Source organism: Tamandua tetradactyla, chromosome 7 (assembly GCF_023851605.1).
Source record: "Tamandua tetradactyla isolate mTamTet1 chromosome 7, mTamTet1.pri, whole genome shotgun sequence".
In the NCBI taxonomy this organism is placed as follows: Eukaryota; Metazoa; Chordata; class Mammalia; order Pilosa; family Myrmecophagidae; genus Tamandua; species Tamandua tetradactyla.
In genome coordinates, this window is record NC_135333.1 from 168,168,364 (window position 1) to 168,312,542 (window position 144,179).

At 40.5% G+C, this 144,179-nt stretch overlaps 1 long non-coding RNA gene across 1 annotated transcript; it reads right to left on the reverse strand.

Annotated features, from left to right (window-relative positions):
• Positions 1-16,474: 16,474 nt before the first annotated feature.
• Positions 16,475-91,960, reverse strand: LOC143642839 (uncharacterized). The gene is made up of 2 exons (XR_013155939.1): positions 91,666-91,960; positions 16,475-16,986 (listed from the first exon to the last, which is right to left on the reverse strand). It is a non-coding gene; the product is annotated as an uncharacterized LOC143642839 (long non-coding RNA).
• Between the last annotated feature and the right edge of the window lie 52,219 nt (positions 91,961-144,179).

A 144,179-nucleotide genomic window follows, 5' to 3' on the forward strand; every position in this document is an offset into this window, starting at 1 on the left:
TGAAGGGAATGCACCTTTTAGCACCCAGAAGGGCTTGAAGCCCTCCTTTATGCAACAATTGTTGCATCAACATTTTCTTGCAAAGATGTTTCCGACCCACTCAGAAACTAATTTTATAATAATCAAATTGATACTATTGATTATTAAGAAAACTGAACCATATGAAATGAAAATGTAATAGAGTATCATTCTAACAGTTATACTGTTTGTAGTTTAGGGTCTCAAGGGCACATACCAAAAAGCTGCTTGAAATTTTTCTAGTCTTTGAAGTAATCATAACAGGATGATGTCAAAAGAATGATATTTACACTGACATAATTTCCATTTGATTAAAATGTTTATTTTTGGTTTAAGGTATTTAAGTGGTGATAAATGCCATGCCCTCTTGGTAAAGCTTTACTTTCTCACTTCACCCTCTTGTCCTCATGTTACCCTCCCTCCCTGTCTCCTTTGGAACTTCAGAAATGGAGAATCTACATCAGCGATTTCTACTCAGTAAGCCACAGCTTTTGGGGAAGCCTCAGACTTATTAATATGGGATGAAAATTCACATGCCCCCTGTGCTGGCTTGAAACTATTATGTACCTCAGAAAAGCCATGCCCTTTTAATCCACTCTTGTGGGTGCAAACTTATTGTGGATGGGATCTTTTAATTAGGTTGTTTCCATGGAGATGTGACCTGCTCATTCAAGATGGGTCTTAATTAGTTTACTGGAGTCCTTAAAAGAGCTCAGGGAGAGAGAAAGGGTTCAGAGCCAATACAGAGAGCAGAGAGACACAGACATGTGTAGATGCAGGAGCTGAGGGAGCCATTTGAAACCAGAAGCCAGGAAAGAAGTGCAGCAGATGTCGCCATGTGCCTTCCCATGTGACAGCGAAACCATGGACATGGTTGGTCTTTCTTGAGAGAAGACATACTTTTGTTGGTACCTTAATCTGGACATTGTCATGGCCTTAGCATTGTAACTCGTAACTTAACTCCCTTTATAAAAGCAAATCCATTTCTGGTATATTACATTCTGCAGCTTTAGCAAACTGAAACACTTTTCAAGCATTGAATCAATTTTGACCCCTGAAACAACCTAATGTAAGTGAGCGTATACTGATACAGTGATCTGAGAGAATATACCCACACCTGAATAAAGTCCAAAATCGTGGAAAGCCTGTCCCGCTCTGTTAGCAGCAGCAAAGTAGGGAGACACCAGACCAGAACAGTAAGACCTCTGAACTTGACACATCCATTTAGTCCAGATGATGTCTTGGGACCCAACCCAAGATCCAGAGCTCTTCATCTCAACACTTAAGGGGAAACTCGACCGTTCTGCCTCTGTCAGCCACATCTCCCCCAAGATGGAAAGTGACCTGACTGGAAAGACAAGTGCAACAATGATAAAGGACAGCTGGTTACATTTGCTTCATTCTTCCACTATCCTCAATAAATAGGCCTCTCTCTACCCCAAATTTTTTTAAGTTTAGATCTTAATTATTCACTATGTAGCTGGGGTTAGGGCTCTAGCACTGTATTTCCTGGACTCTCAAACTTACTTTTGTTTTTACATTTTAACATTTCAGAATTCTTAAACTGCCTAACAGCCAATGTGTAGCTAGATTATAGTGTTGTCTCCTTTTCTAAAAAGTTGCTATTAAATCAGGGAATATCTTGTAATTTATGGCATCAAAGGATCAATGAAATCAGGACCTTCCTCTAGCTAATTTCAGAGCTATCTGGATCAACATCCAATGGTCTACTTGTGTCCCAGGATTTTAAAACCCTCTAAGCTCCTATGATGAAGCCACCCAATCTCACTTTTGGATTCTGTGAACAATCCAGTCCCAGTTCCCAAAAATCTCTATAAATACAGGTCACCCTTAAATCCCAGTTATGGTTCCTGTCTTGTCTTGTTTCCACTGGCAAATTTCTCCGACCACCGTCTCTTCATTATGTGACTCCTATAAGTCAAGAAATGGACTTCATTTTTATTGATATCACAAAGTGTCGGATGTTCTGCTAGTTGTTTTCAGGCATAAAAAAAGCAAACCTTTGTTGAACTTCTTTATGTTTATTTTTGGTGTTTCCTTTTGTTTTCACTTTTAGTTGATATGGGAGGGAGAACACAAAATCCTTTTCCACAGTTATGTCCTCATAAGAACATAATTCTTAGCCCCTGTTTTTTACTGGCTGCCACATCTTCATGATATACCAAGCTACTGGTTTCTCTGGGCACACACCTTTACTATATCTTGACCACAACAGCCCTCACTGATCTCCTGCTTAGGCTGTCTCCTACTTCCTCCTGCTCTAGCCTTTGCTTTGCCTTTAGAAAGTCTGTTTGGTGTCCAGGATGCAGACTGACCACCCTATGTTCAACAGCCTTGACTATAAGCACTATTCATTGTTCGATGATTAGGAGAAGGGAAGGAGCTCAATGTATGAGGTTAAAAACACAGACATGGTAGCACAGGGATGCTTAACTTCTCTGAGTTTCAGTTTTCTCACCTGTAAAATGAAGACAGTAGTACCTACCATTGGCATTATATAGGATTAAATTTTTTAAGTGTATGTAAATTGCTGGGCACAGTTATTTTCACACTAATTATTCTATAATAGTAGCTATTATTAACTGTTATTATTAGGTGATTTACCCAAAGATAGAAAGTGGATGAAAAAATTCTAAGCCACTAATCTGCCTTGTTTCATTCTCAGAGCTAATCTAGCAGTGTTGAGCAACTGCCCAAAGTAGGAAGCCCACAGTCCCAAAACCATCTGATCATGATGGCACTATAAGAACTTAGAGGGATCAACTCTGAATTCCCACATATTTTCTCAGGAGAAAAGTTCTCACATGAGCGAGTGATTAAACTTACATTGTGTTGGTTGGACCACATAAAACTTAAATCAGTGGAATAAAACAGAAAATGATTCAAGAGTAGTAGAAAGTTCTAATCATCTGTGCTGTGTGAAGATGGAATAGACCATTGTGGAAACTGGAGGATGCCCTATCATTGAAGATGTTCAAGCTAGACTAAATGTTCTATAAGGATTAAAAATGATACTGCTTGATCTTTTAGCTTCTTTCCAACTCTGAGGTTCTAACACCTAGAAAACAATGCAGCCTATCAGAGCTCAACTATTCATTCAACATTAATCTGTCAAAGAATATCACATATCTCCTCCAGATGATGCTTTGGTTTGGAGACAAGTGGATGCACTTTTTTTAAAAGCCAATGCAAAGTGAAAGCCACGTAGAGGGTTTCTGTCTCAAATACCAAAAATTAAACTAAGGTATATATAGTGTTAGAGAACAAAAGAGCCTTTCTCTGGATGGTGAAGGAATAAAATCCTAGGAAGAGAAAATAACTGGGGAAGATGGCAGAGGGAGCTCCAGAGCTCAGTCTTTCTACCAAAACAACCAGCAGACAGGCAGGAACTGTCTGAAACAATTTTGAAACTCTAGCGGCCAGAAGAACACTACAGCATCCAGGAAAGAGCAGGAGGAAGAGGCTGAGAAATTACTGTAAATTGCTCTTGCCACCCAGTGGCTACTGAGGCCCATCCCCTGGCCACTGGTGACAAAAAAAATCCTCTCGCCCCAAAACAGGGGTGGGCATGGCCAATGACTGATCACGGCTTTTTATTGGTGAATTCAGATCACTGGGTCCTAGCTCTGAGGGCACCTATTGTTTCAACCCACCCAAGACAGGGCAAAGGTGGAGGAGATTTAAAGACACTGTGCTTTCTCAGAGCAGCAGGGACTGCTAGCTGAAGGGCTGCATTTGCTGGCAGGCCAGGAAAGCTCAGCTTTTATCATCCTTTCTGATCCCCTCACCAGGGCACTGTGGAGCCAGTCTACCTCTTTTTTTGGGTTCTTGGCCCTGTTTTGTCTGGGAAAGACGGACTTGAAAAAGTCCTCTCTGGGTGATGCTCCTCCCAGAATTTGCCCACCAGGCAAAATCAACTTGAGGTAGTGAAAGTACTGTAAAATCTATAAGGCAGACAGTGTGGGATAAAGACCTGCTGGCATCGAATAGCTGGGAGAGACCAGTCTGTCTGCTAGGAAGCAGATTGGACAAACTCCTATAAAGGGGCACTCCAAAGCAACTAACAAGCAAAACTCAGAACAAGACACGGGCCCAGAAAGACTGAAAATCCTGCACACTGCATTCACCTTGGGCTGGCCTTCTGATAGGAGGGCTGAAGCTCAAGAGCTCTGCCTTCTCACCAGCTAGTAACAAAACCAAGAAACAGACATCTTAGAGAATAAATCCCCTAGACTTAACATTTTAATATTTTAAAATGTACAGTGTACAATAAAACAATGCAAGAGAAAGAAACAAGAAATGACAGCCCCTCCAAAGGAAGAGGATAAAATACAGGAAATACCAATGAAGAAGACAAAAATGTGGACATGCCAGACAAAGCCTTTAAAAAATGATCTTAAAAATGCTCAAGGAGTTGAATGAAACTGCAGAGAAAGAATTAAAGTATATCAGGAAAACAACAAATAACCAACATAAAATCTAAGTAAAGACATAGAAATTTTAAAAAGGAACCAAACATAACTACTGGAGTTGAAAGCCACAATAACTGAAATGAAAAATGCCCAGGAGGGTTTCAAGATTAGAACTGAGTTGGCAAAACAAAGAATCTTGACAGCAAGACACTTGAAATGTCTCAAGCTGAGGAGCAAAAAGAAAAAAGTAATATTAAAAGAGAAAAATAGCTTAAAAGAACTTTGGGACACCATCAAGCACACCAATATATGCATTATAGGGTTCCCAGAAGGAGAAAAGAGAAAGGAGCAGGAGGAATAGACAAAGAAATAATGACAGAGAACTTCCCAAAGTTAGTCAGAGACATGAATATAAAATCCAAGAAGCTCAAAGAACACCAAACAGGATAACATGAAGAAAAACACACCCTGTTATATATTGATCATACTGTGTATTAGTCAGGGATCTCTACAGAAACAGAATCAACAGGAGATATCTATCAATATGAGATTAATAAGGTGTCTCACACAACTGTGGGAATGGAAAAGTTCAAAGTCTGTAGGGCAGGCTGTGAAACTGGCAGCTCCAGTGAAGGGTCTAGATGAACTCCACAGGAGAGCCAGCTTACTGGCTGAAGAAGCAGTGAAAGAGTTTTCCTTTTTCCTTAAAGCGTTCAACTGTTGGACTATCTTATTGGTGAGAGACATGCCTTAGTTGATTACAGATGTAATCAGCCACAGAAGCAATCACATGACTGATGATTTAATACAATAGCCTTCCTGTTTCTCAACCAGCCACGAAGTATGGTGTGGCCAGTGCTTGCCAGACCAGGACAACTGGGCATAATCACTTGCCCAAATTGACACCAGAACCTAACCATCACAGTCCACCCCTTGTCAAGCTGGTAGCTATACACATCACCTTCAAACATGCTTAATTACCAAATAGAACATAATAACAGACATACGTTTCACCTAACAATACTCCTGCATACAACAGAACTGCACTACTATTCTCTCCAGAATAGGTTGCAAGTCCTTAGGTAACATTCACTCTTAAAATTTATACACTATGACTTAAATACTATAACATGAACAAAAAAAATAAGATATTTGCTTATGCACAACTGCATACACATACATAACAAACAGGGAGGAAATATTCATACACTCACAGTCCTCATTTCTGTAACTGGTCAGATGGCCATAGTTCATATTTATCACTACTGTGGTAATAAGATTCAGTTGTCAACTTGGCCAGGTGAAGTTCTGTTGCTGTGGACATGAGCCAATGGTACATGAACCTCATCTGTCGCTCATTACACGTGCAGTCAGCTAAGAGGCATGCCTGCTGCAATGAATGATGTTTGATTTAATTGTCTGGTGCTTAAATGAGAGCACTCAACGTAGCACAGCCCAAGCAGCTCAGCATACCTCGTCTTGGCACTCACAGCTCAGTCCAGGCCTTTGGAGATGCAGAAAGGAATCACCCTGGGGAAAGTTGTTGGAACCCAGAGGCCTGGAGAGAAGGCCAGCATAGATCGCCCTGTGCCTTCCCACATAAGAAAGAATCTCAGTCAGAAGTTAGCTGCCTTTCCTCTGAAGAACTACGTTAACTAAATAAATCTCTGTTTATTGAAAGTCAGTCCATCTCTGGTGTGTTGCATTCTGGCAGCCAGCAAACTAGAATAACTACCTTCTTCTATCACCCATTCCATATTCCCTTTGCCTTCAGCAACCACTTCAGCTGGTTTGGATTCTTGCCAGATGGGGTTACCCAGAACTGTATTCTTGAAGTTTCTGGGTCATTGCTAGTCCTGCCTGGATTGGGTTGTGGCAGTTTTTCATTGATATTAATCATAGGGCATAGTAGTACTGAGACACCCTAAGAGATCTTCTCTATTCCAGGAAAACTCTTCTTTCACTCCATTGTGTAGTTGCAATCCTATTCCCCTTGACAGTCAGGATCAAACACCCCAAAGAGAACAGTAATCCTCTTTTGTGCCTGTTCATTCAGTGGCATGAGAAGCCTCTTGGAAGACACAGCCCCAGCCCTACAAGGTATTGTTGTCTGGTTGGCACCATAGTTGGGTCTTCAAAAGGCCATTCCACTGTTCTGTCAACCGAGCTGCCTCTGGATAGTGGGGAACATGGTAAGACCAGAGAATTCCATGAGCATGTGTCTGCTCCCACCTTTCATTTGATGGTAAGTGGGTTCCTTGATCAGAAGCAATGCTGTGTAGAATGCCATGACGGTGGATAAGGCATTCCATAAGTTCACAGATGGTAGTTTTTGTGAAAGCATTGCATGCAGGGAAGGTAAGCCCAAATCTGGGGTATGTGTCTATTACAGTTAGAACAAATCACTGTTCCTTCCATGATGGAAGTGCAATCCACCTGCCACCAGGTAGCTGGCTGATCATCTCGGGGAATGGTGCCATATCGGGGACTGAGCGTGGGTCTCTGCTGCTGGCAGATTAGGCACTCAGCAGTAGCCACAGCCAGGTCAGCCTTGGTGAGTGGAAGTCCATGTTGCTGAGCCCATCCATACCACCATGCCCACTTTGTTCATGAGCCCATTGGGCAATGCTAGGAATGACTGAGGAAAGAGATGACTTGTATCCACGGACAGGTCATCTTTTCTACTTGACTGTTAAAATCTTCCTCTGATGAAGTCACCCTCTGGTAAGCATTCACATAGGACACAAATATCTTCATGTTCTTTGGCCACTTAGAAAGTTCTACCCACATACCTCTTCCCAAGACTTCTTTGTCACCCATTTTCCCTTCATGCTCCTTTTAAGTCCCTGACCATCCAGCCTAACCATTATCAACAGCCCATGAATCAGTATACAAATGCAGTTCTGGCCATTTCTCCTTCCAAGAAAAATGAACAACCAGGTACACTACTCAAAGTTCCACCCACTTGGAGGATTTCCCCTCACCACTGTCCTTTAAAGACATCCCAGAATGGGGTTGTAGTGCTGCAGCTGTCCACTTCCAAGTGGTCCCTGCATGTCATGCAAAACCATCTGCAAACCAGGCTTGAGTTTTCCCTTCCTCAGTCAACTGACTATAAGGAACTCCCCAAGAATTCCTTATGGTCTCTTTCTCAGACCATAGCTCTGGTCTGAGAAAGAGAAGGTAATGTGGCAGGAGTGGGGGGCATGGGCATTTGGGCCACTTCCTCATGTAATTTACTTGTGCCTTCAGGACAGGCTCAAGGCCTATCTGTAGTATACCATTTCCATTTTATGATAGAGTACTATTGTGCATGCCCAACTTTATGGCTTGGTGGGTCAGACAACACCCAGCTCATAACAGGCAATTCAGGTCTCATAGTAACTTGGTGGCTCATGGTTAAGCATTCAGTATCTACAAAGACCCAGTAGTAGGTCAAAAGCTGTTTCTCAAAAGGAGAGTAGTTACCTGCAGCAGATGGTAAAGCTTTGCTCCAAAATTCTAAGGTTCTGTGTTTGATTCTCCTATAGGGGCCTGCCAAAGACTCCAGACAGTATCCCTATTTGCCACTGACACTACCAGCACCATCAGATCTGCTGTAGCGTATGGCCCAAGTGGCAGGGCAACTTGTACAGCAGCCTGGATATGTCGCAGAGCCTCCTCTTATTCAGGTCCCCACTAGCAGCTTTTCTGCTTACCTGGTAAATGGGCTGGAGTAACATGCCCAAATGAGGAATATGTTGTCTCTAAAATCCAGAGAGGTCAACTAGGTGTGGTGCCTTTTTTTTTGCTCACAGGAGGGGCCAGATACAACAGCTTACCCTTCATTTTAGAAGGGATACTTCAGCATGCTACATACCTAGAAATTTCACTGGGGTGGAAGGCCCCTGGATTTTTGTTGGATTTCTCTCCCATCCCCTGACATGCAAATGCTTTACCAATAAGTCCAGAGTAGTTGCTACTTCTTGCTCACTAAGTCCAATCAGCACGATATCATCAATATAACAGAACAGTGTGATGTCAAGTGGGAAGGGGAAACAATCAAGGTCCCTGCAGACAAGTTTGTGACATAGGGCTGGAGAGTCGATAAACCCCTGCAGCAGAACAGTGATGGTGTACTGCTGGCCTTGCTAGCAGAATGCAAACTGTTCCTGGTGGTCCTTACTGAAAGCTATTGAGAAAAAAGCATTTTCCAGATCAATAGCTGCATACTAGGTACAGGTGATGTGTTGATTTGCTCAAGCAATGGCACCACATCTGGACAGCAACTGAAGCTGAAGTCATCACCTGGTTAAGTTTATGATAATCCATTGTTATCCTCTAAGTCCCATCTGTTTTCTGCATAAGTCAAATAGGAGAATTAAATGGAGATGTGGTAAAAATCACCACCCCTGCATCCTTAAAGTCCTTAAGAGTGGCATTAATCTCTGCAATCTGTACAGGAATATGGTGTTGCTTCTGATTCACTATTTTGTTAGTTAGGGGAAGTTCCAGTGGCCTCCACTTGGCCTTTCCTACCAAAATAGACCTTACTCCATGAGTCAGAGAACCAATGTAGGGATTCTGCCAGTTGTTGATTATGTCAATTCCAATTATGTGTTCTGGAACTGGGGAAATGACAGAAGGGTCTAGGGACACACTCAACCCACTGTGAGATGGACCTGAGCTAAAACGCCATCAATCACCTGACCTCCATAAGCCCCTACTCTGACTGGTGTACCAGAGTGATGTTTTGGGTCCCCTGGAATTAGTGTCACTTCTGGAGCTAGTGTCCAATGGCCCCTGAAATATGTGACCATGTCCTTTCCCCAATGCACAGTCATTCTGGTAAAAGGTCATAGGTCTCCTTGGGGAAAAGTAAGAAGAAGGTTAACAGCGTAAATTCTAGACAGTGTAAAAGGGTCCTTCCTTAAGGGTACCCAGCCCTCCCTTCCTTCAAGGGGCTCTGGGTCTGTAAACTCTCAAGTCTGGTAATTAATTAATTCTGGTTTTGTAATTCAAGTTAGACTTTTGTTCACTTGACCTAGAACTCTACTGCTTATACAGCTCAAGCAAGAACTTCATAGACTGCCCATCTATGTTACTTCTAGGTACCCCATGATCTACTAGCCAACATCATAGGTCTCTGCAAGTCAGATTATTCTGACTCAAACTCTGATTATTTGAGTTTGCTGTCCATTAGATGGCCACACCCACCTTGTCTATAAACTGTCGCCACCTGTCTTCTGCCCACTCAGGATCTGATCATACCCATTCTATTCAAAGATTCCAGCTCAGTGACAACAGTTCCCACAGTAATATCTGACCTGCAGAGAAGGGCAACTTCAGGGAGGAAGAACTAGTCTCATGAATTTATTTCTCAAGGTTCTAGTGAAAGATGTGTCCTCTGGACATTCCTGGGGCATGTGAAATGGTCTCCCATGATAAATCCACTCTAACATTCCCATCTCTCAAAGCCGTTGGATCCCCTCATTAACATTATACCAAGGCAGTTCTGGCATTTCAACCTCAGGTAATGTCAGCCACCTTTTGATCCATGTTTCAGCCATCCATCCAAACACACTGATAATGCCTTTTCTAACCCCTCAAGATACAACATTGAATGCAGAATCTCTACTTAGTGGGTCCATATCAATAAATTCAACCTAATCCAACTTTATATTCTTTCCACTATTATCCTACATGCTTAATATTGATTCCCAAACATAATCTGATTTCTGTCTATATAGATTGGAAAACTCATGCCGTTCTTTTGGAGTATAGCATATTTCCTCATGGGTCTACGACCTCACCTTTTGGGGCCTGCTGGGACTTTAGTCTAGTTATATAGGTCTTGAAGAAAAGAGAGGTGGTAGGGGTGGGTCATAAAAAGAAACGGAAGTGTCTTTCAAGCAAATTATGTCAGGCCATTCCATTGCAGTTTCATCTAGTGAAATGGGATTAGTCGCTGCACACAGAGGAGTGACGCTGTTTCCCCAGGGGCAGTGTTTACAAGGTTAGCAGGCACTGAAAGGTTAATGTCATTAGGTGGAGGTTGGATGGCAGACTCCTCTGGGCAGACTGGAGGCTGGGAAGTTATTTCCTCAAGACAGACTGGAGGTCGGGAAGCTCTTTCCTCAGAGCAACCCATTACAGGTCAACCTAGCAAAGGCTCAGCAGATTCCAGGGATTCCATCACCATCATTATCAAGCCATATATCTCCATTCTGTATATTTGGATCCCCTTCTTTTCCAATCAAAATCTTTTCTTTAACAGCAGACACCCTGAAAGTTTGAGATTTTAGTTTATGTTGTATATCTGTTACTTGAACAATGAGGTTCTGTGTCTGGTTTTCAAAGACCTCAAGTCTGTGACCATAGGAATAAGATTTTCTTTCAATAGAAATTCATATTTTAAAACTCTAATCTATGTGTGAGACTAAAGCAAAAAATGTTTATTTGGTACAAAATTTTTATTTTGACTAGTGCATTTCTAATATAACTTATGTTGTCAGTTTAATTGAACACCATAAGTACATGGAACCTTGAGTAGGGCATGAGATTTTGTAGGTTTGTCCAGAGTGATGGCCTGATAAATCCCAGAGTGATTTGAACAGTGAATAAAAAAGTATTTGCAAAAGTCGAGAAAGGGGAAAAATTAAACTTCCCCATCTGGAGAATTCCTGATATTCTCACAAATAGTGGGGACAACCAAAGCAAAAGACCGAGCCCTCAATCTTGGGGTTTGTTCATATGAAACTTATCCCCACAAAGAATAGGCTAAGCCTACTTAAAATTAAGTGTAAGTCACCCCAGAGAACCTCTTTTGTTGCTCAGATGTGGCCTCTTTCTCTCAGCCAACATGACAAACAAACTCACTGCCCTCCCCCTGTCTACGTGGAACATGACTCCCAGAGGTGTAAACCTTCTTGGCAACGTGGGACAGAAATCCTAGAATGAGCTTGGACTCAGTATCAAGGAATTGAGAAACCCTTCTTGACCAAAAGGAGGAAGAGAGAAATGAGACAAAATAGAGTGTCAATAGCTGAGAGATTTCAAACAGAGTCAAGAGGTTATCCTGGAGGTTATTCTTACACATTATATAGATATCACCTTTTTAGTTAAGGTATATTGGAGAGGTTGGAGGGAAGTGCCTGAAAATGCAGAGCTGTGTTCCAGTAGCCACGTTTCTTGAAGATAATTGTATAATGATATAGGCTTCACAATGTGACTGTGTGATTGTAAAAATCTTGTCTCTGATGCTCCTTTTATCTATGGTATGGGCAGATGAGCAAATCATATAAATTAAAAATAAATAAATAATGGGGGAACAAATGTTAAAATAAATTTAGTAGATTGAAATGCTAGTGATCAATGAAAGGGAGTGGTAAGGGTTATAGAAAAAATAGAGGAAACAAAGGCTAAAATACATTGGGTAGATGGAAATACTAGCAGTCAATGAGAGGAAGGGATAAAGGGTATGGTATGTATGAGTTTTTTTCTTTTTTCATTTTATTCTTTTTCTGAATTGATGCAAATGTTCTAAGAAATTATCATGGTGATGATATTGTGAGTTTTTGATTATATACCAAGAATGGAATGATCATATGGTAAGAATGTTCATATTTGTATGTTGCTATGTTTAAAAATTTTTTTAATAAATTAATATAAATAATAAATAAATACAGGCTCAAAAAAATTTTCTTTCAAGGCACACATGGAAACTTTTACATTGTTCATATGGTGAGGTTGCAAATTTGAAGCCCTCAGCTCATCCTTTTCCCTCATCACCGTATCTACCTCATCTAACAACAAGCACCTAACATCATTATACCTCTTAATTCCACAAAACTCTGTAAAGGTGTCAAAAACACTCTTACCCAAAATGAAAGCAAGGGGTAAGGGGTATGGTACTATAGTTTTTTTTTCTCTATTATCATTTTATTTCTTTTTCTGTTGTCTTTTTATTTCTTTTTCTAAATCGATGCAAATGTACTAAGAAATGATGAATATGCAACTATGTGATGATATTAAGAATTACTGATTGTATATGTAGAATGGAATGATATTTAAGTGCTTTGTTTGTTAATTTATTTTTAATTAATGAAAAAAAGTTAAAAAAAAAAAAACACTCTTACCCAGAGCCTTGCCTTCATATAAGCGTACAATTAGCAGAATGACAGAAGATGACAAGTGTTATCAGTAATGACTTTAAATGAAAATAGTTTAAACTCTCCAGTCAAAAGGCAGAGATTGTCAGAATGGATTAAAAAGCATAAGCAAACTGAGTGCTGTCTGCAAGAGACTTACCTTAAAGTGAGGCTAAAAGGAAAAAAATATATACATCATACAAGTAGAAAACAAAAGAGAGCTGTGATAGTGTGGTAGTTTGAAGCTTTATGTACCTCAGAAAAGCATGTTCTTAAAGTTAATCCATTCCTGTAGGTGCAGACCCATTGTAAACAGGATCTTTTGGTGAGTAGGATCTTAAGTTAGGATGTAACTCACCCCATTCAGGATGGGTCTTAACCCTCTTATGGAGTCCTTTATAAGATGATAAATCACAGAGAGAAGACACAGAAAAGAGCCCTGGAGAAGTTTGAGAAGCTGAGAAAGAAAAACAGACAGAGCTTCAAAAGAAAAGCACAGGCAGAGCAGTCAGAAGCTGAAAGCAACAAAACCCAGGAGAGAAGGAACCGCAGACATCACCATGTGCCTGGTCATGTGACAGAGGAGCTGAGGATTGCCGGTAGCCAGTTTTCAAGGAGAAAGCACCACCAGCTGATGCCTTGATCTGGACATTTTTATGACTTAAGAACTGCAAACTTGTAAGGTAATAAATTCCCATTGTAAAAGCCAGCCCATTTCTGGCATATTGCATTTTCTCAGCTTCAGCAAACCAAAATAGGCAGCTAAACTAATAGATGAAATACACATTATGTCAAAAACAGGTATGAAGAACAAAGGTGGTCACTATATGCTGATAAAGGGGACAATTCAACAGGAAGATGTAACAATTTTATATACAATTCCACACACCTAACAGGAGAGCCCAGCATATGTGAAGCAAATACTGGCAGATTTGAAGGGAGAAACTGATGATTCTACATTAATAGTAGGAGACTTTTACAACTCTCAATAGTGAACAGGAGATCTAGTCAGATCGATACACTAACGATACACTAACCCAACGAGACCTAACAAACATGTATAGAACAATGCATCTGATGAAAACAGGATACACGTTCTTCTCAAGGGCACTAGACCATTCTCCAGGATAGATCACATATTAGGTTACTAATAAAGTTTCAATAGAGTCAAAAATACTGAAACCATACAAAGTATACTCTCCAAACACAACCAAATGAAGCTAGAAATCAATAACAGAAAAAAAATGGAAAATTTGCAAATATGTGGAAATTAAACAACATATGTTTAAGCAACCGATGGGTTAAAGAGAAAATGAGAAGCAAAATTAGGAGTATCTTGAAGTGAATGAAAATGAAAATACACCATACCAAAACTTATGGGATGCAATTGAGAGGGAAATTTATAGCTCTGAATACTTATATTTAAAAGAAGAAAGAATTCAAATCAGAGACCTAGCCTCCAAACTGGAATAATTAGAAAAAGAAAAGCAAACTCAACACAAAGTGAGCAGAAAGAAGGAAACAACAAAGATGAGAGATAAATGAATTAGAAAACAAAAAACCAATAGACAGAATCATCAAAATCAAAAGTTAGTTCTCAGAAAACATCAATAAAATTGACAAACATTTCATTAGAGTGACAAAGAAACTCACCTTAGACCCAAAATACAAATAGGCTTAAAGTGGAAGTTTGGAAATAGATATTCCACGCTAATGGTAACCAAAAAAGAGGCAGGGTAGGGCGGGCCATGGTGGTTCATCAGGCAGAGTTCTCACCTGCCATGCCAGAGACCTGGGTTCGATTCCTAGTGCCTGCCCATGCAAAAAAAAAAAAAAGAAGAAGAAGAAGTAGGGTAGCTATACTAATATTGGACAAAATAGTCTTTACATGCACAACTACTATAAAAGACAAAGAAAGACACCAAATATTAACTAAAGGGGCAATCCATCAAGAAGAAATAACTATTATAAATATTTATGAACCTAACTACAGCACACCAAAGTACCTAAGGCAAACACTGAAAAATTGAAAGGATAAGTAGACATCTTTACAGTAATAGTGGAGATTTCCACTTTCACCAAAAAAACAGAACATCTAGACAGAAGATCAATAAGGAAACAGAGAGCTTGAATAATATGATAAATGAATTAGACCTAACAGGCATATACAGAACATTGCACCACAGAACAGCAGCCTACAGATCCTTTTCAAATGTGCATGGATCATTTTCCAGGAGAGATCAGATATTGGGTCACAAAACAAGGCTTAATGTTTTTTTTTTTTTTGCATGGGCAGGCACCAGGAAACAAAGCCAAATCTCCTGCATGGCAGGCGAGAACTCCACCTGCTGAGCCACTGTGACCCGCCCTCAATAAATTTTTAAAGATTGAAACTGCATAAAGCACTTTCTATGACCATAATGGATTGAAGCTGGAAATCAAAAACAGATAGAGAACTGGAAAATTCACAAATATATAGAAATTAAACAACAAACTCTTAAACAATCAGTGGGTCAAAGAAGAAATTGCAAGGGATCTTGAGATGAATGAAACTGAGAACACAAGGTATCAAAGCTTGTGGAATGCAGTGAAGGCAGTGCTGTGAGGGAAATTTATAGCCCTAAATGCTTACATTAAAAAAAAAAAAGAAAGAGTTAAAATAAGAACTAACTGCACACCTGGAAGAACTAGAAAAAGAGCAGTAAACGGATCCCAAAGGAAAGAAATAACAAAGATTAGAGTGGAAATCAATGAAATTGAGCATAGAAAAAAAAAGAAAACAGAAGGAGTGCAAGGGTAGTTCAGTGGTAGAATTCTCACCTGCCATGTGGGAGACACAGGTTTAATTCCCAGCCCATGCACTTCCCCACCAAAATAAAAAATTCAACAAAAGGTGCCATAATAATGGGATAGTCACATGGAAAAAGAATGAAATGTGACCCCCACCAAACAGCATATGAGAGAGAGAGAGAATTAAAACCAAAAGCTGGTTCATTGAGAAGATCAATAAGATGGACAAATCCTTAGCTAGACTGACAAAGACAAAAGCGAAGAAGGTTTGTGGCAGACACTGTGACCACTCTCCAAAACTGCTCCTGCCTTTCTTCCATCAGCCCCAGAATCCTGCGTGTTCTCTGGACACTTCGCCACCAAGAACGAGACACACTCCCCAGCTTTCCTCGCAGGTGGGTTTGGCCATGTGACCAATTCTGGCTGATGGGATATGAGAGGAAATGTGTCCAACTTCCAGGGTGTCCCATGGAGGAGAGTGTCATGCCCATCCCCTCTCCTCTGCCCCATCGGCTAGAATGCCAGGACCCAGTGCAGCCATCTCAGACCACGAGAGGCAAGTCAGGAGCAAGGAGACAGAGCAGCAAACCAAGGTCCCCACAACACCTACAAGGCCCAAGTGATCTGGTCTTGCATTGCTTCCCAGGCCTCATCTCCTGCTGCTCACCCACAGGCCACCAGGTCTGGCTGCGCTAGCTCTTATACCGTTTCTACACAAGCAGACACACCTTTGCCGCAGGGCCTTTGTACCAGCCAAACACTTTTGTCCCAGATATTCGCAGGACCCACTCCCTCAGTCTCTCCAGGTTTTATCTCAAATACCACCTCACCGATAGACACCTAGGATTGAAGGAGGTATGGCAGACAGACTGAGGGATGGCTGATTTGACTGAAGCAGAGGATGGGAGCATGCCAACTGAAGGAGCCAGGGAGGTAAAGCAGTAGAAGCTCAAGAAGTGTTTTCAGCAGGAGGACGACTTAAGTGATATCTGCCTCCAAGCACCCAGAGACATTTCTGAACCTTAGTGCCTCTTTCCAGCAGAGCTGCTCCTCTATCTCCATTGAGATGAGAAAAGACTGGAAACCTGTGGAATGGAGGCTTGCTACCATTACAATTCTTTTATTCATTGCCTCACAAATTAGTTGCAGGAACTTGCCCCGGAGACAAGGAGATGCAAATGCAAACTACATGGAATTGTAATAACATAAACATTATGAAACAATGCAATCCACTTGGGCCCCCTGTGGAGATATATCCCCATACTCCTTTCTGAATTGTCTTTATGGAACTTTCATAAAATTTGCCATTATTAAAACTGAGTAGCAATTATTTCTTTCTTTGGTTCACCAGTTGTGGGAACAAAAATTAATTGTGCTCTCCTTTTCTGGAGTTCATCAGATAGCAATGCGGCAAGAAGGCCTGGCGGGCCTGGGCCTGTGCTGCTAGAAGGAAGGTGGGAGAACTTGGGGTGTCACCACAGATGTGTTAGCAGAGGCAGAAGCGGTGGAGACAGTGGTGGCAGTGGAGCAGATGTGGCCACAGACTCACAAGTGTCAGGAAGTCAAGTCATTACGGTCTGTTGACATAACGTCTGCCAGCCGTGTGAGGGCCATCCCTGTAAATTAGATTTAATATTGATCAGTCCTTTCACAATTAGCACCAGGAGAACATTGAAGAAAGGGTTCTTCATCAAAACTGGCTTTTAAGATTCTGCTTTCTAATTAACATATAAGAACAGAAACCCAGGGCCTGCCTGGCCTACCCAGCGGAGCATAACTGTTTTTCTGCTCCCTGAGGGCAGAGGGGAGGTGACAGCCTTCCTAGTTTCTCTCGCAGGACGGTGCCTCCGCAGGGCAGCATGGAGGAGAGGGGAAGGGGGAAGGCACGCTGCGGCAGAACAGCACGCCTCTGTGCTCCTCTCCACCAACTCCAACCTCAGTCTGGAGCCTTGAAGAATCCCGTGTCCCTTCAGGCAAGTCTCGTGCCCCTTCAGGCAGACCTAATACTACTCAAGGATTACTGTGGCCTTTTGTGGGCTTTCCAGGCAGGGAACTCGCTGGGATCAGAGACCGTGGCCCAGTGTTCTTTGTACCCCCAGCACTACCCACATCACTTGTCCCTTAGTAGGAGGGTTGGGACTAGAGTGAGGCAGGCAAGGCTCCTTGGGCCCAGAATTGAAGGGAGCAGTCACCTCAGGGCCAACCTGTCTTGTACAGATCCTAGAATAAGTGCCTCCTTCAATTCTGCACCGAGGTGCCCTGTTTGTCTCACCCTCATCCTGCTTAGAAGGAATGTTTCATAGAGATGACATAAACAGATGAATGAAGGAAAGAGCACATGTTCCCACATACCAACCCCCAGCCGACACCTGTCAGGTGCTACTGCTGCCTTTGTCAACCTGGCCACACATGGGAAGGTCGAGGTAAGAAAGGTTTTAGAAATCTGCTTTACTAACAATAAACACAAAAAATAGCGCGCAAAAAATAGCCATCTCAAATATCCACGTTATCTCCCCTGCAAAGAGTCCTTCCTCTAAGCTTCATGGAGTCACAGGTCTTCAAAAGTAATTGCAAAACTCAAGTCCGACCAGAAACATCTGCTGCCCTAAAGTAAAAGACTAACCAGGGAGCTGAAAGGAAACAGGTCCAAGAGCTCAGCCTCCATTTATTAATTTACAAAGTCTGCTTCCTCCCGCTCCTTCTCATGTCTCCTAGGAAGAGACCGGTAGGTCTATGTTCCTGTGGGATTTTATTCTCTGTCCCCCCGAGGCATTATTTCATATACAATAGATGCCTTTCCAAAGGGGGAGAACATTTTTCCCCTTGACTATAACCCTCCCATTTAATTCCAGCCTCCTCCTTCAACTTCAATAGGTTTCTTCCTTTGGAACTATAAGGCCTGCAACCCATCCCTCCTGTGTCCCATTTTACTGGACTTATCCATCCTTGGACACCTCACTGCAGCTATGGAATGTGTTTATGGAAGAAGACCACACAATTTAAACATTCAGTGTTTTATCACAAGCATAATGCATGCGATAGAGTATGCATACATGAAAAAGAGTCCAGATAATAAAGAACAAAAATTACTACCACTTATTGCTCGTTTACTGTGTGCCAAACCTTATTTCATTGTACCCTGCACTACTTAACTCGGTTTCCTCTCCTATGAAATGTGCTGCGGGATCTGAATAAACTTGTGCCTTATCTCCTCCAACTCTGTGGCACTGCAGTGGTTGCTATGGCTCTGAGGAGCGCAGGGCCCAGCTTCGTCACCCTCAGCATGGACGCTGTGTTCCTCCCTGCCCAGCGCCCATGCCCCTCTCCTAGAAAAGGCCCCTCGGTCCGTGTGCACTGGTGGGCCTGACCCACGGTGGCTTCAGAATGGCAGGAAATCCCCCAGGCTGTGACTGCTCAAGCACAGGCACAGGTTGACGCCAGCATGGCGAGAGGCTCGTCCGGGCCAGGAGTGAGGATGGTGAGAGAGGGGACTCCTTTTCCCAGCAGGCTGGGCCTAACCCGGGTGTGGCTGAGGGGCCATTGGGCAGCATGCAGGAAGGGCCTGCCTGCAGAAAGGAGACCTGGAGTGCGGTGGAGAAAGATCCTAAACGCCTTGCATGCCCTTCTGGAGCCTTCTAAGACAGAAGTCAGACTTTTTAGTTATATGAACCTTTTTTGTTTCTTACTTAAGCCAATGTGTAATATAGGATAAACCCATTCCCATTAGTTCCTGAAGCACTGACTTAAATCAATCGGAGGGTAGCAACTTCCATTAACCCAACTTGTTTTTACGATCAGATCTATCGGGGAAGCATCCAAGTGATCGGTCCAAGTTGACCCCAACACAGGCAACTGCCTATTTCCTCCCACATTAGCCCCAAGGGCAAGGGGCTAGGACGGAGGAGACCCCGTGGCCTTGCGACTGACAGCAACCTCAGGACAGAGAACATCGGAGTTTTGATGATTCCCTCCTGATGGGATTCACCTGCAAATAGAAACCAAGTTGTTCGGCCTCAGGTGGCAAGGCCAGGGCAAGGCCAGGGCAAGGCCAGGGGCCCAAGCGCTGGGGTGTTTTATTTTGCACTCCAGAATGGCTGAGACTAGGTAGGCGGCACCTCCACGCCCAGGAGCTGCCGAGGCTAATGAACGCTGAAACGAGCCAGGAGCTGGCGTGCTGGGCGAGAGGAAGCGGATGGGCTGCAAGTGTGGCTGCTGCAGGGGGCCCTCTCTAATTGTACGAGCAGTCACGCTGGCACGGGGCAGGGGGCTGGACGCTTGGCAGAAGTAGAATGTTGCCTAAATGAGACCGAGCAGAGCTTTTTTAAACTCCTCGCTGGGTCAGTAAGACCTGACCGGTCCAAGGACAGGGGCGATGCTAAAATGGCTTTTTACATAACTCCTCAGCCCCGTAGAGCAGATTCCATGACAAAGTCGCAGATGCATCACGACAGCGGAGGGTACAAGGGTACCCCTCAAGGACCTGCAGGCAGACGGAGCACAACCGTCTATGATGTCTTTAAGTACTTCTGGTTCTAGTTAAGTCTTCCTCTCAATGTCTGCCATTTCTCTCCCTTTGCTTCTTACAGCCGAGGCATCTCCTGCTGAACAGCATTAGTGAGAGGCAATGCTGGCTCGGGTAACACATTTTTAATGATGTGAAACAAAGCTTTAATCGCCATAGTTATTTACAAAATAATGTCTTCCTTGCATTTGGTTTAATAGCACTTTGTCCACAGTTTTCATCAAAACAACCACCCATTTGACTTACTGGAAGATTATATTAAATGTCAGGAAGTCTCAGCAGACTCATAAAGTACTTCCTTGCCAATTAGGGTTTTAATTTTGGATGGGGAAATAATAAATACAATAATTATTGAACACTGTGACATTAACTGATAAAGATACCTGCTTTCCTTAAATTATCAATTTCACGCTGTCATAAAAAATAGATTAGCGACAATTTAATCCCACATCTGGTAACCTTTAAGTAACATCGTAACACTGCACAGCTTTGTCATTAGAATGTCATCAGTCTTTTCACTAAAAGAAATGATACCTAACTACTCCATGTTAAAATGGTCTCCAAAGTTTTCTAATGTTTAGTATCTGGTAACAAATCTAGAGGAGTATAAAGAGCCAGATGTGCTGGGCAATTTTGCCAGCAGCAATTTTTAATGTAATCCTATTATAATTTACCATGTGAAAGAAGATTAGGTAGAGTCAAAATCATAATACCATAATGTACTTTGTGCCCATTGGGGAAACTGTTCACTACCATACCCTCTTGGTGGGGAGATAAATTACTACAAGCATTAGCAGGATCAATTGTCACCTATCCTACCGATATATTTATGCATGGGCACAAAGGGCTGTTCGTTTCAGCATCGTTTGCAATGGTAAACATTAAAATTGTAAACAACCTAAATCTCTATTAAAACAGGAATGGTTAAATAAATTGATATATCTGCATAACGGCGTATTATGCAGCCATTCAAATAGAACGAGCTGCCAAATGTTCTGACATGGTCGGTTCTTCATGCTACACTGTTAACCCAAAAAGCAGGCTGCAGAGCAGCACTTAGATTGTGGCGTTGCTTCCAAAGACAATCGCGGCATCGTTTATAAGGACGTGCATTGCATGCAGAGACACGGTTAGCAGCCATCCTTATGAAGTGGAATTGGGATGGAGTTGTAGAAAGTGGAGAAGACACTTTTTTTCACTTTTTATTTTAAATATGTCTGCATTGTATAAAGAACACATGAATGTAGTAATTTTTAAACTTAGGAAATACTTTAAAGAAAGATAAGCCCAGTATCAGAGAGGCTGAGGAGACTTCATGGCCAATTAATCCATCCCCCTGCTTTCACAGAAACGCTGAGCCAGATTGCTGTGTGCTCCTGGTAGGTGTCCCCCCACCCCACTCCCACAGGTCCCCAAGGAAGACGATGTCCCAGTCTCCTTCCCCAGCACTGCTTCTGTCTCGAGACCCTGACCGCCAGGAGGTGCCTTCCACAAAATGAGTGCCGGCCTCCCAGGGCTGCCCTGGGGAAGGAAAGCCAGCAGAGTGTTCTGTTCCCTAGCATAAATTACACCATTTGATTTGGTCTTATCTCATTTTTAAAATTCACGCATTTTGCATCTTTGCTTTTCCTTTGCAAAATTGTCTCCTTGTTAAGGGCCCTAAAATGTCTACTAGTTAAGGCTACCAAGGAATGTGACTCAGCTTTCTGGTCATCAGCTTCATGCTCAACCTTGGCTCTACTTTGACCTTTAAGTACAGATTTGATTGGGCCAACATTTGAGAAAGAGGAAAGGGAAGCAGTGGCAGGGGGTAACAGACAGGGCCACTGGAGACTTGCAACCCTGCTCCAAGTCCAGCTCCATCACCTGGGAACTGCAGGAGCTAAGCAGGTGGCTGAACCTTCTTGTGTCTGTGTTTCATTTGTAAATGGAAAGGTTAATACTACACCCCAGCTCATGGTGGGTTGGGAGGAGGAAATGAGTTCATGCTTGAAAAGTGTCTAGAACCCAGGCCTGTTCCAACCATCCCCTCCTCTCTCCCACATTATCAAAGTTTCTTTCTTTAATGGCTTATTCCCATCATATAAAAATGCTTTTTTCTCCCATCTAAGTAAACAAACAAACAATCCCACCTACCACTCCCTTACCACTTTTTTTTCTCCTTAGAAGCAAATTCCTTGAAACATCTATGCTCACCGGCTCCAATTTCTGTCCTCCCTTTTTTTCCCCAAATCCCACTCCAGTCCAGATTTCAACTTGAATGCAGGTCTGTCCACCTACCATGCGGAATATCTTAACCACTGCTCCCTACTCCTTCTCCTAATGCAATTCAACTACTTAGAGAGTGACATATTGACTTGGCCCCTTTCTCCATCCTTGTTTTAGAATTCCACAGTACCAACGATTTAGCCAAATGTCACAAACTGAGCAGCGCTCCAACTTTATATCCTCAAAATTTAAGTGTAGTCCTGTGTGAAATGATGGATGGGGTCATAAGTCCTTACGTTTCCTTCAAGCTTTGTGACTTTATTATTGAGCTCCAAATAACCTTCTACTTCTGAGAGCGGTGTTTCAGTTTGTTTATTCTTGCTGTGAGGGACTCTATCGCTCCCTCTTGCCCAACTTATTAGCTTTGGTCATAAACAGCAATCAGTGAAACATGAGGGTTTTTATGAGATAGTTAATTCCAGTTTGGAACTCTTTGGTATTTTGGAAAAATTTTAATGTCAGCATACTTGCTTTTGCATCCGTGAACACAATTTTGTTTGGTTGCTCCTATTTTATGGGCAAGATGAATTTTAGTCAGGACATTGCTAAAAGAATAGACTCTTAAATTTAGGATAATAGGTCAAGAAATAATTTCTCGGGGACTTCCTGGAAGATGGCGGCTTAGTAAGACGCGCGGATCTTAGTTTCTTCTCCAGGACACCTACTAGGGGAGTAGAAACGATACAGAAAGCGCCCAAAGCCACAACAGAGATAAAAAAGACAGCGTACCCCATCCTGGAACGGCTGGCTGGCTGAGAGAAGCAGCTCGGGTGAGATCGCCGAGGCGCGCGGGCCTTACCGGGCGGGGTGGCAAGCGGCCGGAGTTACTCCCTTCCCCCTTGCCGGGCCGGCTGGGAGAATTGGAGAGGCGGTCCCCTGAAACAAAGACGGCTGGCGCCCACACCACGCGCAGCCCCCGGACCAACTGAGAGAATTGGATCGGAAACCCCCAGGCCGCGGAGAACGGTGACCCCGTGACTCCCGGGGAACGTGCACTCTCTCGGGCGGGCCGCTGCCGCTGGCGCCCTCCCGCCACGCTTGTTGCCCAGGGCCGACTAGGAAATTCGGACGGGCTCTTTCCCTGGCTGCGGCGACCAGCAACCCTCCCTGCATTCGGACCCCGGGCCGGCTCAAGCCGCTTCGGCTAGCGAACCCCCAGGACGGCGAGAGTTTTCCAAAGTTTAAGGTCCCACAGCACCTTTTACTGGTGGGACCCGCAGACAAACGTGTGCCACGAGCGCCACCTACTGGGCAGGATAAGAAAAACAGAACCCAGAGATTTCACAGAAAAATATTACAACCTTGCTGGGTCCAACACCAAGAGAAATCTGAATAAATGCCCAGACGCCAGCAGCAGAAGATAACTGTCCACGCTCAAAAGATTGAGAATATGGCTCAGTCAAAGGAACAAACCAATAGCTCAAATGAGACACAAGAGCTGAGACAACTAATGCTGAATATACGAACAGAAATGGAAAATCTCTTCAAAAATGAAATCGATAAATTGAGGGAGGAGATGAAGAGGACATGGGCTGAACATAAAGAAGAAATAGAAAAACTGAAAAAACAAATCGCAGAACTTATGGAAGTGAAGGATAAAGTAGCAAACATAGAAAAAATAATGGATAGCTACAATGATAGATTTAAAGAGACAGAAGATAGAATTAGTGATTTGGAGGATGGAACATCTGAATTCCAAAAAGAAACAGAAACTATAGGGAAAAGAATGGAAAAATTTGAACAGGGTATCAGGGAACTCAAGGACAATATGAACCGCACAAATATACGTGTTGTGGGTGTCCCAGAAGGAGAAGAGAAGGGAAAAGGAGGAGAAAAACTAATGGAAGAAATTATCACTGATATTTCCCAACTCTTATGAAAGACCTAAAATTACAGATCCAAGAAGTGCAGCGCACCCCAAAGAGATTAGACCCAAATAGGCGTTCTCCAAGACACTTACTAGTTAGAATGTCAGAGGTCAAAGAGAAAGAGAAGATCTTGAAAGCAGCAAGAGAAAAACAATCCATTACATACAAGGGAAACCCAATAAGACTTTGTGTAGATTTCTCAGCAGAAACCATGGAAGCTAGAAGACAGTGGGATGATATATTTAAAATACTAAAAGAGAAAAACTGCCAACCAAGACTCCTATATCCAGCAAAATTATCCTTCAAAAATGAGGGAGAAATTAAAACATTCTCAGACAAAAAGTCACTGAAAGAATTTGTGACCAAGAGACCAACTCTGCAAGAAATACTAAAGGGAGCACTAGAGTCAGATACAAAAAGACAGAAGAGAGAGATATGGAAAAGAGTGTAGAAAGAAGGAAAATCAGATATGATATATATAATACAAAAGGCAAAATGTTAGAGGAAAATATTATCCAAACAGTAATAACACTAAATGTCAATGGACTGAATTCCCCAATCAAAAGACATAGATTGGCAGAATGGATTAAAAAACAAGATCCTTCTATATGCTGTCTACAGGAAACACATCTTAGACCCAAAGATAAACATAGGTTGAAAGTGAAAGGTTGGGAAAAGATATTTCATGCAAATAACAACCAGAAAAGAGCAGGAGTGGCTATACTAATATCCAACAAATTAGACTTCAAATGTAAAATAGTTAAAAGAGACAAAGAAGGACACTATATACTAATAAAAGGAACAATTAAACAAGAAGACATAACAATCATAAATATTTACACACCGAATCAGAATGCCCCAAAATACGTGAGGAATATACTGCAAACACTGAAAAGGGAAATAGACTCATATACCATAATAGTTGGAGACTTCAACTCACTACTCTCAACAAGGGACAGAACATCTAGACAGAGGATCAACAAAGAAATAGAGAATCTGAATATTACTATAAATGAACTAGACTTAATAGACATTTATAGGACATTACATCCCACAACAGCAGGATACACCTTTTTCTCAAGTGCTCATGGATCATTCTCAAAGATAGACCATATGCTGGGTCACAAAGCAAGTCTTAACAAATTTAAAAAGATTGAAATCTTACACAACACTTTCTCGGACCATAAAGGAATGATGTTGGAAATCAATAATAGGCAGAGTGCCAGAAAATTCACAAATACATGGAGGCTCAACAACACACTCCTAAACAACGACTGGGTCAAAGAAGAAATTGCAAGAGAAATTAGCAAATACCTCGAGGCGAATGAAAATGAAAACACAACATATCAAAACTTATGGGACGCAGCAAAGGCAGTGCTAAGAGGGAAATTTATTGCTCTAAATGCCTATATCAGAAAAGAAGAAAAGGCAAAAATTCAGGAATTAACTATCCATTTGGAAGAACTGGAGAAAGAACAGCAAGCTAACCCCAAAGCAAGCAAAAGGAAAGAAATAACAAAGATTAGAGCACAAATAAATGAAATTGAAAACATGAAAACAATAGAGAAAATCAATAAGTCCAGAAGTTGGTTCTATGAGAAAATCAATAAGATTGATGGGCCCTTAGCAAGATTGACAAAAAGAAGAAGAGAGAGGATGCAAATAAATAAGATCAGAAATGGAAGAGGAGACATAACTACTGACCTCACAGAAATAAAGGAGGTAATAACAGGATACTATGAACAACTTTACGCTAATAAATACAACAATTTAGAGGAAATGGACGGGTTCCTGGAAAGACATGAACAACCAACTTTGACTCAAGAAGACATAGATGACCTCAACAAACCAATCACAAGTAAAGAAATTGAATTAGTCATTCAAAAGCTTCCTAAAAAGAAAAGTCCAGGACCAGATGGCTTCACATGTGAATTCTACCAAACGTTCCAGAAAGAATTAGTACCAATTCTCTTCAAACTCTTCAAAAAAATCGAAGTGGAGGGAAAACTACCTAATTCATTCTATGAAGCCAACATCACCCTCATACCAAAACCAGGCAAGGATATTACAAAAAAAGAAAACTACAGACCAATCTCTCTAATGAATACAGATGCAAAAATCCTCAATAAAATTCTAGCAAATCGTATCCAACAACACATTAAAAGAATTATACATCATGACCAAGTAGGATTCATCCCAGGTATGCAAGGATGGTTCAACATAAGAAAATCAATTAATGTAATACACCATATCAACAAATCAAAGCAGAAAAATCACATGATCATCTCAATTGATGCAGAGAAGGCATTCGACAAGATTCAACATCCTTTCCTGTTGAAAACACTTCAAAAGATAGGAATACAAGGGAACTTCCTTAAAATGATAGAGGGAATATATGAAAAACCCACAGCTAATATCATCCTCAATGGGGAAAAATTGAAAACTTTCCCCCTAAGATCAGGAACAAGACAAGGATGTCCACTATCACCACTATTATTCAACATTGTGTTGGAGGTTCTAGCCAGAGCAATTAGACAAGAAAAAGAAATACAAGGCATCAAAATTGGAAAGGAAGAAGTAAAACTATCACTGTTTGCAGACGATATGATACTATATGTCGAAAACCCGGAAAAATCCACAACAAAACTACTAGAGCTAATAAATGAGTACAGCAAAGTAGCAGGTTACAAGATCAACATTCAAAAATCTGTAGCATTTCTATACACTAGCAATGAACAAGCGGAGGGGGAAATCAAGAAACGAATCCCATTTACAATTGCAACTAAAAGAATAAAATACCTAGGAATAAATTTAACTAAAGAGACAAAAAACCTATATAAAGAAAACTACAAAAAACTGCTAAAAGAAATCACAGAAGACCTAAATAGATGGAAGGGCATACCGTGTTCATGGATTGGAAGACTAAATATAGTTAAGATGTCAATCCTACCTAAATTGATTTACAGATTCAATGCAATACCAATCAAAATCCCAACAACTTATTTTTCAGAAATAGAAAAACCAATAAGCAAATTTATCTGGAAGGGCAGGGTGCCCCGAATTGCTAAAAACATCTTGAGGAAAAAAAACGAAGCTGGAGGTCTCGCGCTGCCTGACTTTAAGGCATATTATGAAGTCACAGTGGTCAAAACAGCATGGTATTGGCATAAAGATAGATATATCGACCAATGGAATCGAATAGAGTGCTCAGATATAGACCCTCTCATCTATGGACATTTGATCTTTGATAAGGCAGTCAAGCCAACTCACCTGGGACAGAGCAGTCTCTTCAATAAATGGTGCCTAGAGAACTGGATATCCATATGCAAAAGAATGAAAGAAGACCCATCTCTCACACCCTATACAAAAGTTAACTCAAAATGGATCAAAGATCTAAACATTAGGTCTAAGACCATAAAACAGTTAGAGGAAAATGTTGGGAGATATCTTATGGATCTTACAACTGGAGGCGGTTTTATGGACCTTAAACCTAAAGCAAGAGCACTGAAGAAGGAAATAAATAAATGGGAACTCCTCAAAATTAAACACTTTTGTGCATCAAAGAACTTCATCAAGAAAGTAGAAAGACAGCCTACACAATGGGAGACAATATTTGGAAATGATATATCAGATAAAGGTCTAGTATCCAGAATTTATAAAGAGATTGTTCATCTCAACAACAAAAAGACAGCCAACCCAATTACAAAATGGGAAAAAGACTTGAACAGACACCTCTCAGAAGAGGAAATACGGATGGCCAAGAGGCACATGAAGAGATGCTCAATGTCCCTGGCCATTAGAGAAATGCAAATCAAAACCACAATGAGATATCATCTCACACCCACCAGAATGGCCATTATCAACAAAACAGAAAATGACAAGTGCTGGAGAGGATGCGGAGAAAGAGGCACACTTATCCACTGTTGGTGGGAATGTCAAAGGGTGCAACCACTGTGGAAGGCAGTTTGGCGGTTCCTCAAAAAGCTGAATATAGAATTGCCATACGACCCAGCAATACCATTGCTAGGTATCTACTCAAAGGAATTAAGGGCAAAGACACAAACGGACATTTGCACACCAATGTTTATAGCAGCATTATTTACAATTGCAAAGAGATGGAAACAGCCAAAATCTCCATCAACAGAAGAGTGGCTAAACAAACTGTGGTATATACATACGATGGAATATTATGCAGCTTTAAGACAAGATAAACTTATGAACCATGTAATAACATGGATGGACCTAGAGAATATTATGCTGAGTGAATCCAGCCAAAAACTAAAGGACAAATACTGTATGGTCCCACTGATGTGAATGGACATTCGAGAATAAACTTGAAATATGTCATTGGTAACAGAGTTCAGCAGGAGTTAGAAACAGGGTAAGACAATGGGTAATTGAAGCTGAAGGGATACAGACTGTGCAACAGGACTAGATACAAAAACTCAAAAATGGACAGCACAATAATACCTAATTGTAAAGTAATCATGTTAAAACACTGAATGAAGCTGCATCTGAGCTATAGGTTTTTGTTTTGTTTTGTTTTGTTTTGTTTTGATTTTACTATTATTACTTTTATTTTTTTCTCTATATTAACATTCTATATCTTTTTCGGTTATGTTGCTAGTTCTTCTAAACCAATGCAAATGTACTAAGAAATGATGATCATGCATCTATGTGATGATGTTAAGAACTAATGATTGCATGTGTAGAATGGTATGATCTCTAAATGTTGGGTTAATTTCTTTTTTTCTGTTAATTAAAAAAAAAAAAAAAGAGAAGGGATAATTGGAGATGAAGGGATACAGACTGTACAACGGGACTGGATATAAAAACTCAGAAATGGACAGCACAATACTACCCAATTGTAATGCAATTATGTTAAAACACTGAATGAAGCTGCATGTGAGGTATAGGTTTTTTGTTTTTGTTTTTTTTGTTTTTTTTTCTTTCTATTATTGTTTTAATTCTTATTCTGTTGTCTTTTTATTTCTTTTTCTAAATCGATGCAAATGTACTAAGAAATTATGAATATGCAACTATGTGATGTTATTAAGAATTACTGATTGTACATGTAGATTGGAATGATTTCTAATTGTTTTGTTAATTCTTTTTTCAATTAATAAAAAAAAAAAAAAGAAATAATTTCTCTTTCATAAACTGAACAGGGTCTGATTTTTTAAAACTGGTAGACTATTTAGGATCTAGGTGATAAAATTAAATTGGAATGTTTCAAGAAGGAAAGATATTTCAGAACTTCCCTAGGATTAGTGATGCTAAATCCATGACTCACAGTATTGATTTGGAGCCCCCCGTGTATTAAAATGCAGGAGTGAAAAGCAGATTCTGTAGGTGCCCTGAACATATCCTTTGCAGCATACCACTTCTTACATGTCAAGCATTACTGATTTGCAACTACCAGCTTCTACATCCTTTGTGCAAGGACTTTCTTTGGCCCCCAGGGTCTCTTCTGCCCTAGCACACAGGTCAGAAGTGTCAGGAAAGTGGAGTCCCCCTGGGACCAGCCCCCAACGAAGGACCCCCTGTTCCTTCACTCCACGGGACAACTCTCAGATGCCTGTTCTCTACTGGCCCCAGCAGGTCCCCGTAAAGTTCCAGTTCCCCATAGTGGTAACTTCCCGGATAAAAATATTTTCTATTAGTTGCTTTTGTTTTCCTATCTCAAGTCACCATTCTCTAACCAGTGTTTCCCAGGATCACCTACTAAATCATCCGCTTGCATCTGAATCCTTATGTCTGAGACAGCAGCCTGCATTTGGGACTTAGCTGTAAGACAGTCACGATGATGATACTAAGGATGAGTCATGCCTTCGTCAGCAGATGTCTGCAGAGTACCTAGTATGTTCCAAGCACTGTTCTTGTCTTGGGGAGATCCAGCAGTGACCAAATGAACAAAAATCTCTGCCTTCATGCAGCTTGCCTTCTCGTGGGGGAAGACAACAGATAAAATGAAAATATATATCATACAGCAGATTACGACAAATGCTATGGAGAAAAATGAAACCAAAAGCAGGATAGACACCGTCAGATTGGTGTGCAAAGGTCTCACCAAAGGAGTAAGGGCACAAAGCCCTGAAGGGGGTGGTGGGGTGGGGCTGAGAAAGCAAGGAAGAGTGCTAGTCTAGGCTGGAGAGAACAGGTGCAAAAGTCCTGCTAGAGCCCACCCTGGAATATTCCAGAACCAGCAGGCCCACTGAGACCGGAGTGGAGCAAGGAAGTGAGAAGGCAACAGAAATGAGATTTACTATTTGCTCATGCTTTACCGTTTACTATTGTTACTGTTATCAGTGCTACTGCTTAACAGATTTCTGTTGTTTCAACATTTTATTATGTAAATTAGAGAAAAGTTTAATTTTACAGTGAACACCCATATACGCCCCACCCGGATTCTACTATTTCCCTATACTTGCTTTTCATGAATCTGTCCTTCCGTTCACCCCACTGTCCCTCTATTGCTATCCACCTATAAAGCCATCGTATTTCCTTTTATGCATTATACACATATTGTTTCTAAACCTAACAATGTTGCAAGGTGGATGCGATAGCCCCATTTTACAGATGAGGAAACTGAGAGTCAGAGAGGTTGAATAACTCAACTAAGATGATAACAGAAACGCAGGGCTGAGAGAAGATTCCAGCCTGGGTCCATTCAAAGGCAGCGCTTACATCCTTTCCACTATTGGCACCTGCCAGTATTGTCAACAGAAAATGCTGAAGAACAGTTAAGGCATTGGCAAAAAGCTAGCCTGCTCTGGGGTGGGTGGTTTCCCCTCACTCTGCTCTGGGGTGGGTGGTTTCCCTTCACTCCTATCTGCATCTGAGATGGGGCTCCAGCAATATGTTGGTAAACGGTTGCCAACCATCTCTTTAGGTGGGGATGGAGCAAGAGGTAGGAGAAGCTCTGGTTCGAAACATTTGCCAATTAACATGATGTAAATAGTGCTATTGTGGCCGATTTCAAGCTGACAAACTGGCATCAAGCTGCACGATCTTGTGGGCTGGTACCTGTCGTCTCCAGCTCATCACTGTGAATATTTTAGACAAATACTGTGGATAACAAATATGACTAGTCCTTACAACCAGCACCAGATCCAGAACCAGTGCCCAGTACCCTGTACCCAGTGAGTACCAGGGAAATATAAGTGGGGTGGCGGTGGTGAGAATGAAAATCTGCTCCTTCCCATATACACCTAGATTCACACCCAGCATCAAATATCTGCCCATGCAGATTGGGTACAGCAAACTTCTCCATACATAATAAATAAACTCCTTTCTCTATGTAATTTATAGCTCTTGTATCATTTTGCATCTTTTTTCTATTTTCCTCCCCATCCCTGCAGCTCCCTGTATTGTTGACCACATTTTGCTTTCACAAGAACATTCCTAGTGTGTCCTGATATCCGAGAATACCATATTCTACCTAGGTAGATGCTATAAACCACTAAAGGTGCCCTGCTTTGAGAAGCTTGCCATTGCTCCTCCTTCTGAGCACCCCTCCTTAATTTCAACATCTCAGCTCTCCACACAGTTGTCTAGTGGTGCCCTAACCAGGTTCTGCCTGTTCCTTACCAGCAGACTGTCTAAGGGCCATCTGAAAGCTCGATTCTCCTTATTTTTCCCTCCTTCACATAAATTTTCCTCTGCAACCTCTGTTCCAGGAGCCTCACATGCCTGAGATAATGAACCCATCACCTAGAGCCCCCTTGTCTTCCAGAATCGACTGAGGTTTCCCCCACTGATTTGGGGTAGATGGCTCTAGATTCAGCTCTGCAAAGCATCCTTTGGTCATTTCCTCATTCCCAACACCCGCTTCTCACCCCATCATCTCCTGTATTTTTGGTCGATGCAAGGCATATCCCAGCAGTCTGTAGTGCAAATAATAATCATCTTTAACAGAACTGGGAGAAACAAAATCTGACACTTAAATACTTTAAAGTATCTTAGATGGTATAGCAAATCCCATTACCGTGCAACAAAGAACAGCTAATTGTTAAGAATTAATAATGAGATGTAAGTATAGATAATGGTTTAGCTGACACTGTCATGTTTTAGTACAATATGTTCTGAAATATTTGCTCCCTTGGGTTGTGAATTGTGCTATTTTTGTCACTAATAGGCCTATAGAAACCTAGTGGAAATGAGACGTTTTCTTAAGGAAAGTTATGCATTCTGAGATTTCTCTGATAAGGGGAAAGGGTCAATGTGCCTGTAGTTTCTGTGCTTCATTAAAATTCTGCTTCCGCACTGCATAATGTGAGTAATATTAATTTTCTAAACACTGGTGTACAGCAGCTGCTAACTAATTTCCATAACAGCATTCCTATTCTACAGGCATTTTAAAAAGGAGAAACATGAAGATGACTGCTAAATCTTTACAAAGAAGCCTCATCCTAACCCAGTTCTGAATCATTCCAGACCAAAAAAAGGAAAATATTAAGGATGCCGACTCCTAACCCATGGGAATATCTGCAACTGAGCCTTAGACCCAGGGGCTGGCATACCTGGAATGAGCTGTGGCTGCCGCATGCTCACTGGCTTGCTTCCTTCCTCTCAGTGCCTCCGTAGTGGCAAGGTTCATGTGGCCTGGACTAGCAAATAATCTCAGCATTTCCCCAGCCTCAGTCATATGAGTGCCCTCCTCGGCCATGCCACTGTGTTTCCAGAAAGCGTGGTAGTTGACCTTGTCCGTGGTGCTTCAGGGAGGGTGGCACAGCTGGTCCACTCTGGACATCTTGCCTTTCAGAGATGTGCTCTCTGGACATTCTCCATCTACCCTCCTCCAGGAAACACTGGGATGCCTACCCCGTCAGCATATAATTCCTAGTGTTTTATTTTATACGTTCACAGGCTGGACTTCTCTTCTCCTTCTGTCCTCTGCCAAGATGAGGAACTAGTGTCATGAACTTGACCATCACTAAAATGTCCCTTTAACTTTCTGGCAGATAGGCTATATTTTCCAATTTTCTCCTTGACTATATTTTCCAACTTTTCATTCATTGAGTTTGCAAGCCATCATCTTTATCTTTATATCCTGGCTCCAACAGGTCTCTAATTTTATCTTCCATGCCTCCTTCCCAAATACTCAGCAACCCCACTACACATGTCTATTTGCCACTCCCCCAAATAAACCATGTCTGCTCACTCCTCCAAGTCTTTACTAAAGTTGTCATTTCTGGCTAGATAACCCAAACCCCTGCAATCTGGTAAAATTTTACTCTTCATCCCTCTGCATATCCCATAGACAAAATGAATCACCATTTCCAAACTGTCTTAGCCTTTTGTCCACATCCACCAAGTCTGCAATTATCTTACTGTTGACTGGTTGGTTGTTGGCCGCTAATATGCAAATATTTTTCCTTTGATTTTGTGTGACTCTCCAAATGCATGAGCCAATGTTACACCCACTTTGCATGCACGGTGCTTGTAACATAGTAGGCGCTCCATAAATACTGTTGAATGGAATTTGCCCTCAAAATGGCCAAACTCAAGGATACATAAAAATAGGGGACCAAACATTTTGCCAACTCATATTTCCATAATTAAAGCTGGCAGCTGGTGTGGGAAAAAAAAAGAATGGTCTTTGCTCTTCTGGAGGCACCTCATCTGAACAACAGCTACTGCTTACTGATCATTTACCATCTACTTAGATTAGAAAGTAGCTCTACAAAAGGTTAGAGCTAGTCCTCACCAATAATCCTACCAGATGCATGATATTATTATTGTCTCTATTTTACAAAACAAGAACAGAAGCATTAGAGAGGTGAAGCCACATAGCCTAAACTGCATAGTTCATAAGCAGCAGAGCTGGGGACTCAAATCTGTGACTTGATGGTTCTGAAGTCCCATCCCACCTCAAAACTCTCAGCACTAAGACAAACGAGTAGGGATAAGTGGAAGCTAAAGCATGGGGCTCCTGAATAGCTACACCTAAAGAATCAGGCATCTGGTAGGCCAAAAGGACGTCTGAGGGAAAAGTAGATAGATTTCAAATAGTCTTTTAAGGAATCTAACTCACCGAGGAATTCTGGAAAGAATTCCTCAACTCAAAAAGTTTTCCCCCACAAGTGGCACAGAGTAGAGGCCCAGTTTATGCTTGCTGAATAAACAAATGGATTTTGAGAGTGAAAAATTAAAATTATTGCATATATAAAATGTAATCAGCTACTTCAATAATATTTTTCACTTCTCAGAATCTTGCAGGAAAGTTCATTAAGCATGCATAAACACCTGAGAGTCATACTGGTACACAACTAGACAGAAGGTATCATTAGGAAGACAACTAAATGCATTATTTAAATTCCATTCACAAAATGCTTTTGAGAATTTACCATGCTTCTGGAGACACACACAGCACTCTGGGGTTATCAAGGTAAACAGAAGTGGCCCCTGTCACCCAATTGATGATCTAGTAATAGTCCCTCAAGCAGGCAGCAGAGAAATCCATCCCTGGTGACCAGAGAAATAGCCCCGCCCAACACTACATCCCCATTAGCCCTCCCAGGGCCTAACACCATTAATTCCTTCGAGTCTTGAAGGTTGACTAGGTCTCCTAGCAAAGGTCAAATACTAGTGGGAGAGGTACCTTCTTAAGCCATTATCACCTGAAATTGGACCCAAGATCACCACCTGCAGTGAGAATGTTAGAAAAAAGGGTGGCGGAGCAATGGAGGGCAAGATGTTCAGGGCCCAGGGAGTGGGGAAAGGAGGCACCTAAGCATCATTCATTCACTTTATTCACAATTTTCTTCATTTTTCCCATGTCCTACCCTATGGAAATGGCACAGAAAATTCATACAAGATGGCATCAGCATCCCGCAAACATCCTCTGAAATGTCATTCCCAGTTCCTCACAGCCAGAGTTTCTGGGACTCAACACCTAGACTTTCAATCTTGCCTCTTGTTTCTGAACCAGTTCTAATAATACCAGGCAATGTTCTTTGGGTACTTAGTCAAGGCTAGACAGTATCCTAAGAGTTTGTGATGGTTAGGTTCTGGTGTCAATTTGTCCAAGTGTTAATGCCCAGTTGTCTGGTCAGGCAAGCACTAGCCTGACCATTGTTGCAAGGATATTTTATGGCTGGCTGCTAAACCGAAAGCCAGTACATTAATTATCAGCAGTTGATTGCATCTGTGGCTGATTACATCTCCAATCAACTAAAGCACATCTCCCACCAATGACATAATCCAATCAGTTGAAGGCTTTTAAGGAAGAAGAGAGACTTTTTCACTGTTTCTTCAGCCAGGGAGCCTCTCCTGTGGAGTTCATCCAGACCCTTCATTGGAGCTGCGAATTTCACAGCCTGTCCTACAGATTTATGGACTCTTTCATTTTCACAGATGCATGAAACACTTCTATAAATCTCATTTTTACAGATATGTCCTGTTGGATCTATTTGCCTAGAGAACCCTGAAGATACAGCTTGGTACTGAAAGCATGGTAGTTCCTGGGAAACAATCTTAAAAATGGGCTCATGAACAAAGGGGCATGGTGGTAGCGATGGAGGTTATGCATGGGGCTCAGCGATGTAGACCCCACTCACCAAGGCCAACCTGGCTATAGCCACTGCTGAGTGCCCAATCTGCCAGCAGCAGAGAATCATGCTCAGTCCCCAATATGGCACCATTCCTCAAGGTGATCAGCCTGCTACCTGGTGGCAGGTTGATTACATTGGACCACTTCCATCATGGAAGGGGCAGCAATTTGTTCTAACTGGATGAGTTTGCATCCCTGCACGCAATGCTTTTGCAAAAACTACTATCTGCGGATTTATGGAATGCCTTATCCACCAACATGGTATTTCACATAGCATTGCTTCTGATCAGGGAACCCACTTCACAGCAAATGAAGGGCGGGAACAGGCACATGCTCATGGAATTCTCTTATCTTACCATGTTCCCCATCATCCAGAAGCAACTTGTTAACAAAGCAGTAGAATGGCCTTTTGAAGACCCAATAATGGTGTCAACTAGGTGACAATACCTTTCAGGCTTGGGCAATGTTCTCCAGGAGGCTATGTATGCTCTGAGTAGGTGTTCACTGTATGGTACTATTTCTACCATAGCCAGGATTCACAGGTCCAGGTACCAAGGGGTGGAAATGGGAGTGGCCCCACTCACTATCACCCCTAGTGATCTACTAGGAAATTTTTTGCTTCCTGTCCCTGAAACCTTAAGCTCTGCTGTCTACAGGTCTTTGTTCCACAAGGAGGAATGCTCCTACCAGGAGGCACAACAATGATTCTACTGAACTGGAAGTTAAGACTGCCACCTGGCCACTTTGGGCTTCTCATGCCACTGAATCAACAGGCACAAAAGGGGATTACTCTTCCGTCTGGGGTGACTGATCCTGAGTTTCAAGGGAAATAGGACCGCAACTACACAATGGAAGTAAGGAAGAGTTTTTCTGGAATATAGGAGATCCCCTAGGGTGTTTCTTAGTACCACCATGCCCTGTGATTAAAGTCAGTGAAAAAGTACAACAACCCAATCCAGGCAGGATTACCAATAGCCCAGAAACTTCAGGAATGAAGGTTTGGGTCACCCCACCCAGTGAAGAACCATGGCCAGCTGAAGTGCTTGCTGAGGGTAAAGGGACTATGGAATGGGTAGTAGAAGAAGGTAGTGATAAATATTAACTGTGACCAGTTGCAGTAATGAGGACTATGATTGTACGAACATTTCCTCCCTGTTTTGTTGTATGTTTGCATTTGTACATAAGCAAATATCTTGTTTTCCTCTTATCATGACATAGTTGTATTGTTCATGTTGTAGTATTTAAGTCATAGGACATGAAGCTTAAAAGTGAATGTTACCTAAGGACTCACACCCTCTTCTGGAGAGAGAATGCATTTTTGATTATACATAGGGCAGTTGAGTATTTTTAGGCAAAATATGTCTGTTATTGTGTTCTATTTGGAAATTTAGCATGTTTGAAGGTAATGTGCATAGCTGCCATTGACAAAGGTGGACTGTGATTTAGGTTCTGGTGTCAACTTGGCCAAGTGAGGATGCCAAGTTGTCTGGCCAGGCAAGCACTGACCTGACCATTGCTGCGAGGATATTTCATGACTGGTTGATAATCTGGAAGGCTGTTGTACTACATCATCAGTCACTTGATTGCATCTGTGGCTGATTACATCTGCAATCAGTGAAGGCATGCTGCCCATCATCAAGATAATCCAATCAGCTGGAGGCTTTTCAGAGGTGAGAGAGACTTTTTCATGCTTCTTCAGCCAATGAGCCTCTCCTGTGGAGTTCGACCAGACCCTTCATTAGAGCTGCCAACTTCACAGCCTGCCCTGAAGAATTGGGCTCTTCTATTGCCACAGTCATGAGACACCTTTATAAATCTCATATTTACAGATCTCTCCTGTTGGCCCTGTTTTTCTAGAGAACGCTAACTAATACAGCATTACAACTGATATCTCATTTAAGCCTCACTGCCATTCTATTCTTGTTTTACAAATGAATGAGAAAACTGAGGATCAGAGAAGTTAAGAAACATGTCCCAAGTTTCCCAGCTTTAAATTGCAGAGCCTGGATTTGAATTTATTTAGTCTGGTTTCAGACCTCAGAGTCATAATAGCAATACTAGAATGCCCCATGACTCAGGTGGAAATTATGACAACAGTCCCATTAGGCTGACCTACGATGCAATAGTCCCATCCTCACCTGGGTTCAAGATCCAGCTCAACTATACGTCCTTGGGCCTGAGTGTTCTCATGCGCAAAACAGAATTAATAGCATCTACTTCATATGGTTATGTGAGTATCATATGAGTAAATGAAGTGTTTGGCATAAAATATTCGATCAATTGTATCCATAAACTATATGCTCCCTGCCATGCATGGTTTCTGTTCTGGAAATAATTCCGTTGGCCTCTAGGGGTCCCTCAAGCTCCCACCGACCCACCAGCCCAACCCACCCCCACTCCTGACAGTTACATCATCAGTTATCAATGGTTCATAATCGAACCATGAATTAAAATAACCTGGGTACTATATATCTATCTCAATCTAACTGAATCAAAATTTCTTGGGGATGGGCCTGGACATTTGTTTCTGAAAGCTATCCAAGTGACTGGTGTGCAGCAAAATTGAAAACCCCTGCAAACAAAGAACTGCTGGAAAGGAGCAAGACCAAAGAGTTTTGCGGCAATGCTGCTGAAGTGATGATATTTGTGAGTGACAAGTAAAAAAGTGAAAAGTTCTAGTACCCAAGTGACATGGCCTCTTGTGCATGCAAGTTTGGAATGCGTCTTTGGGATCCTGCATTTTAAATCTGCCCTCTCTACAGGACCCTTCTCTTGGCTTACGAGTAAGAATCATGACCAGCTTCGGGCCCCTGGATTCTGACTGTGGTTTGCCCCCTGTGGCCCCCTCCTGAGCCGAGACTCCCCGCGTACCTGCAGGGACATTGGCCCATCCCTGGGCTGTCCTCAGAGGCCCTGGGGTGTGGGGGGGGAGCCATGGTAGCTCTCAGAAGCCAGGTCTCTCCACCTGGCTGACCCTCCAGCATCGGGTCCGATACACAGGGCAGAGCTCGCCCCTCTCTCCGCCTCACAAACCATGAAAAGGACCAGCAACCTTTAACCCTAGGCTGAGAAAAGACACCCAGAGCCAGAGTCTCTTTCCCCCAAAATAACAGACATATTTTAGACTGAGTTGGTGGCTATTGCAGGCTAATTACAATCACAATTCAAAATCCAGCTGTTGTCCATACCCCGTGGATAAAGCCATTGGCCCCACCAGGATGGGTCTGCTGTCTCCATACTGGGAAGAATCTATTATTCCCTCCCCTCCTGCCCCCTAATTTCAATTGCTCATTCATTATTTTCCCAAACTATGAAGGATACCCAGAGAAAAGTAGGCTTACTAACCCCTCTGCCCTGAATTTGGAATCTAAAGAGTTAATAAATTATCTGGATGCAAAGAAGAGCCTTACATTTTTTCATGAGAGGGGAAATGTCCCTCATTTACTCACTCACCTGTCACTCAAAAGGAGCTGAGCATATATGCACCAAACTTGGCAGCATTTCACTGCGTGACTGGAAACAAACATGATAAATCTCTCCTCCAGAGATAATTTTGGTGATGTGTATAGGCCACTGAAAATGAGGATGTTATGACTTTAGTGCTGTGATAATATACGGTAGTAATTATATTAACAAGGGAAATTATATCCCTCTCCAGCAATTTCAGCTCATACCACCCACATGAAGAGTGGGCCACAGCAGAAATGCTGAACTGGTGCTAGTAGAATAGGGGGACAATATTTGCTGAATTTCAAGTTTATTACAACCTACATGAATCACTTTTTAAAAGAAATGTGTAGAGCTCCTACAATGTGCCAGGCACTGTGTGATCACAATGGGAAATATTAAGATGAACCAGGCATGGCCCCTGACCTTCAGATACTAACAGTGTAATAAGGGAAATAAGATATGCACATAAATCATTGTAACACGAAGTAGGAAGTAAGGTATAGATACAAGTCTATGAAGGACGAAAAGAAGAACTATCTCTTCTAGATGGAACTATGACATAGCTCTGGCTTGTTCGGAAAGTAATTAGGCACCCAGGAGGTGATGAGTAAGCAGCTCTCCCCAGTTTTCCAGCATCAAGATAAGCTGTAGCCAATTAACACTGGAAATGCTGCCCACTGACCTGGCCCCAGAAAATGTCCACCAGAGAGCTCCATAGCTGGACGGCCATGAAAGCAAACCCCATGTTCCATGGCTTCAGACATCCCTTTGTAAAGCTTTTTGCCAGGAAATTATAACTCTGCCAATTAATGAAGTAAAAACAGGGATTAAAGTCATGAGTAAAACTCCATAATTCATTTTGATATTTTGTTGGAACCAAATCTGAGATACAAGCTCTGTTCTCTTCTACCAATTCAATCAGTTTTGTTTAGCTCCTCCCAGGGGCAAGAACATATAGAGAGAGAATTCCAAGAGAAATAAGACAAAGACCAGATACTGAAGTGGCTTGGCATTTCTTAGAGCAAATGGAGGCATGTTCAAAATCACTGTAAAGCTGTCCTATTTTGTCAACATGATCCAATGGAAAGAGTATCTGATTTGGAATCAGGCAGACTTGGGATGAATTCCTACTTTGCAGCCTGTCAGCTCTATGACCTTAAAAGGGTTACTGACTCTCTCCAGGCTTCCGTTCCCTCACTTGTGAGGTGCACACAAGCATAGGGCTGTGGTGAGGATTGACTGAGATCATAATGGAAGCATTTCATCTATTTTCTACAAAGGTCTAATGAGTCTGTTGTGTCATATGAAGTTTACAAGGAAAAACATTGTTCTCTTCAAAGAAAAATCATCCTGAGAAAGGAGAACTTGGGCAAGTCTCAGAAGAAGGCGTCATTTCTGTCAGTGTGTAGCCCCTTGGCTGGAGGGGAAGGAGTGAGCAGGAATGCCTTCAGACATGACAAGGGCTAAAAATTTTGCATGCCAAAATATGTGGCTGACGGCTGGACTCTAGGCAAATCAGTAATTCAACACATCTTGTCCCCAAAATACCAAACCATGTCATCAAAAACCCAATGGTGCCCAGGACAAAGAACATTAGACAGGACAAAGACAGGCAATTCCTCCAGAATAGAAAAAGGAGAGCTTCAGAAAAGCTACCGTAACACTAACACCATAATTTTTAAAATAAAAAAAAAACATTTCAAACAAAATACCAATCCTTCCTATAAATATTAATGTAAAAATGCTGTAACTGAAGGCTGAAACAGAATTCAGAAGCATAATAAAGAAATAAAATATCATAACCAAATGACATTTACTCTGGAATCACAAGAAATGCTAGGATTAAATATATGAACTCTATTAATAAAACTCACTTTATTTAACCAGATAAAAAGTTACCATTTCCATAGATGCAGAAAAGTCATTTGATATCATCTGATATCTATTCTTAATTTTAAAAGAAAAAACCTCGATAAAACAGGAATACTTTATTAATATGATATACAATTAATATGAATCATATAAACATATACCTCAACCCAGAAGCTAATATCACAGTTATGGGGAAAAACTGAAAGATTTCCATTAAAATCAGGAACAAGATACAGATGTTCACTTCTGCCACTAATATTTCTTGTAGTTAGTCAATGCAATTAGGTAAATGAAATAAATTAGAGGTATAAAAATTATAAAGAAAAAAGTAAAATTATCATGATTTTCAGATAAGATGATTACTCATAAACCCATGAAAATCAGCCTAGAAGGTATCACAGACAATAAAGAATTCAGTAAGATAGTACGCAGCATACATAGCTTCAATAAGGTAGGCTTCATGCACACATATCCATTAGAAGAAATAATGGAAAGATGTTTATTAACAAAATCAGCAAAAAATATAAAAGACCTAGAGATAAACTCAACAAGAAGTGTGTAAAAGCTACACAAAACAGTGCTAAAATGCTTTTTTAAAAATCCACAAAAATGATACAAGCTAATAGAAAGGCATACTACGTTCTTGAAAGAAAATATTAATTCTCATCATGTTAATTAAAAATGTCATGCAACCCCAGAAATCTACCAAGGGGATTTTTGGAGAACTGAACTGAAATAGTTGATTCTAAAGTTCATCAGAAAAAAAAGTAAGAATAATAGAAAATTCTGGGGGGAAAAAACAAATATGAGATTAGCCTATCAAGTATTACAAGGTTTAATAGAGCTACAATAATTAGATAATATAGAACTAACTCATAATGTGAGCATTCAGATAGATAAAATGAAAGATTAAGAGGCCCTAGAAAATATCCAAATGCATACTGCATATTATATACATTAAATATGTCATTTCAAATCAGTGAAAAAGTAAAATATTCAGTAATATTGGAACAGCAGAAGATCCATCAGAGAAAAACATTCCATTGGATACCTACCTCAGAATTTCCACAAAAATAGATCCAAGAGTTAAATGTGAAAAAGAAAACCTTAAAAGAATTAGAAGAAAATATGGGGAGGATGGTATTTTACTTTTAATTTTTTTTCTATAATCTTTAAGTAGGGACAGCCCTTCTAAGTATTAAAATACCAGAAGTCATAAATAAGTGATCAATAAATTTGACTAAGTATTTTTAAAATCTCTGTATGGACCAGAACAAAAACCAAAGTCAAATACAACCTGGGAAAAACATTTGCAATTCATAACAAAGCAAAAGGCTAATTTCCTAATATATAAAAAGCATTTACAATTGATAAGAAAAAGGTGAATAACCCAAAAGAAAAATGGGCCAAGATATAAGCCCATTTTTACTAAGCAGAAAATACACATGACAATCTAAACACATGGAAATCTGTTCACCTTGCACACAAAAAAGAAATACAAATTTAAACTACAACTAGATACCGTTTTCATCAGGCAAACTGGCAAAGATCCACGTTTGATAAAACACTGTGTTAATGAAGATGTGGGGAAACTACTATTCTCTTACATTTCTGATGAGCCTGTAAATTGCCACAACCACTACGGAGAGCAATTTGGCAGTGTCGATCAAAAAATTAAAATGGCCATACCCTTTGATACAATTGAATTTCTGAGGAATTGATCCCGAGACACCATAAATATAATGCTATATATTCAGAAATACTCACTCCAGTGCCATCCCTGTGAGCTGGGCAAAAAGAGTCCCTTTGACTATTTTAGAAGACCCTGCTTCTCACACACAAAATGGATTTATTGAAGATCACAGAGCACCTTTGTCACACAGGTTCTGACACCCAGTGGAGCATGATGCAATTTGTAGCCCGAAACATTTGTTCACATGCCTAAGGTTATTCTGTACCCAGGGAAAAGCGTTGCCACAGTTTTCACCCAAATCTTCAAAATGAAATGAAACTCTGTCCAAACACTATGGCAATTTGTGGGTCATGTCACTGCCGGTGTAAAGAAAATGACCACTGATTCTGAGAGAAGGCAGGTATTGAACAATAGAAGCTCTTATGTAAGAGAAAGAAATTAAGTTGTCTTTCCCTGTTTAAATATTTTTATGATGTCCTGTGTTAAATAATAAATTTTGCTACATTATTGTAGTGAGTTACAATAAATTTGCCTGAAAATTCTCCTCTTAGGGATGAAACTTTCATTAAAATATCCTCCTTTCCATGTTCATCTTTTTTCCATTTTGAACCATTTCCCTGTGACTTTTTATTTGAAATGTTTCTTTTTTTAAGAAAAATGTGTTAATGTAATCTTAATTCCATCATGTTTTCAACTCCCTCATCTTTTAGGCATTGTGCTTTTTGTATCCTTTTATTTTCAGGTCCTTTTCATGTTTTCTCTCTTTTGTTTCATTTCCATGAGATCTTTTATTGTCATCTTAGTTTTTATTTTCAGACTTCTATGCTGTGGTCTGACCTAACAGCAAGGAAATGAAAAAGGAAAGTGCTGCAGTCCCACTGCATTGCAAGTGGCAGCCAGGTGTAAAGAGGAAAATCATTTGCAAAGAAAAAGACTCAGACTGACCTAAGGCCTGATTATATTTTGGTCTCCAAGGTGTGATATTTTTGTAGATGAAAAACAATGACATTTGCACAGGAAACTACATAAAAATATGACTTGCAGAATGTAGAAATGCCGAGAAAAAAGGTTCTTTTCATTAGAATCTTGGTTCACTGACCAATAGACTCAAGGCATGAGTAAGAAAGAGTACTGCCCTGTAGTTTATTTACTACTAATAAATTAGTAATAAATTTTGCTACATTTTTTTGTAATAAAATACAATAAATTTGAATTTGAAAGTTCTTCTCTTAGGGATGAAACTTAAAAATGCCCTCTTTTCCACATTTATTTTTTTTCCCATTTTAAACCTTTTTATTTTAAAAATTGCTTTTTATTAATAAACTTGACAAATTAACTGTCTTTATCTTGAAACCAACAAACCAGTGAGTGAAATTCACAATTCTGCTTTCAGTTCATGTAGCTTTAGATGTAGTAAGCCTACACTTCTTAAAGCTCTCTAAAGAAAGATATCTATTCTATAAATTGGTAAGAAGGCCCACGGTATGATTCTCAGGCAGAAAAATCAACAATCAGTATTAAAACTTCTGACAAATAGTTGTCCCTAACTCTATTCAATAGGCATTTTTGTTTCAGATCTAGCTGTTTACTCACCTCCTTACCTTGGATCGTCTCGGTTTATCCTTCATTTGTCTGTCTTCCCAAAGGCATTGCCTGACTCTTTAAACCATCTATAACTCTACCCTCGACTACTCCATTACCCCCAGAGAAGCTACATATCAAAACTGAACAATGAAAATAAGAAATTGGTACATGTCTCTTATGCCCCATTCTCCTGAATGGGGATATGTATATTTCATAAAATTTTAGTTACCTTTTCAGTGAAGCATACTCAATCTGAAAATCCATCTCACAAAAAAGTTGAGAAAAACTGATGTGCTTACGTGTGTGTGTGTGTGTGTGTGTGTGTATGAGATTACATCTGTGAGTGGGCACAAGTTTGTGTGTGTGAGGGTGTGTGTTTGAACATGTGTGTGCCATGAGCAGTGAAGGGGAGAGAGGTCAGCAAATCAATTTTTTTCTACCTAGCCCTGCATGTCTAGTTACCGGCAATTTTGTATGACTGAATTTATTAAAAGAATGAAAATCTGGACATTGAGCACATACAGTAAATGTGAATGATTTTTAGCCCTTTGCCCTAAACTCTTTTCTTTTTTTTTTTATCTATTCTTTTCCCTTTCCTTGTCTACCAACTTTCACCCTCATTTTCTTTTTCCAATCTGGTGTATTTCCTAGATGCTCTGTTCTGTTTCGTTTAATTTCTCCAAATGTCACACCCAATAAGTTGCTGAATTTCCACTCCATTCCTGCTGAATTATTGTGTTGCTTTTAAATAACTTGCCTCTGCTTCTGACTCTCCCATCTGCTTCTCTTCCTCTTTATTCTCTTATCATGAGGTCTGGTTTTAGGAAAGGGACTGTGGCCGGGCACTCCTGATTTCCCAACTGACACAAAATTACTCAATCTTTCCAAAGGTGATCTTTCCAAATCCCTCTGCACGAGGTGGCCCCAGGCAAATTTGTGCAGTAAGTCGGATATACAAGTGCCACCACTCACACTTTTAGAGCTTTCCTACTCACCTTTGCCACCCCTGCCAATAGGGACCCCATACTCTGTACTCTTTCTCCCTTTTCCTATGATTCTTTGAAAATAGCAGTCCAGTGTCTCCTTTTCCATTGCATCATTTCTAGAAGAAACTTGGTAGGAAAATTCCACCAAATTGTTACTTATAGACAATAAAAGTTTAATATGTCACCCTCTGTGAAATGAGTTTCAGGATTTATGCTTTCTGGTTTTGTTGCTAACACGGGCATGTGGGGCAGCACTGGGAAAGTCACCAGCTATAAATATGACTTGGGACACTTCTAAGAGATCTGGCTGCTCTCTTACACTCCAGAATTTGATGGCATTTTAAAAAGAAAGGAAACTAACATTTCCATGTGCCAGACACAAACTCAGTTTTACAGTCATTTTAACCAATGAAGAACTAGGACACTTGCCCAAGGTGCAAAGGTCATATGCACTACACTGGCCTACTGCACGGGCCTCGGGTCATGGCACATCAACTCTCCTCCCTTCGGGGATGCCAGACTTTCAGCACAGATTAAGTGATCAGCTTTTATGTGTCAAGACAAAGGAATGCTAATGAGGAACAGTTTGGAGTAGAGGGTGAGTTGTTGTGAGAGCATCAAATCCAAAGCAGGAATGTGAGCCAAGAAGGTCCAGCTGGGTCACGTTCTCGAAGGCTCTGTGGTACATGCTACAGCCCTCAGACTTGACACCGAAGGTATTAGGAAGCCCTCAAAAGTTCTAAACAAGGGAATGAGAAGGTCAAATGTGGTTCTAGATTCAGCATTCCAGAGATGGGCTTTGAGAAAGACAAACCTAGTATAGGGTGACTAGTGGGAAGTTAACTTGCTGTTACCCAGCAAGAGATGAGAGTGGGCTCAAATGAAGCCGTGGAGATGGGGGAAAATTTTGTCTTTAGGCGGCAAAATCAATAGGACTTGGTGATCATTTGGACAGAAGAGGGTAGGGATGAGAAAAGAACCAGAGATGTACATTTTTCCATCATATTTGTTCCCAAGTTTTATCCTCTTTTCAAACCTAAAGGAAAACTAATGTAATAAACTGAGATGTCTTTGAGCAGATATTTAAGCTGAAATTATACATGTTTGGGGTTTGCTAAATTATGCCTAACTTGACCAATCATGCATTTGGCAATCATAGTGTTTGGCCACAAAAATATTGCAAGCACACAATTAAGGTATAATTTAGTCCTAAGAAAGGACTAAACTTCGAACTCATTTAGAAAATTGTCTTTTCCTACCTCAAGAGGTATTGCTGACAGAGACAGTCTTTATAATTCTTGGTTATGTTTACAGCAATTTGATTTTAAGAATCATTCTAAAGACAGACATTTCCAGAGTAAATATTCCCAGCTACCACCTTCAGAAGGGGTGATTTGATTAGCTGCACTGTGTTGAACTGCATTGTAACTATTGTTTTTTTTTCAAATAATGTCTCCTACCTACTTAAAAAGAAATCATGGACTAATATCTAGGTACTCTGCCTTGCTGAAAAGTGATGGCAGGCTAGGGTTAAGTGCTTATGGAGAAATAACAGGGAGTGATGAGCTCTTAAGTTTTGATATTAAAGAGTTTATTGGCATCTCATAGAGCAGTAACAAATGATCTAATAAAACAAATGAGATTAAGCAGTTCCAATAAACAAAATTATAATAAAACTCCAGAAGTGTAGAAGCAAACCATTTTTATTTTTTTAATTCCCACAAAAATCATATTAATATTCCCAAATCTTATGGAGTTTTGGAATTAGGAATCTGTTTAGGCATGAGCGTAACTGTTCTAATCATCTTTCATGTTAATCATGAATTCATTTACTGGACTATTTAGCCACATTTGCAAACTTTTTAAAGGAAAATAATGTTTTCTTCCATGGAATAAAAAAGAAGATAATTTAAAATTGATCAGCAAATAAATGATGCCTGTTGAGATATTTTTGTTAGAAAATGAGAACATAGTAAACAAGTAAGAGTTGAAGAGAGGAGGTGGGGGTTGAGTTAGGAAAAAGAACAACTTCCTTTCTTACTGAAGAAAGTTACCAGACCTTAGGAGATGTTACCCAGCAGCCTCCTTCTTTCAAAATCTTTCTAAAGGGAGTGAATGGGAATGCAGCAAGTACAGAAGCAGGATGGGCCAGGAACAGCCTCCAGAGATTCCCATACGGATTAGTTTCCTAGGGCTAACGTAACCAAGTGCCACAACTGGGTGACTTAAAACTAACGTATTCCCTCACAGTTCTGAAAGCCAGAAATCCAGAACCAAGGTGTCCACAGCATTGTTTCCTGCTGGAGTCTCTGGGGCAGAGTCTGTTCCATGCGTCTCTCCTAGCTGCTGATGGCAAGGATTATAGACACATCACTCTAATTTCTGCCACCATCTTCACATGGCCTTCTTCTCTCTGTGACTGTGTCTCTTGATATCCTCTCCTCTTCATAGAACGGTGCCAGTCATTGCTTTTAAGACCCAGTTTAATCCAGTATGACCTTATCTTAACTAATTATATGTGTCAAGATCCTGCTTCCAAATAAGGTCACATTCTGAGGCTATGAGAGGAAAGCACTTGGGCTGGACACTCTTATCTACTATCCCATATCTAAGCCCAGGCCAGAGTCAGTAAAATGACCCTTGCATCCAAAGCAAGGTACAAGTTAACAGAGCAGCCAGATCGAAAGAACTGATGGACAAGAAGAAAGGACATCTCAGCAGCAAATGCTAGGTCTAGGAGAATCTTCCTACTTCTTTAAAATTGTGGCTCTTTGGTTCATTACAAGATAAGATTTGTTGAATCAGGAAAAAAGTTCCAAGTATCTTAGAAACAAAGCTAAATCACTTGTCCAGTGTTTGTATGTGTGAACCATTCCACAACCCGTTTTCAGACTTTTGCCACTTGGACAGCACGGACACCAACTAATCAGAGTGGGTGCCAGCTGTAAACAAGTGCTGCGCTCACCCAGTGTGTACCAGGGGAATATCAGTAAGTTGTTGGTAAGTTTAAAACCCAAAGTGCTCAGTCAATATTTATCAGATGACTCTGAACTTGAACACTCCCCTGCCATGCCATCTCACATCTTACAAGAGCTGGGTATTACTCATTTAATTTCACTCCTACTGCTTCATACAGTGTTGGGAAGTAGTGGATGGTGAATAAACAGCTTATTAATTGACTGTGATTTTATTTACACAGAGCTTTCTAGAAGTTGTAGCTGTAAAGACATTCCTGTCACAGTCTGAAGTCTTTACTCAGGTAGAGACTGATTTCTTTATTTACCATTGTCACCACCCTGACAATGAATTTATATGTGTAATTTGAACTCCAAAGGGCATTTCAGATTTTCCCAATACAATTAAATGTTGGGACTAATGAGGCAATGGCAGTATTTCCTCTATACAAACAATTTTTCAATTATACAGGACAGTGACATCTAATGACTGCTACCAACGCAAAATCACTGGGCCACCAGCTTCTATTTTATGCAGTGAGGTTAGCAATTATTCTGTAACACTTAATTTCCTGTTACTAATGCTTTCCCAGAAGCACTTAAGCATGATGGTCTTATGAATATAGTTATTAGTGGAACACCATTCCGTGTTTGGATTCTTTTGGAAATCTTATAAAGATAATATTCCTCAAAGGTTATTGTCTGGATAACAAGTCATTTTGTCAGCAGGCCTGAGTTTCAGCCAGCTGCCATTAAGAGAGTCTCGTTAGCCAGTGAAGGGCTTTGTAGCCGGGTAGGACTGTCGAAGTCTGGGGAAAGGTTGCTAAGGTAACAAATCTGTCCAAAGACTTCCCTCCACATCAACCTCAGATCTAGTTAAATTTATATAAGTAAAGCACCGTGAGGAGAATGTTAATACACTAAATGACAGAAACGATTGCACAAAGATACGGTTAAGCTTGATAGGTGTGTGTTAAAGCTCCTTTATAAAGATAAAACAGTATGTGTGGCTTTAGAGATGTTGGTGGAATGAGCTAAGTTACCAGAGGACCATTTATTGTTTATAATAGCATTTGCAGTATTTGACGTTACAAAGTAGAATTTAATTCAACAATGCATATGGCTTGAGTGCCTGCTTGTTACCTGCATTCATTTTTCAGTGTAAAATTTGAGCCTGGGAAGAACTAAATTCTCAGGAAAGTTGAGTTAACATGCTTTCCAAAGAATCCGATTCAGCAACGTTATTTCAATTCTTGCATTAAGGAAAAATGGCTAAGTGGAATGAGGCAGCTATATTACAGAAATACACATCTATCTATATGGATGAGCTATCAAAACTCAATGTGGTCATGTCCAAATGGTAAGAGACAGAGGAGCTCTGCATGACCTAAGACGGACAATAGTGGCACAAATATGGCATGGCCTAAGAACGGACACTATGATCAAGAACAATGACAGTAATGGATTGCAAGGCAACAAATATCTAAAACCCCATTATTTCATAATGATATCTTTTTAAATATCATTGCTTACTATTAGAAGAATGAAGTACATAGCTTTCCTTTCCTGTATGAAGAATATTTCTATATAACCACATACTAAAGAAGCTGAAATTCTGAAAAAGTAATTCCAACTAATAATTGAAGAAGAAATAGCAGGGTTCAAAAATTACCATTTTGCAGCACAGTGAAATAATGGAACTAGACAATATACATCAATGGATCTAAAACTTGGGAAATATTGGGAATATAATGATGAAAGGATCATAATGACAACTCCTGAACTCACTAATCAATTGTAACATCATTAAAGATGGGATGATCAGACACAATACACCCCATAGAGGAATGAGATGGAAAACACACACAGTGCCTATGGAATAGGGTTGCCTAAAAAAAAAAAAAAAAACATTAAACCTGAATCTAATCAAACCTTTAATTCTAACCACTAGGAATGGAGGAAAAAATTAAAACAACAGCACAATCCAAAAAAATTGGGACATTTTAGAGACAAATGACCCAGTTTCTTTGACAACAATAGAATGACAAAAGCAGGGAAAGGAAGGCTGTTGTAGAACAAGAGTCTTAAGAGACATAACAATCAAATACAGCTTATGGACCTTTTTTGAATTCTGAGTTGAACACATCAAATGTAAACAACATCTCTGAGAAAATTAGGAAGGATTTAATATGACTAATTTAGATGATACAAAAATTATCATTAATTGTGAGGTATAATAATATTGGTGGTTATGTTTTTAAAGGTTCTTATCAACCAGAGATGCATACTAAAGTATTTACAGGTTAGAAAAAATGGTGTCAGAGATTTGTTTTAAAATACCAGGGAAAAAAATGGGTAGTTGAGTAAAACAAGGTTTCCAAAATATTGATAATTGTCTAAGCTAGTCAACGGCTATGTTAAGATTAAATTATACTATTCTTTCTACTCTTGTTTATATTTCAAATTTCCAACAAAATGTATATACATATACATCTATATACATATGCATACACATATTCATACACATTTCTGAAAACCAAACACCTGTGGAAAATTGGCTGACTAAATTATGATGCGGGAACTGCCTAACATTTTTTCATATTTAGTATTCAAACCATTCAGTATTGAAACTTCTCTAAAAAAAAAAAGAGAAAGAGAGAGAGAGAACTGGTTACAGTGCTTGGCACATAGTTAGCTTCCCATAAATGGCAGTCCTTATTCAAAAGACACCAAACACTTTTAAAATTTGAATCTTCTACATTGAATAGTAAAAACTCTCTGCCCAAAACATTTTATGGCAGATCGCATTTTTCTTCTCATAGAATTGAAAATATAAACATTCATTCTACTCAACACAGTTTGCATTAATTGACTACAATTTTCAGAGCAGGAAGAAAAATAAAAGATCATTGTGAACAATTTTGGAAACATGCAAAAAGTTAAATAAAATCTTTCTATTGAGAGAAGAGGCAGTACCTGTGCATAGTTTATATAAAATAGTCTTAACTTCTAGCAAGAGTTTATATTGAATGGGATCAGCCAAAATGGCAAGTTGAAGAATTTTGTTTACACTGGCTTTTATTTTGAAACAAGATACTGTCAGTTCCTAAGGATAGGCTAACCTCTGAAATCTGACGTTATCTGAAAATATGAACCAAGGAAGAACTTGATAGGTCAAAACACAATGTCCTCAGATGAGGGTAAATGATTTGATAACTTCAAGGGCACACCATCTAACCACTGACAGTCACCTCTGAAGACCTCAAGTTTTCTGCTGGCCTGGGCTGTTATCAGGCAACAGAAGCTGCTTCCTCACCCGGCCAGCCATTCAGGTTTCTGCCAATAACACGGGGAATTAAAGGGTGAAAGATTAGAATCAATTAGCCCTTCTTCATATTAATATAAACTGAAATTACAAATTGAGTATTCATGGGATATTAAGAACAAAAGAGTTATTAAAGTAAGAATTAAAGGGGTTATTTAAAACATGACAGTAATAATATATAAAGAGTTCTCAAAAATCAAAGAAAAGATAAATACCTCAACAGAAAATTGGGCAAAGGACTCAAAATCAATTCATAAGGGAACTATAAATAGCCAATAAACATTTTATAAATCATTAAAAACTTTTAAAAATCAACCTAACGATAATCAATGAGTGTAAAAACAGATATCCAACAATAGGAAATAGTTTAATAAATTGTGATCTATACATGATATAGAATACCATGTTGCCTTTCAACACTATATAAATAAATATGAAATGATTCCAAAATACATTTCTATTATGCGGAGTATAAAAATAAGTTTAAGGCAGTGCAACAGTGGCTCAGTGGCAGGGTTCTCGCCTGCTCTGCCAGAGGCTGGGGTTCAATTCCTGGTGCCTTCCCATGCAAAATAAAAAAAGAAAAGGTTTATAAAATAGTATTACATGTGTATATGTAAATATCTGCCAAAAAAAATTTACAAAAATAATTTACTCCAAAATGGCCATTGATACTCTCTTTAATTTATGGTACTGTAACTATTCTTACCTTCCTTTTTTGTGACTACATTCTCTAAAAGTTTTACAGTGAACATGTAAGTATAAAAGCTATTTTTTCTAAGAGTGAAAATAAAGAACTTTCCAAGCACTGACTTCCCCTGCTCCAACTGTGCGCAATTGTTCTTTTGCTCAATCTGGGTTTATTGTACCCTATTTCCTCCCTGATGGAGCATAAGAGAGAAGTCGCAGCCCTGCCATTTCTACCTGCTGGCCTCACTAAGAGGTCAGGAGGAGACTTGCTGGTAGCCAGCCACAGAGTGCAAAAAGCTTTATCACTCGAGTTGCTATACTTAGATTTCATTTTACCTCGCGACTGTTCCAGCAGTATCTACTCCTCTATCTTATTCCCTGACTAAAGCTAAAATTCAAGCAGCACAGAGCCCCCTGCTCTCCTCTTCCTTACAAACGGTCCCCTATCAGAAATATCCTGCCACCAGAAGACTCATCCATCTACCGACTTCCACTCCAACAAATACTTAATCTACTAGTTACAATTCTGCAATAACCTTAGGCTTCTATTTCCAGGAGAAATCTATTTTATCTGCTTCCATTCGGGACTCTCAGAAGTATAATGTGTTTATCTCCCCTTTGGTAAATTTGATTTAAATACTGAAGCTTTTAAATATAGAAAATAATTGTTTTCTCACCTTAGGTGACCCTATTTCCAAATTAGGACATAATTTTAAACCTCCATTCTTATCATTAAAAAGTTACAAAGGTCATAGAGGTGAATTAAGTCAGACATTCTACAAACAAATTAAAGAGGGATAACCACTGTCTTCTGCAGCCTTAGAATCTTTAGGCAAAACACTCACATTTGTATAATATTTTACAATTTCAAATGTAATTTCGATTACTCCTAATAGCCAGGGACATCCCTTCCACCCAGCTCCCAGGGGGCAAACATGAGCAGGCAGGGACACTACCTGTTGGTCAGGGCAACAGGCAATGGCGATCCAGGGGATGTGTGTGATAATGGGGACATGTACAGGTATTAGGGGTCGACTAGATACAAAGTCATTCAACAGCCCTTGAGAAGGAGAGCTTCTCACAGAAGGTGTTAGTGACTCTGGGTGGTAGGTGATCCACTATAAAAAGCTCCTTATAAGTCTGGAACCGATTAGGCTAGCCTGAGGCAAACGTGCCTTTGCTGTATAACTTATCACAGCTTTGATATGCTAATGTTCGCTGCAAATGTCCAATGATACGGTACAGGGCGCTTCCCAAGCTCATGGACTGTAGAACTCTTTCTTCACAGACCAACTTGACCAATTGCTTTAGAGATGCCTTCACAGGATGTGCGATTTCATGTGCCAGAGACTATGAGCTTCTTGTGGGGAGGGAGCGGGACACCTGGGAGGTCAGGGACGCCTTCACACCTCCAGGCGCATTGCTCAACACAGAGAAGAGGCTCCATCATGTCTGATAAAGTCACGACTGAGTGCACGTTCTCATTTGAGCCACCACAGCAAAATGGTCCAAGCCTGGGTTTTCCTCATTTTACAGATGAAGAAATGCAGTGAAGGGACATGAAGTGACTCAACCAAGATCATAGAGTGAGCTGGATAAACAACTAGAATTGGAAACCAGATACACGGCCAAATCCAGTGCTCCATTTTTTATACTTACAGTGACTGTACAACCCAGATTTCTGGATAGTCTTAATTTCAGATATTCTGTTATACTTTTAAACCAGGCCAGGCAGCATTCTGGTTTTTAGCTTAGAAAATAGTCTCTATAACTACAACTTTTTATATCCTATAACCATAAAAAAAGTTGAACATCTACCTAATAAATATAGAAATATAAAGCACAGTCATGACAGAAGTGAACTCTGCGTGACACTGGGTGCGAGTGATTGCACAGAAATGACCCTGAGCTACTTCTTGGTTATGCTGGAGCAGAAGGATGTTCACAGCTGCAGGCAGGTCCATTTTCAGTTCTGCCTCTTTATAGGAAGAGCCACAGCCTGGGAAAGCTATCGAGAGGTGCCTCCTGCAAAGACAACATCCACAGAGAGAAGCTGCCTGCTAGAGTTGGATGTGAGCCCCTCAGAGACGCCACAAAGTGCTGAAGCATTGTCCAGCCATTCTCAACTGTCAAGCCTGGTGGCACCCTAAGACAGCATGTCCTGAAAGCATAGAGACAAAAAAAAGAGTAGCAAATGCCCTGAAGCAAGAAATCCCCACAGCAGCACAGGCTTCATGGGATAGAGCATGAGTCTTCTAGAAGATGTTTGTTCGACATGAGACCAGCATGGGACTACTTGCTTAGCCAGACTCTTGCTTAGCCAGACTCATTAAGGACGATCCCTGCCCCTTAGCAAGGAGGGCAGAGGCAGCCAGCAGCACATCCTCAGTTCCTGAAGCAGGGACTCACTAAATTAGAACGCTGCCTCTGCTGTGATCCCTTGGCCAAGTGAATTTCTCTCTAGAAACCTTCATCTGTAAAATGAGGAAAATAAATTTCGCTTCCGCAGGATTATTGTGGCTTAAATAGTAGTTAAAGGTGCCAAGCATTTACCACAGACCTAGAACATAGTGATTGCTCAATATTTTATTACAAAAAGTATTATTTTAATAAATTAATGAGTCTATTATCATAACATAACACATAGCAGGCTGTACAATCTTTCTCACGACTGAGTTGAGCTTACTCTTTCTCAGTAAGTCTTTCTGTTTTCTCTATGAAGTCCCCAGTTTAAGAACCTTTAGAGGAATCAGTGGACTCACTTAACTAAAGTAGATGAACCCTATTTAAACAGTAACCGTCACTCAGGGATCCAGAATGGGCAAAAAACACGGAAGCAGCCCCTTACAGGATGCCATCTCCACAAAGCTTAGCTTTGTGTGGGAGTTCCAGCCATCACATTACCACCAGCTCAAATGATCAGGTCCTCTAAGAGGCCAGAGACAGAACAGCAGGGAAAGTCCTAGCTCTGGGAATTCCCCTCAGTCAAGGTCATCTTGGAACGATGAGAAAAATCACTATGTATGTTGATTCTGAACCTCAGCTGCCATCCCCAAGGACAGAACTACCGTAACCAATAAGGCCGTGGGCCTTTTCTAAAGTTAGAACCAGTCCAACTTTCTTGGACCACAAGGCTTTTTCTTAACTTGCACACAGTATTTCTTAATTTCAGTTTCCTTATCTGAATAGAAATTCCTGACAAAAAAAAAAGGTAACGGGTTGACAGGCGGAGCCTTGATCAATCAGCATATAATTCCAGCTGGGTCTCTTAAATCTAAACCGTGCATTGACTAACAAGCACTCCCTCCTATCACATGCAATGACTTGCATGCATCACAGAGTTATTTGCAAGTTAATATATATTAAAATCACATATGCCCACACACATTACTTCTGTGTGTCAGGGGACCTCAAGAGATAATACATCCATCTTCATTTGTGCCAGTGTATGCACCCATAGTTCATAAATGGTGATAAATGAATTGTCATACTGTCCCAATGGTATAATGTACTTATCCTCTATTCTTGCCATATTAATACATGTTCATTTCAGCACCAGTCATATCTTTAAAATGAGTGATTCAACATTTGCCTCCAATTGGTAACCACAAAAAAATGCTAATTTCACCTCTCAGCACCCAGTAAAATATGTTTAGTATGTAAATAGCAGAATAGAAAAACCAAAAAACTAATAATAATTTCAACTCGTTATGCCTCTTTGAAATGTTAAGACAAATTGAGATGGAAACAGGCTTTCTATTTCAGTAAATTCTGAAGGAGATAGTCCTTAGCATTCACCCTGACACAAGGGCCAACACAGTGGAGAAGCCAGGAAAACAGGGAGAATTTTTCAAGCTGATGAATGTGCCTTGAACTTTTTTAAAACCAGTCTAATTGATGTGTTTATTACTTTAACATTTGCCTTGTATTAAGTGCTTATTCATTAATAATTGTCATTATTGCCTTGCTTTTTACAGCCAATTTTCAATTTTTCAGAAGTTAATAGTTTGTAATGTAACCCTGCCTTCAGCTCCTTCTAGAGTATTTAAGAACTTATACCCAACTCACACCTCACAGCACCTGAAGCCCTCTGAGGGCTGGCAGAAGGAAACGGGGGAAAACCTGGGGTTACGGAATCTCAAGGCCAGAGGGAAACGTAGAGGCCAGGGTCCCTATTCCAGCCCTCCATCATCTCTTTCACTCCCCCCGACCCATGACCTATTCCTACTCTCAGCCCCCACCTCTGCAGCACCCTTCCTTCTACCCCTCAAAGCCTTTCAGTCTGTCTGGTAAGAAGTATTTAAGATTAAAGAGCTAGAAACAAATAGTTAAGATGAGGAGTTGTGTTCTGAGTGAATCTCACTTCCCTTTCAGGGGCATTGCCCTGAGTCGGAGTTGTCCAGCTGGCCACAGTGGGGCATTCTCTGTGGAAGTGGCCTGTGAAGAGGACATGCCTCAGATGCATGCCTCCTGGGCAAAAGCCCTGCAGCCCCTGCACAGGAGTGGCTCAGTCCTGTTTGCCTAGGATTTGCATTCCAAGGCAATGCTCTGTTTATAGGTAAGTACGAGAGCAAAACTCAGTTGGAAAACAAGAGTCAAACCTTCTGGAACTATGTAAGCATTAGAAATGAACATTCTCTCAATCACCTCTCTATTTAGGAAAAATAGGAGGCCCTGGGACATACTCAGGGCTGATTGGAGGCTACTGTCAAAACCAAACAAAGAACTGGGAGGCCACACAAAAGGGCAGTCTCCAGGGTCATCGTATGCACAACTCGCAGGGAAAAGAACGCTGGAGGAAAACACTGAGCTAACTAAATCAGTGATTTATAATCTCTCGTTCCCATAAAATGACTCTTGTTATTCTTGAGAGCTTAGACTCAAAGCAAGCTGTACTGGGCCACAGGGCTAAAAATGAAGTGCAGATTTATTTCTATAATCACAACCAACCAAACCCTTCCCTGGGAAATAACTAACTTGCCTTTTAAAGTGCTGGGATACCTTTAGAATACTTGAAATTTATCTTTGGGATTGAGTGCTTATGTTGCTCTGGGAAATACTAACTATTCAAGTTGCAGATGCCCCAATCAGTAGACTGGGGTGTACTGGAGAGGCACAAGCTCTGCTACCCGTTCAGGCTCAGCTCAGAGAAAATTCTTGTGGCTAAGAGATGGTAAGTAAACACCAGTTACAAACACATCAGATACTGGTCTAAGACACTGGCTGATACAGCTGTTGTCTGGGAGACTAAATTCAGCCTCAATGTAAATTTAGATTCTGACTTGGACTCGGTAGCCCCTGGACTCACTCACAGTTCTTGGCCACTTACAGGTTAGAAGCAGGGCAATACCTTTGTTCAAGGAATTATAGGCTATACAAACTATTCAGGTTAATAATCATGAATCTCAAGAGTTAAGGTAATAGGTACATACAAAAAGTAAAATAAATAACTAAATAAATAAGAACCCCAGGATCTAAACTGAATCGTAGCTCAAAGTACATGATATGACACAGCCCTTGCTTCTCCACCCAGGTGATCAAGCAGGCATCGCCATTCTCACTAATGCTTCTTGGCAGATGTCTTAGCTTATAACAAGTTAACTTATTGCCCACATGCATGCAAGTGTCCTTTTCTTGACTTCCTTCTGCCTCATCTTTAATGAATCTTCCCAACTCTTGCCTTCGTACAGTAGCAAGCCTCTGGAATTGAAAACTGCAAATCTCCATCTGCAGAAATACCATTACATTCAGAGCATAACGTAAAAATCAGAAAATCATGGAACCAGAAAGATTTTGGGAGAGCATTTACACCCATATTTCAGAGACAAAAACACTGAAGCCCAGTGGGCTTGCTCTGCTCAAGGCCACCCAAACAGCAGGGGCAGAGTTGGGAGTAAAATCTAGCTCTCTTCTAGCTCTTTCATGATGCATCCTTAAAATACCTTAAAGGATTAAAGTCCCCAAGGAATGACAGAAGAAAAGCAGAAGAAAAGGTCAGAGGTCTCAGCACGTCAGAAATTGTGCCTGACACCAGAGCTTCAGCCCATAACCAGATAGACTGCCTGTATTTGCTCTAAAATGGCCTCTCCTCTCACTGTCCAATTAATTTTTTCTAATGATTTATGATTATTCTCAAGGAAAGTGCTTTTCCTGCAAGAGGAATTAATATGCTGAACTTAAAATATTTGCATTAATTACTAAAGGTCAAAATGGCATTGTGCAGAGACATTAATCAGAGAGCCCGAGGGATAGGAATACATTGGACAAATAATGTGGAATGTAAGACTCTAATCAAAATATTGAGGAAAAGTGCACTTTGCTGCTTATGTGATTGCAAACCAGAACAAGGACATTCTCCCGTAAATCTAGAAGGTGAGGTCAATATTGAAGAGTAAACACCAACCATAATATCAAAACCCTTCGATGGTTCTGAAGGCCCTTAAGAAAAACTCCAAAGTCAATTATTAACAAGGTAGACACAGCTCTTCCTGTACTGAACCTGCCCTCCTCATCTCTTTCCTACATTGTTTTCTTCTGCACTGACCTTCTTTCAGTTCCTCAAACTTGCCATGCCTTTAGAACTTCCCAGCTGCTACCACCTGCGCCTAGAACATTTCTTCCACTGCCTATCCCACAAACATCCCCATCCCCCTCTATAGGGTTAAATCCTACTCATTCTTCAACTCTTATTGGGTACTTATGAGACCCAATTCTCACTCACCCCAATTCTTCACCCTTTAGAAACTACCCACAGACTTTGTCCAATGACTTTGGAGTTTCTCCCAAGAACGCACAGGAGAACATTTCCACACATCTGAGTGTTGGCGTGGTTTAGCGTGCAGCAATAGCACTTTCCCTATCATGGCAGTTACTGAACCTTATTATAACTCATTAATTAATTCCCTCATCTTGAAGATGGTATGTATTTAGTTAGGGTTCCCTAGAGAAACAGAACCAACAGGAGAGATCTGCAAATATGAGATTTATAAAGGTGCCTCACACAAAAAGAGTCCAAAGTCAGTAAGGCAGGCTGTGAAGCTGGCAGCTCCGATGAAGGGTCTGAACGAATTCCACAGGAGAGGCTCACTGGCTGAAGAAGCAGTGAAAGAATCTCTCTTCTTCCTTAAAAGACCCTAGCTGATTGGATTATCTCACTTGTGGGAGACCTGCCTTCAGTTGATTGCAGATGTACTCAGCCACATCTGCAATCCACTGACTGAGGATTTAATACATCAGCCTTCCAGTCTATCAACCAGCCATGAAACATCCTTGCAGCAACAGTCAGGACAGTGCTTGCCTGACCAGACAACTGGGCATCCTCACTAAGCCAAGCTGACACCAGAACCCACCATCACGCCATATAATTGAAACTACGCCCAGCTTGCTCACCATATCATTTCACAGTTAGCACAGTCCATGTGCACAGTAGCTGCCCATTAAATAAGTGGGTTTTGTAATGAATATCTTATCATCATACAACATCTTTTCCTTATTCTTCAGTCTCTAGCCTTGACATCAAACTCCTCATCAACACTCAGTACAGTAGAGAAGTTGTTGTTGCATAAGTAGGTTATGCTTATTATCATATGCTAGATAGAATGACTGTGAATACAAGGCCCTATTTTGTTCATCTATTATTGTTTATCTCATTGTGATTTTATAGTCAGTTCTAAATGGATGGGTGAGACCTTTACGAATAAAGTATATTCTTACATTTGGCATCTCATTCTGTTTCTCCAAATCTTTCCAATCGTATAAATTACGTTCAAAGTTAGTCTTTGAATACATGCACCTCTGCTAGGAATCAAGATCTTTTTTTGCTCTAAATCGTTATTGGAACTTGAATACAGGGGTGAAAATTGCACTTAAATAGTCGTCAGAGAGCTCATATCATGCACCTGTACTTGCATGGTGCTTTGAAAAAGGCAGAGATTCCAAGAACATAACAATCCCTGCCTTTATATAGCATCCCAAGTCTTCATTAGCATTGAAGGTTCATATGTAAGGATTTGGCATTGTCGGGGGCACTAGGAGAAAATGGAGATTGGATTCATTTAGCCCTATTTTGCTACTATATTAGCCCAAAGTACTTAACATCTATGTCCTTTAAGATAAGATAAAGCTTATGCTTGAGAAGGAAATTGTTAGCCTCTAGCACTAAAGAGGGACACTTCCTACTCTTCTATAGTTTCCAAACACAGTCTGACTCCCATAGGGGAGGGAAGCGAAAGAAAAGTACGTCTTGTACGTGAACATTCCAAGCAACCATTAAGGTTAAACTCTCTGGATGCAACCACCAGCACCCCATGTGAGCTGAAGAGAAAAATCATTAGCATGTCACTCCATGAGCCAGCTTTCTTATTAAAAGATCAGGACATCCTTAGATTGTTGAAATGTTTTAACAGAGGAGTCCCATGTATGAAAATTATGGTCGAAAGGCCTAGAATCTTACTAAAATTACAGAAAGTATAATAGTTTCTTGGAACCTATATGTGAGGCTAAAGAGGAGAGAAAATTCCACCTTCTGGGAAAATAACTCCTCTTGAACTCTCTGGGCTGGTTCTTTTTCTAAGTAACCAATGAGACAGAAAAGAATTTCATCAGTCAGAAGCAAACATGTCCTGCATGCTCAGTGCCTGCCAGCTGGAGGGTGGTTCTCAAAGACTGGTCTGCTCCAGTAACATCTGCAAAGCTTGTCAAAGAGATTCAGATTTTATTGTTCTGAGCCCAAGTTCTATGTTTTAACAAGCTTCCAAGTTGTTCAGATGTACATGGTCAGTAGACAATTCTTCAAAAATGCCTCTATCCCTGGATCAACCACCTAAATGTAAATGCTAAAATAATAAAATTCTTAGAAGAAAGCATAGGGAATTACCTTCAGGACCTTGTATTTGACAATGGATGCATCAATATGACACCCAAAGCATAAACGATAAAGGAAAAAACAGATAAACTGGACTTTATTCCAATTAAAACCCTTTGTGCATCAAAGGACATTGACAAGAAACTGAAAAGACAACCTACAGAATGGGAGAAAACATTTAGAAGTCATATATCTGGTAATGACTTAATAACCAGAAAATATAAAGAACTCCTACAGCTCAAATGGTTATTAAAAACAAATTCATTAAAAATGGGCAAAGGACTTCAATAGATATTTTTCCAAGGAAGACATACAAATGTCCAACAAGCACATGAAAAGATGCTCAACATCATTAACCATTAGGTAAATGCAAATCAAAACCATAAGTGAAATAAGCCAGAAACAAAAGGACAAATATTACATGGCCTCACTAATAACTAACTATAATGAACAAACTGAGAGTTAAAGTCAAAAGCATAGGTTGGGAGGGCCATGGTGGCTCAGCAGGCAGGAATGCCCGCCTGCCATGCCAGAGGACCCGGGTTCAATTCCCAATGCCTGACCATGTAAAAAAAAAGCATAGGTTATCAGGAAATAGAAAGAGGGCAAAAAAGGAGTATAGAATGTTCAGTAAGGTTGATTGTAAAGGTTCAGAAATGGATAGCACAATACTGCATGAGGGTAACACAATACTGTAAGTGTAATTAACGAAGCTGAGTGTGAGTATGGTTGAAAGAGGGAGGCTAGAATTGTGTATGTCTCCAGAAGGAAAGCTAGAGGATTAAAAAACAGGACAATATAACTTAGAAATACCTAGAAAGGATAATGATGGTGATTAATTGCATAAATACAAGAAAGTTCTTACATGAACTAGAACAAGAGAAGGGCACTATTACAATGTGCTAATAATAGGGTGTTACATGGGATAAATACAATTAATGTAAACTAAGGTCAGTAGTTAACAGTAGCATCATAATACCCTTCCATTAATTGTAACAAAGGTACTATATCAAAGCTAAATGCCAATAATAGGGGTATGGGACTTTTCTCCTTGGGAAGAATGTTCTCATATTAACTGTACTGGTGAATGCATACCCACGTGATTGTACCAAGAGCCATTGATTGTATACTTAAAATGGATTGTGCAGGGTGTGAATAAAACTGTTAAAAAAAAAAAAAAAGACTTCCTAAAAGCATTCAATCCAATCTTCTTTCCTGGCCAGAGTTCTTTCCACAGTGAATAAAAACACACTGATATTCTAAATTCTGATATTCTACAAGACAAATAAAGGAAAAAAAACAAAAAAAATATTTCCATAACTGTGAATGCATGCACTTGGTTAATGGGAAAATACCCCTTATTCTAACATATGTGAGGAAACGTGACCCATTCATACCAGCTCCAAACAAAACAGTAATACAGTATTGGGGTAAATAAAGCAAAAACAAAACAAAAAGATAACACTTGATACATACCAGAATGACTATTGCTAAAAAAAGAGCAGAAAATAAGTGTTGGTGAGGACATGAAATAGAGGCCCTTGTACATTACTGGTGACAATGTAAAATGGGACGCCTGCTGTGAAAAGGTTTGGCAGCTCCTTAGAAAGTAAGACATAAAATTACCATATGGCCCATTAATCCCACTCCTAGGTATATACTCAAAAGAATGAAAGCAGGGAATTGAACAGATACTTGTACATCAGTATTCATTGCACTTTAGTTGGAATCACCAAAAGATGGAAATAGCCCAGGTGCCCATCAACAGATGATCGGATAAACAAATTATGATACATCCATACAATGGAATATTACTCATCCATAACAAAAGAATAAATTTCTGATACATGCTATAGCATGGACGAGCCTTGAAAACATCATGTTAAATGAAATAAACCAGACACAAAGGACTGATATTGTATGATTTCACTTAGACAAAATACCTAAAATAAACAAATTCATAGAAATGGAAAACAGATTACAAATTACCAAGGGTTGGAGGTTTGGCAGCTAGTTTGCTAGCTGCAGGAATGCAATATACCAGAAGTGGAATGGCTTTTAAAAAGGGGAATTTAATAAGTTGCTATTTTACAGTTCTAAGGCCAAGATATTGTCCCAATTAAAGAAAGTCTACAGAAATGTCCAATCAAAGGCATCCATGGAAAGATACCAGAAACAAAAGGACAAATATTACATGGCCTCACTAATAACTAATTATAATAAACAAACTGAGAGTTAAATGGAAAGATACCTTGTGCTCATGGAAAGATACCTTGTGCTCGCTAGCTGGTGTGACTTCAGACAAGCGGGTCACATCTCTGAGCCTCAGTTTCCTCATTTGTAAATACAAATAAAGTAACAGCACTGCCATCCTCACAGGGTTCATGTGAGGATTCAACGAATTTAATAATAGGAAGTGCTTAGAAAAGTGCCCAGCACATAGCTGAGTGTTCAATAAATGTTAATTATTGTGGTTGTGGTTATTGTTCCTAATGGTTAAAATTACAAGCTTTGGAGTCAGACAGACCTGAGTTTAAATCCACGTTCCACCATTTATTAGTCTGTTGACCATGAGAAAATTAGCTGGATTTTGTAAACTCAAGTTTCCACATCTATAGCGTGGCAATAACACCTCATGTATTCATTACCTAGGGTTGCCATAGTAAATCACAACCCACATAGGAGATTAAAACACAGAAATGTATTCCCTCACAGCTGTGGAGGACAGACGTCCAAGATGAAGGCATGGGCAGGGCAGGCTCTCGGGCGGCTCTGGGAAGCTCCTTTCTTGCCTCTTCTCAGCATTTGCTGGTGGCTGACAGTCCCGGCATTCCCGGTCTGTGGCTGCCTCACTCCAGCCTCCGCCTCCGCCTCCCCATGGCCTGCTCCCTGTGTGTCCGTGTCTCTGTACCACTTCCCTTCTTATGAGGACACAAGTCATGTTGGATTAAGTACCCACCCTTCTCCAGTATGACCTCATCTTAATTGAACCAATCCCATCCGCAACAACCCTACTTCCATGCAAGACCACGTCTGAGCTACAGTGGGTTTAGACTTCACATCCTTTCAGGGGATGCCATTCAACCACAACATACTTGTAGGAGGAAAACAATATATAAAAATGATACCTGGCACCTATCCCCATTACGTACTCCATAAATGATTATTATCGGTAAGGTAGAAGTCACAACACAAATTTCAATGTGAGGAAGAAACAGAAGACGGAATTCAAACAAAACTTGGTGCAGTCTCGTGGGATCCTGTCAAAGACATGGTGCCATGCGTGTACTGGCAGCAGCCTGCTGGCTGCACTGAGACAAGGAGCTGGAGATGATGCCACATCCCAGAGCAGCAGGGCTCTCTGGGGACGGAGGTCACCCACACCCAGGACAAGCAACCTGTGTATACCCACATCTCACTGCGTCTCCTCTATCTTAGCCCCTGTTCTCCTTCAGATGAAAGTATAAATATATATTGGGGCATCCATCTTTTCCATGGGACTGCAAATTCTTCCTGGCAGGACTCATGTCTCACTCTCCTCGGAAGCCTGGCTGCCCGGCACATTTAAGGAGTGCAGTAATGGTCAGTGAATTGACACTGACAGCCGACTAGCACTGGCCAAATGCTTGTCGCGGTAAAGGAGGCTCAGTCTCAACACTTCGGTTGTACAGCCCCCACTTTAACCTTAATTTCTATATTCTCTTATATTATTTCTGTTGCTTTAAGTGTTATGCAAAAAACAAAATAAATTCAGATCCCAGTTCCTGATTTCAAGTCCTCAATCTTATACTACATAAAATTTCTATCTATAAAAAAATTCTATCCCCGATCCTAAGAGAAAAGTCATACTTGCTTCTGTCCTTTACCTCTCCCCCAACACAAGTTTCCACAAAATCTCACAGGTAGGGTGGACTCCAGTGGCTCAGCAGGCAGTGTTCTTGCCTGCCATGCCGGAGACCCGGGCTCGATTCCCAGTGCCTGCCCGTGCAAAAAAAAAAAATCTCATGGGTAGTAAATTGACTACTAAAAATGAATATTTTTCATAAAGTTTCCTAGTCAATTTTCACCAACGATGGGGGAGAAAGGCAAACTCAATATTCCATAATCATATATAAACGCACACCAAGAAAACTTCGTTCCTGTTAGTGAAGCCTATCTCGCGTGTTTGCAAAAACTCAATTTGCAGCCAGGGAAAGTGATATTTATTTGAAGGAGCTTATTGCCGAAAGTGAATCATAAATCTGCTGGCTGTTGAGACTTCAAGGCAGGAAGAACAGAGGCAATTATTAGTCTGAATGTTCCACTGACAATACGAAATCTTTGTCTTTCAAAGCATTTGTTTAAGTAAGAAAAAGTTTGCCCAGCCTGGAGAACGTTCTATTGTGGGAAATAAAACTTCTGAAACCTCCAAAGCTTATTTATATATTTGCTAGGCTTCTCTCTGCCAACTTTCTCTTCTCCCAGAGCGTCCGTTAATGCTAAGAAAAGCCTCCGAAAAGCACACATTATAAGCAGAGAAAAATCTTAATGAATGTAATATATTTGGCAAATCTGTTTTATCTACCAAAGAGATTTCCTTCCACCCTTCATCACTCATCTCTTTTCTTTTGCCTTCTTTTGTTTAATGTTTTTCTCCTTGATTTGTCCTATGGAGTTTATTTTTCTTTCTTCACAAAATAAAAAATAAAATAGAAACCCAAACAATCTCTTGACTTTCATTCTCTTGGTGTCATTTTCTATCTCTTCCTACCTACTCAGTTTTTTCCCTTTTGGGAAACTTAGGGGAAGAAAGGAAACTGTCAGAGCCCTGTGTTAACTTCCCTTCTCTACCTTACCCAGAGAAGAACCATCCGATGCAAAATCCAGATTCCAGCAATCCACATGTGGGCTGGACACTTCATAGGTCATCCTTGGCCAACGTGCATGCCAAGCTCACCTCCCCCTGCCTCCCAGCAAGCTCCTCTTCCCAGCTGGTGTGTGCTCAGGATTTGCTAAACTATCCTATGATAAGTCCAAACAGCCCAACACCAGCTGTCGACTGTAGGAAGAGATTCTATTTAATCATACGAGGAATTCTAAATCCAAATCTGAAGACGGGGGAGTTATCTGGCCACTGCCCCCTGCCACTAGCGAGGTTACGTGAGAGTTGAACGTGTCTGTCTTTCTTCATACATGAGTTAATTCTCCTTCTTTTGAAGCTATTTGAGCACATGCCTGCAATCTGAGAAACTCTTAACATGTTGCTTATCAGAGCGGGGTTCCAGAGCCTATTGCAAGGTCACCCGAGAGTTTGTTAGAAATGTAGCATCTCGTACCCAATTCCAAACCTGCTGAACCAGAATCTTCATTCAACAAGATCTCTAGGTGGCTCGCCTTCACATCAGGGTTGAGTAGCGCTGTTAACACAAAGTGCAACCAAGGCACCTGGGGTTTGGGTTCGAGAAGTGAGAGGGTTACTCCTGCTGAGCCTGCTGCTTCTGCTTGGCCACACACTCTGCAGGGTGTTGGGAAACTCTGGTGGGTCACCAGGCCCCCGACCCCTTCCCCCGCTCTAAGTGTCTTCATCTCTGGATCTGTCGGCTCCGCCAGCTGCTAGGGGCTTCGTTTCTGTAGCTGCAGTGGACATGTGTGGGAGCTGGCCACACTCTTCCCTCCCACGGTGGCTGCCAGTGCCTGGGCACACCCTCAGCACAGAGACTGATGACTTGAAATTTACAGTTCCTTTCCCAGGGAGAAGCACAAGACATTTCACGAAAGCTACACGTAATCCTTCTCGATCCCCTGCAGCATGGGGAGGGGAAATGCATTTTAAAAGAATCCCACTTCATCCATCCCACTATATGAGACCCTCTACCTCCCTGACTAGAAGGAAAACAAAAAACTAAAGATGTGTTGACCCTGGGGGGAAATGCTGTGTGCGAATGTGTGCGTGCATGTGTGAACGTGTGCATATGCACGTGTTGCCCAGTACTTTTGAGTTTAAGAAAAAGCTTCTATAAGTTGAATCAGCTTCTGCAGCAACTTCAGATTCTTCATAGATTTCCTCTACCCTAGGGCAGGAGGCACTTATGCAGGCTTTCCATTCCTCCACATCTCAAACCCCTACTGCCACTTAAAAGTCTATACACCAAACACCCACTTGGCCATGGATGCAGACTACAGATAACGAACAATGAATGGGTCCCTTGAGCCTTGTCACAGCTTCTCAGTGTAGACACAAGGCCAAATATCATCAGCCTTCCAGCTAACACTCTCCATTCCAAGGCAGTGTGAACACTCCTCCACGCATAGGCCCATGAGTCTTGGTTTCTCTTTTTCTCTCATTTCTCATACTTCCAAGCAGCCTCTGGCCATTAGACCACGAGCTGTGAATCACAAGCTTTTCCTTTCTTTTCTTTTAGACAGACAAGAGCATAGCAGGCCAACATCTGGCTGATTCAAAGCAGAGTGAGCTTCTCCCAAACATCAGAGGATCCAGTCAGTTTGGCTCATTTTGTTCCCTGAATAACCCTGCAAGACGGTCCTTTCCTCTGGACACAGTCCCTGGCGGCCATGGTTCATCTGCTTAATACTCAACACCCTGGCCCTGTGGTAGCAGGTTCTGGAGGCTTCCAAAGGAATTGCATTTTCTGCCAGGCCGAGGTTGACTATCACATCTCCTCTAGTGGCACTTGTAAGAAATAGCAGAGAATGTGCTTCCTCTACAGGTAGTGTCAGGCCTAGGGTTTTTTAAATGCCTCCAAAAACAAAAAGAAGGAGACCTACTCTCCTTCTTCCTTAACATGGCTGCAGGCACAATTTCATGTTGGCCTTCTAGAAGCAAAGAAGTAAAAGCAATGGAAGCAGGTGAATGGAGAACAGGATTAGAACTCTCCCAAAGGTTCCAACCATCCGTGCTCATTGAATGGAAAGCATCTGGTCTTCTGGGAGCCTGTGGGGTAGCCTCTTCTAGAACACGCAGTGCCCACCTGAACTCACCACCGAGCAAAGTAACATTTACAGTAGCGTAGCTTCGTGCTCTTCCCAGGAAGCCTCTGCCTTATCACCAAACCGGTGTACGATCCTTCTCTTCATGCCACTGAAATGAAACGTTGCCTCTCTGAAATGAAGCTTTTACTCTCAGGTTCCATTTATTTCCAACCCTGTAAGTTCAGCTGAGACAGAGATCACTGTGACGTGTCATGAACAAGGAGGAAGACTTTTTGTTTTACTGAATCCCAGCAGGGCACTTCCTCTGGCCTAGTATATGACTTTTCAGTGACCCTCGGGGCTTTAAAAAAAGTCCAATTCGAATATTTTAAGATCTTTGGAAGGATCTGGTTAGTAATAGGGAGTGACTTGCTTCCCACAGATTAAACCAAATGGCTAGATCAGTATAAATGACCTCCATGCATATTTCTGGATGCATAAGTCCTAAAATTGAATATCTTCTCTCACAGCGCATTTTCTAACACCATTCTTTAAATCTACTAAAGAAAAGAACAAAATCTAAGAACATACCTAATGTTAGTTTCTCCCTATGTAGAAACACATCTGACTAAATGGTATATAATCTTAGATTACTGCTGTTTCAATTCTGTCCAACAAACATTTCCTGTCCCTCTTAAGTTCTCGGAGGCAGCATGGAGAACACCAAAGTGTGAAACTCAATTTACTATGCAAAGCTGAAGCCCATGTAAAGCTAGGCTGGATTTTCCTCACGTAGAAGTTCAGCCACAACCCGGTATCTCATTTAAAGAAATACAGCCAAATTCGCCAAAAAGGCAGTTTATATCTTTATTTAAATCTATTGAGAAACGTTCAAAGAGATCATTACAAACAGCAAAACTAACTGAAGCCAGCTTTTCCTGTTACCTTCTTTCTACACAAATACATTATTTGTAGTTGGTTGACAGGTTAGGCAGACAGAGATGGAGTCTGATATTAATGGGCATTGTGCCTGTCCCCAAAGACTCTCTCCTTCCTCTCCAAGCTCCCCAAATCTCTCAAACTCAACCCACAGATTTCTTCTCTGTCTCTATTTCCCATGTCTCTATCAACTACTTTTCTTTTGTCAATCATTTCTCTGATATTTCCAATGTGAACCTGGTTGGCCTCTCCCAATTTCTCCAGGTCTCTTCTTCACCCATGATCATTAGAAGACTGGCTATGGAAAGATAACTTTCCTGGTGAGACAGCTGGGGCTGCAGACTGATTCTCCTTAGCAAGCAGAGGAGGGAAATGCTATGAATATTTAAACAATTTTCTTTCCCTGTCAGGAGGGAATTGTTTAATAAATATTAATTGAATATTTATTTTATGGTATAAGTACTACCCAACATGAATGTTTATATAAAACAGACATTGTCCTCTCCCTCAAGGAGCTTACTGTCTAGATAGGAAGGGATTGACTCAATAATGGAATAATCATTCTTGTGATGAGTCTACAACCACCAATAGTGGCTATGGGTATGACTCTCATCCAGGTGCCCCTTAAAATGTAGATCGAAGAGACTCATATGGAAATCCTACTCCATATCCATGGGAAAGGCTACAGTTTCCTCATGATACCTGAAAAATTCCTGAAGAGAAGAGAATGAGGTAGGGGGATTATATTTTCCTGACTCTGCTGAATTTGTTCACTGCTGTGCACGCTGAGGTTGACCCTTCCTCTCCCTGCTTCTCCACTCACACAACAAAGGCATAAAGCTTGTGATGGACAGCAAAACTTATGCTGAAGTTTTCTAGGTCAATGTCAAGGACTTGTATTCCTGCATGACACAGCAAATAACTTAAAACTGTATCTCAATCATGTCTGAGCTTAAAAATCCTTTTGGCCACCATGACACAGAAGATTTCTCACTGTTCTCCATACTCCACTAGCACCCAATAGCACCTGATCTCTGACCATTTTACTGTTTCTCTCTCTCTCTCTCTCTCTCTCTCTCTCTCTCTCTCTCTCTCTATCTCTCTCACACACACACACACACACACACACACACACACACATACGCACACACACTGACTGTCCCAGTAATTCCAAATTGTTCTTACGCTGTTATGCACAGAAATTTGTATCTCCAACTCTTATGCCCAAATTCAGATACAGAGTTTTGGATACTCAGATAAGCAAATGAATTAACTGTTTGCTCAAAAGCAAAACAAACCACAAATTTAGAGTCTTTCCCCAATGAGATCCACCCTCCTTTACCAAGTGACAAAAAATAATTATACCTACACTAAGAGTCATAAAATTTGTCCCTAACAGTAAAATGAGAATATTAGACTAAACACTCACAAAGAACAACTAAACCGTGAGTTCCAAAAGAGTAGGGACAGAATCGGCCTTGTTCTCTGCTAGATATCCACATCTAGCATAGTGCTATCATTCTCAACAAATAATTTTTTTAATAATTTATTGAACTCTCTTTCAGTGCCGACATCTTGTGATCCTTTAATATTTGAAATTCTTTCATCTATTTTTATTTTTCTTATCATATATCTCACACATCTGGAGGAAGTGTAAGGGAATTTTTAGTCAAAAAAGTATTATACGTATTTTATTACCTTGTCAGTTAGGATGATTTCATCTGTGCATTACTGAAGGACCAACTCAAAATGGTTTACACCACAAGGATATTTATTATCTCACAGAACACAAAACTGAAGATGGGGTGGCCCTAGGGTGGATCAAGTCAGCATCTCAGTAGCATTATCACTGCCCTGGTTTTTCATCTTTCCACTCTGTCCTCCTCAGTGAGGTCCTCAAGAATAGCCTCTCGTAGCTGCTCCACACACACGCCACACAGAACAAAGCCTTTCTCTGGTCCCTTCATTGGGAACAAAGTCAACCGTCCCAAAGGCCACCAGGTAGACTCTACCTCACATTTCACTGGCCAAAATTGCATCGTATGCTCCTACACCACTCAACGGTAAGGAAAATGGAAGACCCATGACCAGCTAAGACTGATCAGGTTTTCGGTCTTGGGGTGGGACTCCAAAGTCCCTGAAGAACATGGCCACTCCTTGCCTGAATAAAATTAAGGTTCTGTGAGCAAGAGCAAAGGAAGAAATGCCTGCTGGGTATTTGCAATAATTGCTAAAATATTGCAGTATGTGCAATAATTACTATCACATTAAAAAGCCATACAAATGCAATAGGAATAATTTGAGTGGACGGGCTTCATTCCAAACTAAAGGAAGGTTTTGTTTTTAAGGTTGGATCACTGACTAGCCCATAAGTGTTAGTATTGGCACAATCCCTTTCTCTGCAAACCTTTAATCATATTCTGCTTCTATAGTAATTGAGAGTTTTAGAAATAAAGATTGAAAGATTGTCAATGTCTTTTTTACTTTGATCATTTAGAATCCCTATGTTAATTGAACAATTTTCAGAGGAATCTATTCCCATCCCCTATACTACAACACTAAAGTAAACAAAGACTGCCTGCAATAGATTGCAACAAACTCTAAGAAGCTGTTGGGGATTGAATTCTGTTTCCCTGAAAAATGCATGTTCAGGTCCCAAACCCTGGTCCTGTGAGTGTGGGCTCATTACAAATAGGATCTCTAGAAGACATTACTTCAGTTAAGGTGTGCCCAGATGAATCAGATTGGGCTTTAATCCAGATTACTGGAGTCCTTCATAAACAGAATGAAATTCTGGAAAAAAAGAGAGAGAGAAACCACAGAGAGTGCCAGAAGCCAGATGTCAACAGAACCCAGAAGAGAAAGAAGAAGACATATCCATATCCATTGCCATGTGACAGAAAAGCCAAGGAAACCCAAAATTGCCAGCCAGTCAAAAGATACTGACCCCAGAAGGAAATAAACCTTCCAGTCTCTGAAACTGCGAGTCAATAAATTCCTGTTGTGAAGCAAATGCATTGCATGGAATTTATTTTAGCAGCCAGGAAATTAAAATACGGTTCTATATTTCAAATACCATAAAGCTCACCATCTTAGAAATAAGTATTTCCTTGTGGAGGTATCTCTTCTGGATACCAAAAAAGAACACACAGAGCTATTCATCAATGCCAGTGACCACAACAAACAACAGCAACAGGGAGGCTGCAAGTACAAAGCACTGAGACATGCAGTAGGGATACAACACACACCTCCATTTCCACTTCCCCTAATGATGCAGAGACTCTTCAGGATGCAGGCAACAAAAATTCAATTCAAACAATCAAGTAAACAAGATTGTTACTGACTTATTAGGACATTCTCTGTGATTCTCCATAGAAAGGAAACTCCTTTCTAATTTAAACTTTTTGTCTCATTTTCCTTTAAGAATTTTTTGGAAAGAGAAAAAATGTTAAAGGCTTCATACATGCTTGCCAAACAGCACAGCAGGATACCCATCACAGCACCCAAACTGCCATCAGCGGGTCCCAGTCGTTTACATCTGCTAGTCGAGTTCCCTTTGCAATCAATCAGGTGTATGGAAAAGATCTCCGTGAGGCAGAAGGGACCAAAGTCACCTGTGTTTTTCAGTTTACTCTAATTTGAACAAAAGATATAATTTCCTACACCACAGGTCTATTGCTTAAAGAGATGCCAAACAACAAAAGCAAAAATAATCACTACTATTCCAAGAATGAGATCAGTGATAGGGAATCTAACTGTGATCAGCTGGGAATTATATTAAATTCAAAAGATACCCAAAGGCAAAGATTTTTTGGTGGAGGAAAAGCCCTGAAAATTTGTGAAGATGAGTACATGAAGCCAATGGCCTTGCAGCTATCATGGACAACTGGATTCATAACTTGAATTCCACTTTCCCCCAAACCCATCTAGACCATCTGTAAATGAATATAAAAGGTGTAAACCCACAAAGCAAAAGAGAACAGGGGCAGAGACAAGTAGATGAAAAATCTCAGGAAATGGATGGGAGGTGGTGACCAACTTAGAGAAGGCTGGAAACCAAGTATCTCCACTGGGAAGACCCAAGAGTGAGAAGCCTCTTTGTGCCTCTGAACCCCAGAAAGGTGCAGAAATCAGAGATACTAGATACCTCCATTGGAGTGAATGGGGTGGAGGGGATGAAGATCCAGAGGATTGTTTAGAAGTCTGTGTAAGGAGCAGGTGGGTCTCCTAAATCTCCTAAACCAGCAGACTCCTCATCCTCCATGTTGGCCAAAGGCTGGAGGTCTCCTCTCTGGATACCCTGACTGGGGCAGTGAGGGCAGGATGAGGTATATGCTGATGATAGTGATGGTGACAGCGGAAATAGTAACACATGAACTTTTACGATGCTGCAAGCACTGGTCTAAGTACTTTGTATGTATGAATTAATTTAATACTAACAAAAACTTTATGAGGCGGGTACTATGAGTACACTATTTTACAGATAAAGAAACAGATCTAGCAAGTCACCAGTGATAAAGCAGAATTTTGAAACTAGCCAGTCTGGCCTCAAGTCTGATTCATAACTTCAAGCTTGCTATTGTGAGAGCCCCAGCATCCCATGATCATGGTTTCCAGAAAGCTGTCACCCAGGTGTACTGCTCCAAAGCAGGATGTTAGAGTAGTCACTTTTAGGGAAATTAAAGAACCACGGAGAAAAGACCTACGGATCCCTGCTTATCAAAGTTTCCAGGAGCCCAGACCTAGCAAGCAAGTTTCAACTTTTTAGAACCAAGCAAATGAATACAAACAGACAACCAAGAAAATGAAATATTTGAGGAAAGTCTCAAAAATGAAAAGCAAGGACCAAAAAAAAGGAAGAAATTCAGAGAAAAGAGAAACAATGCAAAGTGCAGAAGAAATTTTAAAAGAACTAGAACTACTATCCCCCAGATAAATAAGAAAATCAAAGAATTTAATACCAGAAATAATACAAGAAAACTTCCCAGAACCAAAAAAAAAAAAAAAAGAAGTGTCCTATTGACTATCTAGACAACAAATGACAGAAACAAAACTCCAAGGGATATCATTATAAAATTTTGGAACATCAAGGCATAAAAGAAATTAGACTTGACACTCTGTTGTGCTGCCTGGCCTAGTCCTAAGTTTCCACTCTCAGCGGTCATCTCAGTTAGGCCTGCCCAGGGCATGACCCCAATCAGCAAGGCCAGCACCTCTAAATGGTTTGGGATGAAAAGGGCCGCCCTTAGCTTCTCCAAATGGCCCCTGCTGCTTGTTCTCCTAACAGTCCCTGTCACTTCTACCCTTTCTCACTGCAGAAATTACTAGCAGGGCAGGTGCTTCCGAATGGTTTGGATGATTAAGAAGCTGGCCTCAGCGTCTCCAAACCACCCTTGCTGCTTCTACCTTTCGCACAGTGTAGTTTAAACCTCCAATCCCCAGTATTCGTGGGAAAATCCCGCCCCTCCCCTCTGGGTTACATTAAAGACAAGAGCCTAGAAACCACATGTGCTCTTCCTCAATCTGCCTCTGTGGACCCTTGCAGGAGCCCAGGTCAGTAAAACAGGGTCTCGCTGCTGCCCTCATCCTCCCTCTCCCCCTCCAGGCTCTTTGATCTAGTAAAGCTGTCCCTTCAAGAGTGTTTGCACCCCATTGCCCACTGAACCTCACGTAACATTTGGAACACAAGGATAAAGAGAAGATAAATTAAAAATTCCAAAGAGAAAAAAGAGAACAAGTACAAAGGATTACGAATTAGAATAACATTGGATTTCTCAAGAGGAATTCTACAAGTTAGTAGCCTGGGGAGAAATATCCTCAAAATTCGGAAGGAAACTGAGTTCAAACTAGACTTCTTTACCCAAACAAACTATCAGTTAAATGTGCAAACAAAATAAAGATGTTTTCAGATGTTCAGAGTCCTATGTCTCATGTCCTTCGAGCACAGGACAAAGGCTCAAAACGTGTCTTTCCTGTGCACCCTCTCTCAGGTAGCTAGTGAGAAAGGAAATTACTCTTTAGACTTTTCCAAACCAAGGAAGTAAACGAAGAAGAAAATGAAGATTTGTAATCCAGGAAACATGAAATTCAATACAAGAAAGAAGGCAAGGAAACTCCCAGAATGATGTTAGAGAGAAATCTCAGAACAACAGATGGGCAGCATACTTAGAAAGCAACCAGTCCCAATTAGAGGAGAAGAACAGAGGGCTCCAGAAGGGAAGTCTTCAAAAAAATAAAAAATAACTGATTACCTATTTAACTACATTGAGAAGAGTTTTACAGCACTCTCAAAGAGTTTGACAAGGGGCGAGAAGTAGGAAATGGATTAATAATAGGAACATAGAAAACTGAGCAAACAAAAAAGGTGGTAACTATTAACTTCAGGAAAAACAAAGAATTGCACAAGAAAGAAAACGTAATCATGGAACACCATGTGTTTCTGCTGTAATCACACCAATAAACCCTGAACACTTAACTGTTCCACTGCACTGAGGCATTTTCCTCCAGAACAATCTAAAGAATTACCCAATAATTTTTATTAAACAATATATTATTTCAAGGACCAATTTTAGACATTAACTTTTTAATATATTTGAGACCATTTTAGTTTTAGGACCTCCTTCTACATTTTTACCAGAATTGTGAGTGCCATAATCAAAGTTCAAAATTAGCTGTGTATTGTACAGTACTTATATCTCTAAGAGTTCTTAATTTATTATCCAAAATCATCTTTAACTGGTCCTAATTTAAACTATCCTCCAACTTTATATCTCACTATTTCCCCTTTTGCCACCTAAACTTGTGTCAGATTTCTATTACTAGTCCTTAGAAGATGGGTACAAAATGATTTAATACCCATGTTTCTGTCTGATATTCTGCTGCAAGGGCACACTTTCTCCCATTACACAGTAAGTAGTATGTTGTTGCACAATAGCATTTTCAACAGACTCAAATAGGAAGTACCATTTCTATCAAAGGGAAAGGGCCATAACCCAACCCACTGACAAAGCATAGCAGGCCACTCATAGCAGAGAACACAAACTCAGGGTACAGCTCTCACAAGAGAGAGCACTGCAATACCAAGCAGGTCAGTGTGGTCCCAGAGCTAAATGGAGATAAGGTCAAACCACACCAGACAAAGCCTGTTCTTTGGACATATAGCTTAGCAAAAAAAAAAAAAAAAATTAATATTAGAACTTCACTAGTTAACCTTTACAAATATCATTTAACTATTCATTAATCATTATACAGGAAAATGTATATGATTCCGTATTCTAAACTAGTTTGAGTCATTCTCAAATAATTTATTTGTCTTCTCCATAAAGGCACTGACATGTAGATACAAGAACTGCGAGGACCCTACCTGACCATAAAGTCAAAATTTAGGCATACATTACATAAAAGCTGAAAATAAAATTACCTAGAAGAGAATTAACAGAAACTTTGGCTACCTTGGGATATGTAACTTTTTTTAAAAGAACAAAATTTTAGTAACAATGAAAAAAATTATATTTCATCAACAATAAAAAAAATTCAGGCATACACAGTGAGACAATCAGATATGCAGTGTGCCTTACCTAACACATGAATAGGATGAAAAGGAAAGCTAATTCTGGATAACAGTAAAACCATATGGAGTGTAATATTACATTTTCCAAAAGTATACCAGAATAACAATACATAAAACCTGCTAATTCCTTATGTTTATGATCAGAAGTTAAGTTTAGCCCATAAGTCAAGTCAAGGTGAAAAAATAATAATGACCACTAAGATGAGTTTTGTGGGGAAAATTACTGCATATGCTAGCTGATATGGAAAAAGAAATTGGAAAACAGTTGGGAGAATCTTGAGAAACGGCCATCATTGGACGCATCCAAAATCACCAGTGAAAATGGAAAGCTGGCATGCAAGGAAGAACAGATGAAATGACTCAGATGCAGGTACTAAAATCTAGGATGCAGGAGTGAAGAGCTCTACAAAGAAGGCTTAGACAATTTGAGAGCAAAAACTTACACTAAGCTGAAGGTTTATAAGGAAATGAAAAATGCTTTGTACAAGCTGGAGTGTCTTTATGTTTGACAGCTACACCAGAGGGAGTGGGGGAGATTGGAAAGAGTTCCCAGTTTGCTAACCCGGATAAAATTTGGGGTCGGAAATGGCCCATCATGGACCTTCCAATCAATAAGACCAGTTTCCCAATGAGTAAGTAGGGTTCATATTGTTTTACTAGAACAATCTTAGAATTGCCAATCTCACAACTGACTGACTTCTCTATGTACTCTTCCAGAAATAGACTTGCCATCTCCAAGATCTCTGATGGGTGAAAATTCCTCCATCTAATTTTACTAATTTTATTTTAATTTTAATGTTTTCCATAGTACAAAACACCTTGATTATCTATTATGGACCAGGAACTATACTTGATACCTAGGCTACAAGGATAAACAAACCACTTCCTCCTGGACATTCTCACAGCGACCTCTGAACCTTAAAGCAGATTTCTTTTTTGCTTCTGAGAAATTTCTGCCAACTGCAAATGGGCAGGCTTCTACCTTCCTGTGGATCTAAGGTTCTGTCCTGCTGCTTCTGCTATTTTCCAGCCTTTCCTGCTCTGATCTTCCATCCCAACCTAATCTGCAACCAGTTTCAAATCAGGAAGAAAGTAAATAACTTCCAAGGGTCCCCCAGACCAATCCACACTAGACTTGATTAGGGTGGCGAGAGCAGCCAACTCGGACTTCACCCTGCTGTGCCGCCATTCCAGGGACCAGGGACCCCCCTCCCCACCTCAGCAACTCCAGTTACCTTCCTCCACAGGATTTTAAGTCTGAGGCAGACCCAGACCATCCCACTTTTATTATATGTCTCCAAAGTCTAATACTTTAAGCAAATAAATCAGTATCTATATTAGTTCTCTTTCACCACCATTAATTTTATAAACTGCTGCAAACTTGGTGGCATACAACACTAATTTATTATCTCACAATTCTGTAGGTCTGAAGTCCAAGTGGGCTCAATCGAGTTTCTCTGCTTTGGCTTTCAAAAGGCCAAAATTAGGATGCTGGCCATGTGGGCCCTTATTTGGAGGCTCTGAGGGACACACTGCCACCAGGCTCATTCACGTTGTTGGTAGAATTCAGTTCCTTGCAGCTGATGGGATAATCCCCAAGCTTCTTTGCTGACTATCAGCTGGGAACCTCTGATCTCTCAGAGGCCTCTCTCCATCCTTTGCACATAGCCCCCTAAATCTCAGAACCAGAATAGCAAGTCCTTCTCACGCTTTCAATCTTCAGATGTCTCCTTTTGCTACCTCTCTTCTGTCTCCAGCCAGAGAGAGTTCTCTGCTGTTAAAGCATTATGTGATTAGATTGGCCCCACCTGGATCAACCCGAATACTCTCCCTATTTTAAGGTCCATAACCTTAATTACCTGCAAAGTCCCTTAGCCAAGTAACATAACACAATCGCAGGTTCGATGATTAAGGTGTAGACATCTTTGGAGGGCCATTCTGTCTACCACAGCTTCTAAAGAAAATAAGCCCAGGTTATTATATCAATAGATAAACCTAACCAGGACATATCTGACCCCTCAGTAGGAGAGGAATTTCTGTACTTGTATTTGTACATGATTAGAATAGCAATTCCTTATACAACAGAATTTAGGGGCTTTCTATTACATAGCAAACACTATACTAGGCCTTGGGAATTCAAAAGTGACTAAGATAGAGGGGCCTACTCTCAAGACGCTCACAATCTAGCAGAGGAGACAGGGAAATGAAAATAAAGATATTCAGAAATGCAGTGCAGGATGAAGTCAAGAATTTTTAAAAGCACCTTAGAAGGGCATCAACCCAGCTTGGGGATAGGGAAGGTTTCTTGGAGAAGATAATACTTGAAACAAATTTTCAAGATAATCAAGAATTAGTTGGGAAAGGCAAAAGGGATTGGGAAAGTAGAGAGAAAAAAAGAGGACAAAAATATCAATATTTTTACATTTATAAAAATATTTTAGAATACAAAATGAAAACAAGTGGGAAACATGAATGCTCTTGCAAACAAAAGTGTAGAATTTTCTGGACAGAGTTCCTCAAAAGTGGGGTAAATATTAAAGAAAACTATATCTATTATAATAATCTGATAACAGTATATGCATTATGGTCCTAATATTTATATTTATGCATGTTTCTAATATTTTCTAAACACTTGCATACATGTCATTTTATATTTCCTCAACACTGTGACATTAGAAGAGCAGCAATTATTATTCGCATTTTATAGATGTGAAGTATAGAGTTCAGCGGAGGTAGAGATTTCATAAACCTGTTAAGGGTTGGATCAGAAATTGGGCCTTTCGGAGTCAGTCAGAAAGTTCAGGGTTTATTTCACTGTAATGTGTCATCTCTACACTGAAAGCTCTGTTCAAATCTATTTAGTTCTTTCCTTCATTCCAGAAAAGAGACCAACTGATGCTTACTTTTTGCCTTTAGGCTTATCCATACAAAAAGGGAACAAAATTATATTCTTACGCAGACATTAGTGCTTTGTTGATTTTCATGCTCCCAAAATGAATAATTTTTGTCGTTCTCCTACAATCATTAAAAGAAAGGGAAGACGTGATCAGCAGAACCACTACTGTAGCCAAGAAACCTCCTGGAGGACAAGCGGGCAATTGACATTCTCTCCTCAAGCAGGAAGCTGTCTCTGGAGAGCCACGAGAAACACAGAATCACAACACAGAATGGAGAACAAATTGATGGAATCAGAGATGGCTTCAGACCTGCAAATAGCTTTTTATGCTATTCCCATTACAATGTGGATTATAGTTTAGTTTTGCAAATTGATTAGGGAAAAAAATCCAGTTTTATTTCAATGTTTTACTTTTCATTTAAGACGAGAAGGTAGGTTTCTACACTCGAAATGATTCCTTTGGGTTGCTTTGTTAAAAACCATCAAATACTTTTCCTCCCCCTCCACCAAAAGAGCCTCATACGTTACACCGCAATATTTAACGCAAGCTCGGAGAATAATGTGTGCCTTTTTTTTTTAGTAGAGAGATTTTAATATTTTCATAAAGATCCTCTATTCTGCTCTTCGGGCATTTGCCTTTCATTCTGTTTTATTGAATTAGGCTGCAAAGCACTTGAGCATGAAGTTCTTTTTATCTCTAATCAGGCTGACATTGATTCCACGTACCCATATGCCTAGTCTGAGTTTATTAATCTGTACATCTATTCCATTGAAAAAGAGAACTACCTAATTTATTACATAAAAAGATAAGCCACCTCCACTGTTCATCTGCATGCAGGTATGCTTAAAAGTAGATTTGTTTCCTCAGACTTAGAGCTGGCTCCTTTAGTGGTATTAAACCAAGGGGAAAATGAAACTATATTATGGATTTTCTTGGTGGATTATACTACAACTATGACAAAAGTGGGCTCATATTTTGGGTATTATTTCTTTAAATATAAATACATTTGGTATGAAGAACTCCAGATGAGTAAAGCAAGACTGTACAAGCACCCCTCAAAAACTGCAAATTGCACTATTAATTCACCACCTGCCACTCATTTGGGTCAGACTGCCCACAGCTAAAGTAGAGGATTTACTGGGATGGTGAAGGACTTTACCGAGTGGCCAAAAATTTGATTTTCCTCCTGATTATTGCTCTTCCCAAATGTTGAGGAGAGAAATGTATAAAATATGCAAGAACATAAACAAGAATTTCAGCATCAGAAGACCTTAGCTTTTTTATAACACATCATCAGTTTAACCTTTCTTCAATGTTCTTGCATTTGAAGCAGATTAAATAATATGTAGTCAGGACATTTAAACTCACAGAAAGTTTTCAGGTATTTCTTTGGGGGTTGGTACAGGAATTGAACCCGGGTCTCCCACATGGAATGTAAGCATTCTACCACTGAACCACCCATGCACCTATTTTTAGGAATTTTTTAAAGCTTCTCTTTCCCCTTATTCTTATTCAGAGGTCACCACCTCTGCTAGGAAGGGCAGGTACCTGGTCCATTCAAGCTACAAATATTGATTGAGAACCTCCACTGTGCTAGGCACTATCCTGGGTGCTGGGGTAGAGTGACAAGCAAGTCAAATGAAATCCCTGATCTCATAGAAAACAGACACCAAATAAATGATTAAATTAGAAAGCTTCAAAAGCAATAAGTATAAGGAAGAAAATTCAATATGGCAACGTGAAAACACTGGCTGATGGAGCATTGGTAGATAGCACGGCCAGCAAAGGTCTGAGCTGAGACCTGCATAAAAGTCAATTATACAAAGTCAGGGGAAGTGGTCTAGGTAAGGAAACTACAGGTACAAAGACCTGAGCTGGAAAGAGGACCTAAGACTGGTCCATTCCAGCCAGAACTAGAAGGTAACTCATCTCCCATTTACTGAAAGTCTCTTTGGTGGAGCCTAGGAATACAGAGGTGAAGAGCTTCCTTTTCTATCCTTAGAGAGCTCAGTGTTGTGGAAAAGACAGGAAGGCAATTAAAACATAATATGGTTAAGTTCCACGACCGCAGTTTGTACAAAATGCTTTGAGACAAGGAAGGGGAGAGCAGACAGGGTTGTACAACCAGTCATAAAGTAGCTGCCAGGAAAAGTGGGTTTTCCTCCTAGATCTGCCATCAATTAACATGAACCTTGACAGGGAAAAGTTATTCCCATGTCCATGCACAAGTCAACTGGTAAACAAGCAATTATGGGAGGTCATAATATTCCAGAACTAGCTTGTAGGGAATCTATATTATTTAGGGTACTTTTTGGTTAATAATAACAGAAGCACAACTCAAAATCTCAAAACGGCTTAAACAAAATGGAGATTTATTTATTTGTATAACTGAAAAATACCAAGAGCTTGCCTTCAAGTACAACCAGTTCAAGGGCCCAAACAATGAAGCTGTTAACTGTCAGCTTCCCTCCCTCCCTCCTTCCCTCCCTCCCTCCCTCTCTCTATCTCTCTCTCTGTCTCTCTCACTGTCTCTCTCTCACTCGCTTATTTCAGCACCTCTATCTCTATCTCCCACCTGTATTTTTTTTTACTGCCTTCACTCTGTGGAAGGAAGGCTCCATGTGGCGTACATCCTCCCAACTTCAAGTCCAGCAAGAAAAGAGATTCTTCCTCCTCAGCAGTTCCAACAAATGATTTAAATCAGACAGGCAGCTTTAGCCAAGTTCTCATTCCTACAGCAATGGCTTTGACCAAGGGAACTGCTGTTCTGACTGACCAGGCCTGGATCATGTCCCGCTTTTGGAGTTCAGGGATCCTGTCAACCTACCTGAAACAAATTCAACCTGAAAGGATATATAGATTCTCCAGAATAAAAGCGCTCATACAGGAACCAGGGTGAAAAAAAGTTGGGCACGCAGAAACCACAAAAGTCCACTATAGGAACCAAGGATAAACAGACGTAGCCCCTGGGTCAAAGAACTCACATCCCTTCAAAAGAAATAAATGACTCCCCCAAAATTACAATATAATGTACTACACACCTTAGTAGCTATAGATATTTTCTTTTATTAATTAAAAAAAGAATTAACAAAACAATTAGAAATCATTCCAATCTACACGTACAATCAGTAATTCTTAATAACATCACATGGTTGCATATTCATCATTTCTTAGTACATTTGCATCGATTTAGAAAAAGAAATAAAAAGACAACAGAATAAGAATTAAAACAATAATAGAAAGAAAAAAAACAAAAAACCTATACCTCACATGCAGCTTCATTCAGTGTTTTAACATAATTGCATTACAATTGGGTAGTATTGTGCTGTCCATTTCTGAGTTTTTATATCCAGTCCCGTTGTACAGTCTGTATCCCTTCAGCTCCAATTACCCCTTCTCTCTCTCTTTTTTTTTTTTAATTAATGGAAAAAAAGAAATTAACCCAACATTTAGAGATCATACCATTCTACATATGCAATCAGTAATTCTTAACATCATCACATAGATGCATGATCATCATTTCTTAGTACATTTGCATTGGTTTAGAAAAACTAGCAACATAACCGAAAAAGATATAGAATGTTAATATAGAGAAAAAAAATAAAAGTAATAATAGTAAAATCAAAACAAAACAAAACAAAAACCTATAGCTCAGATGCAGCTTCATTCAGTGTTTTAACCTGATTACTTTACAATTAGGTATTATTGTGCTGTCCATTTTTGAGTTTTTGTATCTAGTCCTGTTACACTGTCTGTATCCCTTCAACTCCAATTGGCTATTATCTTACCCTGTTTCTACCTCCTGCTGGACTCTGATATCAAGGACATATTCCAAATTTATTCTCGAATGTCTGTTCACATCAGTGGGACCATACAGTATTTGCCCTTTAGTTTTTGGCTAGACTCACTCAGCATAATGTTCTCTAGGTCCATCCATGTTATTACATGCTTCATAAGTTTATCCTGTCTTAAAGCTGCATAGTATTCCATCGTATGTATATACCACAGTTTGTTTAGCCACTCTTCTGTTCATGGAGATTTCGGCTGTTTCCATCTCTTTGCAATTGTAAATAACGCTGCTATAAACATTGGTGTGCAAATGTCCGTTTGTGTCTTTGCCCTTAAGTCCTTTGAGTAGATACCTAGCAATGGTATTGCTGGGTCGTATGGCAATTCTATATTCAGCTTTTTGAGGAACCGCCAAACTGCCTTCCACAGTGGTTGCACCCTTTGACATTCCCACCAACAGTGGATAAGTGTGCCTCTTTCTCCGCATCCTCTCCAGCACTTGTCATTTTCTGTTTTGTTGATAATGGCCATTCTGGTGGGTGTGAGATGATATCTCATTGTGGTTTTGATTTGCATTTCTCTAATGGCCAGGGACATTGAGCATCTCTTCATATGCCTTTTGGCCATTTGTATTTCCTCTTCTGATAGGTGTCTGTTCAAGTCTTTTTCCCATTTTGTAATTGGGTTGGCTGTCTTTTTGTTGTTGAGATGAACAATCTCTTTATAAATTCTGGATACTAGACCTTTATCTGATATATCATTTCCAAATATTGTCTCCCATTGTGTAGGCTGTCTTTCTACTTTCTTGATGAAGTTCTTTGATGCACAAAAGTGTTTAATTTTGAGGAGCTCCCATTTATTTATTTCCTTCTTCAGTGTTCTTGCTTTAGGTTTAAGGTCCATAAAACCGCCTCCAGTTGTAAGATCCATAAGATATCTCCCAACATTTTCCTCTATCTGTTTTATGGTCTTAGACCTAATGTTTAGATCTTTGATCCATTTTGAGTTAACTTTTGTATAGGGTGTGAGAGATGGGTCTTCTTTCATTCTTTTGCATATGGATATCCAGTTCTCTAGGCACCATTTATTGAAGAGACTGCTCTGTCCCAGGTGAGTTGGCTTGACTGCCTTATCAAAGATCAAATGTCCATAGATGAGAGGGTCTATATCTGAGCACTCTATTTGATTCTATTGGTCGATATATCTATCTTTATGCCAATACCATGCTGTTTTGACCACTGTGGCTTCATAATATGCCTTAAAGTCAGGCAGCGAGAGACCTCCAGCTTCGTTTTTTTTCCTCAAGATGTTTTTAGCAATTCAGGGCACCCTGCCCTTCCAGATAAATTTGCTTATTGGTTTTTCTATTTCTGAAAAATAAGTTGTTGGGATTTTGATTGGTATTGCATTGAATCTGTAAATCAATTTAGGTAGGATTGACATCTTAACTATATTTAGTCTTCCAATCCATGAACACGGTATGCCCTTCTATCTATTTAGGTCTTCTGTGATTTATTTTAGCAGTTTTTTGTAGTTTTCTTTATATAGGTTTTTTGTCTCTTTAGTTAAATTTATTCCTAGGTATTTTATTCTTTTAGTTGCAATTGTAAATGGGATTCGTTTCTTGATTTCCCCCTCAGCTTGTTCATTACTAGTGTATAGAAATGCTACAGATTTTTGAATGTTGATCTTGTAACCTGCTACTTTGCTGTACTCATTTATTAGCTCTAGTAGTTTTGTTGTGGATTTTTCCGGGTTTTCGACGTATAGTATCATATCATCTGCAAACAGTGATAGTTTTACTTCTTCCTTTCCAATTTTGATGCCTTGTATTTCTTTTTCTTGTCTAATTGCTCTGGCTAGAACCTCCAACACAATGTTGAATAATAGTGGTGATAGTGGACATCCTTGTCTTGTTCCTGATCTTAGGGGGAAAGTTTTCAATTTTTCCCCATTGAGGATGATATTAGCTGTGGGTTTTTCATATATTCCCTCTATCATTTTAAGGAAGTTCCCTTGTATTCCTATCTTTTGAAGTGTTTTCAACAGGAAAGGATGTTGAATCTTGTCGAATGCCTTCTCTGCATCAATTGAGATGATCATGTGATTTTTCTGCTTTGATTTGTTGATATGGTGTATTACATTAATTGATTTTCTTATGTTGAACCATCCTTGCATACCTGGGATGAATCCTACTTGGTCATGATGTATAATTCTTTTAATGTGTTGTTGGATACGATTTGCTAGAATTTTATTGAGGATTTTTGCATCTATATTCATTAGAGAGATTGGTCTGTAGTTTTCTTTTTTTGTAATATCTTTGCCTGGTTTTGGTATGAGGGTGATGTTGGCTTCATAGAATGAATTAGGTAGTTTTCCCTCCACTTCGATTTTTTTGAAGAGTTTGAGGAGAATTGGTACTAATTCTTTCTGGAACGTTTGGTAGAATTCACATGTGAAGCCATCTGGTCCTGGACTTTTCTTTTTAGGAAGCTTTTGAATGCCTAATTCAATTTCTTTACTTGTGATTGGTTTGTTGAGGTCATCTATGTCTTCTTGAGTCAAAATTGGTTGTTCATGTCTTTCCAGGAACCCGTCCATTTCATCTAAATTGTTGTATTTATTAGCGTAAAGTTGTTCATAGTATCCTGTTATTACCTCCTTTATTTCTGTGAGGTCAGTAGTTATGTCTCCTCTTCCATTTCTGATCTTATTTATTTGCATCCTCTCTCTTCTTCTTTTTGTCAATCTTGATAAGGGCCCATCAATCTTATTGATTTTCTCATAGAACCAACTTCTGGTCTTATTGATTTTCTCTACTGTTTTCATATTTTCAATTTCATTTATTTCTGCTCTGATCTTTGTTATTTCTTTCCTTTTGCTTGCTTTGGGATTAGTTTGCTGTTCTTTCTCCAGTTCTTCCAAGTGAACAGTTAATTCCTGCATTTTTGCCTTTTCTTCTTTTCTGATATAGGCATTTATTGCAATAAATTTCCCTCTTAGCACTGCCTTTGCTGCATCCCATAAGTTTTGATATGTTATGTTTTCATTTTCATTTGCCTCGAGGTATTTACTAATTTCTCTTGCAATTTCTTCTTTGACCCACTCGTTGTTTAAGAGTGTGTTGTTGAGCCTCCACGTATTTGTGAATTTTCTGGCATTCCGCCTATTATTGATTTCCAACTTCATTCCTTTATGATCCGAGAAAGTGTTGTGTATGATTTCAATGTTTTTAAATTTGTTAAGACTTGCTTTGTGACCCAGCATATGGTCTATCTTTGAGAATGATCCATGAGCACTTGAGAAAAAGGTGTATCCTGCTGTTGTGGGATGTAATGTCCTATAAATGTCTGTTAAGTCTAGCTCCTTTATAGTAATATTCAGATTCTCTATTTCTTTATTGATCCTCTGTCTAGATGTTCTGTCCATTGATGAGAGTGGGGAATTGAAGTCTCCAACTATTATGATATTTGTGTCTATTTCCCTTTTCAGTGTTTGCAGTGTATTCCTCATGTATTTTAGGGCATTCTGGTTCGGTGCGTAAATATTTATGATTATTATGTCTTCTCGTTTAATTGTTCCTTTTATTAGTATATAGTGTCCTTCTTTGTCTCTTTTAACTGTTTTACATTTGAAGTCTAACTTGTTGGATATTAGTATAGCCACTCCTGCTCTTTTCTGGTTGTTATTTGCATGAAATATCTTTTCCCAACCTTTCACTTTCAACCTATGTTTATCTTTGGGTCTAAGATGTGTTTCCTGTAGACAGCATATAGAAGGATCCTGTTTTTTAATCCATTCTGCCATTCTATGTCTTTTGATTGGGGAATTCAGTCCATTAACATTTAGTGTTATTACTGTTTGGATAATATTTTCCTCTACCATTTTGCCTTTTGTATTATATATATCATATCTGACTTTCCTTCTTTCTACACTCTTCTCCATACCTCTCTCTTCTGTCTTTTTGTATCTGACTCTAGTGCTCCCTTTAGTATTTCTTGCAGAGCTGGTCTCTTGGTCACAAATTCTCTCAGTGACTTTTTGTCTGAGAATGTTTTAATTTCTCCCTCATTTTTGAAGGACAATTTTGCTGGATATAGGAGTCTTGGTTGGCAGTTTTTCTCTTTTAGTAATTTAAATATATCATCCCACTGTCTTCTAGCCTCCATGGTTTCTGCTGAGAAATCTACACATAGTCTTATTGGGTTTCCCTTGTATGTGATGGATTGTTTTTCTCTTGCTGCTTTCAAGATCCTCTCTTTCCCTTTGACCTCTGACATTCTAACTAGTAAGTGTCTTGGAGAATGCCTATTTGGGTCTAATCTCTTTGGGGTGCGCTGCACTTCTTGGATCTGTAATTTTAGGTCTTTCATAAGAGTTGGGATATTTTCAGTGAAAATTTCTTCCATTAGTTTTTCTCCTCCTTTTCCCTTCTCTTCTCCTTCTGGGACACCCACAACACGTATATTTGTGCGCTTCATATTGAGTTCCCTGATACCCTGTTCAAATTTTTCCATTCTTTTCCCGATAGTTTCTGTTTGTTTTTGGAATTCAGATGTTCCATCCTCCAAATCACTAATTCTATCTTCTGTCTCTTTGAATCTATCATTGTAGGTATCCATTGTTTTTTCTATCTTTTCTACTTTGTCCTTCACTTCCATAAGTTCTGTGATTTGTTTTTTCAGTTTTTCTATTTCTTCTTTATGTTCAGCCCATGTCTTCTTCATGTCCTCCCTCAATTTATCGATTTCGTTTTTGAAGAGGTTTTCCATTTCTGTTCGTATATTCAGCATTAGTTGTCTCAGCTCCTGTATCTCATTTGAACTATTGGTTTTTTCCTTTGACTGGGCCATATTTTCAATTATTTGAGCGTGATCTGTTATCTTCTGTTGGCATCTGCGCATTTAGACAGATTTCCCTGGGTATTGGATCCAAAAGTTTGGAAGATTTTTCTGTGAAATCTCTGGGTTCTGTTTTTCTTATCCTTCCCAGTAGGTGGCGCTCGTGGCACACGTTTGTCTGCGGGTCCCACCAGTAAAAGGTGCTGTGGGACCTTTAACTTTGGAAAACTCTTGCCGTCCGGGAGGTTCGCTAGCCGAAGCGGCTTGAGCCGGCCCGGGGTCCGAACGCAGGGAGGGTTGCTGGCCGCCGCAGCCCGGGAAAGAGCCCGTCCGAATTTCCTAGTCGGCCCAGGGCGACAAGCGTGGAGGGAGGGCGCCAGCAGCAGCGGCCCGCCCGGGAGAGTGCACGTTCCCGGGGAGTCACGGGTTTGGAAGGGGCCTCCCCCACCCGTCACCGTTCTCCGTGGCCTGGGGATTTCCGATCCAATTCTCTCAGTTGGTCCGGGGGGCCACGTGTGGTGTGGGCGCCAGCCGCCTTGGTTTCAGGGGACCGCCTCTCCAATTCTCCCAGCCGGCCCGGGAAGGGGGAAGGGAGTAACTCCGGCCACTTGCCGCCCCGCCCGGTGAGGCCCCGCGCATCGGTGATCTCACCTGAGCTGCTTCTCTCTGCCAGCCAGCCGTTCCAGGATGGGGGACGCTGTCTTTTTTATCTCTGTTGTGGCTTTGGGCGCTTTCTGTATCGTTTCTACTCCCCTAGTAGCTGTCCTGGGGAAGAAACTAAGATCTGCGCGTCTTACTAAGCCGCCATCTTCTCCGGAAGTCTCATCATCAGTTTTTCTAGATATTTAAGCCTCAATAATATCTTCAACTCTTCCCTTTGTTGAGTATACAGACTTTCTCGTGTCTCCTTCCCTGCACAACACAGGCTTCTCAGATCCCTCCCAAACTGTACACCAAGACTTCCACTTCCCATGACTTCTTCTCCTCTAGCTCTTCCTCCATCCTTCCCACTATGAAGGGGATGCGTTCCCACTGACAGTTCTCTCTCCCTTTCTTTACCTCACTCGTTCTTTAGGCCCTTTTATTCTAACATTGAAGACTATATTTGTTAAAGTCAAAAGTTTTATTCTTCCTTGACTTTTTCACAAACACAAGTTTAAATAACAACGATGTTATCCTGACCAGCAGTCACAAACTGAACAGCTTTCTGTTTTTTATGTCTTTGCCCATAACATGTGTAGAGGAGGGATTTCTTCCCCCACCCTATCTACCATTTTCCAATCTCAGAAGTACAAAACTGTGGCCTTCATTTATAGATAACCTTGCTTATATTTTGCACACAATTAAAATTTTCCTGATCTTTGCAATTGTGTTCCATCTATCAGTTTTATTTCTTTAATTGGTCCCATGTCTTAAAGGGACTCTGTGAAACATTTGCAATTTGATAGATCCCGTGGGTCTTCACTGCTGACAACAGTACCGCCATCTCTAAGTTTGGTTTATAGTCAGATGCATATTGTGTTCCTAATTGCTTTTATTTTTAATGGAAATTTGATGAGGAAAGTTCTCTAATTCTTCAAAACATTTATCGTAAAATAAGTCCCTGTCTCAGATTTGTGCTCAGAATCTGAAGCCATTTCAGATAAGTTGGCTGAGATATGAGTTTTTTCCATCCCCATAATTGTTGAATATAAAAATCAATAATGCCACCACTCTGCACATTTATCTAATGTAAGAGTCAATACCAATACCTTTCCTGATATTTACTTAATCTAATAATCAATAATAATATTGTTTGTTTATTTGATGCCATTGACCAGGGAAGAATACCAAATCTGTGTGTTTTTCCACCCTATGTACATTAAGACTGTGCTATCCACTGCTAACATCTTCCTTCTTCCTCTTATGTCCCCCTCTCCAGACCTGAAGAGAGTGCCCTTCCTCTCTTTGCTATGTAGGGTGATGGTCAATAAATTATCATATTTAATGAGACAATCAGCATTTGTTGAATCTCATTTCCACATTGTGCTTTTAGAAAGTGAAGGAAACAAAGAAATCAGATATGATTTACCCGTATATCTGTTAGGGTAACACTGGCTGCAGTAACAGAAAAGCCCTGAGATACCAGCCAGCCTCTTAATATATGGCAAGTTGACAAATTGGTTTCTCACCTTCTTATAGTAAATATGGTTATTCCCAGTGGGTGGGCTATCTCCCTGTAACACTTCAGAGACCTAGGATTTTTCCATCTTGTGAATCTACCTTCTCCTAAAACCTCAAATTCCTCTGCAGCCAACCCCGAATATGGGAAAAGAGCATGGAAAATCATATGAAGGGGGTTTTAGTAAGTCAGACTTGGCAGGAGTGCTCACAACTTCTGTCCATGTTCCTTTGCTGGAACTCAATCACATGGCTGCATGTAATGCAAGGCAAGCTGGGAATGTGGTCTAGCTCTATTTACAGAAAGAAGGGACTGGACTTGGTGAGCTGCTAGCCAGTCTCTGCCGCCATCCCTATCCTTGACTTACTAATAATTCAAAGAGAGAGACAAGATAAAACAAGTGAAGTGTCATATACAGAAGGGAGAGATCATTAGAGAGCAGATTGTGAGTGTACCTTATAATGTACCTTCAGGACATTATGCTGAGTGAGATTAGCCAGAAACAAAAGGACAAATACTTTACGGTCTCACTGATATGAACTAACATTAGTGGATGAACTTCGAGAATTTCAGTTAAGAACAGAGACCATCAGGAGACAGAAATAGGGTAGATATTGGCTTTCTAAGGAGAGACTTTTTAAATGGGTATAATTTGGAGATAACAATGAACAATTCCAGGAAGTAATCAATACAGTATAAGCAAAAGCAGAGGTAGAGATGGACAGGTAGGCACTGGAAAGGGGAACGAGAGGAGCCTATTCTGGCAGCAGGGCAGTCTATGACAGGGACCAGAGAGCACCATATCTATGTAAAGAGACTGGGATGAAGCTACCTTGACCAGAAGCACTGATTTGTCACCTGAACACGTGTCCACTGCTCTCAGATTCTCCTGGCCCAGACAAGGAGCCCAGCATACTTTACCACCTCTAAGTAATCTCTAAATCACAGCCGGCATCTCAAGTAGAAAATGGTGACATAGCTTGTGACATCTCAGAAGGTATCCCTCACTAATTCTGACTTTCTTAAAGAACAAAAGGAAAAACAAATAACTTTTAAGAGATGATTATTACCCCAAAATCACTTCTAAATTAAAACACAGGTCTTTGTAGTACAAACAAGCGACGTAGTCATTGAGAATCAGGCATTCCAGTTGGGGACACACAGAGTAGACAAATAAATGCTTTGGCCAGGGACATTGAATTACAGCAAAGTCAAAGTAGAAATTAACAGCTAGCAATGCTTTCTTTGGCTCAACTCCTAAATATCCACAGAATGAAGCGTCACAGTCAAATCTTCCCTACGTTAGGAACTTCCTAAAGCTTAACTCACGCGTGGTCCAAGCAGAAGTCCTCATGTGGCTGTGTTCCTGAACCTTTGGGGAGGACACGGTTGCCATGGGAACACATCTCTGACCCTCCAGTGCCTCAGTATGCCCCAGTGTCCATCTTGCTGAGCTGAAAACCGCCTGGTCAACTCCTACATGATTCGTGCCCCATCCTATAGGACACAAATGGAGCAGTCTTTTGCCCTTGCAGAAATTTGGGAGCAGTAGTTATTTACCTCTGGATGATCTTGAACACTTCTGGAATTCCAAAGGGACCTGTGCCTCCTGTCGCCCAGAAAAATTCACCAGATAGAAGGAATCTCATATTATATATATAAGAGAAACATTCCTGAGACCCTCTCCTAATTTAAAATCCCTGGTTTTGAGCACCATTTTCTCACAGGCGCACCCTTGGTTTCTACAGGGCCACACACCCTCTCAAGACAGTCGGCTTCCCACAGCGGCTCTCAACGTCCCCACCGTACGCGCGAGGAGAAGGGTGCACGGGGCGTCACCCGGTACGCGCGAGGAGAAGGGCGCACGGGGCAGTCGCCAGGTGCCGGCGAGGAGAAGGGCGCACGGGGCGTCACCCGGTGACGGCGAGGAGAAGGGCGCACGGGGCGTCACCCGGTACGCGCGAGGAGAAGGGCGCACGGGGCGTCACCCGGTACGCGCGAGGAGAAGGGCGCACGGGGCGTCACTCGGTGCCGGCGAGGAGAAGGGCGCACGGGGCAGTCGCCAGGTGCCGGCGAGGAGAAGGGCGCACAGGGCGTCACCCGGTGACGACGAGGAGAAGGGCGCACGGGGCAGTCGCCAGGTGCCGGCGAGGAGAAGGGCGCACGGGGCGTCACCCGGTGACGACGAGGAGAAGGGCGCACGGGGCGTCACCCGGTGACGACGAGGAGAAGGGCGCACGGGGCGTCACCCGGTGCCGGCGAGGAGAAGGGCGCACGGGGCGTCACCCGGTGACGACGAGGAGAAGGGCGCACGGGGCAGTCGCCAGGTGCCGGCGAGGAGAAGGGCGCACGGGGCGTCACCCGGTGCCGGCGAGGAGAAGGGCGCACGGGGCGTCACCCGGTGCCGGCGAGGAGAAGGGCGCACGGGGCGTCACCCGGTGCCGGCGAGGAGAAGGGCGCACGGGGCGTCACCCGGTACGCGCGAGGAGAAGGGCGCACGGGGCAGTAGCCAGGTGCCGGCGAGGAGAAGGGCGCACGGGGCGTCACCCGGTGCCGGCGAGGAGAAGGGCGCACGGGGCAGTCGCCAGGTGCCGGCGAGGAGAAGGGCGCACAGGGCGTCACCCGGTGACGACGAGGAGAAGGGCGCACGGGGCAGTCGCCAGGTGCCGGCGAGGAGAAGGGCGCACGGGGCGTCACCCGGTGCCGGCGAGGAGAAGGGCGCACGGGGCGTCACCCGGTGCCGGCGAGGAGAAGGGCGCACGGGGCGTCACCCGGTGCCGGCGAGGAGAAGGGCGCACGGGGCGTCACCCGGTACGCGCGAGGAGAAGGGCGCACGGGGCAGTAGCCAGGTGCCGGCGAGGAGAAGGGCGCACGGGGCGTCACCCGGTGCCGGCGAGGAGAAGGGCGCACGGGGCAGTCGCCAGGTGCCGGCGAGGAGAAGGGCGCACAGGGCGTCACCCGGTGACGACGAGGAGAAGGGCGCACGGGGCAGTCGCCAGGTGCCGGCGAGGAGAAGGGCGCACGGGGCGTCACCCGGTGATGACGAGGAGAAGGGCGCACGGGGCGTCACCCGGTGACGACGAGGAGAAGGGCGCACGGGGCGTCACCCGGTGCCGGCGACGAGAAGGGCGCACGGGGCAGTCGCCAGGTGCCGGCGAGGAGAAGGGCGCACGGGGCGTCACCCGGTGACGACGAGGAGAAGGGCGCACGGGGCGTCACCCGGTGAAGACGAGGAGAAGGTGAAGACACGGGCCGGTTCCGTAGCGTGGCCTCAGCGCGGAGCCGCGGACGGCGGCCTGCAGTCTGCCTCCGCCAACGTCGCACGCAATCCGATCGGGTGGGGACGCCACTCCCCAGCCCTACTGTAACAACATATCCTTTTCTTTCTTCTTCTTTTTCTCCTCGTTTTGTTTATTTTTTCTTCTTTTTTGTAATATATCCCTTCATTTAAAAAAAAAAAAAAACCCTCCCATCCGGGTTCCCGCCCCGGCCTGGCGTGGCGGCGGAGCGCAGTTGCTGGCACCAGTGGGGCAGCCCCTCTCCCCTCACCCCAGGCAGGCAGCATAGCTGCTCGGTCTGTTACCATTAGGCTGTCAGCATGGAGGCACGTTATTTCTTTTCAGCCTTAGTGAGTTTCAGGCCACACATCAAGGCAAGACCCGGACCAGACCTGGAATTGTTTTACACTCCCCAGCCTCCGTCATGGGACAGCAGCCCCCTCCTCTCAATTTATTCCAACTCTGGCGCCCTAAGACTGGCAAATAGACACCCACTGGTCAGGAAAAGAAAGACTACGATCAAAGCTGTCTTGGGCCAAGTTCAGACAATTTGTCCTTATTTTCCATTTAAATTTCCTCTTCTTGGTTTTATGTGAGTGTCATGGTTAGGGACAGGTGTCAACTTGGCCAAGTTGTGGTACCTGTTCATCTGATTGGGCAAGCGCTGTCCTGTCTGTTGCAATGAGGACATTTCATAGGATTAGGTCATGATCACCTTAGCTACATCCACAGCTGATTCCATTTGTAATCAGCCAAAGGGGAGTGTCTTCTGCAATTAGTGATGCTAAATGCAATCATGGGAAGCCTTTTAAGGAGGACTCAGAGGAGACAGGTTGCATTCCTGCTTTGGCTGGTGAGTCTCTCCTGTGGAGTTCATCCAGGCCATCCATTGGAGTCATCGGCTTCGCAGCCTGCCCTGTGGATTTTGGACTCTGCATTTCTACGGTCACGTGAGACACTTTCATAAATTTTATATTTGCAAGTGTTCCCTGTTGATTCTGTTTCTCTAGAGAACCCTAACTAATACATCTTGGTACTGGAGAGTGGGGTGCTGCTGCTGCAGTTTGCAAATACCAAACATGTTGGAACGGCTTTTTAAATGGATAAAGGGAAGATTTTGGAACAGTTGTGAGAAGCTTGATAGAGAAAGCCTAGAATGCTTTGGAGAGACTGTTGGTGGAAATGTGGACTCTAAAGATACCTCTGATGAGGCCTTAGAAAGAAATGAGGCACGTGTTATTGAAAACTGGAAGGAAGGTGATCCTTGTTTTAAAATGGCAGATAATCTGGCAAAGTTGACTAATGGTATTGGCTGGAAGGCAGATTTTAAAAGCCATGAACTTGGATATTTAGCAGAAGAGATCTCCAAATTAAATGTCAAAAGTGTAGTCTGGTTTCTCTTTGCAGCTTACAGTGAAATGGGACAGGAAAGAGATAAGCTGAAAACTGAACTCTTGAGTAAAAAGAAACCAGAAATTGAGGTCCCGTAAAATTCTGGGCCTACAGAAAGGGAGACTACAGAGTATGGTGTGGATTTAACCAAATGTGGAACCAGTCAGCCATTTCAGAGAAAGTCAGGATCGGACATGGCGTTATCCAGGAAAGATTTGTGGAAACTCCTTATGTCTGATGGGTATGATTCAACACTACTGCATAGAAAGCCAACGAGAGTGCTGTGGGACCTGTATAAACAGAGCCGCTGCCAGTCTGAACTGAGGGGTTCAGAGAAGGGACACATTGGAGGAAAAATAACTTCAGAGGCAAAACCGTGGAGGCTGAGGTCTGAAGTCAGGAAGCCTCGGGCCAGGAGAGTGGACCCACCCAAGCCCGTGAAGAGGGTGAGTTTGCCCCAAAGGCAGACGATGGGCCTTCCACCTCGTTGCACTGGAAAAGTCATGCCGCCTCAGGTCTTGGAGAAGGTGAAGCACATTCTTTGAGGTTTGGGGGGAGCCTGGCTGCCACCACATGGAGGGGTTGAGCGTGTGCCCTGGAGATGGCAGAGAGCCCGGGTGTGGCCCCAATGCTTGGAGAGGGTGGAGCTGAGAGAAAGGTGTTCTCCCCAATATCTCCCAAGGTTGCATTCAGAGAGAGGCAGGCGTAGGCATTTGGAAAGGATGGGACTGCCGCTTTCTAAAGCCCTGAGGATAAATGAGTCTCAGACTTTGAAATCTAATGGACTTTGCCCTGCAGGTTTTCAAAACTGTATGGGTCCGGTGACCCCTGTGTTCCTTCCTCCCTATGGAAATGTGTCTATGTATCCTATGAATGTTCCTCTTTTGTTGGCAGCAAATAACTTGTTACGAGTTTTCAAAGGTCCAGAGCAAATGGAGAGAATTTTGCCTTAGGACAGACCATGCCTGTAACTGACTTGATGAGATTTTATACTGTCTCTAATTTTGTACTTCATTGTATTACTACTGATAGGTTTAAGGATTTCTGATATTGTTATGAAATTAATGTATTTTGTATATGGGAAAAGCATGTCTTTTTCAGGGGCCAGAGGGTGGAATGCACTGGTTTGAAAGGAAGTATGCCCCCTAAGAAAAGCCATGTTTTAATATAAATCCCGTTTCTTAAAGGTTGAACTCCCTATTCAATTCTGTATATTTGAAACTGTAATGAGATCATCTCCCTAGGTGATGTGATTTAGTCAAGAATGGTTGTTTAACTGGATTAGGGGATGACATGTCTCCACCCATTTGAGTGGGTCTTGATTGGTTTATTGGAGTCCTATAAAAGAGGAAATATTTTGGAGAATGAGCGATTCAGAGAGATTCAGAGAGAGCAGAACGATGAAGCCATGAGATGCAGAGAGTCCACGAGCCAGCAACCCTTGGAGATGAAGAAGGAAAACGCCTCCTGGGGAGCTTCATGAAATAGGAAGCCAGGAGAGAAAGCTAGCAGATGACACCGTATTCGCCATGTGCCCTTCCAGCTGAGAGAGAAGCCCTGACTGTGTTCGCCATGTGTCATCTCACTTGAGAGAGAGACACTGAACTTCATCGGCCTTCTTGAACCAAGGTATCTTTCCCTAGATGCCTTTGATTGGACATTTCTATAGACTTGTTTGAACTGGGACATTTTCTCGGCCTTAGAACTGTAAACTTGCAACTCATTAAATTCTCCCTTTTAAAGCCATTCCATTTCTGGTATATTGCGTTCCGGCAGCTAGCAAACTAGAACAATGAGGAACACTTCATTTAATCCAGATGCATAGTTTTTAAATTTTTTTTAATGGGGCACTTGTAAGTTTACAGAGAAGTGATGAAGAAAGTACAAAGACCCCATACACTTCGGCGCGCGCACACACACACACACACATGCATGCACACACCCAGTTTTTCCTAACAGCAGTTTGCTTTAGGGTGATACATTTGTTACAATTAAGGAAACATTATTGTTTCTGTTATTTTTATATTATTAACTGTGGCCCATAGTTTCCATTAGGGTTCACTCTTTGTATTGTACTGATCTATTCTGATAACATATGTACAGTCTAAAAGTAATCATTTTAGCCACTTTCAGGTTTACAATCCAATGGTGTTAAATGCATCCACAATGTTCTGCCCTCACCATGATCTACTACCAAAACTTTTCCATCACCCCAAACAGGAGCTCCACACCAACAGAGCAGATGCATTGATTTTAAATACAGGATTTTCAAGCGCTTCGTCCCTCCACCTTGCCAGAGAGACTTTGTAGCTGTAGGTGCCTCTATATAATTCCACACTAGGTATCCAGCTCCAACCCAGCAACCATGAGGAAGGCTTGAGACATCTTCACCCCTCCATTACCTCTATCTGCACCTCCCACTTCACGCCAAATACATATTCGACATAAAAACACTCCTCTTACTATATAGTATAATGCAAACAACTTAATTAAATTTTCATCTGCCTACCCCCAAGCTATTCCAAATAAACATGCAAGTCTAGTAAAAGCATTCTCTTTACTATACAAATGCTCCTTTAAGACAAATTCTTTAGCAGGCTCTACCACCTTCCTGATAGATATTTTGAAGCCCCATCTGTACTAAACACCTCAATACAATTTTATGGCATAATTCCACATTTTTTCAGCCTAAAAGTATTGGGTGTGGAACCTGAATTCACACTCCTTGAGTCGTGTGAAAATCTGTAGCAGAGAAGCTAACATAAAACTGGTACAAAACCACTGAAAAGCACGTGCTTCGGTGAAAGTACCCCCATAGAGGGGTCTTTTCGATCAAATTACAGCAAGGTTCCCCCAGGAGGCAAATCCAACTGAAGATGAGCTCATAATCAAAAATCATAAAATGCACAGGACATCCACTGCCCTGAGAGAAAAAGGAAACAAAAAAATGGGGGGGAGGGGTTATTGCTGGAAAGAATTAAGACAGCAATCTAAAATAAAGGCTTCAAAATAAGTGTGTTCTTCACCAGACTTTAAAAATAAACCATGCATCATAGTGAAACTGCAGAACATCACAAATAGAGATGATTTTTAAAGTTACCTTGGAGAAACAGCTGTTCATCTACAAATCAACAACAATCAGACAGACAGAAGGCTTATCAGCAGAAACAAATGCCAGAAGCCAAGGATAAATATTTTGAATGTTCCAAGTAAAATAACCTGGAATTCTCTACCCAGTGAAACTAGCATTCAGACGAGTAAGAGTAAAATAATGACATTTTCAAATATACAAAGAATGAAGGAGTTAGCTACTCACAGACACCCACCTGCACTAAAAACTGAACTTGAGAAAAGCAAAAAAAAAAGCAAAGGTGAAATGGAATACAAAAAGCAATTGTGGAGAAGAAGGGGTTAGAGGCTCGTTATATGCACTTCTGAAATGAGAAGAGAAATAGCAGTGACAGATTAATGACTGGCTTCAATGATCTATTACACATTAGTTAATAAGCTCAGATGGTATCCACCAGAGGCTACTGTGGACTATTAAGAATATGCTTTCAGGCACTCTAGAAGACTTCCTGGAAGATGGCGGCTTAGTAAGACGCGCGGATCTTAGTTTCTTCTCCAGGACACCTACTAGGGGAGTAGAAACGATACAGAAAGCGCCCAAAGCCACAACAGAGATAAAAAAGACAGCGTACCCCATCCTGGAAAGGCTGGCTGGCTGAGAGGAGCAGCTCGGGTGAGATCGCCGAGGCGCGCGGGCCTTACTGGGTGGGGTGGTAAGCGGCCGGAGTTACTCCCTTCCCCCTTCCCGGGCCGGCTGGGAGAATTGGAGAGGTGGTCCCCTGAAACCAAGGCGACTGGCGCCCACACCACGCGCAGCCCCCGGACCAACTGAGAGAATTGGATCGGAAACCCCCAGGCCGCGGAGAACGGTGACCCCGTGACTCCCGGGGAACGTGCACTCTCTCGGGCGGGCCGCTGCCGCTGGTTGCCCAGGGCCGACTAGGAAATTCCGACGGGCTCTTTCCCTGGCTGCGGCGACCAGCAACCCTCCCTGCGTTCGGACACCCTCCCAGCGTTCGGACCCCGGGCCGGCTCAAGCCGCTTCGGCTAGCGAACCCCCAGGACGGCGAGAGTTTTCCAAAGTTTAAGGTCCCACAGCACCTTTTACTGGTGGGACCCGCAGACAAACGTGTGCCACGAGCGCCACCTACTGGGCAGGATAAGAAAAACAGAACCCAGAGATTTCACAGAAAAATATTACAACCTTGCTGGGTCCAACACCAAGAGAAATCTGAATAAATGCCCAGACGCCAGCAGCAGAAGATAACTGTCCATGCTCAAAAGATTGAGAATATGGCTCAGTCAAAGGAACAAACCAATAGCTCAAATGAGACACAAGAGCTGAGACAACTAATGCTGAATATACGAACAGAAATGGAAAACCTCTTCAAAAATGAAATCGATAAATTGAGGGAGGACATGAAGAGGACATGGGCTGAACATAAAGAAGAAATAGAAAAACTGAAAAAACAAATCGCAGAACTTATGGAAGTGAAGGATAAAGTAGCAAACATAGAAAAAATAATGGATAGCTACAATGATAGATTTAAAGAGACAGAAGATAGAATTAGTGATTTGGAGGATGGAACATCTGAATTCCAAAAAGAAACAGAAACTATAGGGAAAAGAATGGAAAAATTTGAACAGGGTATCAGGGAACTCAAGGACAATATGAACCGCACAAATATACGTGTTGTGGGTGTCCCAGAAGGAGAAGAGAAGGGAAAAGGAGGAGAAAAACTAATGGAAGAAATTTTCACTGAAAATTTCCCAACTCTTATGAAAGACCTAAAATTACAGATCCAAGAAGTGCAGCGCACCCCAAAGAGAGTAGACCCAAATAGGCGTTCTCCAAGACACTTACTAGTTAGAATGTCAGAGGTCAAAGAGAAAGAGAAGATCTTGAAAGCAGCAAGAGAAAAACAATCCATTACATACAAGGGAAACCCAATAAGACTTTGTGTAGATTTCTCAGCAGAAACCATGGAAGCTAGAAGACAGTGGGATGATATATTTAAAATACTAAAAGAGAAAAACTGCCAACCAAGACTCCTATATCCAGCAAAATTATCCTTCAAAAATGAGGGAGAAATTAAAACATTCTCAGACAAAAAGTCACTGAAAGAATTTGTGACCAAGAGACCAGCTCTGCAAGAAATACTAAAGGGAGCACTAGAGTCAGATACAAAAAGACAGAAGAGAGAGATATGGAAAAGAGTGTAGAAAGAAGGAAAATCAGATATGATATATATAATACAAAAGGCAAAATGTTAGAGGAAAATATTATCCAAACAGTAATAACACTAAATGTCAATGGACTGAATTCCCCAATCAAAAGACATAGATTGGCAGAATGGATTAAAAAACAGGATCCTTCTATATGCTGTCTACAGGAAACACATCTTAGACCCAAAGATAAACATAGGTTGAAAGTGAAAGGTTGGGAAAAGATATTTCATGCAAATAACAACCAGAAAAGAGCAGGAGTGGCTATACTAATATCCAACAAATTAGACTTCAAATGTAAAACAGTTAAAAGAGACAAAGAAGGACACTATCTACTAATAAAAGGAACAATTAAACAAGAAGACATAACAATCATAAATATTTACGCACCGAATCAGAATGCCCCAAAATACGTGAGGAATATACTGCAAACACTGAAAAGGGAAATAGACTCATATACCATAATAGTTGGAGACTTCAACTCACCACTCTCATCAAGGGACAGAACATCTAGACAGAGGATCAACAAAGAAATAGAGAATCTGAATATTACTATAAATGAACTAGACTTAATAGACATTTATAGGACATTACATCCCACAACAGCAGGATACACCTTTTTCTCAAGTGCTCATGGATCATTCTCAAAGATAGACCATATGCTGGGTCACAAAGCAAGTCTTAACAAATTTAAAAAGATTGAAATCTTACACAACACTTTCTCGGACCATAAAGGAATGATGTTGGAAATCAATAATAGGCAGAGTGCCAGAAAATTCACAAATACGTGGAGGCTCAACAACACACTCCTAAACAGCGACTGGGTCAAAGAAGAAATTGCAAGAGAAATTAGCAAATACCTCGAGGCGAATGAAAATGAAAACACAACATATCAAAACTTATGGGACGCAGCAAAGGCAGTGCTAAGAGGGAAATTTATTGCTCTAAATGCCTATATCAGAAAAGAAGAAAAGGCAAAAATTCAGGAATTAACTATCCATTTGGAAGAACTGGAGAAAGAACAGCAAGCTAACCCCAAAGCAAGCAAAAGGAAAGAAATGACAAAGATTAGAGCACAAATAAATGAAATTGAAAACATGAAAACAATAGAGAAAATCAATAAGGCCAGAAGTTGGTTCTATGAGAAAATCAATAAGATTGATGGGCCCTTAGCAAGATTGACAAAAAGAAGAAGAGAGAGGATGCAAATAAATAAGATCAGAAATGGAAGAGGAGACATAACTACTGACCTCACAGAAATAAAGGAGGTAATAACAGGATACTATGAACAACTTTACGCTAATAAATACAACAATTTAGAGGAAATGGACGGGTTCCTGGAAAGACATGAACAACCAACTTTGACTCAAGAAGACATAGATGACCTCAACAAACCAATCACAAGTAAAGAAATTGAATTAGTCATTCAAAAGCTTCCTAAAAAGAAAAGTCCAGGACCAGATGGCTTCACATGTGAATTCTACCAAACGTTCCAGAAAGAATTAGTACCAATTCTCTTCAAACTCTTCCAAAAAATCGAAGTGGAGGGAAAACTACCTAATTCATTCTATGAAGCCAACATCACCCTCATACCAAAACCAGGCAAGGATATTACAAAAAAAGAAAACTACAGACCAATCTCTCTAATGAATACAGATGCAAAAATCCTCAATAAAATTCTAGCAAATCGTATCCAACAACACATTAAAAGAATTATACATCATGACCAAGTAGGATTCATCCCAGGTATGCAAGGATGGTTCAACATAAGAAAATCAATTAATGTAATACACCATATCAACAAATCAAAGCAGAAAAATCACATGATCATCTCAATTGATGCAGAGAAGGCATTCGACAAGATTCAACATCCTTTCCTGTTGAAAACACTTCAAAAGATAGGAATACAAGGGAACTTCCTTAAAATGATAGAGGGAATATATGAAAAACCCACAGCTAATATCATCCTCAATGGGGAAAAATTGAAAACTTTCCCCCTAAGATCAGGAACAAGACAAGGATGTCCACTATCACCACTATTATTCAACATTGTGTTGGAGGTTCTAGCCAGAGCAATTAGACAAGAAAAAGAAATACAAGGCATCAAAATTGGAAAGGAAGAAGTAAAACTATCACTGTTTGCAGACGATATGATACTATACGTCGAAAACCCGGAAAAATCCACAACAAAACTACTAGAGCTAATAAATGAGTACAGCAAAGTAGCAGGTTACAAGATCAACATTCAAAAATCTGTAGCATTTCTATACACTAGTAATGAACAAGCGGAGGGGGAAATCAAGAAACGAATCCCATTTACAATTGCAACTAAAAGAATAAAATACCTAGGAATAAATTTAACTAAAGAGACAAAAAACCTATACAAAGAAAACTACAAAAAACTGCTAAAAGAAATCACAGAAGACCTAAATAGATGGAAGGGCATACCGTGTTCATGGATTGGAAGACTAAATATAGTTAAGATGTCAATCCTACCTAAATTGATTTACAGATTCAATGCAATACCAATCAAAATCCCAACAACTTATTTTTCAGAAATAGAAAAACCAATAAGCAAATTTATCTGGAAGGGCAGGGTGCCCCGAATTGCTAAAAACATCTTGAGGAAAAAAAACGAAGCTGGAGGTCTCGCGCTGCCTGACTTTAAGGCATATTATGAAGCCACAGTGGTCAAAACAGCATGGTATTGGCATAAAGATAGATATATCGACCAATGGAATCGAATAGAGTGCTCAGATATAGACCCTCTCATCTATGGACATTTGATCTTTGATAAGGCAGTCAAGCCAACTCACCTGGGACAGAGCAGTCTCTTCAATAAATGGTGCCTAGAGAACTGGATATCCATATGCAAAAGAATGAAAGAAGACCCATCTCTCACACCCTATACAAAAGTTAACTCAAAATGGATCAAAGATCTAAACATTAGGTCTAAGACCATAAAACAGTTAGAGGAAAATGTTGGGAGATATCTTATGGATCTTACAACTGGAGGCGGTTTTATGGACCTTAAACCTAAAGCAAGAGCACTGAAGAAGGAAATAAATAAATGGGAACTCCTCAAAATTAAACACTTTTGTGCATCAAAGAACTTCATCAAGAAAGTAGAAAGACAGCCTTCACAATGGGAGACAATATTTGGAAATGATATATCAGATAAAGGTCTAGTATCCAGAATTTATAAAGAGATTGTTCATCTCAACAACAAAAAGACAGCCAACCCAATTACAAAATGGGAAAAAGACTTGAACAGACACCTCTCAGAAGAGGAAATACGGATGGCCAAGAGGCACATGAAGAGATGCTCAATGTCCCTGGCCATTAGAGAAATGCAAATCAAAACCACAATGAGATATCATCTCACACCCACCAGAATGGCCATTATCAACAAAACAGAAAATGACAAGTGCTGGAGAGGATGCGGAGAAAGAGGCACACTTATCCACTGTTGGTGGGAATGTCAAAGGGTGCAACCACTGTGGAAGGCAGTTTGGCGGTTCCTCAAAAAGCTGAATATAGAACTGCCATACGACCCAGCAATACCATTGCTAGGTATCTACTCAAAGGACTTAAGGGCAAAGACACAAACGGACATTTGCACACCAATGTTTATAGCAGCATTATTTACAATTGCAAAGAGATGGAAACAGCCAAAATCTCCATCAACAGAAGAGTGGCTAAACAAACTGTGGTATATACATACGATGGAATATTATGCAGCTTTAAGACAAGATAAACTTATGAACCATGTAATAACATGGATGGACCTAGAGAATATTATGCTGAGTGAATCCAGCCAAAAACTAAAGGACAAATACTGTATGGTCCCACTGATGTGAACGGACATTCGAGAATAAACTTGAAATATGTCATTGGTAACAGAGTTCAGCAGGAGTTAGAAACAGGGTAAGACAATGGGTAATTGAAGCTGAAGGGATACAGACTGTGCAACAGGACTAGATACAAAAACTCAAAAATGGACAGCACAATAATACCTAATTGTAAAGTAATCATGTTAAAACACTGAATGAAGCTGCATCTGAGCTATAGGTTTTTGTTTTGTTTTGTTTTGTTTTGTTTTGATTTTACTATTATTACTTTTATTTTTTTCTCTATATTAACATTCTATATCTTTTTCAGTTATGTTGCTAGTTCTTCTAAACCAATGCAAATGTACTAAGAAATGATGATCATGCATCTATGTGATGATGTTAAGAATTAATGATTGCATGTGTAGAATAGTATGATCTCTAAATGTTGGGTTAATTTCTTTTTTTCCCTTAATTAAAAAAAAAAAAAAAAAGAGAAGGGATAATTGGAGATGAAGGGATACAGACTGTACAACGGGACTGGATATAAAAACTCAGAAATGGACAGCACAATACTACCCAATTGTAATGCAATTATGTTAAAACACTGAATGAAGCTGCATGTGAGGTATAGGTTTTTTGTTTTTGTTTTTTTTGTTTTTTTTTCTTTCTATTATTGTTTTAATTCTTATTCTGTTGTCTTTTTATTTCTTTTTCTAAATCGATGCAAATGTACTAAGAAATGATGAATATGCAACTATGTGATGTTATTAAGAATTACTGATTGTACATGTAGATTGGAATGATTTCTAATTGTTTTGTTAATTCTTTTTTTAATTAATAAAAAAAAAGAAAAAAAAAGCAATTGTGAAAAAGAATTAGATTTTCATTTGTAAATCTAAATAGACACTATCAAATAGTGATAATAGTGACTAATTTTGAGGGCTTGTATAAAAACACAGGAGAGCTAAACTATGAGGACAACAGGGAAGATGAAGTAGGGATGACAGGAGAATTAAAACACTTGCAGGTTCTTGCCTTTTACAGGAAAATGATAGGCAAAAATAAAGATTTTGTATTTTCAGATTTCCTAAAGAAGCAAGTGATATGCCATAGCTGTATTTGGGTTGTGAGTCAGGGAAAGATGGTTAAGATGTCTTTTTTTCTAAAGCTTCTGACAATAAGTTTATGCCTTTCTCAAATGAAGTTAATATCAATTGCTTTGAAGGCATTTTGATATTTTCCCTCCTATGGGATGAAGTAGCATTCTACAAGAAATTTAAAGAGCATTGCTCATGTCCCGTAATGAGGGAAGTTACTTGCTCCTTCCTTGACCTTGTTGTGAGCCAGATACTATAGAACTAATTTTGCTATTCAGCTTCCAAGATTGGTACTTGTTTCTATCAGTGGCCCAAACTCAGAAATTCCCCATCTAAGTAAATAAATAACCTCACTACTTCCCTACACTTTACAAACGTAAAATAAAAGTAAGAATTGAAAGTCCTAAAAGTCCTCTAGGATGGCATCTCATATTCTTCTAAAGGATTTCGCAGGTAACCCTTTCACCTTTCCTGGGGGGAGAAGTCTTAAATAATTATCAGGATCAGAACTGCCCTCTCACCAAGGAAATCATTTGGAAAGCCACCTGCTGATTCTCCTCTGACCTGAGGAAAAACGAACATCTGCAAAGTGGTCTTCTGGAGGGTAGCACTGCACTGACTAGCCACTGCTGCCTGAAAGAAAAACTCGTACTTGAGCACAAGATGCTAAGAACTTAATTTTGTTTTTTTCATTTTGTGCTTTTAAAAGACTAAATTGCAACTCACAAAGACAGTTATTAAGGTCTGAATAGAAATGTTTAGATTAAATATCATGCTTACTTTCAAGAATCATTGCAATTGGTCCATTAAACAGCAGCCCTGCAGTGGGGTGTGTATTTTTATTTGCTTCATTACTTAAATTGAATAATGGTTATTAGTTATGTTGCAGTGGTTAAAGATTCCATAGTTTACTTTGTCAATGGTGAAATTTAACCTCATGTCAACTCATTGGCAATTTCTTCTATTCATGTAATATTGATTGAGTGATAGATGATGGTGTGGCTGAATTCTCTGATTTTATATCTATATATATATTTTATATATATATATATAAAGTTTAGAAAGAGTCTAGTGAGTAAGGTGATGGTTTAGTCAAGGTGTAATGGGTTGTGAACTTTAATAATCCCCAAATCTCAGTAATGACAATGGTTTGTTCTTCTTCACTGAAAAGAAAAAGTAACTCTTGTTTAAGAAAGAAAATCAGATAAATTAAATTCGTGGACTCAAAACACTAAACAGTGTGACAATGAATGAAAAATATTATTCTCACCTGAAAAACAAATTTTGGTTCAAGATTACAAAAAGTAAATTGTTCTGTGACTTCCTATTTAACAAGGAATGAGAGAAATATAGAATGTCCTTGTATAAGAGAACTTTAAAGGACATGACCACTTATGAAAAAGAAATTTTTCAGAAAAGTCTTCTAAGGGTATTTCAGCAAAAGAAGCTTATATTTCAATTTCATTTTGCATAAGGGATGGAAAATATGCTTAAAAGACAGGCTAAAGAATGAAGTTTGAACTAATTTTGACAATTTAACACTGCTAAACTCAATTACCATCTCAGGCATGTTTATGATTTGTACTTTTAAAATCTTGAGAAATTTTTAGAAAGCTAAGAATATTAACTGCAACTCTTAAAAATGTTTTGATACCATGGGCAATATTAAGAAGCCCTCTGTGCCAGTTTGAAAGAATATATGCATCCTAGAAAAGCCTAATCCCGTTTTGTAAAAGCAGTTTCTTCTAATCCCTATTCAGTACTGTATGTTTGAAACTTTAATTAGACCATCAACCTGGAGATGTGACTCAATCAAGAGTGACTGTTATGCTGAATTAGGTGGAGACGTGTCTCCACCCGTTCCAGGTGGGTCTTGATTAGTTTACTGGAATCCTATAAAGGAGGAAACATTTTGGAGAAAGGAGGAGATTCTGGGACAGCAGAGAATGACAGGCACGAGAAGCAGAGAGTCCACCAGCCAGAGCGTCCACTGTCCTCCTTTGGAAATAAAGGAGGAAAACACCTCCCAAGGTGGGGGGAGCTTCATGAAAGGAAGCCAGAAGAGAAAGCTAGCAGATGACAGCCATGTTTGCCACATGTCTTTCCAGATGAGAGAGAAACCCTGAACTTCACTGGCCTTCTTGAGTCAAGGTATCTTTCCTTGGTGCCTTAGATTGGACGTTTCTATAGACTTACTTCAATTGGGACATTTCCATGGCCTAAAAACTGTTAACATGCAACATGTTAAATTCCCCCTTTTCAAAAGCCATTCTGTTTCTGGTATATTGCGTTCCGGCAGCAAAAACTAGAACACCCTCAAATTTTAGAGCAAATTGTCAATATTTGAGGCTGATCCTTTTTTTCTCTTTATTCAAGGAAATGAACTTTAACACAGCAGTTAACTTGGTGTGACTGTTAGAACAAGGTCACAAATTAGTAGCCACATGAAACCATATCCTTGGTTTGTTTAAATGTCAATAATGCTTTGCCACAAGTAGCTCTGTAAATTTGGTGACCACTGAGACCTCATCTATTTTATGACTATAACCCAAACCCAAAATTAAATTGACATGAGCCCAAGAGGGCTTCCTAATGTTCAGATTTGGAAGAATATATAGAAACATTTAGCACTGTAATCACAACAAAGATCAAGAATTAAAATAAGTTCAAATGTATAGCTCACCCTCAAGCCCATTGAGTCCATAAATATTGTCTGCAGTCCATTAATAAGCAATTCTATTTATTCTTCTAAGAAATTTAAGAACAGCTACATCAGCTTTGCCCTGAGTGCATCCTGGAAATTGGTAATTCAGTGGAACTTAATTAATGGTTATGGTTATGTGACAAAAAGATTCTGTAATCAAATAAGTTTGGGGGAAACACTGTGTTAAAATAAGTTTACTTTTGAAAAGTTCTCAAAGCTATTAAAAGACCAAGGTACATCATTAATCTCCAATAAAGAGCAATAGCAGGTTGCATTTTTCCAAATTTATTTGAACACCGAACCTCTACTTTTGTTTAGGTCATCAAATGGGACGTGGTTCCATGGAATACACTTTGAAAAGTGCTAAATTAGGTTTTCCAAGATGTTTAGATTATTATTGTAAACATTATCTAGAGTTGAAGCTTGCATCACATCTATACAAAATTATTAAATCTCTCCATTTAGACAGAAAATGGCTAATGATCATTTCACAGCTGATTCAATGACAATGATATTGCAAATTTCCTTACTCTCCATTGATCTTCAGATGAAATTTAAAGTTGTTTGACAATGTGATCAATCATTTCATTATCAAGAAATTTATAAAGAAAGGGAAAAGGACAAATTAATTGGTAAATGTTTTGATAACCCATATCGTATTTTAGCAAACATATGTGAATCATACCTCAAGGGTCCCTTCAATGACACTGAAATAATATAGATATGTGGCAAGAGGCAGTGATTTTCCCAGAAAACCAGTCCAAGTAGGGCACAGGCTGATGATATTTTGCGGGAAGAAGTCAATCTTGCTTTCCCTTCAAGGGACAAAGATGCTGACAGTCTTTGAATTGTCAAGTTGAAGGCCACAAGTGAGCTGAGCATTAGCAGCCCAAGAGAAGGAACTTTGTCAGCTGACTTATCTTCTTCACTAGAAACCCCAGTGGGAGGTAGGGTATAAAATGCAAGATGCTGGCACAATGTCTCTAGTTAATGATGTCGTGAAATTCTCAAGGTCTGTTAGTCACCAGGCCAAAATACCGCCTCAGTGAGACCTGCCCTGACCATCCCATGAATATTGCAACCTGCCCCTTCCCTGCAGAGCCCCTGGGGCTCTCCACCCACTTCATACTGCTCCAGATTTTTCTATAGCTTTTGTCACATTCTAACATAGTATATAATTTACTTGTTTATGGTGCTTAATGTTTATTTCTGTTTCCCTCTGCTAGTTTAAGCTACTCAAATATTTGTTGATATAGGGAAGAGAAAAATGCTCAAAACCTTTTGTTCTTATGGAAGTTTCTCTCATAGCATTTCTGAAGATGTCCATTCCAATGGCACCCACCTTCACTGCCCCTCCCTGCCATCGCCAGGAGGGGGAAGAAGGATGAGGGGACATTGCTGGAATACTAAGCACTTTCCAGTCTAAGGACAGTGTCTGATACTGCCCTTGACTCCCTGTTGGTTACCCTCTCTAATCAGAAGGATTAGATGGCATATACATACAGTGGAATATTATTCACAAGTAAAAAGGAATGGCATTCTAATACATACAACCACATGCACGAAACATGAAAACACCATGTTGAGTGAAATAAGGAGATACAAAAGGACAAATATAACATGAGTCCACCTGTATGAAATACCTAGAATATACAAATGAATAGAGACAGAAAGTGGGTGACAGGTTTCGGGGGTGAGAGGATGGGGAGTTATTACCTAATGGGTAAAGAGTTTCTGTTTGGGTGATGGGTGGTGGTGAGGGTAGAAAAGTATTGTGAATATAACGAATGCCACAGAAGTGTACACTTCAAAGTAGTTAAAATGGAAAATTTTGTGTTGCAAATATGTTACCACAATAAATTTTTTTAATGTTTTCTCTTCCTAGAAAAGAAAAAGAAGATTAGAGAGGCAAGGAGGGTGGAGGCTCTCTGACAATGCTCCCTAATCACCTGTGAGACAGGAGAACGTAGGTGCAGAAGCCTCCTCGCTGGGCTCCTGCACCTCCCCATACCTCACCTGAGTCGATTCTTAACACGGAAGCCTGGGTGTTCCTTTCTGAAACACGTAAGTCAGATCACATCACTTCTCTGCTCAAATGGCCCCTCTAGTCTCAGTAAAAACAGTCATCCTACAGCAGCGTGCAAGACCCTACACCATCTGCCCTCACTGCGCCCCCCTCACCCCACCCAAACCTCCTCCACATTCATCACACAACCCAGGCCCGCCCCTACCCCAGGGCCTTCCAACCAGCTCTTTTCTCGGCCTTCAGTTCTCTCCTCTCAGCAGATATCTGCTTGGCTGCCACAATCACCTACTTCAAATTTTTGTTCAAATGCCACCTTGTCAGGAAGGTCTCCCTGGCAACTCTGCTAAATACTGCAACCTTGTCCCCCACTCATCCCCACTCTGTGCCTGATCTCTCTTTATCACTTTCTAACAAATCATAAAGCTTACTTATTTATCATGTGTATCGTCTATCTTCCCCAACTTAGAATTTAAAAAAATGTTTCATAAGGGCAGGAAATTCTTGCAGTTTCTTACATCATGTCTCCCCAGTGCCTGGAATAACACCTAACACATAGTGAGAGCTCCACGAAGATCTATTGAATGAAGAGTGTTTAAAATAATGAATCTGCAAACACCAACTGGATATATATCCCAGCTCTGCCGTTTATTAACACTTATGTAATCTTCATTAAATTTCAGAAGCTCTCGAGCCCCAGTTTCCTTATCTGTGAAATGAAAATAGCAAAATCTAACTCATAAAGTGCAACGCCTAGTAGGGTGAATAAATGAAGGACATATAATGCAATGTGGGAGCTTCTTTGGGGAGAGGAATAGCACTATGTCAGAAGATGGGAAATGGAGAGTGAATGTACTAAGTTACCTTCCATCTCTGATTATGTACATGCAAAACCAACATATATTGTGGTTAATAATGAACTTAACCAAACTGGATCACCTACACATTTGATTCAATGAATAATGCAAATAACTGCAATTAAGACAGTTACCTGATACAATGTTTTGAAGGTTAGAGTGTTGCTTTGTAGACTTTTAAAATATTGCCAGTATACACTATTAAAAAAAGTTTCCTTTTAATGCTGCAGAATCAAGACCTATCTGGCATTTCAAGGTCATTCAAGCTGTCTTCGTTTCATGCATTCTGGAATGTCTGTACTGACTTTGCACTTGCAGCTCCTCCCTGTGTCTGTTAGACTGGCCTTGGCAGCATGGAAGGGCCATATGGTGTCCATCCATATGGATGGGCTGGCTGGGTTTTAGAATCGTATTCCCTATTGATGCTACTGTTCTATGAACAGAATAACTTCTATTTAAAAGTAGAAGATGTGGAATTACTGCCTTGCATATTGTATCAGTTAGAAAATCTGTTCAACTGTGAGTAACAGAGACCTGAAAAGCAGAGCTTCATCAAATTTGGTATGGCTCCCCAACCTCATTATGGACTCTCTGCTCTGCCATATCTGGTGTGTGGTTCCATTCCTCATGGATGTCTCATGCTTACAAAGTGGCTACTGGAACTCCAACCATCCTTTCCTCATTCCAGGAAGGAAGGAAGGAAAAGAAAAGGAGCAAAAGGTGCATGCCAACTGAGTCATTGCCCCTAAAAAAAAAAAATACTTTGTAATTTGAAATACTTCCAAACTTACCAGAAAATTAGAAAAAATATTACAGACCCCATACTGAGAACTCCAACACCCCCCTATACCCCCAGATACCAAATCCTTGACGTATCATTCTATCTACCCATAAATCTACGAGTCCACCTATCTATCCATCTATGCGTATCTATTCATCAATCCATTTTCTGAACACTTGAGTGTAGAGCGTATACATCATGCTCCTTGAACTCTTCATACTGTCATGTACATTTCTTAAGAACAGGGATATTCACTTAAGAAATTCAACATTGATAAGAGCTTACATTTTATTTACCAATTTTTTCATATGTCCCGCTAACGTACTTTTTTACCCTTCTTCTCCCAAATGAGAACTCACCCAGGATCATGTATTGCCCTGAATTGTCACTGTTTCCTTAGGTGCTCACTCTTTCAAATTGTGAGAACATATTCACAACATAAACCTTCCTGTCTCAACCCCTTCCAAGCATACTATTCGGTAGAATTAATCTCACTCTCAGTGTTGTGGTACCCTGATCACCTGCCATTACCAAAACTTTCCCATCACCTCAAACAGAAACTCTGTACCCATTAGGCATTAACTTCCCCTGTCCTCAACCCCTGGCAAACTGGACTCTATTTGAGGTCTCTATTCGCTTGCATATCGTCTGGTATTTTCATTGTAGTTACCATGGGGCTTAAATTTTACATCCTAAATCCATACCAATCCTGTTGTTTTGAAACAAATTTAACTTCAATAACAGATACAGACAATGCTCCCCTGTCCCTCTGTCCCCTCCACTGTTGTGTACTTCTTGTCATAAACTAGATGTTTACATATGATGAGTTTAAAACCACTTATTTCTCATTATATTTTATGCATTTGCCTTTTAGGTCCTGTAGGAAGTAAAAAAGTGGAGTTACAAGCCAAAAATGTACTGGTACTGACATTGATATTTACCATGTAGTTCCCCTCACCAGTGATTGTCGTCTCTTCATGTGGCTTTGACCTGCTGATTATATCCTTTCCTTTCAAACTGCAGCACTCTCTTTAGCTGTCACTTATAGGGCCAGTCCAGTGGTGACAAACTGCCTCAGTTTTTGTTTATTTGGGACTGTCTTAATCTTGTCCTCATTTTTGAAAGATAAGTTTGTCGGGTAGAGAATTCTTGGTTGGCAATTTTTTGCTTTCAGCACTTTAAATATGTCATCCCACTGCCTTGTCAGCCCCATAATTTCCATTGAGATATTGGTACTTAATTGCTTCTTTCTTATGGCTTTCAGAATTCTATCTTTGGCATTCAACAGTTTGATTATAATCTGTTGTGGTGTGGGTCTATCTAGGTCTACTTACTTCGAAGTTCATGGATTCATTTGGATGTATATATATTCAAATCTTTCTTTAAATGTGGGGAGTTTTCAGCCATTATTTCTTTGAATATTCTCTCTGCCTCTTTCTCTCTTTCTTCTCCATCCGGGACTTCCACAGTACATATATTGATACACTTAATGGTGGTCCACAGTTTCCTTAGGCTCTGTTCAATTTTCTTCACTCTTTCTTCTTTCTGTTCCTCAAACTGGATGATTTCAATTTGTCCTATCTAAAAGTTTCCTGATTCTTTTTTCTGTCAGCTCCAATTTTTTTTTTTGAATCCCACTGGGGAATTTTTAACTTCCGTTACTGCAGTCTTTGGCTCTGTTTGGACTCTTCATAATTTCCATCTCTCCATTGATATTTTCTTTGTGTTCATGAAACATTTCACTAATTTCCTTTAATTCTTTGTCACATTTTACTTTAACTCTTTGAACATATTTAGGACATTTTTTTTAACACTTCATCTGGAATGTCCCAGGTCTGTTCATCCTCATTTATGGTTTCTAATGCTTTAATCTTCTCTTTTGCCCAGGTCATCACTTCCTATTTCCTTGTATGTTTTGTAATATTTTGTTGAAACCTGGACATTTTGATATTTTAATGTATCTCGCTGTAATATAGACTCTGAGGTGTCTTTTCCTTAAGCTTGTATCTAACTAGTGTTATCATAGAGCTTTCCTTTAACACCGAGAGGAAGGGAGGAAGGGAGAGAAGAAAAAAGGAATGAAGAAAGTGAGGGAGGGGAGAAAGGGAGGAGGGAAGGAGGGAGGAGAGAAAGAGAAAGGAAGGAAGGAAAAAAGGAAGGGAGGGAGGGAAGAAATACACTTCCAAGTCTTTGCAGATTGACCTGTAGAAGTGCTTTCCTTCAGAGCTTATCTATAAAATGAGTTTAAATAATAGCTCAAGGCCAAAGTATAGAGGCGTCCCTGATCTTTCTGCAGGGCATGCACATGTGGCCCTAGAAATTCCCCCATTTACACAGCTACAAATGACCCCCCTTCCTTAGGAAACAGTTTCCTCCCAGTTCAGGTGCTGCACGTATGTCCTATAGCCAGCAAACCCTTGCTACAGACGTCTACATCTTGACTGCTGTTCCAGAATAGGAGAGCTCTGAGTTTTTTGTACATGCAGGGCAAGTTCTGGAATAGTGAATCTGCAGCCTGTGTTCTAGTTCAGTCCCTCAGGCCACCACCAGACAGATTGTGCCAGGCATACATGCTCACACCATGTACGCAAGGGAGGTCTCTGCTCCATCCAGAACCAGGACCTGAGACTTATACTTGGAGCACAGGTCAGCTCTGTGCTGAGCCAGTCAGGGGATGTGAGAAGGGTCAGCCAGGGCACTATGAGATTATACACTTTCAAGTTGCCTTTTTCTTGATTCTTTGCTCACACTGTAAAATATTTTCTGGAATACTGAGAAACATATTTCTGACAGTTCTTGCTGTGTGTTCAAAGCTTCTACGGGATGCTGGAACCCTAAAGCTTCTCAGTCTGTCATCCTAATCAGGGAGGGGTCCTTTGTCCCTTTTAAAGAGAGTTACCAGAAGACACACCCAATAACTTCATCTTACATTTCATTGGCTAGAACTTAGTCATCTACCCCTGACCTTCAAAGGAGGCTGGTAAATATAGTATTTTTTAGTTAAGCACACTTCTGTCCCAATTAAAGCGAGACTCTATGACAAGGAAGAAGGGGTGAATGTATGCTAAATAGATATCTGGCAGTCTCTTGTCCACATGAACAGTTAATTTCTGCAATAGACAGAGTAGTCAAAGAGATGAGAGTCTTAAAAGATAACTCCTCTTGCTAATGACCCTCTAGATACCTTTGCATCAACCTAGAAATTAAAATTCTCCCTTCAGTTCTCCAAGAGGTAGCTTACAAAGATCATCTTTTTTAAAAAGATAAACCTTAGGTTGCTGTTCTACCCCACCAAGTCTTCAGTTCAACTTTCGCCATGCAGGTTCCATTTGGCCAGCTGTATAAGTGCTACCAATTATTCCTTTCTAGGCTCTTTAGGAGACAGCACTTCTCAAAACCCATCATTGTGATCATTATTTCTGCAGCAGTGCTCCAGATCACAAGGTTCTAGTGTGCCTGAGAACACTGCCTGATTCTTACCCCTACACAATACACACTGTCGAATTGATATTTGGGGAGCCATATTCATTTCAACTGAGAAAACTCTCTAAGAATACTTTAAGCACTCATTAACTCTTTCAGGTCACCAGGGAGCCATTTTGGTACATTTTACCCTAGCCAACAATTTCTGGGAGAACCATTCCAAGGACTAATTTACTAAATGATCCCTCAGTTGCCTGAGTTACACAGCTTCAGAAAGTGGCTGACTGACTCCCAAGCACTGGCCCATCCGCTGAGAAGATCAGGCTTCCAAAAACATCATAGAATGCTTGTTGCTAATTCTTTTCCATACTATCTGAGAAATGGGAAAGTATAAAAGTCTTTGATTTGTTCTAAAGACCAGGTATTCAGCTCCTTGGGATACAGCCCATGAAAAACACACATTTACCCACACTCACACTTACACACAACCCACAGCTCCCTCTCTTCCAAACCCAGTGCTTCCCTTTTGTTCTCTAAACAAAATAGAGCCCAGAGCCACTCTGGGAAAGATAATCCTTTGATTTGGGCCTGAATTATTTTTCTTCCTTCATGAAGATGGCTCCATGGGGCTTTCAACTTGTCAGATATAATCTCTCAGGCCACACAGTCTTGAGAGGACAACAACCACAGAATCTGTGATATCAGATGAAAATGGGATAGAACACAGACGTTAAGCCATCACAGAAGTGATGAACATGAAGTTCTGCCTCCCTGAAAAGTAATGAAAAAGACGCTGGACCTGGAAGGAGAAGTTTCAACAAATGACATGAGCCTCATGGGCACAGCATAGCAAGAGCCTGGGCTGGGCATGTGGACAGTTCCTGAGGGCTGTGTGTTCTCACATCTCTTGTCAATCCCATTGAGATATGTGGAAGGATGGCCAGATTGCACTTCATCAGAATATGCTGATGCAGGCAGACAGCTCAGCCAAGGTGGTTTTGGCGAACACGCCCTATGGGATGAAACGAGTTCCCCTGTGGTCTGCTGCCCTGCTGCTGTTAAACTGAAACCAGAGGAGCTCGGAGTTGCTAAGAGATTGTCACATTGCTGAGGAAAGAATTTACACAATAGGCACCCTCAGGCTAGTAGTGCTGAATCTGTCAGTATTCAAAACTGTGTAATTTTGTTAGCTATTTCTTCATTCCAGCTTCTATGGAGCACAGCCTTCTCTCTGCACATACTGAGTGAGCATTTACGGAACTGCCAGTTCTGGGGGGAGGGCAAATATTGGCAACAAGAGCTGTGGGTTCAAGGGCTGGACCCGGGCAAAACTGGGAAGCAAAAGCAGTCAACTCTGGGTTGTGGCCAGCTCCAGTCATAGACAGGAAAAGAACCCGGGCGTAGGTTAGCCAAGGCAATGGCGGAAATGAGGAAGTCTCCCTAGAAATTGGCAGTCCTAACAGAACTGGGCTCTGGAACTTGCTGAGCAGTCCACTGGTGGGTTTGTGCTAGGACTAAAAATCAAAATTAAATAGCAGCACAGAACCAAGTTGTAGCCTGTAGGTTGCTCAGTTTGCCCTTCCCCTGTCCGCTCATCAAAGAATCTATAGGGGCTATGTGACCTCATGCACCCTAGCCACATGTCAAAGAAACATCTGACTCAAAGACAAAATCCACTGGCTGATCAACAAGCCATCTGACTCTCTCTCTTGAGAATCTAAAATACAAGAGACACTGATCGCAGCTAGTCAGAGAGTGGTGGCACTAGATCTCTAAAGTCATGACTTCATGCACGTCGGGGTTAGAGGGTACAGAAAGAAGATACGCTCAGAGTAGCAAAGGTGAAGGATTGTACGGCCTCAGTAGGAAAGGCAATTGGGGAGAGTAGCAGTCAGAGAGTTTTCAAGGTCCCAAGAGGCTAATGGTTCTTCCTTCAAGGAGTTCTCTAGAATCTCCTGCATCTTTCTAAGCTAACAGGGAAGCCCTGATGTTTTGTGGTCTCCCACATTCAGCATATAGCTTATTGCTGTAATGGGCAGGTTGTTCCAGTCAGATTCTTTAAATTGCAAAGAACAGAAACTCACTGAGGCTGCCCGAAGGAAGAGTGAATTTGTATACTGATTTCCATGAACTGGGTCGAGGCCTGGGAAATGTCTGGAAACCAGGCCAGCATTTAGGACCAACTGCCTTCTCTCTCTTTCTCTCAGAGCCGTCATGGTCACTCTGTGATGGTCTCTCTCCCCCTTTTATGCCTCTGCCCCATTGTCTTCTATCAATTGGATTATTCTTTCCCGCCTCTCTGCTTGGCTTTCCTCTACTTCAAAGATTCTGCTCCCTCCTAGCATTTGTTTCCTCATCGCTTCAGCCTGTTGTGACTCCTCATGGCCCCACCTTACCTCAAGGCTTCTCTTCATCCATCCCTTTTCCATCAACTCCTACTGCTTCCTGTTTTCCCTAGTTCAGCCTGAAATGAAGGAACATGACTAGTCCTGCTCGTCCTTCTGCCCCGGGTCATGGGCGTAACCCATGGTTTGAGGACTTTGGGCTCAAAGCACACCCCTAAATCAACCAGCTCCATCACTAGGTTAGAGTCACCCAGTAAAAAGAGCACAGCAGCCCAGGCAGACATTGTGACTGACACATTTAATGTGCCAACCCCTCCTTGCACAGATATCCTTAAGGTAACATCCTGTGTTTTCCAAGAAACAATGACACGATAAACAATCTTACTTGAGGTATTAGCAATCATGTTGTAAAGAGTTTACATGATTTATTTTCTTCTTTTGCTTTTCAGAAGTTTCCAAATTTTCCATAATTAATGTGTACTACTTTTATAATCAGAAATAATGGATTAATTTTTAGAGTATTGCAAATGCAGATACAGTCACACTTACTCAACAAAAATACATCCATATACCAGGCTCTGTACTACATGCCGTGGATGCAGCAGTGACAACAGACGGATCTCTCATTATAGAAAGGGGAAGCACATGACTTACCAGGCACATCAGGACACTTTTGAGAGGGAAAAGGAGCACTCTTCATAATTAGACCAGAACAAAGCTGGACCTGTGCTGCGTAAACCAGGGCAAATGGTGGATATTTTCACTTATGAATGCCAGAAACATTCTAACATTCTTGTGTTTTTCAGTAGAGAATTGCCACATATAAGGCCTTATCTCTCCCCCTAAAAATTAATTTCTAAAAGCAAGAAATTCAAGAAAATATGCCAGACAAGTATTTGGGAAGCAGAAGTCCTTTAACAGTCCCTCAAATCCCAGCAAATAGACTCTACATCTTCATTCCACACTTTGAAGAAGTGGTTAGAAAACACTGGTTGGGAAACAACCAGTGATCCCGCCCCGACAGCGAAGGGGAAGGATGACATGGTAGAAGGAGAGAAGACGAATGTTTTCTAAGCGCTTCCCATGTGCCAACCACGGGGTTAGATGCATTCCATCTATAATCAAAGTTGATCTCATGACAGTTCCCTGAAGTGGGGGTTATTCTGCTCATTCTGTGATGAATTACCCAAGGCTCAGACAGCTCAAGTTCGTCAAGGTAACGCATATAATACTGGAATTAAAATTTGAACCCAATTCTAGCTAACTCCACTACATCAAGCCGCCTTTCAAAAATTAAGTTGGAAATCTTCGGCACTGAAAAATTATAAGCCCTAGTTTTCCCTAAAGTAAGTGTGAACAGTGAAGGGTCTGTCATAAAAAATCAAGTTACAGTGGGCATTTCCGCCATACCATGAGCTGCTCAGCTTCCACCAAGGAGAAATGTAGAAAATGAGTCTAACTGGATGCTGCTTCTTGGAGCATTTCTCCTGGTCCTCATGTAGGTGGTATCTGAATTTGCCATGTAATTTGAAAATAAGATTTTTGAAGGCAATTAAAGGAAAACATCTCAACCATACCCAGAGAAAAATGGTCAAAATGCTGAAAAGCATTTGGAACTGATTTCCTAGCAGTTAAGTCAAAAGAAAATAATTCTATTGATAGCAAATTGGTTAATTAGAGAAATATGTCAAATTCCATTTCAACAGATAACATCACAACTCAAACCTCTGTTCATTTTAGTGAGATTTGACCTGCATCAACTGGTTACAAAGAATGAAAGTGGAGAAGAATAGATTTTGCTGGGAGGATTTTGCTGTGTTTGGGCTTTCCCAGTTATTATAGTCTGTATACACTGCCAAAGGAAAGGCCCTTTGCATCAAAAAACCAGAGGAAAGGAAAGACTCAAAATTGCCTGGAAAATGTTTTCACTGCCCTATCTTAGCAAAATTCATTCACATACTAACATTAAAGGAATATCAGGAAAAAAATAAAATAAAAATTTAAAAAAGAATATCAGAAAACATAAAAACAGTATGGAAAAACATATTGCATTTATGATTTTTGTCATCTCTACCTGAGAAAACCATCGTACATTTGGGCTAAATGTCTTTGAAGGAGCTGCATTTACAAGACCACAATTGGAAGAAACTTCAGAAAGAAAAAGTATCTTTTTATCCTAAGATCTCCCTTGAAACAAGGGAGCTTCCTAAAGATATATTTTGTAAATGCTAAAATTAAAGTTCAGGTTTATGTCCTTATCATACTTAAAAATTGTGAGATGAAGAGATGAGAAAGTGAACTCTTTTCGAGATTTGAATGTTTGAGTTCAACACATAAATAGAATTGGTAATTTCACTTAATGTAGAAGGAAAACGGGATCCCTTTGTCCCAGATAAAATACTTCACTCCAAGTAACTGATGGATCTATTCCAGAATTTGTACTGTTCTTTATCTTTAGATCTCAAGACTGTAATTCAAAACCAGTGTTTTAAAATACTTAGGGACTTTATTCTCCTTCAGTTTCTTTCATTAGCAGGGAAATACAATCTCCTTTCATGTTGTGTAGCTGATAACAAAAACTGGCTAGCACAAGAATGCCCACTGAATTCATAGTCGGCTGTGCAGACTGAATTGTGTAGAAATAAATGCAACTACTTACTGTCTCACTGAATTATAGATTTTAGAAAACTGTTTAACAAAGAGGAAAACACTTAAGACAGCTTCTATTAAATTGGGCACACACAGAAAGCTAACATGAAACAGGAACTGATAACAGATTGTGTTGGAAAGTTAGGTTGTAATCTTATGACAGTTTGGCAGCCTGGATATCTTCACAAGAATTAACCCCACAATTACCTGTACATTAATACTCTTGAAAATGTGCATAATTAAATTTTTAAGTAGTCAAATCTTCCTTTACCTACATTTTAAGTTAAATACTTTTGATATTTCTGGGTTCTTTATTTAGCTTCTGCATGTGCAGAAAATAGTAAATGCTCCAAATGCTTGCCACATCTTCTTCAATTGTTCCACTTATGAACTGTAAGTTCCTCAGCACATGGCGACCTCTTAAGACCTGTGTCTTAAAACCTGTTCATCTTTGTATCTACCAGGGCACTTAGTAAAATGCAGACACAGAACAGGCTCTCAGAAAAGAAAAAAATTTAATTGATTTAAATTTATATTGTAAACCCAAAACCTCACAAGAATTCTTTTGTTTGCTACTTTTACATCCTTTGTCCATTTCTATTCCTGATAACCACCAAATGTCCACCACTCAGCCAAACCAATAGAGGGAACTAGTTACTGCCCGCATGCTGCAGCAGCTCCAGCCTAGCACGAGGGAACAGATGAGTAAACAGGAAAATGCAGTACTGTGGGATAAGCACCGAATGTGATGGAAGCATGTGGAAGATGCACCTAATTCATTCAGAGACAGCTCCCAGCAGAAAGTAAGTGAAAAAAGAGAAGGAGGATATTCCAAGCAGAGGGAAAGCATATTGCAAAGGCAGACTTAAGAGAAAGAACCATAGATCGAGGAACTTGGAACAGTTCAGAAAGGCCAGAGCATAAAGTATGCAGTATGTAGGAACCAAGACAAGAGCAGTGCGGGGGCAGAAATTTGGAGAGCTTTGTCTCATGCTAACTCATTTTTCACACACAACCATAGGATATAAACTTTTGATGCTCATGTTCTTTTCATTGCCAGGAGTTTGGACTTCTCCTAACCCCCAATATAGAGCCATGACTAGGGCAAGAGAAACAAATGAGGATATGTTTTTAAATCAGGCCAAATAATTCAGCAGCCATTCTTTGAATCCGGTTGGTTTTATCATATGGACACAAACACTTCATACACTTTTTTCTGACTTCTACACTCTTCCTTTGCCTCCTTAAATCTTCACTAGGTTCCTGCCTTAGTTTCCAGACTGCTTTGACAAATACCACACAAGCATGTGCCTTAAGCAACAGGAACTTATTGTGTCATGGTTTTGGGGGCTGGAAGGCTTGCTGCCTCCCAGCCTGGAAATCCTGGGCTTTCCTGGGCTTTTCTGTTCTATTCCCAGTTCCCGCGGCTTACTGTTTCTGCCTCCTGCCCAGGTTTTCTCCTTGTCAGGCATTTAGTAATAGAATTCAGGCCCTTTCTTAATCAGCTGGCCATGTTAACTGAAGTAACCTCATTAAAAAGTCCTATTTAACCTCGAGATACACAGAAGCTAGAGACGGGTGAATGGTTGGCTAAGGAGGGTGAGCTTGAATATAAGGCAATAGAGAGAAGTGAAGGTGGTTCACTAGCAGGTCTATAAGTAATATTGCCACATTGAAACTGAACGTGATCGAAAGGGGTTGTACAGACCCATGTGTCCCACTAATTAACACTACAAATATAAGTAAGTTCTTGCATGAGCTACTTCAAAGGTATGAATCTTGTACAAAGAGTATAAATTTGGGGTATAGGGGAAAAGCATTGCTGTTGCATGCTATGAACTATGTTTAACCGGCATACATCAGCAGTACCACTGCAACGCCAGGGGTAAATAATGGCGGGAGGGACAAGAGTTAAGGGGAGATTTGAATTTTCTATTTGGTGAGGGTGTGTTTGTTGGTTATCTTTCTCTTGGGGACAATGAAATTATCTAAAATTGAGAGTGTTGATGGACTGTTGACTTTGGATGTTATATATGATACCCAATGAAAGCAGGTGGCTGGAAGATGCAGTGACTGAGAAGTAGATTGGCAAACAATGGTGTACACATATGTTCAAATATTGTGCTGCTACAAAAAGGAATGAAGTTGTGAGGCATGCAACGTTGTGAATGAACCTGTGGGATATTTGGTGAGGCAAAATAAGCTAGAAACAAAAGAGCAAATATTGTATGGTCTCATTTAGAAAATACTTATAAGAAAACAGGGGCCTAGATTGTAAGCTCTTAGAGCTGTCCAATTTAGTCCAGAGTAGTAATTCTTAATCCTGGATTTCAAAAGGCTGTTTTATATATATTTATATATCCTGATATTTAGAGATAAGAATGAAGCTGACCAGGTCGGGATTAAGGTAATTTGGAATACAGGGATAAGGAAGACATTGTCTGTATTTTAGAACCTCATTTACTTTTTGGGACTAAAGGAAGAAAGATTTATTTTATCCAGAACTTAAATTTTCAGTAGCACATAGTCTACCTCAACTTATCTGGATAGATCATTTAAACAATCCAAACACAAGGAGCCCAGAATAAGAATGAGGGCCTTTAATCCTGTATAGCTTAATGCAATGCCTGGATACATCCCAGAGTATATTAAGCAGCTAATCAAAAAGTATTGGCAAAGTCCTTTGAGGGATGGGAGAAAGAATATGAAACTTAAACTTTACCACTGGAGAAACCCCTGATACTGTGTCAAACATTAGTGACACCCAAATCAATAGGCCAAGCCCCTGACCTTGAGGCTTGCTCTTGTGAAGCTTATGTAGGTAGTGGAGAAGCTTAGCCTACCTAAAGGGATGCCTAAGAGTTACTCCTGGAGGACTTCTTTTGTTGCTCAGATGTGGCCTCTCTCCCTCTCTCTCTCTCTCTCTCTCTCTCTCTCTCTCTCTCTCTCTCTCTCTCTCTAAGCCCAACTCTGCAAGTGAAATCATTGCCCTCCCAGTTATGTGGAACACAACATCTGGGGTGAAAGTCTTCCTGGTGACATGGGAGAGGACTCCCAGGGATGAGCCTGGCCCTGGCACCGTGGGGTCAACAATGCCATCCTGACCAAAAGGAGGAAAGAAGTGTAACAATTAAGGTATTGGTGTCTGAGAGAGTTCAAATAGAGTTCAGTGGATACTCTGGAGGTCATGCTTATACAAGTTTCAGTTAAACATTACTACCTATCACAGCTTGCCAAACCCCAACCAAAACCATTCCTGCCGGTTCTAAAGAACACCAAGGGCTTTATATAAGATTCTCAAAGACTCCATGTACTAGGATAACTTTCCAGAAACCTACAACCTCCAGATGGGTCCCTGGGCCAGATAAATCCTGAAATGCAAAGGGGCCAGCCTCTCCAGAACATCAACTAGTTCTATCCCCTTATCCATATTATCAACAGCCCCTTCCAACATGAAAAAGTTAGAATGGGTATAGCCCAAATACCCTGAAAGAGTGAGAGAAAGATTGAAGGTGGCAGTGGAGTTATACAAAGAAGGTAGGGTTTAACAAATGGGTATGATTGCTGAATCATTACATTGATATTTCTTTTATTCTCCAGTACCTTAGAGCAACTAGAAGTAAAAACTAAAAACTGTGCAATTATAACTCATACAAATTCTGAAATCCGTTCTATAACTAATAGATGTGATATGCTTTGAAATTCATTGTTCTTTTGCATATATATTATTTTTCACACAAAAGAAAAAAAATTGATTGTGAGAATAAATGCACAGCTATATGATGATGCTGTGAACCACTTGTACACTTTGGATGATTACATGGTATGTGAATATATAATAATCAATTTTTTAAAAAAACACTATTTAAAATGGATTCACAGCCACAGAATGAATTAAATTAAGAACATATTTTTTCTGAGGTACAGGACTGAATCTACTGCACTTCTCATTTCAAGTTTCTAAAGCCATCCCGTGAAAAGGGTTTTGGGGGGTGAGGGTAGAGGGGACCATGGTACAGGGCCTGCCCACTTACTTTTCAAGTTCCTTTCCAGATCAAAGGGTCAATGTAAGGAAAAGAAATGCTGGGGGAGAGGGGTCCATTCTTCAACTAAACTGAACATGAACGTTTTAGGAGGCACCACAGGCCATAATAGGTGAGGTATACAAGGATATCAATGTATTTACTTTTTATTAGAGAAGTTGTAGGTTTACAGAAAATACAGAATTCCCGTATACTCCACCCCCTCTCACACACACTCTGCATTAGTGTGGTATACCTTTGTTACAATTGATGAAACGATAGTCTTATAATTAGACTATTAACTAATTATAAAATAAAGTAAAATAGTCCATAAATTTACGTTAGGGTTCACTATGTTGTAGTACAGTCCCAGGGTTTTTAAAAATATCTTCATTCTAATAACATATACACAACCAAAAATTTCCCCTTTCAATTGAATATTCAAGTATATAATTCTGTGGTTGGTGCAGTCCCACCATCTCAACCAATGGCTTCACCACAAGAGGGAGAGAAAGCGCGGCGTGCTGGGAAACGTTTACTAACTGGTTCTTTGGGAAGAAAAAGTCATCCCTGGCTGCTGGGTCCCAGGATGGAAACATTCCAGTCAAGGCCAATTTCCAGCTATCAACGTGGTGTCACTGAACAGAGAGGTGGGAAGAAATACCCATATCAGCTCCATCACACAACTGGAAAGAAAGCACACAGACACACCTTGCTCCCAGTTTTCTGTGTTAAAAGTCACACGCACACACACACACACACACACCATTTCACTCCCAGCCCATTGGGCAGTGTTAGTCTCCCGGCCTGCCCTAACTACTAGAGGTCCAGAAGGTGAGAACAGGGCATTGCAGAACGCGGGAATGTTTTCAACAAGGTTCCATCCTTGGGCCTTCTCTTTCATACCTGCCAAATCCATCAGAAAATTTTCCTAAACAAACATTATTCTCTCCCTAAAAAATATTCTTTCACTGGCTACAATAATAATTATTTATTCTCACATATTACATACTTGATACACATGTAAAAAATACACAAAATTATTTCTAGTGATGAGCGTAGGAATTTTTTATTTTCTTATTTGTGTTTTTTAATTTTTCCATAATAAACATGGGTTGTTCTTATAATAAGAAACTCTTTTTTGTGTTTTATATATCATTTACATACATATAAATTAATTTTTGCAAAATTCCTGCAAACTTTTTTTATTTTTATTCTAAAACAAATGGAGGAAGCAGAATACAGAAACATTTGATTATCAAGTTTTTGATCACCGCCAGCACCTGTGGCAATCTTCCTTAAGTTTCTCTTCCAATTTTGTGATATAAACCTTACTTTGCATTGACTGGCAAAGTCATTAGAATCTAGATATTCAGACCCGTTTCCATTTACCCCAGTCAAACGAGGCAGCCTCCTCTATATCATGTGCTTCAGACAAAGTGGGTAAACGTCCCCCAAACTTCTCCCACAGCAAGGGTTAATGTCGAAAATGGAAATATAGAAATTATCTAAAGAACATACTTTTCCTTATTTCTTCCATTAAGTTACCCCCATCTGGTAGTCAATTCTTTGATTTTCATTTTCTACCTCATTTCCACGATCTGAAATTTGATCCTTAGGGTCCATTGACAGAATTGCTCAACTGGAAAAAAAATACCCTAAATGTGTGTGTGCATATTCTAATAAAATCTAAAACTAAGTAAATATAAGGTATTAAACTACACTGTAGTATATCCACAATTCATCTGTATTTCATATACATGACTTTCCTAAAGAGAGGTGCTGCTTTTTACATATACTTCTCTTTATTTTAATATCCTTCAGCATAATGCGTTTGTTAATAGATTAAAATAATAAAGACTTGCATCTTCATTTTAACCTGGAATATGTTACTTTACTTGTAACTCAAGTTATTTTTCAAAGTGCATTTTAAAATACCAAATGCATAAATCCAAATTTTTCTATTGAAGGTAAAAATAAAGAGTAGGAACCAATGTATAAACCTGTCAGCAAATGTCTGGCATAGCTTTATTAACTCTACAATAATCCCCTCATATCAGGTAACCATATCCCAGTACTGGGTGTTTTGTCAGATAATGGAAGAATATTCATTGAATTGAAAAGAGCTAGAGTACAACATTAGATTACAACTTTTATATCCAGGAGAAGTACATCACAGCAATGCCTTTTCTTCTTTTTATCTGCTTCCCCTTTTCCTTCAGGCAAAAGTATAAATGAAAAATACCTTCTACTTTCAATCAAATACCAAAGATAAAATGCTGATTGCTTGCTTGACTGCTGTCAATGGAGGTATAACAAATGTTAATCTATTTCTGTGGCCAACAGAGAGGGGAAGCTGGAAAGGGGAGAAGAGGATTAGAAGAGATTTTCCTCAGTGGCATTTTTGAGACTTCAAAATGCTCTTAGAAGCTACTTAGCAACAAAATCAGTTGATCCTATTGTTGCAGCTCTGAATTCTATTTCAATATATAGCAGCTTGAGTGAGGAGGCTAAGGTGCTTCGAGTGGCATTAATGCATTGCTCATGGATACTTCCAAAGGTTTTTAATTATAATGCTTTAAAGAAGCCTTTAAAAAAAATCCTCCATTCTCTCACAAGACCTGTGTCTCCAAGGACCAGGCCCCCTGTGGGGAATATCAAAGGCCCAGATCACTAGCTCAGAAGCAGGTTTTGTTCGTGGCCTCAGCTCTGCCCAGCCTCCACCCATGCACCCATGCTTTGGTCGCGCCCCCTGTGTGGTGAGGGGTAGGCAGGAGACCCTCTCCCCCGACCCCAGGGGCTTCTTATGTCTCCCAGATGTGCTGCTGCTTTGTGGTCTCGACCCTTTGCTGCAGCCCCCAGTGCCCAGCCCCAAAAACTAGCACCCGCTGGGCGTCACTGGCCCACAGCACTACCCCTGAGGGTTCAGGTCCTGCTCACCAGCTACAGGGAGGAAGAGGAGGCCATGAGAGGCAGCATCTTTCGTCCCTTACCAGCAACCAGAGGGTAAAGGGCGGCTTGTTCTCCTGGGATCCCAACCCCTCAGTCAAGGAGTCCTCCAGCCCTCCAGGGGTGGCATGTGACTCCCCTCCAAACAGCCCTCAGGGCCTGTAAACTAACCCACACACTAAGGTTTGGCAGGAAATCAGTAGTAAAATAACCGTCCTTTTCTCCCCGTGACTGTACCTAACCCCAAGACCAGGGCACTTCCGTTCCTCTCCCAACCGAAAGGACACTTTCCTTCTCTCTCTCTCCTGGATGGCTGATCCTGAAGAGAAGTGGCTCTTCTAGTTAGTGAGAACCTAACACTGCCAACCATGGGATCTCTGGGTAAACCACCTCTGGACATGCACCTCTGTCTACCACACACCTCATCCTCATGGAGCCTCAGTATGGGCGGTTTTCTGCAAGGCTCCAGTGGGTGCACAATTCCCATTCCGTTTGCCGGGGCAGTCCCCGGGGCCAAAGTTTGGACCAAGAGAACAGTCCCAAAACTGTTGGGACTACCTTGGGGCTTTTCATTCTTTCTACATCTTTGGCATGGACATTGAGCTGTTCTCTAGAAGCATAACTCAAACTCTGGTGTCATCTTCTAGAATCCTCATTTGGAACCCAAAGTCATAACTCTCCAAACTGATGAATCTTCCTGGTTTGTGCCCTTTCCATGTGACCTTGAAGTATTTTGTCATCCTTTAGCACCATCCATCTTTTAAGGATGACCAAAATGGCCTTAAGTTCCCTTTGGTTTGACTAACCTGTAGACAGGTTTCTTCCTCTCTCCCCAGCCCTTGACTAACCGGGCACCTGGAAGTGTCCTAAGGAGGTAGTTCCTTATCTCCTTCTTCCTCCTTCCACAACTTCACAGACTCCTGTTGGCCTAATTACTACAAAGAAAACATTCCAAACCAGGGGTCCTAATTGCAGCCTCAGTACATCATCTTCCCAGTGATCGATCCCCTACCATCCTCCAACCTACTCTTAGCCCTTGAAAGCTGGCTGTCCTTTTTTTTTTTTTTAACAAATTTGAGTTCTTCTCTCCTTCTCCCCTGCAACGGTGACTATGAATAAAGTTATCCTTAGTCATCCTTACCTGTTTCACACTGTCTGTGCAATTTTTCTTTGACATTAGTCAAACTCTCTCATATGCTTTGTCCCTCACCCAAACCTCAATACATTTCTTCTCCAATCACTGTATTCTGGTTTTTTCTCCAATACCATGAGTTTATGGAAAACCTGGGGAAAACATAACATACAAGTAGCCAATTGGCCTCTGTACCTCATCTATATTTACTAGCTTCATTGACATAAATAAGGCATCAAAATTCTCTGGGGAATCAGCCCTGCTACTCCCAAGGTACAAGAAAGAAATATAAGCTCCCCTGAGAGATTTAAAGCTATCTTTGTAGTAACTGGGAAATAACCAAATGCAACAGCTCCACAGAAGCCCAAGACCCAGTTAATTACAATTGCTTAATTAAGCCAAGAGACTCTCTAACTGAATGCCCAGCTAGGTTGTGAAGTAGTCACTAATTAACTAAAAGGTATTCCAGAAACCAGGAGAACAGTACTTTGGTCTGCCTGTAAAGGCAGAGATTTCCCTTCTGGTTTCCTTCTGGAAAGCTGTTGACACCTAAGAAGAAAGGGGAGGAAAAAGATTTTGGAAGAAAGGAGCAATACATAGAAATGAGGCTCTCCCTAGAGAGTGAGCCACACTTCCAGAAAACTGAATAATGGAACAGAAAAATCAGCAGAATTAGCAAGTTCATTGACCATAGAAAGAAAAGATATGCTGAGTAATTCCTCTGCTGAAATGTATGGAAACGTTCTGACAGGGCTAATAGTAGAGTTTACTGTCTTGTCAGCAATGCAGAATAATTTTTAAGAATGCAAGAACTAAAGATGTTCTGAGATCAAATCCTGGCTCACCATTTAGGTGTGTCATCTTGCTGTTTCCTTACATGTCAAGTGGAGGTAGTCACAGGATTGGGGTAAGGAGATAATCTGAATGGAGTGCTTAACTAGTTGCTGATAAATGGTAAACATTTTATAAATATCACAACTGATCATCAAATATGAGGATCCCACAGGCAGTTTCCCACAAACCCTCCACTCCACATTCTTGCTGAATAAGTAAAGAGAAATGCCCCAACAGAAAAAGCTTGGGATTTTGAAATACTCAAAAAAAAACTGAAAGAGCTGGAGGCAATATTAGCATTTATATCCTACGTAATGTTAGGAGATATGAAAGAGAAGAAAGGAATGAGACTTCATGAAGTGAACAGCGGGAATTATTAGATGGTGTCAGAGAATGGAATTTGGCTTCCTAAATCTCAGAAAAACAGACACATGGCTAGGGATAAGGATGACATGTAGGAGAACTCACGGTCTATCGGCAGGAGATTGGATGAACAAATAGGGGTATCCATGCAAAGGAATCCTTTTGACAATAAAAAAGAATAAAGTGCTAAACACATAACATGGATGAATCTCAAAAACAATATTGTGAGTGAAAGGAGCCAATTATAAAAGAGTGCACACTGTGTAATTCATTTATATTAAATTCTAGAAGAAACAAACTAATCTAATGATATTAGAAAACAGAACAGTAGTCCCTGGGATGAGGGGAATAGATAAGAAAAAGCATAAGGAAATTTTCTGGGATGATGGAAATGACCAATATCTTGTTTTGGGTCGGGGTTTGTCAAAACTGAACTCAGCCATGTGTGCTTATTGTATCTTCAGTTTATAAATGAAAAAAAAAAAAAAAGAATGAGGGCAAAATAAAGATGTGTCAGGCTAACAAAGGCTGAGATTGAGAGAATTTACCACTCACAGGCCTTCTCTGAAAAGCACTAAGGGGTGTTCTTCGGGAGAAGAGGACTTGAATTATAATGAAGAAGAATAAAGAAACTAGGGAAGAGTTGATTACATGTGTTTTAAAAGGTGGAATTAAATGTTATGTAATACTAACATGAAGGGTGGCAGCTACTGCTTTCTTGTGAAAAGAGCAGAGATGTTGATTAAATTTAGAGTTTTTAAGTCATTTATGCATGCTAAAACTATAATGGTAACACTTAACACCTTAGAAAGTGGACTAGTGTAGAGTTTCTGGAGTTGGAGGTTGGAGTGGGAAAATGCAGAAGAAGAAAGAATTTTCAATGAGTCTAACAAATCCCACCCAAACAGACAAGCAAAAGGCTAAAAGAGAGAGAGATTGTTTTAGTGTGCTAAAGCTGCTACAATGCAATAAACCAGAAATGGGTTGGCTTTTCCAATGGGGATTTATTAAGTTACAAATTACAGTTCTTAGGCTATGAAAATGTCCCAACTCAAGGCATCAACAGGATGATACCTGGACTCTGAAGACAGGCCTCTGGCATCAGGGACACCTCTGTCACACGGGAAGGCATGTGGCTGGCGTCTCCTGGCCCTTCTCTTCCGGATTCTGTTGCTTTCACCTTCTGGCTTCAGTGGCTTCCTCACTGTTTTCTGTGGGTCCTCTCTTAGCTTCTCCGGGACTTTCCTCTAAACTTCTCTGGAGCTTTCTGCTGTCTTTTACCCTCTTCTAAAAGACTCTAGTAATAGGATTAAGATCCACATTGAATGAGTGGGTCACACCTCAGTTGAAATAACTTAATCAGAAGGTCCCACCTACAATAGGTCTGGACCACAGAAATGAATTAAAAGAACGTGATCTTTTCTGGGGAACACAACAGCTTCAAATCAACACAGGGATGGACAGGGAGAATTAAAGAAATGCGTGGTAATTATAAGTACACGATAAGATGGTAGAAATAATAGGGACACCAGTAATCACAATAAACATTACAGATTAAAGTCACTGTTACGTTAATTTTTAATCATGTGCATTCCAATTATAAACTGATTACAAGAGATACTTAAAACATAATGCCAAAAGGGCTAAAAGTAAAGAGGTGAAAAATTAAATTTTTAATGGATGGAACTCAATCAGAACTTATGAGCAATCATAGCCTTAAAGGGATATATTTGATAAGAAGATCAAATATAATGAACTTAGCATCTAATTCAAAATGTTAGATAAAAAACATTTAAGCTCTAAGGAGGGGAAGAGAAAGAAAAGAAATGAAAGCTATAAGAGCAGAAGTTCATCATATAGTTGTAAAAGTTCATCACATAGAAACAAAGAAAAAATTAGGGAAGATCAACAAAACCAAAAAGCTGGGTGTTTACAAAAACCAAAAACAAGCCAATCCTTGAGCAAGACTGACTGAGAAAAAGAAATAAGGCACAAATTTTCCAGATTAAGCATGAAGAAAGAGATATAATTACAGATTAGAAATGAGAAATTTTTCTCCCCCCCAAAAAACATCAAAACTCTTGCATGAGAAGAAAAACTGAACACCTGAATTAATGTTTATTAAAGAAATTGAATCTGTAATTTAAAACTTATGCTTCCCCCCACAAAAAGGGGGGCCCAACTGATTATACATGAAAATTCCTCCAAGAAATAAGTATTTTCCAAAGTATGCACCTGTTACAGAGCAGGTAACATAGAGGAAAAATTCCCTACACATTTTATGCAACCAATGTAACCTTAATATCCAAACCTGAGGATAATATATGAAAAAAATTAATTCATAGGCCAGCATCACTCTTGAACATAGATGCAAAAATCTTTATTTATTAAAAACTAAATGCATGAGGTATTTAAAGAATAAATATCCATGACCAAGTAAGGCTTATTTCAGGAATGTAAAGATGATTTAACATTAGAAAATCACTAAAGTTACTACACATTCCTAACAGATAGAAGGAGAAAACCTATATGATTATCTCAAAAGATAGAGAAAAAAATCAGATTAAATTCAATATCCACTTATAGTAAAAATTCTTAGCAACCACGATTGGAGGGAAGCTTTCTTTACTTGATAAAGGGTTTCTACCAAAAACCTTCAGTAAATATTATTCTGAATAAGGAAATGTTTAAGGCATTCCATTTTAAGGAATTAGGATGCCCTTTGGCGCCACTTAGATTCAGCATTCTCCTGGATGTCCTAGCTAAAAGCAGAAAGACCAAGGGGCAAAAGAAGATGAAAAGACTGGACAGAGAGAATCAAAACTGCCATTATTCACAAATGATATGATTGTCTACATGAAAAAAATCTATGAGAATATATAAAGAAACTATTAAAACCAATAAGAGCTTGGTGGATACAAAATAATATGTAAAAATCAATAACATCTCTATACACCAGCAACATCCAATTAAAAATATAATTTTAAAATTATATCAGTCACAGTAGTAAAAAATATATAAGGCACATAGGAACAAATCTGACAAAAGATATGCATTAATATTATGGAAGCAGTATAAAACTTTATTGAAGGATGTAATTTTTTTTTAAAACTGAAATAATAGAAAAATGCAATACGTTCACGGGTAAAAAAAAGACTCAATATTACAAAGACCAATTTTTTCCAAATTAATCTCTAAAGTCAATCCTTCTGGAAGTTTTTTAGTAGAACTTGTCAAGCTGATGCTAAAATTCCTATAAAACAACAAAGGGCAAAGGATAACTAGGACAATTTTGAGGTATAATAATAAAAGGTTCTCACCTTAACAGATATCAAGATTTATTTCAACATTGTCTCACAGAGCAAGGCTAGACAGAGGAGAATTGAAACAGATTTGAGCAAAGTTAGACAGCAGACAATTGGACAAGTGGAAACAGACCCAGGTTTATATATTGGGACTTAGTATACAAAAAAGTACCTTAAAATTTGGTAGGGTGGGGCGCCAGGGTAGCTCAGTAGTAGAATTCTCGCCTGCCGTGCAGGAGACCCAGGTTCTATTCCCAGCCCATGCACTTCCCAAACAAACAAACAAGCAAAAAATTCAACAAATGGTGTGCAATAGATAGTCAATAGAAAAAGAATGAAATGTGACCCCGCCATACAACATACAAAAAAAAAATTTGGTGGGGAGCATGTCTATTTTTCACAATATAGACAAAATATTATTAATAATAAAGCTATTAACACAAACTGCTGGCAAGGAAACGGGAAATGGAAACTCACATGTGACTAGCAGAAGGGCACATTGTGGCCACACTTTGGAGAGCAAAATAATATCTGTGAATCTGAAGACAATACATACACTTTCAACTTGGCAGTTTCATCTTTAGATAGCTACCTTAGGAAAACCCGAGCACATGCACACAACGAGAGGTAGGAAAATGCCCATCGTACTATTCGTGAAAGAGAATAACTGGGTCAAAACTAAGTAAGTGCTCATCAGAATATACAATCACATGCAGTTTATTCCTAAAATGGAACACTGTAAGCCATTACAATGAACTCATTCTAGGAAAAAATATTGATGGAAAAAAGCAAATTGCGAAATGGTTTGCACATGCTAAACATGGTAAACAATACTCTATGTGTAGTTAAAATAGAAACGCAATCAGGGGACTAGCACCCACTCACTTCAGGATGGGACTTTCTGTCATTTCTTTAAGAGCCATAAGGTAAGCAGATAAAATATTAAACTCTGGTAGATAGGGTGATGCTACATGAGCACGTGATAAATTCTTTTCTATAGTTTCTTGTGTGTATGAAATGGGTGACTAACCCACTGAAGAAGTAAGCTGAGAATTATCTGTAAAGGTGTTGGCTAAAAGAGCTGAGAACAGCTAAGTTCAATTAGGATGACATGAGGTGGGCAGAATGGAAGTATTACTAATTGAATGGAGGCTTAAAGAAAGAGGGACAAGAGAACATCACTTGGCAGGGCTCCTGCTGCCCATCCAAGAAAGAGAAGCACAGAACTCCACTCTTTTTCCTGGAAAAATCATAGTTCATTGGGCCTCACCTTATGAACCTTCTTGAGCTCATAAACTATTTCATCAGAATCCTTCCCTTCCTATCTCCCCCAATCCATGTGCAATAACCACATCTGAAATTAACCCAGCTTCCCAGTACCCAAACACTCTGCTATGGCTAGTCTGGAGAACGGTCAGTGGAAGTAAAGACTAATCCTGCCATGGAAAGAATGATGGAGCAATTATGGCCTAGCCTCTGAATTAGGTTTGAGACACCCAAAGTTCAGATCCTCCTTTATCAATAGCTGCCTGACACTGGGCAAGTTTAACCTCCCTGGGCATCATTTCTTCATCTTCGAAATGTTATAACGAAGACTTACCTCACTGGATTCTTGTGAAGTTTAAATATTATAATGTATACAAAGCAGTAAGCCGGGTGCTTGTCATGTAGTAAATGTTGAATAAGGTTACCAATGGTTGTCATGATTGTATAGGTTAGGATGCTTTTTGGCCACAAGGAAAAGAACCCAATTCAAAACTTATTTCCACAATGGCATTTGTTGGTTCACACCACTGGAAATTGAAAGGAGGGCAGCCTCCTGGGAAGGTTATTCGGGTATCTCAAGAATATATCAAAAACCTGGTTCTTTCAAGTCTTCCATTTACATACTCCTGAGACTGACTCCATCCTAAGGCTGACACCCCAGTGATCATAGGAAAGCTGTCAACTGCAATTGAGGCTAGGTAATTTCTTGTTTCATTTTGGAGAGAGACTGGCTTCCTGAGGCTCTCCTAAGGACAAAGAAACTTCTTCCCTAGAAGCTCTTGATAAGCAGATCCTGGAATCTTACTGGACCAACCAGGCAAGGGGTTAGGACATCATGACTGGATTAAACAGAGCCTCTCAACCTGTGGTCCCTGGACCAGGAACAACAGCTGCACTTGGGAACTTGTTAGAAATAAAAATTCTCAGTCCCACCCCAGCTTTATGAATCAGGAGCTCGGGGGGGGACCCAGAAATCTGTGTTTTACTGGTCATTCTGACGCACATTAAAGTCTGAGAACTACTGGTTTCTATCAGAATCTCTCCTAAAACTAGGGGTAATTGGACTCCCTTGAGGCACTTGAGCTACACAAAGGAGGGGTGGATATTTAAGCAAAATTAAAAAGTTTCAATAACAGGGAAGGGAGATGCTCTTAGGCAAGCAGAGAGACGCTGGGTAAGCAGAGAAATGTGCACTAACTCTCCTTAAGTTAACCATTTTGCATACATAATGTAACAACTCCAGGCAGTATTTTTATAGGCTTAATGGATGCAGAAACTGAGGCACAAAGGATTTAGGTAACTTTCCCAAGATAACACAACTAATCAGAGATACAGCCTGGCTCCCCATCGAGCTGTATGACTCTAGAAATTTCCTTCTAAGCTACACTACTGTCCAGGTTTGTATGTGTTCATTTTTGTTTTCAAAATTTCTCTACCTGCATAATGAAGGAGCAGTTCCTGACCCAGGGTGACCCTCACCTGCAGGAAACCCGCCTCCCAAGGTTACACCTGTAGCTTGCCTCTCTCTAACTCACTCTATAGATAAGGAAACTGAGGCTAGGGGGATGCTAAAACACTTTCTGAAACTGCACAATCAGCTGTCATCATGACTGGAAGATGTAATCCAGTTCTCTTGGAATCAGAAGAGTAGTGATATCTGTAGAAGCCATCTGTTTTACTTCCTTTTCTATGTTCAGTTAACTTGTTTTAAATCTGGAGTTTTAACAACTGAGACACTAGCAGCTTCTTGTCTGGAGTGGAAACTGCTTCAGAGTAAAGGTCATAAATGAGTTTTCACTTCGAGAGGAAAGGCCTCGCTCTTCCTTCATGAACCCTCTGAAAACTTGTCATTTGGGCTGCGATAGCAGCTGTTCTATTCTCATATTTGACTCCAAAGGGACTAACTTCGGGGTCCTTTTGAAAAATTGGAAATCAATGTCAAATCAGGTAATTAAGAAAGCCAATGAGAGTCCTTTGTCCATATTCCCTTGCCATGGGGCACGGATGTTCTCCACTTCACTGGCATTGATCTGATAGCAGACAATTGTCTGTTTCTGGTGTGGGCACACCGAGATCCTTCAACTATATTTAGCCTGGCATAGGCTGGACTTGCTTTAGATAGAAAAAAATCTATGTTTCTTTCTAAGACTTTTATTTGGGACAGTACTCAGAAGCCTTCTATTTCTGTCACTTTGGTCAAACTTACTGAAAGACTCAGTAGAAGTCCAGTCTATTTTCTACAAGTTGTTGCCCTTAAATTCCTAAATTTACCAAGGTGTTGTCAAAGAGTCGGGGCAATTAGTCAGCTAAAAAAAAAGGGTGAGCAGAGTGACCACTTCTTCTCAAATTGTCACTTTCACCTAATTTACTATTGCATCATTTTCTAACTTTATGGTGCCATCTTTCATCTGCTCAGCCTCTTCATGGTAGATTGGATGATCACTTCCTATTCTTTACCCCTCCACTGCCATGACCTCAACGTGGGCATAAAGTCTTTTCCTGCTCTTAAATATTGGGCTCCACTATGTGGCTTGCTTTTGCCAGGGGCAGGAGGAAAGAAGTGACCAACCCAGTCCTAGAACAGAAGAAGACTTGCACCTTTCTTCTTTCTTCTCTGCAATCACCATAAGAAGAACACGTCCTGCCACATCACTGCTCCAAGGAGGAACTAATCTGGCCTATACCTACAGTGAAAAGCAGAGCCATCACAGCACCACAACTTGAAGCAGAGACACTCAGCCGAGCCCAGCCAAGACGAGCCAACTTCCATCTAACTCATACATTCATGAGCTAAACAGATGTTACCATTTTACGCTACTGAGATTTTATGCAGCATTGTTATAACAATAGCCACTGCATTCTTTATTTTAAAATAATATTGGATAATTTCATACATAAGACAAGTCTGTAGAGGATGTAATTGCTTTTGAAACAAATATACAGAGCATTTCCAAATCCATGGATTTGCCCCCTGTGGAGGCTATACATTTACTCTATTGAAACTGCCTCTTTCAAAGAGTTTTGGGAATTTCTTAGGAATTGCTTTCTAAATCTGTAGTACAGATATTGGATTATCCTCAGTAATTGCACATCTTCATAACTTTGAAAAGTCTTTGAATATTTTTTAAAGCCAAGACATTAGGAGGTATTTGGAGTTCTTGAAGATCGACCCGAGTTATTTTAGTTTTTATTTAGTAAAATAACATAAGCATAGTTCATAAAGCTTATAAAATTAAAATAAACTTCACCCTGAAACGCACAACTACAACTCAATTGTTGGTCTGGTGTACTCAATTTCTTTTTTCCTCAGATGCATATGTTCTACAAGGCTGTCCCAAAAGTACTTTGCCATAAAGGTAAAGTTTTCTTGTTCACTAAGCTTGGTATGTGAAAGTGGAATTAAAAATAAACAATTGGTAGCAATATCAATCATGTTTAAAATCCCTCTGGCCATGTGTCCTTTATTTCATTTAGGCCCAGTAACAGCATCCAGAATACACAAAAACAAAATTGCCAGTCAAGTATCTCTGTTTTTCCTTTTATGAAGTCTTGAGTAGGAAGATAGTGACAGAAAAATTCATGAATTAGAGGCAAAGATACAATCCAGAGGTGTAAAAGTCAAGCGCCCCAGTGGGTGGTTTGAATAGAGGCCTCAGCAAAAGGGCCTGGGGTATGCTGGGTGGAGCTTTGAGTGAAGGGATTGTCTAATCCGCTTCCACATGGTAATTTCACGAAAGCTGCACTGGGCTCTGGACAACCAGCACGTGCACACGCAGCTTTCACTTTTATTCACGGCTTTGGTCTACTGAAGGCATCATATCCACTCAGTGCAGCAAGGTTCCAGCTCAACGAGAAATGTTTATGTCAGCGAAAACCTAGAACTTGGATGTAGTCCAAATTCTACCAGAGCCACGCTTAGGGATTTAATTGTGTCTCCCCAAAAATCATGCTCAAGTCCTTACCTCTGCTTCTGTGAAAGTGAATTTTTTTGGAAATTGGATCTTTGAAGCTGTTAAAACGAGAGCAAACTAGATTAAAATGGGCCCTAATCCACGTTGACGGCTGTACTTACGGGGGGAGGAAATTTGGACACTGAGAGACAGAGGCCGAGTTAGAGACAACAACGTGATGGGGACAGGGATTGAGTTATGTCTCCGCCGATCTGGGAATCCCATAAAATCCCCACCTGAGGCCAGGGGAGAAGGCTGGAATAGGTAAAGAAAGCATGTCTAGGCTGACACTTTGATTCCGGATTTCCAGTCTCCAAAACAGTGAGATAATGCATTTCTGTTCCTTAAGCCAATTAGTCTATGGTAAGTAATTACAGCAGCCCTGACAACAAACTAAGACAACCATGGATCTAGGATCACTAGGCTAGTTTCTTCCAACAATCCATATTTCTATGCAGATAGTCATGAGTTCTTTGCCTCCAATTTTAAGGAGTGACACTAATGTGAGACTGGACTGCCTGAGAGAAGATGAGTCATAATGAACATAAATGATGAGCCAAATTTCACAAAATAACTTTATTTAGCACCCAATGAAACTTCTGTTTATGGAAATATATTTATGAAAAGACTTTATAGGTAACTAAATGTTTCCTTTTTAATATGATTTCTTTTAAATTTATGCCAATCTTTGCATATAGTTATAATTATGATATGCCTACAAATGTTTCCTTTTTTAATTTACTATTTGCTCATAAGCATATAACTATGCATATTATATAGTAATTATATAATATTCCAGAATTTTATATTTATTTAATGACTAAATAAAATTCTGGAATAAAAATTCTGGGATATTATATAGTCATAAAATATGTTATTCCAAGCTTGTTTCGTGTTTCACAATGAGTTAAAATGTATCATTAGTGTATTAATGTAAATTTTTAAATAGTATAATTAATGTTAGTCATTGATAAACATCTTTATTTTATGCTATGACATTGGCCAGATCTTGTATTATATGCTTCCAACAACACTGTACAGTGAATATTATTATCCCAATATGGAAGAATGAATAAAAAATTCTTTTTTAACAACTGGGATCAGAGTGTTCTCATGGAGGGGACTGCCTTGTGTCTAAGCCATTTCCATAAAAGACAGGTAATTTATACTCCCCTTCCCTTTCTTTGCCCTTCTCTCCTTCTTTCTGCTTCCTGAAGCTGAGGGTGATGGCCGGGCCTGCATTTGGGTCCATTCAGACAGGCCACACTCTCAAGATGGTGGAGGGAAAACTGGGCCACCTGAAGCCCAGATGCCTGGGTCACCATGTGAGCCAAGACTGCTCAACACTGGACTTTACTGGAGAGAGAAGCATACTCCTCTCTTTTTAAGCTTATATTTTTGAGTCTCTTAATCACAACAAATCCCAATCCTACCTGATGGAGAGGGCATTGTACTTGGCTCAGAAGCCAATCTTACCTAGCATCCAAGATAGGATGGCCTCAGCTGACATCTGGGTCACAACCATTTTAAAGGTGGAGAAACAAAGACCTGTCCAAAGCGTTGGGTGGCAGATTAAGGGACCTGGCCAAACTTAGGTAAGTGGCAGAGCTGGAATTTGAACTTAGGTCTACCTGACTTGATCCCTGCATTCTTTTAATCACACTGCATTCTAAGGTATTCCTTCTCTCTTTCCTTCCCTCCTGATTTCTGCCTCTCCCTTGGATCTGACACTAATACTACTTTTTGGTTATTGAACTTGCCCCCTTTCTCAGCTACAGTCTACATTCTCACTGTTCCTGCCTTCCATTGTGGTTAGCCTCTAGGCTCAAGAGAAAACAGAGCCCCTCGCCATTCCAGTTGAGACTAACTCCCTCGGCTTTACCCTAGCATAGACACACGGACGGCTCTCCATGCTGGGTCTCCCCTGTAACAGAATTAGAAACTAACTCAGCTCTACTTCCATAAGACTTTCATTAAAGTTAGGCCTTCTTTTCTTGCGGCTGAGTCACAGTTTGATTTAAGAAGAATTTCTAAAAATACAAGGATAATACATTCAAAGCAGTTATTAAAGAAAGCTAGAGGCGTTTAGAGTATGTCGTTCAACCTTTTGAGATTGATATCACGGGAAACATGTCCTTTCAAAAAAGATTCTAGAATGCCACTGTGGGAGACAGAATGCTAAGCCAGAATGACCTTTTGCCATTTCTTTGGATCAAATCTAATAAATTCTTTTTCAAAATAATTTTTATCATGAAATGAGTTCATGTCCATCATAAAATAATTATAAAATAAAGAAGGAGTTTAAGTCAGTAAGAATCACTGTCAATATTTTGGTATTTTCTAGTGGCAGTCTCAACTTTATAAAGTATATCATTGTGATCACTTGGCATATAAAATCTTATATAGAGTGATCATCAATAACCATTTATTTTTCAAGTTATGATTACATATTGTTATTTTGGAAAATATAAAAAAGTATGTAAAATTGGGGGTGTGAGGGTAGTTCAGTGGTAGAATTCTCGCCTGCCATGCTGGAGACCCAGGTTCGATTCCTGACCCATGCATTCCCCAAACAAGCAATTCAACAAATGGTGCTGCAATAATAGATACTCACATGGAAAAGAATGAAATGTGACCCCGCCATGCAGCATACAAAAAAAAAGTATGAAAAATTAAAATCACCCAAAGAAAATTATAATAAACATTTTAGTGTATGTTTAACCATCCATCCTACATATTTTACACAATTGAGATCTAACTTTAGAGGTTAAATTTTAAGTTAGTTCAACAGAGAAACATCTAGAGTCTGTATAGATGATGTTGTGAAAAGTCTTTCCCTTGGAAACCTAGTCAAAGATCCTTAATATATTGGGTGGTGCAACGGTGGCTCAGTGGCAGCATTCTGGCCTGCCATACCAGAGACCCAGGTTTGTTTCCCGGTGCCTGCCCATGCAAAAAACAAACAAACAAAAAAGATCATTAATATGACTTTTAAAGAAGCAGAAAGTCATCACTCAAGTTCTCTGGCAAAGAACATGTTAGTATATTGCTCTTTGCAACTTGAATCATGTAGAAGGAAAAAATATCGTTCATTTAGTAATTTTTTCTGGCACAATATCCCCACCATGTAAATGGTTTTGTCATTCTTAACAAGTGCTTACAGAATAAAACCAATTATCCTTTCAAGTGGTTTTCAGACACAGCAACCCTGTCCATCTGAATTACGGTGGGAATAAAGAGGCCAAAAGACACCCCACATTTCCCTGTACTGGAAAAAGAACAGAAATAAAACTGAAGAAATGAGAGCCTTCCTTCCTTTTCACAGGAACCCCTTGGCTCTTCTCCTCACCTTTTTGTCTCATCCTATAATCCACTAATGAATCTGCTGCTTGTTCCCAGAGGCCACGCTTCCTGCTGAATCTGGGTTCCCTCCTTCCTACTTCCTGCTCCCACAGTTTTTTGCTTCCTCTAAAGAGGCAAAAACAGATGGGAGAGGGGGTAGTTCACCTCATGGACCTATGCAGAGATGCAGCTGAAACCCTGGCATGAGAATCCTCAGAATTCCACAACTCTGGAATAGTATTTGTGATTTAAAAAAATTAGCCCCCAAAAATGCATGTGACCACTGCTTGCCTGTGGAGTGGGTCTGTTATAACTGTAAAGCACAGAAAGCCGCATATCTTATTATGGCTTCAAAGCAGGACCATGTTTAAAGAAGTTTAGCCTAATCTTTGCTCTTGGATGCTTCAAATACTAAAGGGTATCCACAGCAATTCATTAGAACTCCCAGATATGTCTCTCTCCACTTCCCCAAAAGACGTCTCACTCCTTCATCTATCCCACCCTTTCCTGCCAGCCTGGTGCCTCAATGGCCTCTCCCTCCACACAAATCTCAACCTCAAATTCCAAGCTTTTGACACCCCTGTCTCCCACTAGACCTCAGCAAAGTTGTAATTCCTTTAGGCTTCTGACATTTTTTTTCATGAGAATCCACCTGGTTGGTTTGTTTGATCTCTTCTTGGAAAGGGAAAGGGAGGGGAGCTGAGGGGGCAGAGGAGAGAGAAAGGTGAAAGCTGTGACTTTCATGTCCATGACTGAGTTGTCTAGGAGAAATGGGGATGTTGGGGGTGTAGGGGAAAAAACTCAATGAGATTCCAGCATAAAGCAGTCCTACTCCAGAAACTCAGTAGAGTACAAAATTCTCCTCTAAGACACGTCCATCCTTCTCAAGCTCTAAAACTCGTGCACAAAAGTCCAGATTACCACAAGGGGACAAGCTCAATTCATGTGCCAAGTCACCATCAGGGTACCTGGAAACTATCTCCCACTGGAGACGCGGAACTAACCATCTCACCAAAGCCCCGCACCTCCCCTCCCCCACAGCTGCCTCCGCCTGCACCGCCACCCGTGGGCAAGTCACTCTTCTCTTTTAAAGTAAATTTTTAAAATATGAAAAATACAGAGAATAAAAGTGCCCCTGAGAATAGGTGCTCGTTAACATTTTGTTATGTGTTTTAGAGCCTTTTTATGATTTAACTTAGGTCACATTTGCATGGTTCAAATATAAAAAACACAAAAGATTTCCCGTTTATTTTGCACCCCCTTCCACACAAAATGCCGCAGGGAGAAGCATATGGTAAAAACCTCCCCCCACTGCTGTTGCTCAAACATCCAATGCTCTGTCCCACAAGCTATCATGCTTTAAATATTTTTCTTAATAAAGAAAATAAAACTTTATGGATATAGTGAAAGTCTCCATTTGTCAACTCTCCTTCCAAGTTTCCTAGAGGCAATGATGAATTTCATCATGAATTTGATGCAAACTTCCTACGCCTTTTTGTGGCTTTTACATGTATATGTATGTATTTATAAATGATTGAGCGTTTTATACTGTGTGGTTTTTGCCATTTATATCAACGGTATCATACCTTTAAGCACCATCTTATGCTGCCAGGTCATTCCTTTAACTGCTAAATAGGATTCCGTCATATGAATATACTGTATTTTATTCAGCCATTTTCCTATGGATGTGATGGGTAAGTTCATGTGTCAGCTTGGTCAGGTGATGGTGTCCAGCTCTCTGGTCAAGCAAGCACTGGCCTGTTTATTACTGTGAGGCCATTTCATGACTTAAATCATCAGTAAGTTGACAAAGTCTATGGCTGGTTCATCTACAATCAACTGAGGGGAGTGCTTTCAACAGTGAGACAAGTCTCATCCAATCAGTTGAAGGCTTTAAAAAGAGAATGGGTGATTTCAGCAGTCAGAAGGGTGAACTTCCATCTGTACTTCCGCCAGCCAGCTTCTCCTGGGGAACTCATCTGAAACCTTCATTGGAGTTCCCACCTTGCGGCCCGACATATTGAAAATCTCATAATATTTACATAATTTATATGTATTTCCTGTCAGTTCTGTTTGCCTAGAGAACCCTGACCAAGATACAGTGGACATGTAAGTTCATTCCCACTTTTCCAATAACATAAACAATTTTGCCATTTTGGTGTTTTCTACATTAAAAAATAACTTTGAGGCCAGTTCTCCCCAGAGTAATCTATAAATTCAAAATAACCCACTCAAAACCTAATAGGATATTTTATGAAAATTGACAAGATAATTCTAAAGTTGATCTGGAGGAGAAAACAAACAAGAATTGGCAAATATTTCTTGAAAAAGAAATGCAGAAAGTGTGCTCTTTAGTTTGATTATCTGCTTTTGTTTCCTTAGTATATATTATGCCTGTGGGAGGAAGGGCCAGCTGAGAGCTTCTAGGAAAGAGGGGGCAGCTCATCTTTCCTTAGAAGTTGTTCTATCCAGATGTGATGCTAGAAATGCTATAACCAATCTTTCTATGAGCCTAAGAGTGAAGCCAACACATCAGGTCCAAAGAAGAAGACTCAAGAGAACCTGAGCCAGACCATGAAATAATACATTCAGAATCAGTTCTATCTCTGTACATGCTAAGTTCTACCTCTGCACTTGTTATTTACTTGCTATTTAAATAGCAAATGTCCTCAGTTGTATAAGTCAATTTAAAGGGGGGGTGGAGCCAGGGGAGAGGATTGTCTTATTATTTGCAGCCATAAGTACCCTGACCAATACAACATCTTGTAACAATGTCTGAATTAAATGTCCTCTACTGTTAGATTTTATTTTCCAGTTTTTTACACAGACATACCCAACCGCCATCCCCGCAAAGCAAAATGATGCAAGGACTACACTTGTTACTAATCTCCATGCAGATCTATGACAATTTCCTCAGGATAAATTCTCAAATAATTCCTACCCAGGAAAAGTGGGACTTTGGGGATTACTCAAAAATTATGGATTATGGAAAAACATGGTTTGCTTGACAGAAAAGGTGTAGCAAATATTAACTCTGCAAGGAAAATAGGGAAATTCAGTACAATCTCTGAGCCATAACCGCAGACCCAAAGTCTCCTGCTTCCCTTACAGTGGTGGAAAGGTCAGCACATCTTCCTGCCTTGGATTCCAAGGCCCCCAAAAATAGCAACAGCAGTAATAATTGTTAACATTTATCATACATTTATTCTGTGTAACATTATGTCATTCAGTTTG